The following is a 113,567-nucleotide window of genomic DNA, read 5'->3' as shown; positions in this document are numbered from 1 at the left end:
TTTATGTACAATGTGATTGTGTTAAGTTTTTATACACATGTATAAAAACAAAGTTATTAAAAGTCACTGCGCTGTGTTGTCTATATGCCGATTGTGTTAATATTTCTCATTCAGGTCTCTTAGAAAAGTGACCTCGATCACTGCCTGATTACAGAGGAGAATAGAATATGAAACGGCCTTGATTTTCCTTTAAGCACCACACCGTAGCTCCTTTACATATTTTTTTAAAGAATTTTATAATTTTAGTAGTGAGGAGTTATTTGAAATCACATGCGCAGAGGCGTCACCGGTGATCCTGGTGACGCCTCTGCGTTAAATGGTTAAAAACTAAATGAAAACAAAGTGCGTCAATCCTGACCAAGACGTGCAGGCCTGAGAAACGAAACAAGGATTCATGTGGTTTCTGTATAGCCTATAGAATGACATGTTTTCTCCAGGACCAGAGAGGACACAAACTCAGTACATCTCTTTTATTGTGACGTAATAATTTCTCCGGGTTTTGCGGTTGCGGACGGCAGCGGACATGCACACTGCGGGTGCGGGCGGGAGTGTAACACACATGGACGTAATTTTCACTTTAGACGTGGTGGGGGACACGGGGAGGGGGGTGGGTGGGGGGTATCTTTACAGTATGCTCTAATGGGAAACAGTCTTCAACACAAACGGTTGTTTTTCACTTGGTCCTAGAGCTCAACCAGTGTCAATTTAATATAGCGTAATATTGCTTTTGGATGGTAAAAAGTGCAGGGGTCAAAACAAAACATGATTTTGGAAAAAGTGTGTGTGTGTGTGTGTGTGGGGGGGGGGGGCATGTCCCCCTCCCCCCCCAAAAAATTACGTCCATGGTAACACACATGTTGCGGTTGTGGGCAGTAATGGCCAGAAATTAAGCGGGAGCGGGCAGGAGTGGGATGAAGAAAACAGTCCCGCGCAGGGCTCTAGACCACATCATCCGCAAAAAGCAGAAACGAGAGTCTCCTGCCACCAAACTCGACACACTCCACACCACGGCTGCGCCTAGAAATTTTGTCCATAAAGGTAATGAACAGAACCGGTGACAAAGGGCAGCCCTGGCGGAGTCCAACCCTCACCAAGAACAGGTCCGACTTACTACCGGCTATGCGGACCAAACTCACGCTCCTCTGGTAAAGGGACTGAATGGCCCTTAACAGAAAGCCACCCACCTCATACTCCTGGAGCGTCCCCCACAGGGTGCCCCTGGGGACACGGTCATGAGCCTCCTCCAAATCCACAAAACACATGTGGGTTGGTTGGGCAAACTCCCATGCCCCCTCCATCACCCTTGCAAGGGTATAGAGCCGGTTCACAGTTCCACGGCCAGGACGAAAAACCACTTTGATCCTCCTCAATCTGAGATTCAACTATCGATCGGACCCTCCTCTCCAGTACCTTGGAGTAGATCTTTCCAGGGAGGCTGAGGAGTGTGATCCCCCTATAGTTGGAACACACCCTCAGGTCATCCTTCTTAAAGATGGGGACCACCACCCCGGTCTGCCACTCCACAGGAACTGCCCCCGATGACCACGCAATGTTGCAGAGACGTGTCAACCACAACAGCCCTACAACATCCATAGCCTTGAGATACCCAGGATGAATCTCATCCACCCCCAGGGCTACGCTGCTGTGTAGTTGTTTGACTACCTCAGCAACTTCTGCCCCACAGATCGGACAGTCCATCCCCAGGTCTCCTGGCTCTGGCTCCTCCTCAGAATGTGCATAGGTGGGATTGAGGAGCTCCTCAAATTATTCCTTCCACCGCCTGACTATAGCCCCAGTTGACGTCAGCAGCTCCCCATCCCCACTGTAAACAGTGTGAGCGAGTTGCTGCCTCCCTCTCCTGAGGCACCAGACAGTTTGCCAGAACCTCTTTGGAGCCGATCGATAGTCTTTCTCCATGGCCTCACCAAACTCCTCCCACGCCCGAGATGTTGCCTCGGCAACTGCCACTGCTGCACCCCGCTTGGCTATCTGGTACCTGTCTGCTGCCTCTGGAGACCCACAGACCAGCCACGCCGTGTAGGCCTCCTTCTTCAGCCTGACAGCTCCCCGAACCTCTGGTGTCCACCAGCGGGTACGGGGGTTGCCTCCACGACTGGCACCGGCCACCTTGCGACCACAGCTAGCAACAGCCGCCTCAACAATTGCAGAGTGGAACAAGGCCCACTCGGAGTCAATGTCCCCCACTGCTCTCGGGATGCGGTCAAAGCTCTGCCGGAGGCGAAGTTGAAGACCGTCTTAACAGGTTCTTCTGCCAGGTGTTCCCAGCAGACCCTCACTATGCGTTTGGGTCTGCCAGGTCTATGCGGCATCTTCCCCTGCCATCTGATCCAACTCCCCACCAGGTGGTGATCAGTTGACAGCTCTGCTCCTCTCTTCACTCGGGTGTCCAAAACATACGGCCGCAGGTCAGATGATACAACTACAAAGTCTATCATCGACCTGCGACCTAGGCTGCCCTGGTACCAAGTGTACCGATGGGCATCCTTATGTTCGAACATGGTGTTCGTTATGGCCAAACTGCGGCTTGCACAGAAGTCCAATAACGAAACACCACTCGAGTTCAGATCAGGCGGGCCGTTCCTCCCAATCACACCCCTCCAGGTCATGCTGTCATTACCCACGTGAGCATTGAAGTCCCCCAGCAGGACAATTGAGTCCCCGATGGAGCACTATCTAGCACTCGTCCCAGGGACTCCAAAAAGGGTGGTTACTCTGAACTGATATTTGGCCCATAAGCACAAACAACAGTCAGGACCCGTTCCCCGACCCGAAGGCGCAGGGAAGCTACCCTCTCGTCCCCCGGGGTAAACCCCAACACACAGGCAGAGAGTCTTGGGGCTAACAAAAAGCCAACCCCAGCCCTCCGCCTCTCACCCGGAGCAACTCCAGCAAAGGAGAGTGTCCAACCCCTCTCAAGGACTTGGGTTCCAGAGCCAATGCAATGTGTCGAGGTGAGTCCGACTATATCTAGCCGGTACCGCTCAACCTCTGCCACAAGCTCCTGCTCCTTCCCCGCCAGCGAGGTGACGTTCCTTGTCCCAAAAACCAGTTTCCTTGTCCGGGGATCGGACCGCCAAGGCTCCCGCCTCGGTCTGCCACCCGATCCACACTGCACCGGACCCTTCATGCTCCTCCTGCGGGTGGTGGGTCCACAGTTGGATGAGCCCATGTATCCGGTTCGGGCTGGGCCCGGCCGGGCCCCATGGGCGAAAACCTGGCCACCAGGCGCTCGCTCACGGGCCCCAACCCCAGGCCTGGCTCCAGGGTGGAACCCCGGTAACCCTCCGGGCCGGGTACTTCGACTCTGATCGTAAATCCATGAAAGATCCTGTGAACCGTTCTTTGTCTAGACTCCCTAATAACTAATAATATGGACATGATAAGACGGAGACACCAGGACATTTTAAGACAGGTTTATTGAGTTTAGGGAATAGTCCTTCGTGGTTCTGAGAACAAACATAGAAAAGTAAAGCTGTGATGAATATGAGCGGTCGCTGCAAACAGCTGGAGAATGCCCTGCAGCACAGAGGAGGTCCACTTCAGATCATGGCAAAGGTCAACCACTGCAGGAGGACAGAAAAACAGAATCAGATCCTGGGCTCAGAGTCTGGGACAACCTGTTGGTGAGTTTCTGTCCTCACCTGCTGGAAGTCCAGCTCAATGCTGCCGCTGCTGTTTGTGTCGAGTTTGTAAAAGATCCCTGAGGAGGAAGGGAAGCGCAGTCATGATGATGAAGGTCAAAAACGTCATGGTTTACACAGCTGAGGGAAACCACAGTCTAGCCTAAAGAGTCAACCGGGCCTGGTTCTGTTAGAAAACTCACTGAACATCAGCTCCATCCTCATCAGACAGCTGACGAAGTTGTCAAAGTCGATGGTCATGTCGGGGTCGGAGTAGCGGGCCACCAGCTGCTGGTAGATGGTGTTGTTGAGGCTGAAACCTGCAGGGGAACAACAGCACAAGCTAGCTCAGGTTTCACCATCATTTATCAGCTCCTCTTGTTCAGATGTGGAACAAAAGTAATCTAACGTCTTCCTTTTCTCAGAGGTCGAAATCTGTGAATTTGTTGTACACAAAAACCCGAACCCATGTCTAGAGTTCAGCACAGATCTGATCTTCAGAATAAAATTAGCTGATTCAGCCAGAAATAAAGAGAAATCTGAGCTAGTCTGAAAGACGAACTTTGACCTCTCCATGGCAAGTATCACCCCTATTGACTGACAAGATGCCACACACAGAAAAGAGCCAAATAAACAAAAACACAAAGAAAAATAAATCACAAAATGGTTCTGTTCAATCCGACTGACCCAGTCCGACTGACCCAGTCCGACTGGGTCAGTCGGACTGGGTCCAAACTAACAGAACAAAGAAGGTGACATACCGTCTCCATCAGTCAGCTGCAGCAGCACAAAGACACAAACACTGGTTAGTTCTCACACACGCACGCACACACGCATGCATGCACGCACACACACACTTACTTTTCTATCATAGTAAGGACCCTACATTGAATTCCATTCATTTTTGTGACTCATTCATGCCTAACCTATACCCCAATCCTAACTATAACCAATACTGATCTACTCCTAACCCTAACCTTAACTAAAACTTCATTCACACCAGACCTATAACTGGTATAGCAAGCTTCTGGTAAGCTTCTAAAAAAAAGTAAGGTCTAAAAAAAATGTCCTCACTTTGAAAAATGTCCTCACATTGTAGGGAAAATGGTCTAAATGGTCCTCAGTATGTAGTGTGTACAAGAACACACACACACACACACACACACACACACACACACACCTCAGAGGTGAGTCAGAACACGAACCAACGCCCAGAGACCCAATCAGATGATTCCGATCCAAACAGGAAGTCAGACATCCCAACATTCCTCTTCTCTATTCAGTGATGGTTATTCCAGAACCTAAGATGTGGTTCAGGTGGACCCAGAACTGAGTCCATCTCAGAACCAATGGTGCTCGATGAACACACACACTGATCGAGTCAACTGGAGCAGAACCACGGTACCACCGGTCAGTAAACGAAGTGAATATTTATTAGAACCACTCCTGGACGGTGACTCATCTCAAGGGTGTTCCCATGGAGATCAGCACACCCTTCAGCCAATCACACAGGTGATTCTCATTCTTGGCTGTGTGGAGGTCCAAAACATCTAACATCAACACAACAGAAACCTCCAGAAGGAACCAGGACCCTCCTCTTTCACGTCCGTCAGGTGTTCCTGCTAATCAGTTCCTGCTGACATGTTCTTGTGATGCATTGTGGGTAGCCTACAGCATCAACAGTTGAAATGTTGCACAAGACAAAACGCTGTCAGGAGAAGCAGAGAGCCGGTTCTCCTCCTGAGGATGTGTCTGGAGGGTCCACCAGACTCACAGGTTACCTTGGGTAGGGGTTAGCTGGGATTAACTGGAAATACTGGTGGTTAACTGGGAAAAGCAGAGGTTTTCTGTGATTAGTGAGGTTATTTTGGATTAGGGGATTTTAACTGAGAGTATCAGGGGTTATCTGGGATTAGCAGGAATAAATGTACCTTTCCGAGTCAAAGGACTCCAAGTGCTTTACACTACATTCATCCGTTCACACAAAGATGGCGATGAGCTACACTCGCTAATCACTATCGGGATTAGCTGGGACTAACTGGGATTATCTTGGGTCATATGGCATTAGTGGAGGTTGGCTGCCTGGGACTAACTAGGATTGGTGAGAACAACTGGGATTAGTGTTGGTTGTCTGAGAAAGAGAAGACTAACAGCAGGTATGAAGTAAAACAACAAAGATTCCAGTAAACAACTGCTCCAGGTGTTTTTACGCCACTTACAGACAGAAACCACCTCCATTAGTGCCGCTCTTCGAGTTTGCTTAAGACAGGAAACAGGAAGTGGGATGTGAACAGCAAAAGAGGAAATTCAGACTAGCCGTCTGTGGCGCCACCACCAAACCAACTTCAACACCCAGCTCACTCGATGCCTCATTCAACTGCTGATCAGCTGACAGAAGTGAGTAAGCTTCTGCACATGCTCAGTTCAGTTAGAGAAGACTGATGGTCCAACTCCAACTGACCTGCATCTTTTAAAGCCACTCTCATCTCCGGAGTGCTCATCGTCCCCGAGTTGTCCGAGTCGTTCTTCTTATAGATCGACTGAGTGGGCAAAAAAACAAACAAGCAAACTCAGATTCACTGAAATTTGCATAAATATTGCAAATCACAGGTCAAAGGTCAGCGCTCACCAGGTAATTCTGCACCTTCTTCCAGAGTGTGGCGAACTCTCCAAGGCCAAGTTTTCCATTACCGCTGTCCTGCTGCAGGTTAAAGATCACTCAGCTGTTCCTCGGCTAAACGGGCTGATTACAGCAAACTAATCAGCAGATATGCTTTACATGTTTAGTAAACATGGAGTCAGGTGACCTGCCCTTAAGGTCGGCTGAGCAGAGTCCACAAACACACACACAGAAGAGATGTTGTGGTTAAAGATACGTCCATCAGGTTCACCATGACCCTGCAGGTGTCCAGGCTGAATCCGTCCGTTTTGATGTCAGTTCCTGTTTACAACAAGGGAGGTCAAAACTACAGCGGATCACGTGCAACGTACGCAGGTTCAAGCTTCAGCTTACGTTTGGAAACAATCTTGTTCATGATGGTCTGCAGCTCACTTGCAGAGATCTCCATGTCCTGAAAAAGAGGCAGGGACTCAGCAATATCAGGTAAAGATGTGTCTCGGGTAAAAATGTCTTTCAGGCGGAGCTACAGCAGGTGTCACAGGAAGCATGCTGAACTCTGTTGTGTTACTGAGAAGTTGTGAATACAAACTTACAGGTCCGGCAAGTTTAGTAAACAGATTTTTGAATCCTGAATCCACATCCTGGTCTGAAACCAAGTCCTGGACAGACACAAAGACCAGGAAAACATCATCAATATTCCTGTGGAAAAACTACAAAAGCTGAAAGTGGACAAAAGGCTTCATGTCTAACTCCTCAATAAACAATTTCCAACCATTTTATAAATGAAACGTGCATTTTAAATGGAAGTCATTTTTTTTTACTGCTAAAAGTGAGACAATGGCAATTTTTCAGGTTTTTTACTTAATGATCGTCTGTTTTGAATTTCTCTAAAATGAAGAAAAATAAATAAATAAATAAAAATCAGACAAATTTGAATTTCACAAAATTACCAAAGTTTTACAAATGTTGGAACAGAGATGCAAGAAAAATGATCAGATATGTAATTAGACCAATAAGGCAACATATTGTCTGTCAGCTGTTAGCTTAAACATGCTAAACACCACAACATCTCAATTTACAGCTGGAACTTGCTAACTAACAGCTACCCTGTAGACACAGCTACCCTAGGACACATTGCTGGAGAAAATTTGCTGCTATCAGGGTTAGCTGGGACTAATTGGGATTAGCACCGGTCATTTAGTGGAGATTGGCTAGGACTAACTTGGACTGGCAGAGATAAAATGGGAATAACTCGGGATTAGCGTTGGTTGTCTGAGAAAGACTAACAGCAGGTATGAAGTAGCCTGGCAAGCCAGATTAAATATTATTATTTTAAAACTTTGCAAAGTCTAGGTCACTAGGCTAGGTATGAATTAAACTACACAAAGATTCTGACAACATGTCCTGTAAACATCTGCTCCAGATGTTTTTACATGCTAACAGCTAGAACATGTTACCTTACAGCTGGAAAACACCAAGTAGCTGGAACATGCTAACTAACAGCTGTAACATGCATCAGCCAGAACAGGCTACCTTAGATCTGGAACACGCTACCTTACAGCTGGAGCTAACTAACAACTAGAACATGCTAACCTACAGCTGTAAAATGCTAACTGACGGCCAGAACATGCTAATTAACGCCTGGAACATGTACCTTACACCTAGAACATGCTACCTTACAGCTGGGACATGCTAACTAACAACTAGAACATGCTAACCTACAGCTGTAAAATGCTTACTGACAGCCAGAACATGGGAACAGCTGGAACATGCATCAGCTAGAACATGCTACCTAACAGATAGAACAAGCTAACTAACAGCTAGAACATGTTAACCTATAGCTGTAACATACTGAGAGCCAGAACACACTAACCTATAGCTGGAACAGGCTAACTAACAGCTGGAACACTAACTTATAGCTGGAACAGGCTAACTAACAGCTGGAACACACTAACAGCTGGAACATGCTAACTAACAGCTGGAACACGCTAACTTATAGCTGGAACAGGCTAACTAACAGCTGGAACACACTAACAGCTGGAACACGCTAACTACCAGCTGGAACACACTAAATTATAGCTGGAACAGGCTAACTAACAGCTGGCACATGGCAACTAACAGCTGGAACACGCTAACTTATAGCTGGAACACGCTAACTTATAGCTGGAACAGGCTAACTAACAGCTGGAACACACTAACAGCTGGAACAGGCTAACTAACAGCTGGAACATGCCAACTAACAGCTGGAACACGCTAGCTTATAGCTGGAACAGGCTAACTAACAGCTGGAACACACTAACAGCTGGAACAGGCTAACTAACAGCTGGAACAGGCTAACTAACAGCTGGAACACGCTAACTAACAGCTGGAACACACTAACAGCTGGAACACGCTAACAGCTGGAACACGCTAACTAACAGCTGGAACACACTAACTAACAGCTGGAACACGCTAAATAACAGCTGGAACACACTAACAGCTGGAACACGCTAACTAACAGCTGGAACACACAAAAAGCTGGAACACGCTAACTAACAGCTGGAACATGCTACCTCCCACCAGAGTTCTCTCACCTCAGTAAGGGTGGCGCTGACCGGGTCATCACAGGGCCTGATGAAACACAAAGTTCCATAAATATCAGAAAACTAAAGCTTCAGTAATTTTCCGTCTCTGATGACTTCTTTATATCAAATCCACTCACCTCCTCTGCCTCGCTCACTGAGGCTCTGAAAGAGTTCTTTCAGAGCCGCTTGAGGAGCCACAGAGAGACTAGTGTGAATTTACCAGAGGAATCTTAAACACCTCACCCGAGAACACCGATGGTCCTATTGGACCTTCCCCACAAACCCCAGAACCAGTGTTTGCAGTTCTTACACAGTCTCAGCCTGCTTCTCAGAGAACACTCTGATGCAGAAATCTCCATTTAGGTGTGGGTCGAAGGTTGATGGAACAATCAGGTACTCGCCAGGTGGCAGCTTGAAGCGATTGCTGACCTCTCGCAGGTTGATGAAGGTTTCTGATCTGGCCTTTTGAGCATGGGACAGGAAGAAGTTCTTATCCAGGTGGACGTCTCTCTGTCCGTGAAACTGCAGGCAAACAGTTGGGTCAATTCTTGCCATACTAAAGCTACCGATTCACAAAATTAATTGAATGACATGACAAAGTCTTTGAAAGTAAAATAAAAAAGGACTAGATGGCCCTTTAGCAGACCTATCAACTACCTGTACAGGTGAGCAGGTTTTTCAGCCAATAAGCATGGCTTTTACACCGGGCAAATTAGAGTGAAACTTTCTGTTTCGGAAACCCTCTGAAGGACCTGGAGGTCCACTGAGGCTGGACAGTAATGTCCCATATGGTCTCAGTTCATGGTGACCTTGAATCACAACATTCTCTGTAGGTTAACGATTGTACGTTGCTTTGGATAAATGCGTCTGCCAAATAAACATAAACATCACCTCATGATGGATGAGACCACTTCCTTTATTCAGAACAAGAAACAGCCATTTAACCAGAAGGTTCTATTTGAAATATCCCCTGTAGCTCACATGAAGAACACACCTGGATTTTTGCCTGTCTACATGAAGCATACACCCGAGTTATCACCTGTCAACATTTCAATTTTCCTGTTAAACCAGAAGCCAGAATGTCTATTTTGATCCATTAATTAGGCTCCGCCCACCAGCCGTTCAGAAACGCCTCAAGACGAGAACTCAGTCACCACCATTATTGTTGAGGTCAAGAGAAGGACCTGCTCAGCCAGAGACACCCGGAACCTGAACCTAATGACCCTTAAGGGCGAGGCAGCATGGTGGGTGAAGAGTCTGCTCAAAGGCACAAGGGAAGATTGACTAGGAATGAGCTGGGATTGAACCAGCAACCCTCTAATTATGGTAAATGGCCTGTATTTGTATAGCGTCTTCTTAGGGTTATACAACCCCCCAAAGCCCTTCACAACAGCAGGGGCAGCGTTAGGCCCGGCTACTTGGGCTGAAGCCTCGGATCTAAATCGCGGAAGTAACATGCAGTACCAAAGTCCAGCAGAGAGGGAGCAGCTGGCAGTAGTTTGTATACAGCCTGCCTGAGCCTCCACCACTGAAGAAGAAGCCCTTCAGCAGCCGGCTTCTTCTACACTCTCTGCCTGAAACGCATGAGTGAAGATGGACATAAGGACGTTTTTTAGACCAAAAGTACGGCGACAGAACCCCAGCTTTGATGAGACTGGTGTTGACTCAGGTTTGTGAGTCTTATTTGAAAATATTTGTTGTGCTGCTGGTTTGCCTAAAGTTAGCTTACTATCAGGTAACGTTGTTGGAGAAAGAACGGGAATATTTACTATCATCTCACACTAAACACTAACAGGAACAATACTCTGCCCTGAATATACTTAATATGTAGCTTCAGATTAAAGATTATGTGGTACAAGACATATATGATGTTGACTAGTGCGTCACATGTGTGTGTGTGTGTGTGTGTGTGTGTGTGTGTGTGTGTGTGTGTGTGTGTGTGTTAAGCCCCGGATCTTCTTCAGTCCTAAATCCGCCCCTGCACAACAGTCATTCACCCATTCACATGCTAGCGGGAATGAGCTAGGATGTAGCAGCAGCTGCCCTGGGGCGCGCTGACAGAGGCGAGGCCGGCCATACACTGGTAACACTGGTCTCCGACCACCACCAGCAGGCAAGGCGGGTTAAGTGTCTTGCCCAAGGACACAACAGCAGCATTCGCTGGCTGGAGCCAGGAATGAAGCTGCAACCTTCCGATTACTCGACAACCCGCTCCACCTCCTGAGCTACTGCTGATTACTGGATGATCCTCTATCTGCTGAGCCACTTCTGCCCAGTTTCGACAGCTGACTAGAACGTCGTTGTGTTTTAATGCCTCCACACCTCCTGGGTGGGCGGGACTTTCTTCTGAGGCGTCTGGACTCACCTGCTGTGGAACCTGAAATGAAAAGGAAAGTAGAGGTTAAAGGTCAGATTCAGGCTGGAACCAGGAATGACCTTAAAGTTAACATTCAGACCTCGTAGATGGCAAAGCCGATGGTGTGCATGTCCTCGCCCTGTTTGCGCAGACGCCTGCGGTTCTTCTGGATCAGACCAACCACAAAGCTGCAGCCCACCTCACCATCATCAGGGTCATCATCTTCCTCATCCAGCTTGATCACAAACTGCGGGTTCATCCAGAAGGTGTCTGAAAAAACAACAGCTTCTTGTTGCATCAGGAGGTTTACCTGAAGCACCACCTCTGTTTCAACTGCTGTAAGTCCTTCTCAGGACCATCTTGTCTTCTACAAGGCTGCTGCTGATCAACAGAACTGCTTCTCAGCAGCAGCCCATGTAGAGCCCGCAGCTAGAAGGGGCATCAAGTTTACATACAGTTCTCCATTATTTTTTGTCCACCTTCCAAACATAAATGTTAAAACCCCAATAAGGATGGACAAGACCACGAGGACCACAGCTACTATAGTCTGAGCAGTGTGGTACCAACATGGGTTGTTCCTGCAGCCTCCAGCGGTGGAGCCTCTCCTCCAGGTGCCATCAAACTTGCTGATACTCCAGTGCTTGACGGAGTCATCTTCAATAGTGTCGGGGGTCAGAGTGCACACTTCAACACGAGAGTAGTTGCGCAGAAACTCATTGAAGGACATCCTGTGGAGCCAGGAAAAGAGACAAACTCAGTCTGACCTCATAATACCTCACAATTGTTCTTGTAATGAGCCAGACTCACCAGAACTCTCCGTCCTCTGCGTTGGCATGTGGACAGTCACCTGTAACGTAGCTCCACTCAGATGACCTACAGGAAAAAGAAGAGTTGTGCATCAACACGAAGAACCTTCAAAGGTTTGGACTCGGACACGCGTGCATCGTGATGTCAGACAGCGAACTGGTGTCTACACTGGTTCTGTTAGATCTTAATGCAGCGTTTGATCCAGTTGGAAAATAATAATCTGCTCCAGAGGTTTGAAGACGATGGGATTAAGGGAGCAGCCCTAAACTGGTTTAAATCCCATTTATCTGATAGATTCTAGTTTGTTCATGTTATTAAAGAATCTTCTTCCACTGGAGTCAGTCATGGAGTTCCACGGGGTTTGGTTCAATCAAATCAATCAAATTTTATTTGTAGAGTACCTTCTACATAGCCTAGTGAACTAGACCAAATTCTTGCTTTGCAAAGAATGGTCTAGGCACGCTCCATTGGAACCTCAGCAGCTCCTACCAGGACTCTGGCTGGCCAATCACAGCTCTCTAGAGGGGTTTCAAACACATAAAGAGCTGTGATTGGTCCATAATGGTGGGCCAATCATAGTGCTCTATCTGCTTAGTGAACAAATCACAGAGCTTTATCCACTTTGTGGGCCAATCAGGGCACTCTATATGCCTGGTGGGTGGGATGATGCAACAGAGTGAAACAAGAGTATGTCACATTTATTGTCCAGTAGCATGCGGAGAAAGACAACGGTAGAACCCGCCCCACAACCGAGAGCCGTCAATGGAGCATGGCCAGACTAAATAATATATTTATTTAGTCTGGCTTGCCAGGCTACCTTCTACAACATTATCCGAAGCCCAAGGTGCTGAACAACATCATTAAAAGAAAAACATTCTCAATACATGGGCATAAAAGCAGGATAAAAACATAAAATCGTAAAATAGCAAGCAAACAGCATTACAGATAAGAGATATTGGAATAAGACCAATCGATAAAAAAAAAAAAAAAAGTCGGACAAAATAAAATCAAGCATCCGGTTTAAAAAGAAGAATAGTTAAAACCATAATGTTAGGGCAATTCAAGTGACCCTAGCGCTGAAACGCAATCAAATAAAAATGAGTCTTTAAACGAGACTTAAAGACTTGAAGGGATGGTGCCTGCCTAATGCTCAGTGGCAATTCGTTCCACAGAGTTGGAGCCAAAATAGAAAAAGCACGACAACCCCTCGATCGAGATTTCGACCGGGGGACCACCAGAAGTTCCTGCTCGGCTGAGCGAAGAGACCGAGATGGAGCATACCTGTTCAAAAGCGCAGTAATGTACGAGGGGGCACTGCCCTGGAGGGCCTTATAAACGAGAGTTAAGATTTTAAACTTAGCTCGATATTTTACCGGGAGCCAGTGCAGAGCAGTCAGCACTGGGGTAATGTGCTCTCGGGTTCTTGGACCCGTACTCTTTACTTTATAAAAGCTTCCATTAGGTCAGTTTACTGACCATCACTAGATATGTTTGCATTCTGATGATGATCAGTTCTATTTGTACGTACGAACAGACGATACAATCCGTTAACCAGGCTTTTTATAAAATGATACCATGAAAAACTGATTAAAGTTGAAACCGTTTTGTTCAGAATTTGTGTTGGATGTGTGTCATCCTGCAGCTCAGTGTTGTGCTTGGTTACCCATCGCTCCAGGCTCCAGTCCACTCCACCTGACCCCAGGGGTTCCTCATCCTCACCAGCTTCTCCTGACGGCCGCGGTAATTCACCTGGAGGCAGAAGACAGCAGCATGTTTTACCCCGTCGTGGTTTCACAGAGCCTCAGGTTCAGGAGCTCCCCTTACCTCCACTGCACCAGTCAGTGAGTAGGCATGGCCTTTCACCAGCTTCTGGCGAGTCACAGCCTCCGAGTCTGCAGCACTCGTGATCTGCAGCGGTACAAAAACACGTTTCTCAAGGATCAACTAAACCACACGAACCTGCTTCTCGCAGATTCCTCCACGCGGACGAGGTGATGTGTTATTTCTGAGACACACCTGAAACTAAATACTTAATGAACTCACATCGATGGAGCAGCCCAGCAGTGCTCCAGCCTCCAGTGCCTTCTTGATGACCTGAAACAAGTTTGATGGTGGTTGTCTCAGATCAAAGTTCTCAGCAATGCCTCCAGTGAAATCCTCAAATCCCTCAGTGGTGGAACCGCCGGACAGCGCCTCATAGCAGCCATTAACTCTGCAAACACATGGCACCATGTCACAGCCCAAACCTAGTTAGGAGTAAAGTTGTTGGAAGGTTCTGCACGACGTTCTCACTTAGCGTAGGCTTTCTCCAGCAGGGCGCTCCAGAACTCCCTCCCCTCTGCTGAGTGGACGAACAACAACTCTCCGTCTTTGACCGGCAGACGGTCATCGATTACCACGTCCACCCACTCCCCAAACTGCCAGAACTGCAGACGAACAGACAGAAACCTGAAACACCACACACACGTCCTACAGATAGAACCGTTAAATACTGCATCGATCAGGCACCCAATGCCAAAAAGGCCACATGATTGGTAACACCTAAATGATATCTGTTAGGGGTTCTTGATTAACTGACTGATGTCACATGTAGGAATGATGAGTGCTAGAACACCCGTTACCTGGAAGTGAAAGATTCCTGCGTAGTTCTGACCAAAGCTCTGGTCCTGGGGAACGACTCGGGCCATCACAAACTCGTTCAAGGTCAGAGAAGCGATGGCAGCCAGCAGCCAGCAGTCACCTGGAGAACATGAACCACTGTTACTCTGGGTTTCATCTTCCTCCTACCATCTGTTGGGTAATTTTATCAATCCAAGACAGTGGCGTGTCCAGATCTTTTAAAATGGGGTGGCCCAGGTGAGGCACAACTTTGTGCATGGGTGGCACCAATGGTTATGCTTTTTTTTTGCTTCACCCCCAAGCCTTTGTGGACAATGAAAAGCCTATTTAAAGGTAAATTAGTGTGGTGGCACCTGGGGTGGCCAATCAGATTCCAAGGGTGGCATGTGCTACCCCAGGCCACTCCCTGGACACGCCCCTGATCCAAGATTACCTCAGGGAAAGTTTAAAGCACAGGGGTTATAGTAATCAATCAATCAATCAACACCAATACCAATCATAAACAATCAATTTAGACTTTGCAAAGTGGAGAGGAAATGAATACACACCAAGCTCGGGTCTCAGTTCACTCTCATCAGGCTTCCGGCAGCATTTATTAAGCACACACACACACACACACATTTTGACATTCCTTAGACTCTCAGGCATAAAGCTGTAAAAGGGAGTCTAAACTTTCTCCAGGTGCACCCTAAGGCCTAGTCCACACGTAGCCGGGTTTGTTAAAAACGAATATCCGCCCCTCCAAAAACTTGCATCCACACCACCTCGTTTAAACAAAAACTCTGTCCACACGTACCCGGATAAATACGTTGTTAAGGACATGCCAGACCTGTAGGCGGCAGTACTTCCCCCGTTCTTAACCTCGTCCTTCGTCTGTGGTCTTCCGCAAGGAGCAGTAATTCCGCTTGCAAAAACAAACAAGCAGAAAGCGCTTGGACAATTGATAAAGCGAGCGCAGCTCTGAGGGCATCCATGATGTCGGCTAGTGTAAACACAGGTCGCACACGTGATGTCAGCAGTTTTTTGTCGCGGAAAGTGACGTTGCGGACCTTAAAACTCTGGTTTTGTCCGTCCACACACAGACACCCAAAACGGAGAAAACGCAGATCTTCACTTTGGCCGGAGTTTTTAAAAAACTCCGTTTTCGTGTGAAAAAGATCCGTTTTCGTGTGGATGACAGGCCAAAGCGTAGAAAAATATCTACGATTTGGCAGATCCCCGGCTACATGTGGACAGGGCCCTTGCTAGACTTTTCTCAAGGGAGTTTTACTGAAAGGTCGGTGCCGAGGCAAGGTCATCCTCCTCGTAAAATCCACTCCTCCCTGTAAGACCTACTGGAGCCTGGTATCCATCGACAGAATGAAAAGGATGAAGCTACGTTCAATAAAACACCAGATGTTTAACAGTCAAGACATTAACATTAGTTCAATAATAATAATAATAATAATAATAATATCAGTTTTTATCTAACACCATCTAATGCCCCTACATCAGTGATACCCAACTCCCTTCTGCGAGGGCCGGCATCCAGCATGTTTCACTGTTTTCCCGGCTTCAACACACCTGATTTCAATTAGCAGGTAATGAACAGGTTTCGGCAGAGCGTGATGGGCTGCTGAACAGGTGAATCAAGTGTGCTGGATTAGGGAAACAATTAAAACACGCTGGATACTGGGCCTCGGGGAAAAGAGTTGGGGATCACTATCCTATAGTCCTGGGCTGTGGTTCTCAATCCTGGTCCTGGAGGGCTGGTATTCAGCACATTTTAGTTGTTTCTCTGCTCCAACACACTTTATTCAGTGAATGACCTGTTCAGCACCTGTTCAGCAGCTCATCGGGCTCTGCTGGTTGAAATCCAGTGTGTTGATGCAGGGCTACAACTAGAACACGCTGAATACATGCCCTCCAGGGCCAGGAGTGAGGAGCACTGCTCTGTTGCCCCGACAGTCTAGTGATCCCTATATTCTAATGCCCCTATAGTCTAGTTCAGGGATAGGCAACCCTGGTCCTAGAGAGCTGCATGTGTTCCAGCCACGCATGAACTTGCAGCTTCTAATTGGCTGAACACACCTGATCCAGGTAACAACAGCAGGAACAACAAAGATAGTTGGAAAGCAAGCAGGACCAGGGTTGTCTACCGCTGGTCTAGTTCATGGCTATTTAATTCTGGACCTGAGGGTTGGCTACCTGCATGTTTTCTATCTTACCTTTACCAACACACCTGGTTAGTAAACACACCTGGTTAATAAACACACCTGGTTAATAAACACACCTGGTTAGTAAACACACCTGGTTAATAAACACACCTGGTTAGTAAACACACCTGGTTAATAAACACACCTGGTTAGTAAACACACCTGGTTAATAAACACACCTGGTTAGTAAACACACCTGGTTAATAAACACACCTGGTTAGTAAACACACCTGGTTAATAAACACACCTGGTTAGTAAACACACCTGGTTAGTAAACACACCTGGTTAATAAAGCTTCTTTACAAACAAAATTGGTTCTGGAAACTGTGAAAGTTGCATTCTGTGATTTAAATAAAAAACACGACTCTTGCGTTACGTAAGCACATTTTAGAGATTGGGAAACTAGAGCTGGTAAGATGGTGACATGGTGAATTTGAGCTACTTTTAGCCACATTAACAGACTTGTAGATCCTCACACGCACGTGTCCACCAGTCAGCACGTTTCTAGGAAAAGTGTGATTCAAAAAGCAGGAACTGCATGTTTTAAAGGTCTGAACATTACTTTGCATAAGTACTTTTGTTGCTTAGCTTACGTAGAGTTTTAGTAAACATTCTCTGAAGAAGTGACTCTTAACTCAGGTGTGTTGGAGCAGGACAACAGCTGACACATGCAGGTAGAGGCCCTCCATGGCCAGGCTTTAGTAGATCTGATCTACAGGGCCTTACAGAGGTGGAATCTGGACCACACGAGGAACCGTGTCTGAACTGGTCCTGAAAACCACAACCATGCAGAGATGCTGTGTTGCAGGAGGAGGTCTCACTCTGCAGCCAAAAATCCTCCAACAACTGAAAACAAACTTTAGCACAAAGTTCCACAGAGAGGGAGTCAGATGTCTGATGTGGGTTCTGTCGGCATGACGATGAGTCACAGCACTTGCAAGGGCGTGTGTGTGTGTGTGTGTGTGTGTGTGAGAGAGAGAGAGAGAGAGAGAGAGAGGGTGTTTCCTCTCTCTCTCTCTCTCTCTAGCAGACGCTTTTTCCAAAGCGACTTACAAGTGATAATCGGCATGTTGCCCTTGAGGCTAACAATAACAACAACAACTTGACATCAGTAATGGAGAGGAAGGAACAAGGAGTGGACGGTAGAGGGGGGACGGGTGCAGGGAGGGTGCTAGTTTAGAAGATGCTCTCTGAAGAGCAGGGTCTTCAGGAGTCTCTCTCTCATCCCCTAACAATAGCTGCAGGCCCCTTCCTGCTGTTCCTTCCTGACAGCCAATCAGAGTGCAGCATGGCAGCGCCCTCTAATTACAGCTGATCCTAGTTCAGCTGCTTCGTCTTAAAACTGTGAAAAAAAAAACTATGAACTGAGTCATGAAACACCCACACACGAACAGCGTGAGTCAGGGAGGGCCTGGCCCAACAGCGAAACACGCACGCACGCACACGCGCACACACACACACACACACACACACACACACACACACACACACACACACACGTGTGTGTTTTAGAGAGAGACAGACAGGACAGCAGCAGGGACATCTGATCCTAGATCAGGTCTTTAGACTCTACCTGGGTGGGTGTATGATGAACAAACCAGGTTTATGAGCCTGGAACTGGTTTATGAAGTTATCCAACCGGTCTGTTTGGGTTTTTCTAAACTGGTTCTGATGATGTATGGATTCTAAACCATGCTGGATCACAAACAGCACTGCTGATCGTCCCTCACGTCTCCTTTCTAATGCTGGACCTGGTGTACCGTCTGCTGTTCGTCGACCCAAATGGACTCAGGTCCCTCTGGGCTGTCTGAACCAGTTCCAGGCCCTGGTGCAGTTATACTGGGACTGACTGAAGCTAGATCTCAGTTCGGATCAAAACTAGATGACTGATTTAACTCTGTGACCTCTGACCTCACCTGTGACCTGACTCTGTGCTGCATTCAGAGACAACCAGGAGAAAACACTCACCCAGAGCCCCCTGACAGATGTCTGTCCGTGTGGCTCCACCCACAATAAACTCCGGTTTGGAGACCAATTCCTAAAGAAGGAGAGAAAGGAAGACTGGTTACCATGACAACTGCTGATTCCCATCAGGTTACACCCGTAGAAGCTGAAACTCAAAAACGTCAGGCCCGTGTGGTGTTGTGGGTCTTTTCCACCAGAACAGAGTCAACTCATCTCAGTGGCTTGAAGCCGTTCCCACCAGGTTCCTGGCCGTTTTATTCAGGCATTCTCACATTCTCACACTGCCGGTGATGTTAAGCTACCACGTAGCCACAGCCTCCCCGGAGCGGCGCTCCAAGTCGACACATAAAAGGGAAGTCGGAGACTGCTGGTCACCGACTGACCGGCAGGGAGGGGTCACTAGTCGCTTCAGAGTTTTCCGCTTGCTTCCCGCAGCGCTTTCTGGGATCAGTCTGATAAAAGAAACCAGACACTGAGCGGAACGCTCAACATCACCATCATGTCCGCCGTTGTTGTGTTTTCCACCGGATCAGATGCAGGCGCCTCCGACCCGGTAGAGCCGTTTCTCACCTGTAATTAAGAAACCACTCAAACTGGTTCAGTTAAGCCAGGCGGACTAGTGGAGATGCAGCATGAGTCAACTCTCGACCTTTGACCCGTGCTCTTTGTCAACTCTCGACCTTTGACCCGTGCTCTTTGATTTTTGTTCTGTCAGGATGGCTGAACCACAGCGGCTGGTTCAGTTCAGAAACATGAATGGACTCATCTCCAAGTCCTTCAAACCCCGTTAGAATGGTCCGGTGGGACCAGAACTGGGTTTCGGGGTCATTTGTTGATGGGCCAGCTCTTCCTGGTAGGGTGTGGACCCTGTGTGAGCTCTAGAAGCAAAGGGGAGAAAAAGCCTGACAGGTATGAGGTAGGCCACCAGGTTTTCTGAGGGGGAGGTGGGGGGGCTGACCCCACCTGGATCAGAACCTTCAAGTTAGCGTTAGAGATGCAAGAGAGCGACCCTGGGCCTTCAGCAGAGAGGGGCTGCACACCAGCAGCAGCCACACCCACCCCTCTCCCGGTTCCGGCTCGGTTCTTACCGTGGGTCTCTTCCAGGTCACTCCGCGGGTCTTGTAGGAGCTGCTGCCCAGTTCTTTGAAGCCCAGAGATTCGGGTGCGGCGGGGAACATCGGGTCGGAGAAGAGCTGCCCGTTGTCCAGGCACTGGGCTCGCAGGGCCTCGAAGTTCTGGTTCAGGTACCGAACCGCGTTGGCGTTGGTACCGAACCCGGCAGCCATGGCCCGCTTCTTGGCCAGAGTTGACGCCACGCCGGACATGATCTCGCAGAGGTTCCGATCGGAGAGAAAGTCTGAAGTTTGGGAAAAGTTTTGTGTCGAAGTACCGAGCTGCAGTCAGACCTCCGCCCTGGAGAGGAGGAGGAAGAGGAGGGAGGAGGGGCCTCCGAACTGGTACCTCTCCATGGAAACCAGCTGTGCGTCAAAGGCTGCAGCTGTGAGCGCAGCGCGTGCGTGCGAGCGCACCGAGGTCCAGACCCGGGTAGCGCGCAAGGCTGTGCGCACCGCGGTTCGTCCAATCAGTCCACTTCTCTCTCTCTTCCACGCGTGCGCGCACACACTCACCTGCTTCCTCAGATTAAAACCGCTATCTCTGATAGTTAAAATAAATAATTTATGTTTAAAATCACTTCATCCTCGCTGCTGTCTCCACCAGGGTAGGGGCTTCCTGGACAGCTCTCCTGTCCATCACAGGGACACACACCTTAGAGTCTCCATGTAACCTAACATGCACGTTTTGGTCTGTGGGAGGAACACATGCCCACAACCGGGATTCAAACCTGCAACTTCCTGTTCTCTAATTGCCCCTCTGGATCAGAACCCGTCCTCCTCCCATCTAAATCACTTTTAAGTCTTTTCTCTGACATTCACATGCAGGACAATCAGGCCACAGCAGAGGGGGCGGAGCTAAATGAGTGATGCAGTGCCTGAATTAATCATTCAGATTAAATGTGAAAGGCAGAAGTAGACCTGAGTTCTGCTCTGATGCAGGTAACATCAGTATATGGACCATATGGACCAGCAGTTCTGAGCTCGGGTCAGTCAGGTGATCTGAACAACCTGCAGGATCATCAGGTGGTCTCAGCAGGACTGAGGTCAGAGTTTTTCCCACCTGCAGCCATCACTCAGGGATTGGCAGCAACGTGCAAGACCAGTGTGTCACATGGTCATTTTGCTGGAGGTCCCTCACCACACCTCTACCTTCTCACAAGGCTCTTATTGTGAAAAAACAAACAATAACACAGCTTTTATTGTGAAAGTCCACTCCTATACCAGCTCTGTTACTTTGGCGGTGCTTGCGATCAGTAGAAGTGAAGATTTCAGAAGGTTCTGATCCAAAGTCTGGCTTAGTTTCTCCTGAAACTAGTCTACCGGAAGACGGCAGTGGGGAGCTAGACCTGGTGGACAACGACCAGGTGAGTTCAACCAGAACCAGGTCCGGTTCCAGAGAACCAGACTGGTGTTCTACCAGAACTAGGACACAGACGACTCTGAGACCATAGGTCAGGTTCTGCTGGGATGAGGATGGTAGTGGATGAAGCTGATGAGACCCGTTAGTCTAGAGGGGTTTTCTCCACATGACCTTTGAACTGTGTGTGCACGCAGGTCGTTTATTTACATACAAACTGCTGTAAACAATAACTAATGAATCAACAAGGAACAAATGTGTCACTTTATTTCTTCTAAAACAAAGAAATCAAGTCTGCAGTGGGCGGGGCCACACTGACATCACAATTACATCATCGTATTTTCTGACGGGCAATGTGTTCAGCCCACCTCAGGGCCTCAGTAATGTCATTGCTGATTCCTGTTCCCTTGGCAACTACAGCAGAGCCACCAGCCCGCCCCCCAAAATGGCCACACACTTCCATCGCCCAATCAGAGGCAGCGAGGGCCGTCGAGTCCTGCCAGGAGAAGGAAGAACCAATCAGAACATTTCATTTTTATCCATTTACCAAGAAGTTAACAGATTACGTTTGATTCTTAATCTAATTCCTTCCAAGTGTTCCTTATAGGACAGAGAGGAGTCAAGCTGGACATCCGGAAGTTTGTATGTGTGTGTGTGTGTGTGTGTGTGTGTGTGTGTGTGTGTGTGTGAACGAGTGAGTGAAAGAGACAGACTGGAGCTGCTGGTGGTAGTGTCCCACCAGTTACCATGTTTACATGATTCATGAGAATTAAGAACGTAGAATGGGTCCATTATGGACCAATGGAAACCCTAACCCCTTTAATGACCACACCCCCTCATGATGTCACTAACAGCTGAACAACATTACCTTGGGAACCTGACAGGCACAAAGAATTTTCCCAGAATCCCTCTGGTGAGCGAGAAGCATCACATGACTGAGCGGAGAGGCGGAGCTTAGCAGGTTTACGGTCTTCATGAGAACCTGGAGCAAAGAACCAGATCAGAAGCTGAACCCTGGGCTGACCTCTGATCAGCTGACGATTAAAACGTTTGAGGAACAGAACCAGGAAGTGCTCAGACCCGACCTGAACACCAGAACAGATCCAGACTGACCCGAGATCTCGCGTCTGGGTTCTGGTCTGACCCGATGGGGCAGAAGATCAAAGCCTGGACCTGTCCAAAACCTGGGTCCACACCGAGCTGACACTATAACGCTCACCAGGTGTAGTTCAGCTGCTGCCTGTTTCATGTCTCATCAGCTGTTCTTGATGTTGGACACACAGCAGAGAACTGATGCGCCCCCTGCTGTCCTGTGGAGGTGGATTGTTCCTTCATCCCTGCTGATGTTCAGGGGTCTCATTTATCAAACATGGCGTACAATCCTTACTAAAACCGTACTTAAGCTCAGCAAAACAAATGTACTTACGCCAAGCAGGTGTGTGATCTATCAAACATGGAGTACACACGGCTGCACGCGATCTCCGCTTCATAAATCAGAAACTATCTGGAAAGGTTCTCAGCTGCTTTTAGTCACATCCCGCCCTCACCACGCCCACTTACTGCCATAAATAGTCAATGCAAAGTGCCTTGTGGATCTCATGCATGTACATAAGCCGGCTGTTGCAGCGCTCCGCCAATGACATGGCGACCGTAGATCAAGGCAGATCAAGGAAGCGCTATTTCACAAGCAGAAGTTGAGGTACGTGTGGGTGAGGTGGAGAAATGACAGGAAGTGCTTTTGCAAAACAAATAAGAGAAAATCCACGGAGTGGCACAGCGTTGCTGAAGCCGTCAATGCTGACTTCTTCAGAGAGATCTGTGGCGGATATTAAAAAAATGATCCGATCAGGATTCGATCCCCAGACTCTCAGGTGAAAGTCACGTGTGCTAACCAGTCAGCCAAACAGAGATCTCCCCTGTACAAGTAGCCAGGGCGCATGATCAGTCGGGTCACAGTGACAGGACACACACTGTCACACACGCATGATGTTCTGTCTCAATCTGTCCCCCTGCTGATATTCTGCATTCTGCGCTTCAGGCTCTGTGTGTGTGTGTGTGTGTGTGTGTGTGTGTGTGTGTGTGTGTGTGTGTGTGTGTGTGTGTGTGTGTGTGGGTACAAGTGATAACGCTGCAGGATTTCATAATTGTATCTTCTCAGCAGCAGCACTGCAGGTGCTCTCCATGTCCAGCATGTGTGTCAGCCAGGTCCTTAGTCAACTTAAAGTTGCGCACATTTTTCCGCTAAGTTTTCTTTCATGAATCCCAAAGTTTGCGTGGAAAGTCGCTTACGCAGTTTTCTGACCCGTTTTGTGCGTAAGCTAGCTTGATATGAGGCCCAAGGTCTCTCTGTGTGTAAAACGTCAAGAACAGCCGATGCAACAGGTCACTTAAAACTCGACTCGTCTGGGGATGGCTGGAGGAAAAAGCTGGAGCACGTCAAACCAACAGGAATGTGGATCGTTATGCTGATCTTGGCCCTCTTTCTCCATACTCAAAACCAGTTGTTACCAGTTTGGGGGTGAAACTTGATGAAGGACTTAAATTTGATGCTCACATCAATTCTGTGATCCGGTCCAGTTTCTTTCACCTGAGACGCCTTGCTAAAATCAAGCCTATGCTGTCGAGAGCCCACCTGGAGCGGGTACTGCATGCCTTTGTTATTTCTCGGCTTGACTACTGCAACTCTCTCTATGCAGGGTTGTGTCAGTCATCACTGCGTCGCCTACAGGTTGTGCAGAACAGCGCAGCCAGGTTTCTGACTGGGACCAGGAAACGGGACCACATCAGTCCAGTTCTGGCCTCCCTGCACTGGCATCCGATTTCCTATCGCTCACAATTCAAAATACTCGTCTTTGTTTATCATTTCTTCCAGGGTGGTGCTCCCCCCTATCTGGCCACTCTCCTGAACAGACATTCCCCATCACGCGCTCTGCGCTCCTCTGACCAAGGCCTGCTCGCTGTCCCTCGGTCTAGGTGTCGTACCCGTGGGGACCGGGCTTTCTCAGTCCTAGCACCGTTACTCTGGAACCAGTTGCCACCCTCAGTTAGGCTGTCCCCATCTCTGCCAGTCTTTAGGAATCACCTAAAAACACACCTCCTCCGCTTGGCGTTTCCAGAACATGTTTGATTTTGGCCCTCTATTATGTTGAATCCATTCCAGTTTTCATTGGTTCACTCAATCCAAATGTGTCTCACACATTTGTCCTTTACCAGAATGTTTCATCTATCTTGTAATTTCCATTTTGTATTTTGTAATTTGAATTTCTTTTATTGTTGATTTATTCAGTATAATTACTTACAACTGTACCATGTTCAGCGCTTTGGGCTTCCTGACAGGGTTGCGGAAGGCGCTTTATAAATAAAGCTTTGATTGATTGATTGATTGATTGATTGATTGATTGAATGTAAACCTTGTTTCTGTCTACAGCAGCTTGATTATCAAGGACGAAGAACATGAGAACTTTCATAGTAACGTGCTCCAGGTTTCTAAAGCTGTGGGTGGGTCTGCTCGATTTTTAAAAAAAACCAATCACTCACAGCTTCAACATCAAAACCACAAACGACCGACTCACCGACAGTGAGTCTGTGTCCACCGAGTCCACCAGCAGATCCTTTATGTTGTTCTTCTCCAGCAGACCCTGAGCTTTCTGGCCAGCCTGAGGAAGGCATGAACAATGATAAAGCAGCAGCCCGGCTTCAGTTCTAACGTGTTTGAGAACTGAGGCGAGCTACAGGTATGTCAGGTGAGTTCTTATTGGCTACAGACCTCTCTGGTGTCCCCCAGGGCTCCATCTTAGGGCCGTTAATGTTTTTCTTATATGTACCGCTACAGGGGGCAGTTTTAGAAAGTAAATCATCACCTTCCCCTTCTATGCTGGATGTCTACTTGCTCCAGGGACCAACCAGCCTCTCTTCGGCTGTTTGGATGAGCAGGAACTTCTCACATCCTGACAGAGATTATTATGTTAGGTCATAAACACTCTGACCCATGCAACCCTGCATCTACCTTACATTCTGCACTCCCTCACTCCAGCTCAGGTCAGCAACCCAGCTCCTGCAGGAGGTCTCCAAAATCAGGCTGAAGACCAGAGGTGGGTCACTTGCCCACCTGTTGGGCTGGTGATGTTTCGGAGTTTTATGAATGTCTATTTTTTTTTAATTAAAAATGCTCATAAACTCCCATCTGTGTTTAGTCCCATGAGCCAGGTGGTGACAGAGTCAGGATAGGGTCAGATGTGTGTCAAAAGTGAGTCAGGTGTGCTCTGACCTCTCTGGCCTCCAGTTTCCTGATGAGCGTATTGGTGGTCCTCAGTATTGTTCGCAGGCGGCCCTGCAGTTCTCTGCGTTGCCACTGTGGCATGGAGGCGTTATCCACAGCCTGTCAAACGCAGCACAGGGCTAAAAAACACAGAACATCCTCGATAATCAGCTGCAGCGCATCATGGGTGGTCCTCTTACATCAGACAAGACACTGGCCTCCCTGGAAATGCGCTGGGCGTAGTCAAGGCTGGAGTGGGCGGAGCCTGGCAATCTCGCTGACATAGAGTCCACATCCTGAGACAAAGCCCGCCCCGTCTCCCGTGCCTGAGGAGCCGTCTCACTTTACACTTGTATGACATCGGAGACTCTGATCACGTGGGACTCACCTGTATGGCTTCCTGTCCCGTCACAGCAATGATCCGACTTACTCCTTTCGCCAGCTGTTTCTCGGAGACGATCACCAGATTCTCAATGGCGCCGGTCTGAAGCAGATGTCTGAAAGAACGAACACACCTGTGACATCCACACACCTGATGTGGCTTAAGGACAGGACAGTCAGGTTCCTGTTACCTGCCTAGCAAACCTCACCTGCACCTGACCAGCAGTTTCTACAAACCCAAGTCAGAGTAATCCAGTCTGAAAAACACCTGAGACCAAACCCAGCAAACTTCCTGTGGATCATTTCCTAACGGGGCGGGGCGAAGCTCAAACGCTTGGTCACAGATTACACCTGAGTTAGAAGCTCAAAGGGGCAGATGACTCTGTCAATCAATCAGTCAAACTTTATTTATAAAGCACTTAATCACGCAATACACGCAACTCAAAGTGCTTCACTTTGCACACACACACACACACACACACACACACACACTGGAAAAAACACAATGGGCTGAGATCAGATGAGCCAAATCAGCTAAGATAAGGTTAAGGAAACACCATCAGGGGAGCCATCCGCCCCGACAGCAGCAGATCCACAGCAGCAGCCGAGGCCCCGACACAGGGCGCCCAGGGCAGGGAGGGCGGAGGCCCCCACCTCCACCCAGGCACACCTGGAAAGCACCCAGGCCGCCACAGCCGACAACTGCCCCCGGGGCAGAGGGCTCCCACAGAGGAAACACTGGAAAAAGGCTAAATTAAGGTTAAAATATAAAATCAAAAGAGCTAAAATGAGAATTGTAATATAAAAAATTATATCGACGTTAAAATAATGTTGATCATAAATCATGGTAAAAATTCTGTTTAAAATAAAATAAATAAATAAATAACCTAATTAATGAATTAAGATGAAAAAGATGAGTCTGGGCTCCTGCTGGTATTAATCTGGTTGACCCGGAGCTCAGTGGCTATGAACACATGAACGTCCACCGGCACACGCCTTCCCGTCACCAAAAAAACCAGATGGCAGTCTGACAGCTCCTGATTGATCAGCTGTGTGACATCACTCATCCACCTAGGGCCCCATCCTGGTTGGGTCGGCTGATCAAACTTAAAAAAAAAAGAGATGACCACTAGGTAAAGGTCTGGACAGGTGAACAGGTGGTTCTGTTCTCACGTTCCACAGCAGAGCTCCACAGACGTCTCTCTATCCATCTCGGCATCCAGAAGCTCAGACACCGGAACTTCCAGAGACACCACACGGACTGGGTCGGGATACACCTGCATAGACAGAGGGGTCCTAGAGGTCAGCATACCTGGAGACACAGGTGAGACCAAGGTGAACGGTGTCTCAGCTCACCTCATCCACAGTTCTCAGTCCTGGGATGGTCCTGACTCTCTGCAGGGGAAGCTCTGAGCTGTGGACCATCTGATTAGCAGCAATGATGTCATTAACACACCTCTCTACCTGCTGGAGTTCAGAGGAGCCGAGGGAACCCTGAAGAGAACCAACAGGACTCATCAGAACCTTTGTGGGTCGATCACCAGGGAAGCAGGTCTCACCTTGACGCTGAAGTCAAAGCGCAGGCGGTCTGCGGACACGTGAGAACCTCTTTGATGGACAGACGGACCCAGAACCTTCCTCAGAGCAAAGTTCAGGACGTGGGTGGCTGTATGGTTCACCATGCAGGACAGCCGGTGGACCTGAGACGGACGGACGGATGTGGGACAGCGAAAGGACAACAAAGATACCCGGGCTCTGGTGTTTTTGGTTCTGGACCACGTCCCGGCCCAGCTGGTTTTACCTGGTCCAGGTGCAGCTGGATGTGGTCTCCGGTCTTCAGGCTGTCGGCTGCGGTCACCTGATGGACCACATACCCCCCGGCCCGGACCACCGCCTCCACGGGATACAGAACATCCTGAAAGACAGAACCGGGCATTGGCTGGACTTGAGGGGATTTCCCATGATGCACTTCCACTCTCAGTGTTCAGCTGACCGGTAGCCCGGTGCGGGTGAAGTATCCCAGGTCATGTGACTGCCCCCCCTGCTCAGAATAAAAGCAGGTCTGGTCCAGAACCACTCCACAGCGCTGACCTTCACGGACCTCAGGAACCAGAACCTGGCCATCATACAGGGCCAGAACGGTCGCATGGCATGCTGGGAACACTGCAAGGAGGGAGGAGTTATTATCCCGCTGTGGACCAATCAGAGGCTGTGCAGTAAGGATGTACCGTATCGGCCTCGGTCCAGTTGGTACTGGTACTTGAGGCTGTCGTCGGTGTGGGGAAGTCCGAGACGCAGCAGCGCCGCCAGGCTGAGTACATCCGGCGTCACTTGTGATGGAGCATCTGACTGCAGCTCAGACGCTGCCTGAAACAAGTGTGACATCATGAGTGATGTCACTGGTTACACGTGTAACCTATTTCCACATTAGTTTCACAATAAAAGCCCCTCCTTCCCCTGTGTTAAACGTTTAGTGTGACGCTGAACGCCAGGTAGTTAAATACTCTTGCAAGTGTTTAAACTGGGAGGAACCAGGTGCATCCTGGGAGTTTTAGTGTGGTTATACCTTCTGATGCTGGGCGACCAGTCGGTCCAGCTCCTCGCGGTCAACCTGGACGCCTTTCTCCTCCAACATCAGGTCCACCAGGTCCAGAGGAAAGCCCAAGTCCCGGTGCAGAGACCAGGCTACTGAGGCTGAAACAGAACCAACAGGGTCAACAGTTGGACCTGCACCCCGACCAGAACCAACCAGAACCCGCACAATCGATCACAGACCAGGAAACGGGTCGTCTCTGGTCTCCTGCTTGCTGAGGGTTCGTCGAATGATCCTGCTGCCTTGCTCCAGAGAAGACAGGAAGTGAGCTTCGTTCTCGTTGATCACGTCTGTAATCTGTCAAAGAGGAGCCAGATGATGACGACATCCTGTGACATCATCCAGGTGTTAAACATGAGGGCGAGCAGCCAGGTCAGAATAAAACCACGAGACTTACCCGGTCCACGTCCACGGACAGCTCTGGGTACACGTCCCCCTGCCGGCAGAGAGGGGATCGGTCTCGTCAAAAACCAGCCCTCCCAGTTAAACCATCAACACCAGTGAGGAGGATCCATCACTCCTAAACTAAAAATCCTTTCAAATAACCAGGAAGTCAAACAGGAAATACCTACAAACCCTTCAGTCACTCAAATAACAACAAAACATTGGTGTCATCCCGCTCCAGGTTCTGGTTCTGATGGACTGGCCCACGTGCATTCTGGTGCTGGTTGCACAGCAGACAATGTGCATTGTGGGAAATGCTTCTTACCAGTGTGTGAACGACAGTGGGAACCAGGCTGCCCAGTGCTCCCTGTGGAATCTTCAGGACTTCGACACAGAACCGGACTGCTCGCCTCAGAATCCTCCTCAGAACCAACCTGGCACAGAAACACAGCACAGGTGAGCTACTCCTGTACGGCTAATGACATCACACAGGTGCCAGGAGACAGGACAGGCTTACTCGGGTCCTGACATGCCAGGATGGACTCCATCTGCAATGCAGACCGATAAAGTCCGTATGTGGTCCGCCACCACTCTGTAGGCCATGTCCACCTGTCCTTCATCTGCTGCACCTGTCCTGCCGAGGTAAGGCCCCACCCCAGAGCTCTGTGGGAGGAGCAGTCAAGATGGTTTTCACCCGAACGGAACGCCAGTGCGGACCTGGATGGAACACTTGTGCATACCTGGTGGATGGCGTCCAGCAGCGGAGTGAACAGGTCAGTGTCGTAGTTGGACCGTTTCCCCTGCAGGACGCTCACCAGCCTCTCCAGACCCATTCCAGTATCAACGCAGAACTTGGGCAGTGGACGCAGACTGTGGTCCGCCTCCCTGGAACAGAACCAGACCTCAGCCTGCTGAAGCCCCAAACCCGAGTCCCGGTCTGGACTGAACACTGACCTGTTGTACTGAATAAAGACCAGGTTCCAGATCTCCACCACATCTGGACTGTCTGCGTTGACCAGTGCCGCGGCATCTCGGCCCCCCACGTGGTCATAATGGATCTCGGTGCAGGGTCCACAAGGACCTGTGTCCCCCATCTCCCAGAAGTTGTCCTTCAGTCCGAATGGCAGGATGCGAGCAGGAGGAACCCTGAGGAGCAGAGACCTGGTCAGCTGACCCAATTCTAGCCTGATGTGTCTCCAGGCAGAAGCGGGCCTACCCCAGATCCAGCCAGATGCGTCGCGTCTCCTCATCCGCCGGTAACCTCGACTTAGAATCCCCACCAAAATAAGACACATACAGCCGGTTTGCAGGTATCCCATAATGCTCTGTTAGGAGGCTCCACGCCATGTGACACGCCTCCTCCTGACCACACACAGACATAGCGTGAGACTTTGCTCACATAAACAGCCTCACACATCACAGTGACCCTCCCACCTTGAAGTAGTCTCCAAAGGACCAGTTCCCGAGCATCTCGAAGAAGGTGTGGTGATAGACGTCTCTGCCCACGTCATCCAGATCATTGTGTTTCCCGCCAGCTCGGACGCATTTCTGACTGTTGACCACTCTGCGGTATGTTGCCATCGGGCTGCGCGGATCTGCCGTTCCCAGGAAGACGGGTTTGAACTGAAATCACAACAGACTGATGATCTGTTGTCCCGGGAACCACATCTACACCCAAACTACAGCTGATCATATCAGGGTAACAGCTGATCAGAGTAACAGCTGATCATATCAGGGTAACAGCTGATCAGGGTAACAGCTGATCATATCAGGGTAACAGCTGATCATATCAGGATAACAGCTGATCATATCAGGGTAACAGCTGATCAGGGTAACAGCTGATCATATCAGGGTAACAGCTGATCATATCAGGATAACAGCTGATCAGGGTAACAGCTGATCATATCAGGGTAACAGCTGATCAGGGTAACAGCTGATCATATCAGGGTAACAGCTGATCATATCAGGGTAACAGCTGATCAGAGTAACAGCTGATCAGGGTAACAGCTGATCATATCAGGGTAACAGCTGATCAGGGTAACAGCTGATCAGGGTAACAGCTGATCATATCAGGGTAACAGCTGATCATATCAGGGTAACAGCTGATCATATCAGGGTCACAGCTGATCAGGGTAACAGCTGATCATATCAGGGTCACAGCTGATCAGGGTAACAGCTGATCATATCAGGGTAACAGCTGATCAGGGTAACAGCTGATCATATCAGGGTAACAGCTGATCATATCAGGGTAACAGCTGATCATATCAGGGTAACAGCTGATCATATCAGGGTAACAGCTGATCAGGGTAACAGCTGATCATATCAGGGTAACAGCTGATCAGGGTAACAGCTGATCATATCAGGGTAACAGCTGATCATATCAGGGTAACAGCTGATCATATCAGGGTAACAGCTGATCAGGGTAACAGCTGATCATATCAGGGTAACAGCTGATCATATCAGGGTCACAGCTGATCAGGGTAATAGCTGATCATATCAGGGTAACAGCTGATCATATCAGGGTAATAGCTGATCATATCAGGGTCACAGCTGATCAGGGTAACAGCTGATCATATCAGGGTAACAGCTGATCAGGGTAATAGCTGATCATATCAGGGTAACAGCTGATCATATCAGGGTAACAGCTGATCATATCAGGGTAACAGCTGATCAGGGTAATAGCTGATCATATCAGGATAACAGCTGATCATATCAGGGTAACAGCTGATCATATCAGGGTAACAGCTGATCATATCAGGGTAACAGCTGATCAGGATAACAGCTGATCATATCAGGGTCACAGCTGATCATATCAGGGTAACGGCTGATCAGGGGAACAGCCTGCCTCCTGCTTAACTGTGTTTTTGACCAACTCAACCAGTTTAAATTAAGCTGTGATTTTAGTCATCTTCTGCCAAATACCCACCAGAGTGACTAACTGGTGCCTGCACTGATCTGGTTACGGGGTCATTTATGCTGCAGCTCCAATCGTAAAGATGCTTTTATTCACTGATCCAAAAGCAGAACCCCGGTCTGGTTCTGCGGTGCTGCTAAAGGTGAGGGATACTTTATTTGTTTTATTTTGGAGTGTTAATAAAGTTAAACAGAACAACACGACTCGTTAAATGTCCAACTGGACTCTTATTTTGAAAGACTCTCCGACTGACTGAACCGGACCACAAACCAACCTGGTTCATACCGGCGTTCACGAACAGCAAGCTCGGGTCTCCTCTGGGTCGGACGGGAGAAGACGGAACCAGAATGTGTCCGTGGCTCTCCTGGAAGAAGTCCAGGAAGGTCTTCCGGACCTGCGCGGCAGGAAACAAGGGCGGAAACCCGCTGAGAGAGCGCACCGAGGCGGCAGAGAGCGGTCGGAACCGCCGCAGGACTGACTCCAGCATCTGGATCACAATCTCACAGAGCCAAACCAGACCCGAACCATCTCAAGGTGTTTTGGGGGCGCATGCGCGCAGCTGTCTTCTTCTACGTACATATTATATGTCGTAAATGTTATGCTGCCACCTGGTGATCACATTTGGCTGCTGCAGCTGAGAAAGCCACAGTACATGCGCGCGCACGATTTGAATAGATAAAAATACAAAAAAACATCTGTTATTATTATTAGTATGTAGATTTGTATGTCTGTGTCTTTAATGCTGTTTCTCCTTGGAAACACAATTCTTTATTTTAATTCATTTATTTTCGTTTGCTGAAGTTACATCATGGCCAAATGTGTATTTAACTAGCTGCCTTAACGAGTTACCTTCACCACTGGTCTCTCTCTCTCACTGTATGTGCGTGTGTGTGTGTGTGTGTGTGCGTGTATATATATACCATAGACTGTACATATACACCACACACACACACACACACACACACACACACACACACACACACACACACACACACACACACACACACACACACACACACACACACACATTTATATATATATATGTATATATATATATGTATATATACGATATATATACATACATATATATGTATATATACATACATATACATATATATATGTATATATATATATATATATGTATATGTATGTATATATACCGTATACACACACACACACACACACACACACACACACACACATATATATATATATATATATATATATATATATATATATATATATATATATATGTATATATACGGTATATATACATACATATATATATGTATATATACGTATATATACATATATATGTATATATACCGTATATATACATACATATATATACATATACATATATATATGTATATATACATATATATATATATATATATATATATATATACATATATATATGTATATATACATATATATATATATATATATATATATATATATATATATATATATATATATATATATATATACATGTGTGTGTAGTATATACACACACACACACACACACACACACACACACACACACAAGCAGGACAGCAGACAGGAAGTATATATTTTAGAATCTCCAGGTACAAAAAGTAAACCCGTGTGAGGGTCGCGAACACATCTGGAACAAGACCTCTAACATCTGGATCTGTCAGCGCTGTAGTAAAAAAATAAGTACAGTTTATTTAAATTGCACCTTTCCCATTAACAGGCGCTTCAAAAATAGACCAGAAATTTAAAATTAAATGATAAACTCGGTTCTGGATCTTTCCAGGAGCTGGAGATGAAGCTGAAACTGAAGCAAATGTTCTCCTCAGCTATCCTGGGTCCTCCACTGAATCATAAGTTCGGTTCTGTCTGACAGGTTGTCCAGTCCGCTTCTGTCCCAGACTTGGTGGGTCCCTGAACGCATCTCGCGCGCTCGTTAAACCTGATTAAACTCACCTGCTGGCGCCACGGAGGCTCGCGCGGCTTTCACCGGAGGATACCGGCTGTTCCGTGGAGTTTTGTTCGGCTCGTTTCGGCAGCGGCATGCAGAAAGGTCTGAAAAAGTACTTCGTCAACATGGACGAGTACCTGTCCAGTTTGGGACTCTACCGGAAGATGGTGGCGCGGGACGCGTCCAGTCTGTTCCGGGCCGTGTCTGAACAGGTGAGGCGGGGTAACGCGGGGTTCGTTGCGGTTCCGACAAACGTGTTCCTCTGTCCTTAAGGCAAAATGTCCAGCTCTACACGCACATGTGATGTGAGACCTGCAGGGCCGCTCACCGCTCTCTCTGACTAGTTCCGAGTAGCGGCTCGGTTCCGGTGACCGGTTAGCCACTCTGCAGCAGTGGTACCCACACTCCTGCTTCAGACCCCGTCTCTTCAGAAACTTATAAAGCGGAATAATTCAGGACAAAACGAAACTCGTCCGCTCAGGTTTACTTTTATGACTGCAGTTGAGTTTTTGTAGCTTCAGCAACTGTTTTTCTTTTAAAATTTGCTTTATGGACTGGAAACAAGCCTAAGACCCCCAGTGAAGCTCCTGGCGATCCCCAGTGGGGTCACGACCCCGGCTTTGGGAACCCCTTTTTTGGAGTAAGCAAATCAGTCCAAAACCGAACAGAATGTTTGGATCAACCTGTGGATTTAGTCCTTTTGGGGGCCGAGGTGACACCTTAGACCTGACCCCCATTTATGTGATTTATTTGTGTGTGTGTGTGTGTGAGATGGTGGTTGGGGCAGGGCTGCTCAGTAGACTCATGCTGATAACCCAAACCCGGGCCATCCCATCTGACCCGCTGTTCTGCCTGTGCTGCAGCTGTATTACTCCCAGAACTACCACCAGAAGATCCGACAGGACTGCGCTGACTTCATGAGGACCAACAGGTGCAACTTTGAACCGGTGAGCAGAATCTAGATGGGTTTAGTCCAGTGATGACTAGTTTTGTTTCTGTTTAGTTTACTAGGAAACCCAACATCCGGTCCAGATTTCCTGACCTCATCTTTCCAATTTCCTTCCCAGCTGACAGTTTGGTTGTGGTCCAGGCCCGGTCCAACAGACAATGAGGCCGATTTTTGGCCTGACCCTTTAACATGATGTGGAATGCAGGTCCTTCTCAAAAAATTAGCATATTGTGATAAAGTTCATTATTGTCTGTAACGTACTGATAAACATGCATACAGTGGGGCAAAAAAGTATTTAGTCAGCCACCGATTGGGCAAGTTCTCCCACTTAAAATGACAGAGGTCAGTAATTTACATCATAGGTACACTTCAACTGTGAGAGACAGAATGTGAAAAATCCGCACATGGCAGGATTTTTAAAGAATTTGTAAATCAGGGTGGAAAATAAGTATTTGGTCAATAACAAAAATTCAACTCAATACCTTGTAACATAACCTTTGTTGGCAATAACTGAGGTCAAACAATTACTATAGGTCTTTACCAGGTTTGCACACACAGTAGCTGGTATTTTGGCCCATTCCTCCATGCAGATCTTCTCGAGAGCAGTGATGTTTTGGGGCTGTCGCCGAGCAACACAGACTTTCAACTCCCTCCACAGATTTTCTATGGGGTTGAGGTCTGGAGACTGGCTAGGCCACTCCAGGACTTTCAAATGCTTCTTACGGAGCCACTCCTTTGTTGCCCGGGCGGTGTGTTTGGGATCATTGTCGTGTTGGAAGACCCAGCCACGATTCATCTTCAAAGCTCTCACTGATGGAAGGAGGTTTTGGCTCAGAATCTCACGATACATGGCCCCATTCATTCTGTCCTTAACACGGATCAGTCGTCCTGTCCCCTTAGCAGAAAAACAGCCCCAAAGCATGATGTTCCCACCCCCATGCTTCACAGTAGGTATGGTGTTCTTGGGATGCAACTCAGTATTCTTCTTCCTCCAAACACGACAAGTTGAGTTTATACCAAAAAGTTCTACTTTGGTTTCATCTGACCACATGACATTCTCCCAATCCTCTGCTGTATCATCCATGTGCTCTCTGGCAAACTTCAGACGGGCCTGGACATGCACTGGCTTCAGCAGCGGAACACGTCTGGCACTGCAGGATTTGATTCCCTGCCGTTGTAGTGCGTTACTGATGGTGACCTTTGTTACTGTGGTCCCAGCTCTCTGCAGGTCATTCACCAGGTCCCCCCGTGTGGTTCTGAGATTCTTGCTCACCGTTCTCATGATCATTTTGATCCCACGGGATGAGATCTTGCGTGGAGCCCCAGATCGAGGGAGATTATCAGTGGTCTTGTATGTCTTCCATTTTCTGATAATTGCTCCCACAGTTGATTTTTTCACACCAAGCTACTTGCCTATTGTAGATTCACTCTTCCCAGTCTGGTGCAGGTCTACAACTCTTTTCCTGGTGTCCTTCGAAAGCTCTTTGGTCTTGGCCATAGTGGAGTTTGGAGTCTGACTGTTTGAGGCTGTGGACAGGTGTCTTTTATACAGATAGAGTTCAAACAGGTGCCATTAATACAGGTAACGAGTGGAGGACAGAAAAGCTTCTTAAAGAAGACGCTACAGGTCTGTGAGAGCCAGAGATTTTCCTTGTTTGAAGTGACCAAAAACTTATTTTCCACCCTGATTTACAAATAAATTCTTTAAAAATCCTGCCATGTGAATTCATGGATTTTTTTTTCATTCTGTCTCTCACAGTTGAAGTGTACCAATGATGTAAATTACTGACCTCTGTCATCATTTTAAGTGGGAGAACTTGCACAATCGGTGGCTGACTAAATACTTTTTTGCCCCACTGTAATGGATTCATTCCACACAACTGAAGTAGTTCAAGCCTTTTATTGTTTCTAATATTGATGATTTTGGCGTACAGCTCATGAAAACCCAAAATTCCTATCTAAAAAAATTGGCATATTTCATCCGAACAATAAAAGAAAAGTGTTTTTAATACAAAACAATTCAACCTTCAAATAATGATGTTCAGTTATGCACTCAATACTTGGTCGGGAATTCTTTTGCAGAAATGACTGCTTCAGTGCGGCGTGGCATGGAGGCAATCAGCCTGTGGCACTGCTGAGGTGTTATGGAGGCCCAGGATGCTTCGATAGCGGCCTTAAGCTCATCCAGAGTGTTGGGCCTTGCGTCTCTCAACTTTCTCTTCACAATATCCCACAGAGTCTCTACGGGGTTCAGGTCAGGAGAGTTGGCAGGCCAGTTGAGCACAGTAATACCATGGTCAGTAAACCATTCACCAGTGGTGTTGGCACTGTGAGCAGGTGCCAGGTCGTGCTGAAAAATGAAATCTTCATCTCCATAAAGCTTTTCAGCAGATGGAAGCATGAAGTGCTCTCAAATCTCCTGATGGCTAGCTGCAGTGACCCTGCCCTTGATCAAACACAGTGGACCAACACCAGCAGCTGACATGGCACCCCAGACCATCACTGACTGTGGGTACTTGACACTGGACTTCAGGCATGTTGGCATTTCCCTCTGCCCAGTCTCCCTCCAGACTCTGGCACCTTGATTTCCGGATGACGTGCAAAATTTGCTTTCATCCGAAAAAAGCACTTTGGACCACTGATAACAGTCCAGTGCTGCTTCTCTGTAGTCCAGGTCAGGCGCTTCTGCCACTGTTTCTGGTTCAAATGTGGCTAGACCTGGGGAATGCGGCACCTGTAGCCCATTTCCTGCACACGCCTGTACACGGTGGCTCTGGATGTTTCTACTCCAGACTCAGTCCACTGCCTCCGCAGGTCCCCCAAGGTCTGGAATCGGTCCTTCTCCACTATCAGGGTCCGGTCACCTCTTCTGGTTGTGCAGCGTTTTCTGCCACACTTCTTCCTTCCCACAGACTTCCCACTGAGGTGCCTTGATACAGCACTCTGGGAACAGCCTGTTCATTCAGAAATGTCTTTCTGTGTCTTACCCTCTTGCTTGAGGGTGTCAGTGATGGCTTTCTGGACAGCAGTCAGGTCAGTGGTCTTACCCGTGATTGCGGTTTTGAGTAATGAACCAGGCTGGGAGTTTTTAAAAGCCTCAGGAATCTTTTGCAGGTTTTTAAAAGTTAGTTGATTCAGATGATTAGGTTAATAACTCGTTAATAGCTTTTTGAGACAGGAATTTTGGGTTTTCATGAGCTGTACGCCAAAATCATCAATATTAGAAACAAAAGGCTTGAACTACTTTAGTTGTGTGTATTGAATCTAATGTATATGAAAGTCTAATGTAAATCAGTAAATCAGACAATAATGAACTTTATCTTTATGCTAATTTTTTGAGAAGGACCTGTATTTATCCTTAGATCAAACATGTTTAACTGCAAGCTGTGCTCATTGCTTGGCAACCAGAATAAGCATGAAAGATTGACATTTGTAGCTCTGGTTGTAGGAAATAGTTTGATCTTTCTCATTTAATGAGTAGCTACGGCTATGGATCAGATTTTTCTAGTCGTGTTCTGTGGCGGTGCTTCTTTAGCCGTGTTGAATTCTGGGACGGGTAAATTGATGGTCAGGTCCTCTCAGCTGTTGTCTCTATTCAATTTCAGCCTTTTTAAGGACTTCAGTCAGCATATCGTGACTGCTTCAGGTGTAAGTGTCACTGATCAGTGGCAAAGAGCATTCACAGTAACATTAAAAGTTTTAATTGGTCGAAGTCCATTCAGAGGATGAGAGCAGCTGTGTGATGCAAAATGTGATGTTCAGTGACCATAAGCTTGTTTTTACGGAGCTCTGTAAGACAACAGATTCCTGTGAATTACATCGTTGTGGGGGAATTTCACCAAGTTCTCCGGTGTTGGGAGTTTAGTAACGGCAATTTTAAAGCTTTGCTTTTTTTTCCCCCTTCAATTTTATTTATAAAGCGCCAAATCACTACAAGAGTCGTCTCAAGGCACTTCACATAATAAACATTTCAATACAGGTCAGGTCATTAAGCCAATCAGAAATAATGTTTCCTATATAAGGAACCCAGCAGGTTGCATCAAGTCACTGACTAGTGTCAGTGACTATACAGCAATCCTCATACTAAGCAAGAATATAGCGACAGTGGAGAGGAAAATCCCTTTTAACAGGAAGAAACTTCCAGAGGATCCTGGCTCAGTATAAGCAGCCATCCACCACGACTCACTGGGGATCGAGAAGACAGAGCGCACACACACGCGCACACACACACACACCAAGACGCAGCGGCATAATGGGACCAGCTGTTTCCCGAACCTACTTCCTCACCGGAGGAGCTCCCCTTTTATAGCAGCAGCGCCCTCATACGGGCATTAAGGGGTTGGATTGGGGGGTTAAACCACCAAATAGTTCCCGAGCGCGGCTTTCTGCAGCTCACCGCTCCCCCAGGGGATGGGTCAAATGCGGAGAATAAATTTCACCACACACCTGTGTGTGTGTGTGTGTGTGTGTGACGACTAAATGGGACTTTAATCTTTAATCTTAATACGTACGGAGGGCGTACTGCTCTAGACCAATAAAATTGGATCATGCATTTCGTACTGCTACATTACTATTTATATTATAAATAATGAACAAATGAGTGGCAAACCTTTATTAAGCCTAAAATGTAGGTTTTCTTTTTATGCTGAAGCGGCAGCAGGAGGTCAAAGGTGACCCCTTGTTGGTTTAGCGTTGGAGATCACTCGCAGGTTTTGTGCAATCTGGGTGCAATGCTTTCTGTTTGTCTAAGCCACGCCCACTGCCAGTTGTCATGGCAGTCTGGTTAGTTACTGATTGACATTTGTTCTGGTCTCAGATGTTGGTCTCCTGTTTGTCTTTTAGTTTGTTGAAGGATCGTTTGAGAAGTACCTGGAGCGTCTGGAGGACCCAAAGGTGAACGGCTGTGTGTGTGTCTAGCCACACCTGTACACAGCTGGGCCAAGTTTGCTCATGTGTGTGTGTGTGTGTGTGTGTTTGCAGGAGACGGTGGGTCAGGTAGAGATCAAGGCGCTGTCTCAACTATATAGGTAAACTCAACACACCTGTTGACCTGTTCTGATACCAACTTCATCGAGTCACATAGGTTTGAGTTGGTTCCTGTTTCACATGTAGACGGTGCTTCTTGATCTATCGTTACCCCGGGAAACCAGCCACCATCATCTCGGAGGATGACTTCTTGGACCAGGTGAGGAAAATTTGTTGTCATGGAAACCGGATCGGGGACTAGCTGGACTCTGATTGGCTGCTGTCTCCTGTGTTGCCCAGGTGATGCTGTGCTGCTCCATTAATGGTCACTATGACATTATATACCCAAGAAGTTACCTCACCTCTGCCGCGCTCTGCCAGTGTGAGTGTCACAACAAACTCATCAGTTGAATGTTGGTGTCTCACCTACTCAGGTGTGTAACTCTGTGATCAGCTCTCTTGTTCGAGCTGCTCTACACCCAGGTGTTTGGGTTGGAAGAAGAGGAGCTCAGTCTGGCCATGGAGGCCTTCAAGATGGGAGGTCGTCGCTATAGAAACAGTCTTTCAGTGTGCAGCGACATTGATGTTGGTTACGACACACTCGAGGACCGCGGCTACAGGTAGAAACACCGACGGTGACTCTTGGAGCATTTTATTTGCTCGGCTTCTGCTCAGAGGTTCTACGTGTCTTATTCACCCATTTTTCCATTAAATCTCCTGTGGGGATAAAAGCTCTGGCTTTCCTGTTTTAGGAAGTAGAAGTTAGTCAGAGGAGTGGGTCAGGGGCTGGGGGGGGGCGACAGGATTACAATTATTCATGATATGCAAATGTGTCTCCTCATTGGCTAACAGCAACGCGACTCTTCCGCTGCCTTTATTCCTTCTTTCTTGTTTAAAAATGCAACATTGAGGAGTTATCCCCACAAATAACACAAGACTGAACATTTTCCACCATGTTGTGGAGCTGCTAATGCTAATGGTTAGCTTCTATCTGAGACAAAGGCCTTGTTCGAGTTGAGCAGCACCTCGCCTGGAAAACAGACGCAGCAGGGGGCGTGGCTGAAAGCCGGCGTTTTAAGTCGGACACATTTCCCTACATGTGTAGCTCGCGGGCAGAGGTGTCAAATAACAAGTAGATACTTTGGTTATTTATACTTTACTGGAGTAATTATTTTTTAGCCTTCTTTATACTTGTACTCCCTTACATTTTCACACAATTATGGGTACTTTCTACTCCTTACTTTAAAAAAATAACCTCGTTACTCCCACTTCATTTCGGCTTGTCGTCAGTGATAAACAAAGGTTTGATTGTGGTTGGATGAGACCTACCATTCCGACATGCTATTGGTCAGCGCAACTGCACGTGACACAAATCATGTGACACTCCAGGATGTAAGACCAGTGTTGCCAGATGTACGATAATTATCGTATTTGTACCATAATTTTGGGCTCTGTACGATGTACGATCAATAGTTTCAAAAATCCTCAAATGTACGATAATTTCACGTTGCATCTAGTGACACCGTCTTTTGCTGTGGCTTTCCCAAGTCCATTACATAATTTTAAACTGTTCTGAAGTCAGATTTCACCTCAGTGCTTACAGGTTTATGCTATTGTGTCTATTACAAAAACTGACTCTGGGTCTATGTACAATAAATAGCCCAATCACATCGATAGGGCCTATTCTCGCGAGAAACTGTAAGGTTATAAAATTTGGCAGTGGCCCGCCAGTTTTTGCTGTTTGCCTGCGAGCGTGCCGAGTTAAGTCTAATCTAGGAGGACAGAGCGACGAGACAATGGCTTCTAATCTTAAAAGAAAAACCAGAGAAGGGACGGATGAAGGTAATGCAAAGCAACACCGGACACAAGCTTATCGTCCTGCATGGGAGTTATTATCAAATTTATAATGTACGATAATTTGTACTGAAAAACGATAATTTAGGCCTCTCTGTACGATATTGTGGGATTTTGGATCTGGCAACACTGTGTAAGACCGTTAGCAAATGTATGTAGCAGTAGCGTTGGGCGAAGAGGCAAAAGAACTCGCTAACAAGACGTCTGAACCAAGTACCCGTGAGGATGGCGCTGATAGCCTGGAAGACGAGCCAACCCCTGTACATCCCTGGCCATACCTGGAAGAATTTTTTGAAGTGGTTGGATGCAAAAACAACTCATTTCGAATGCGCTGCAAGCTCTGTGCACCCAAGTACCACGAGCTGATGGCTTCAAAACTCACCGTCTAACTTGAAAAAGCATATTGAGGTAAGCTAAAAGTTTCATATTATCACTCGATTATTGACTAAATAATGTAGTAACCTAGTAACATAATAATGGTAAATTTTCAATGTTTGCCATGCCTGGGTGCATGCTATGGCTTGCTTACTAGCAGTAATCTATGATTTAATGTTGCAAGTTCGTTTTATTGGCTTTGTTTGACATTTTAAATTAGACTAGTCTTATATTATCTGAGCTTATATTGTTGCTATATGCAATACTTCGAAGTTATTTAAAATTGTGCAAATCTGTAGTCTACATCTGGTTGATGAAGCATGTACTACTATAGGCGTGATCCTGTCTGTGTACGAGTGTGTGCTCAGGCCCTGAGTGTCTTTGTTAAGAGGTTATCGGCCAAATTCAGTTGAAATTAAATTAAAGTCATGTGGGGGACCACAAAGAGTCCACACTCACACCCAGGTTCTTTTGACTGTTTGAACGTAAATGTTGTCGACGTCTTGTTGCTGCCGACTCAGAGCAGAGAGCTTAGAGTTGGAGAACCAAAGATAAGAATGAAACCTACCTTTGTGTAAACCAATGACATGCACACTTTCTACACAATGAAATAACTCCAACCATCTTCTGGCCTGACAACATTCCTGCCATGCAAATGTACAGTATATGTGCGAGTGTGCACGAGTAGTTGGTTTGTTTGCAAAACGAAAGCAGCGGGACAAAGCAACGGCCAGGAGTTCTAGTGGGTCACCAGAATAACATTTCCTCAGTAAGCTAGTGTTGGGTCTGCTCAACATAATTGCATAGTCCAGTGAAAATGCTCCTTATGAACCTCAATCTGTGTCTGTGCATTCATTTTCTCCACAGAAGAAACACCCCACTCGTCTAGAGAGGTACACGCAACTTACAAAAGCCGCTCTCAAAAGGAAGTCATCCACTGAAGCTTTTTTGCCCACACCCTCCAAGCAAAGCAAGCTGTGGGAAACTCGAAGAGTGTCCCTCCCAGGAAAGTGTGGATCAAGTAGTCCTCAAATTCATTGTCCAAGGCTTGCACCCACCACACACTGTTCAACAACAGGGCTTCATTGATCTTGTGGAGCATCTTCAGCCGAAAACAAATGTCGTGACACGCAACACTGCTGTAAGCAAAGTCACAAAGGCATCTGCAGGAATGACAACTGAAAGCTGACCTTAGTGAAACTGAGTTCATAGCAACAGCAACAGACTGCTGGACAGCACACCGTCGCAGTTTCATTGGTGTTACTGCACACTGGTTTAACCCCGAGACCATGCAAAGACTCTGTGCTGCCCTGGCATGCAAGCAACTTGAGCCCCATTCCCACCTGTGTCGGGCCGGGTAGCGTAGGTTGTTTACATATCTGGGTGGCCTGGAATTTTCCTGGACCAACCAAGGCTCATTCTCAGCCCTCTTCTCGAGGGGGTCTGCTTCAGGCCGACCAGGGCCAACACACCCACTGCTGACAGAAAATTCACACCTTCCATTAGAGCAAGCCTCTGATTGGTGGGTAGAATCAGCCCACATGGGCTTAAGGCAAAGATGTGTGGAATCAACCGGGCCAGGCTGGGGCTACCCGGCCCGGGCCGACCCGGTACAGATGGGAATGGCCCATTAAAGGGCCGCATACCTTTTCTGCCCTGGCTGGTGCCCTAAATGATACCCACACAGAATTTAACATCAGAGAGAAGATCGTTCGCTCCACAACTGACAACGGCTCAAACTTCCTGAAGGCCTTCAGAGTTAAAGGGCAGACTGACGACAACCATCCTGAATCTGTAGGGGACGGTAATGAAGAAGATGATGATAGTGGCCAAAAAGATGATGATGAAGAGGAGGAAAGCATTGAGTGTTGAATTTGTTGATGCTGGAGCCCTTTGAGAACCAGGTGCTTTTGCAACTGAACAAACCCTATTGGTAACTGTATGTTCTGTGTGTGTGGACTGTAGGCCCTGCGGCATGACCCAAGCTTATTAATGTCATTAATGTAATTTTTATTCCCTTACATCTACTTTTTTACTTTAGTTTTGAAAGCAGTACTTTTTATACTTTTACCTGAATGAAAAGCTTGAGTAGATACTTAAACTTCTAAAAGTCTTTTGAAAACCTTGTATCCATACTTTTACTTGAGTAATGAATGTGAGTACTTTTGACACAACTGCTCGCGGGTGACGATGGATGAAGATGATCACGTTAGAGTTCATACTTGTTTATTTATTTTAATTCTGGTGCCTGTTAGCAGCTGATCCTCACGTGCTTGTGGATATCATATATTGTATATGGAGACCTGACTGGAATAATAAGTAAAGGTTAGCAGCTGTAGCTTCAGTGTGCTCATAGGAAACGTGACAAAAGAACACAAAACACATTTCTCTTTATGGCCTATATAGTTGTCATCATCAACGTTACATGATTTACAGAATACATGTGACCAACTAACATTTCATGTTCTACCACCGGATGTTTGGATCAAAATATGAACCAATCAGATCTTAGATCAGGTGAGAGCCAGGCGTTTCCCGTCATGCCCTAGGTTTTGTAGCCGGTGGAGAGCAACTGCAGCGCCTTGCTCTAAAATCTGCGGCCGCCTTGATCTCACGAGGTTATCGTTGCCTACGTAGGCATGACGTCAGAGCACGTCGTACACAAATATAACCGGCATGCACCGCGCGCCGCTCACCGCTGATCTAATCTGCGCTGAACTGGCTCATCTCGAACAAGGCCACACTCTGCTCTCTCCTTCCTGTGTGCAGTCCTAAGTCAAGGTGGGCAGGGCCACAAATGCTAATTCTCCGTGTTTTAGAGGCAGGAAAAAGTGTTGAAGAAATGTTTCTTTAAAGCTTCAGTGTTCTTGTGGTCACCTGGTCAGGTGTGTTTGTTTAACCTGCAGAGAGGAGACTGAGACAGGTGTAACAGCTGAGGAAAAACCCCCAGCTGGATCAGATGACACAAAGGTAAGAGCCTATCCCGAGGCTCCGCTGGTACCTCTACATGAAACCAATCTCAAACAGGAAGTAGAAATTTGCATCATGTGACAGAGAAAGAGATCTGTGAGCTGTTTACTTTTTGTGGATTGTGATGATCCCTCTCCTGTGGTATTCTGGTCTTCCTGATTAGACCGTTGAAACTTTCGAACAACAACCTTCTCTGTTGTCTTTTAACATTATTGTTGTTTAGCCTCCCTCAGAAGCCCCGCCCCCCTCCAGACTGTCTTTGCCTTACAAAGTGCTGAAGTCTTTGGATGGGGATGTTTACAGAAACCTGGAGTTCGATGTGTGGCAGGACACCTGTAAAGGTAAGGCAGGAAGTCAGAATCTCATGTGGACATGTCTGATGATGAAGAGGTCGTAGGGTTTTCCTCTTGTCTGCCCTAGAGCTGGGCAGTATATCCATATTTTAAAAATCAACATCATTTCAGACAAGAAACACCATTTATGTTGATATAACTAGTCAGGCTGTTGGCATTAGTGACTAGTGCTAGCTGCTAATGCTAACAGCTAGCTTGGTCTGTCTCTAAGCGGCCATTACATGTATTCTAACGCATCTGCTTGATCAGGACACCTCTGGGTCAACGTTTTGCTCTAAACTTTGCATTTGACTTTGGTTGGCAGTCACTCAATTAAAAACAGTTCTTTTTGTCCTGTTTGTGAGAGGCGGGCTAAACACCGCCCTAGTCAGGAAACGTCTATGGAGAGCAGTGAGGCCCAAATAGCGGGAGTGTAATCCTGAGCAGTGGATGCAAATGCATCATAAATTAAGCTTTACCTTCTTTCTGTGAAGAAATTCCTGGTAAGTTTGTGGGTGATGGAACATGAGCCACCTCTAGATTTACGTGCTTCCAAGGTGGTACAGCTTCTTAAAGGAACATGGATGTTGCCAACCTTCACACAATTTTCATGTTTTTATCATAAACAAAATGAGAATCCGCACACTTAAATCTGCGATGTAGGAGTTTTATCAGTCAAGCTTTCGGTCAGAAGCTCTCGCTTCCCCTCTGGGTCAGGCAGGCATCCTCCCTTGGTGTTTTTAAATCTCACCAACAATCTTGCACGTTGTTATTCTCAGGCTTTAAATCTTTAATTGCTCTTTTGAAAACTTATTCTCTTTAATATTTTAGTAGAATGTCTTTTCTATTAGTGTCCTTGTGCCAATTTAAATGCTATATCTCATCAGTGGTTATTTTAGCTAAACCTGTCTGTTTTCTTACTTTTTGTCTGTTTTTACAAATTTTAAGCACTTTGGTTAGCTGTGTTGAAAGGCCTCTATATATAACAGGGGTGTCAAACTCACACGGGGCCGAAATGAAACTCTGGGACGGAGTCGAGGACCAAACTTAATATTTTTGAAAAAGTGACGGCAAATTTGCACATTTTCTTTATCAACATATATGCAATTTTGATCCTTTAAATTTGGAAACAAACTTATTTCTGCATTAACTGAATGTGGAATAACCAAATTACACACGAGCAAGTCAGTTTTAGATAAAAGGCATCAGTAGTTTTGATTACTTGTGGTATAATCAGCATTTTATAAATCTATTCAGGATTTATGTTTTCTTGTTTATTCATTGTTCTTATTTTTTTCCTCCTGTAATAAGTGTCATCGCTGCTGTGACGTCTAGCTTTCCCCACTGAGGAACAATAAAGGGATTTTCTATTCTATTCATCTATCTGCAGCCTTTCCTGTTCCTTTTTTACTGTAGGCTAAATCTTTTCTCACGGGCCAACAACAAAATAAAAATGTAATTTTATCTTAAATGAAAATGCAACATCTCACCTGTTAACTTTCATGTTTTGGAGCAGAAAACGAGCATAAAACCAACATATTTAAAGCTCAGTTTGCTCCACTGGTTTACTGTGATGCTCACCTGTTCCAGCCAGATACCTGCATCATGGGGTTGATCTGAGCTGAGGAGGAGACTCCTGTTGTTTTGTTCATCTTCATCATAATAATGACAACATTAGATGACAACAGGTGCTCACATAGGTTTGTGCTGATGAACATGTCTGAGCAGCTTGACCACGTTGTTGTGTGTCGGGGAGGAAACACGACCACAGAGCCGTGCTGGTTTGAGCGTGTCGCTGCTCGCTGGAGTTACATCAGCTCTGTCTGGACGTTAGTTGGAACACTTTTTCTTTCAGTCGTGAACACATTACTGAGCGGCTAGAATCTCCGTTTCTGGGCTTCAGCGTCAGAAAACAGCTGAGTGAACTCGGCGCTGAGTGAGAGGAGTGTAGTTTGTCCGAGACAGCGGAGCTGCAGACACCCAACTACCTCTGACTGCCTCGGCGCTGAAAAAACACAAAGGAGGGTGCGCGTCTGCTCCGCGCTGGCGCCGCGCTGGCGCCGCAAAGCATCATGGGAGTTGAAGTCTTTGCGGTAAAATCGGCCAGCGAGCCAGTTTTAATATATTTTTGATATTTATCTCGCGGGCCACATAAAAATGCTCCGCGGGCCGCATCTGGCCCGCGGGCCTTGACTCTGACATCTGTGATATATAACCTGTTATGGTAACACTATTCAATTCAAGTTTATTTATACAGCGCCAAATAAATCAGTAAAAAGTTTCCTATAAGGAACCCAGCAAACTGTATCAAGTCACTGACTAGTGTCGGTGACTTTAAAGCAATCCTCATACTAAGCAAGCATTTAGCGACAGTGGAGAGGAAAACGCCCTTTTAACAGGAAGAAACTTCGAGAGGATCCTGTGATGGGGTTTATCCAACAGCACTATTCTGCCTGACTCGGAGGGGTGTGGTTTGGTCTGACAGCCTTTTCCAACACCACAGTTCAGTACCAGTTTAATTTGTTGGTCACTGATTGGCTAGGGGAGTCACTGGTTCTACAGCAGGGCTATTCAGTTCTGGGACTTGAGGGCCGGTGTCCAGCATGTTTTAGTTTTAACCCTGCTTCAGCGCACCCAATTTCAGTCAGCAGGTGATTAACAGGCTTCTGCAGAGCCCGATGAGCTGCTGCACAGGTGATTCAACCACTGAATAAAGTGTGTTGGAGCAGAGAAGTCAATAAAACGTGCTGGAGACCGGCCCTCAAAACCAGAACTTGAATAGCTCTGTTCTAGAGCATTCTGCCTGCAGCTGTTTCAAGGTTGAGTTTGGCAAAACTCCAAAGACTAAGCAGAATGTTCAAGATCACTGCCATTGTTGTGCTGGGTTGTAGTTCTGCCTGGCATCCAGATCACGCCGCGAGGAAACGGCACGAGTTCCGCCCCCTCAGCAAATGTTACGAGAAAATAACCACTTGCATTGAGGTGAGCCGTGTTGATCCACGCTGCACCAAGCTGTCTTTTGCTGAGTAGTGCTGCAGGAAAATGGCTTTAGCGAGAGGCTTGGTTTATGCATGACGCGTCCGCGAGGTTCGCACGGCTCAGCGCGGCAAAATTGCGTCATTTTTAACAACCACGCGCCTCCGCACGGCCCAAACTTTCCACAACGCGCACCTAGGAAATTTTCTAACCACGCGGACGGTCGGACGTGGAAAAACATGGCGGCCCGGCAAGAACTAGTATGGCAGAGGTTGGTATATACAGACATTTGTTTGATTCAGCTCTCAGAGATCACCGTGATCAACATGTTGTTAATAATTCTTGGAGAGAAATAGCTCGCACTGTCGGAAAAGACGAGGACGCTGTTAAAAATGCTGGAATGCCATGTTGTAAACAGTAATTTCTACTTCTACTATGGTGTAGTGTTGGATACATGCTGTAGAGCTCCATGCTGCCCCCTACAGTTTGGGAGAATATTGGCTCACCGCAGAGACGAGCCGCATGAACCATAAACGCTGCGAGTTGTGAAGCGCGTTCCATCCGCGAGCCGAGCGGAACGTAAACGCGTCAAGCATAAACCAAGCTTTACGTGTGAGTTCAGGCCAGTGGAGGCAGAAACATTAAGGTTTGTAGTTCTGGTGAGTGCAAGAGCCTCCTAAGCTCAGGGAATGATGGCCTGGGTTCTACTATCTGTTTAGTAATCCGATTACTGCTCTGTGACAGAGATGCAGAAGATGGACTACATGGTGTTTGCAGGTCGGCAGTACTTTCTGGGAGATAAGTGTCAGGTGACCTCTCATTTCATTTAAAGTGATCAAGACCACTTTAAAAGTTGAGTCTTTAATACAAAGGTCAGGACTGGACCAGAACCAAACCCTTTGGCTTGTCGGATTTCAGGTCCGTTTGGAACCAAAGGGGAAGTACTACAACGCTTTCATCCAGGAAGTTGGAACTCACTCTGCAGCCGTCACGGTGTTCATCGAGGAGCTGGGAGAGAAGTAAAAGAACGATCAAGATCCATGGTTCAGAACCAGATCTGGACCAGAACTATGAATGGACCAGAACGCTGAGGGTCTGACATATTTATCATATTGATGTGAATGTGTTTGGTTTTCAGGCACCTAGTCCCTCTGACCGATCTCAAACCAGTTAATCCAGTCCCGGCTTGGAACATTTCGGGGCCTGCCAGGAAGGGAGATCTAGGTAGGGTTCTGGTCCTGGTTCTGATCGTTTTAAACCTTCTGACCCAATCATTTTTCTTACAGACTCAGACTCACGAAGCCAACGCCATCATCGCCATCGGTACTTTAGGAAGTCTCGGGGTAGCAGCAGTGTAAAGGGGGCGGAGTTACTGATGCTATCTCCTCCTTATGGAGGCCACACCCCCTCTGCTCTCCCTCCTCGCTTCCAACCTGCAGGTCATCCCCGCCCACCAATTCCACCATCACCTGGAGCTTTGACCTATGACCCCTATGCCCCTCACCACCATCACCACAACCCTCCTGCAGTCAGAACCCCGCGCTATGGAGCTTCGAGGTGGGACCCCACTGTGCCCTGCCCCCTTTCCCCATTCCTCTTATCTTTAAAATCTGTTTCTGCTTTTCTTATGTTCTGGTCAGAAGTTCCACGCGATTTTTGAACCGTCACCTGATTGGTCCACAACTGACTTATTACCATGCTGGCCGGCGATATTACCATGACTACGAGAACTATGCCTTCAGGTCCCGGTAAGCATTAACCTCTTCTTCTCTGATCATATTTTGGGTCATTCAGGACTCTGTGAACCTGGATATGTATGTTTGAAGATGTCGCCACACCATACCACACCTAGTATGGTGTGGTAAGATGTTTGACAACAGCTAAGAGTACCTGCATGAGCTCAAACAGAAACCAGGAAAAAGTCCACAAATTCTTTAGTGGGCATAGGTGGAAAGTAACAAATTACTTTTACTAACATTACTGTAATTGAGTAGTTGGTACAAATAAAAAATGGCTTTAATGCAAATCCACTTTGTTAAACTTTGTTTTTAGTATTTTACTTTGTTACATGTTCAATCATGCCTTAGTAAAAATATGTATTTAAGGCCTAATAAATAAAAAATATTGCTCTTTGCTAGCCTGACCTGCCAGACTCGTCCTTGGTTAACTCGGCACAGAGAGAGTCAGGTAACTCGCAGGAAGAGAGGCACTAGAAGGGCGGGACTAGCCAGCTCAAAAATAACCAATCAGAAACAGACTGAAATGCCGACTGTACTGCGTGACACTTAAGTTATAAAAGAAGTCTGGAAACGGCACAAACATCTTATTTATTTATTTTTTAGAAGAAAGGCTTTTAGCGCTTCTACTTGTTGTGGTTTTAAAGACATTCAAGTCATTTAGAACGGAGGAAAGCGCCACAGCGAACTCCGCTTCAGTCGCCATGTTAAACAAACATGGCGTTATGGTGTGTGACGTACGCTGCAAGGCGCCGATTGGCTCTGTTAGATTCTCGGGGGGGGCGGGGTTATTTGAATAAGAGTTCCCAGACCCTTTCTCTGTGCAGAATGAACAGAGGAGGAGCCTAGCGGGCCAGGCTAGCTCTTTGCAGCATCGGAAAAGAAATGCCGGCATGGGCGCCGCGCCTCACCTCAGGTTGGATGAGTGTTCTCTTTCTAATGGGGGGGGAGGTTAAACACCCACACTCATCTGCAGTTTGCTCAGAAGCTTTAGCATCAGTGCAGTCCCTTTGATGTTTGAAACCTGCACTTTAGCATGCTGGCGTTACGTCAGTATTCCAGTCGCCTCTGTTGTTCATTTGTGTTTGCCAAACTGCTTCGTTCTGCCCAAGTGGCAAAAAAAAAAACGTGCACTCATTAAGATCTCCTGGCGTGCTCTGCTCATAACAGGAGAACTACAGCCTTTATCGGTTAAAACATTTTGTTTGTAGCGTGATGAACTACATATTTATTAAAAATGATAGATAATTCCATACAAATATGAAATATTGATTTGATTGATCTTTGGATGTTTAATCAGAAGACTATATTTACTTGTTCAGGGACCATAAACACACTTGGTGTTAATTCAGACAGAGTCAAGTATGTGGTTTATAAAATGTATTTATTTATTTTTCCCTAAACTAATGATTATTGTAATGATAGATTTTAATTACGAGGACCATAAGACATTAAAAATTCATATCTAGTATGAATCCCATCTTACGGACACTGGGTTATTTAAATCAGAAGATTGGGTCTTTTTATTACAGGGATTTAAATAAACACTTGGCATTAACTGAGAGACAAGAGAAAGAGACTTTAAAACGTTTAAGAAAATTTATTACTAAATAATTTAACAAGACTAACTCTCTAATGATGGATGATCTGTTTGAATGAAGTGTGAGGTGAAAGGTGTGCGTGAATGATGTCAAATTCACAACCCTCGCATCCGGAGAACAAAGTCTCAGTGGGAGATGATGTTTTGCTCCTAACCGATCAGAGTTTGAGACTCGTAGTCATAAACACATGAGATGCCATTTGAGTCGCATCCACATACCCTCAGTGAGACCTCCGTACAGATCCGGATGCCAGGTCCACGACCCTCCTCTGGTACTGGAGCCGATAGGACAGCGTCGACAGTACGACAAACCAGTCTTTGGATAGTCTCCAGGTAAAAAGCGACGGGTGGTTCACAGCGTCAAAAGGAGACCCTCCTTGGGTCTGCGAGTTCAGCTTTTATTCTGAAGGAACTGTTGCTTGATTGGTAAAAACGGAATTTTCCCAGCTTGAATGGTTCTCAGCTTAAAAAGAGAAGTACAGATGGCCTGTCCTTACTTCTCCTAACATGCGGTGAACTCCAAGGGATCTTGAGAGATCTTGAATACTGAACTAAGATGGCGTTGGAACTGTTTTATTAATCTGGATGTTTTTGATTCTGGACGAATCAAAGCTGACAGATTTAATAAACACCACAGACTATGCCACGCTTCAGACTAGGAAGGTTCTGATTGGATCAGTACAGCAATGTGTCATGTGATTGTTTCCCTTACGTGGGTCTAGTGGACTAGAATAAGTCATTTACTTATTAAAACATATTAATCATAATATTGTGATTTCACAGATCGGTCACATTGTATTATTGACTAACAGTTGTTTAGATTAGCTTTATTGAAAATAGAGTTCTTTGATTTTGTTAATAGAAAGGAAACTTCATCTTCTGTCTTCATTGCTGGAACGTAAACCGTTTAGAAGCGAATGCATGACCTTGAGGCTGTTTCATGCACTCTGGCGCTGTGTCAGAGGGACCTGTGGTTAGAGGATAAATAAGAGGATAAATAGCTCCTTCATCACGTTACATTATACATGACAAGATATGAATGGAATGATGAGTGGATTAGTCTGATGTGTGGAATGCTGGATTGGAAAAACCTAAGTATCTGAGAATTTGTAGTCTGGGTTGTAAAAGAATTGGGCTGTTTGTTAATTACCGATTTATTTTTAAAACCGTTCGACGGTATCTGTCGAGTCTACGCACCTTTTTGTGTGGAGATTTTCATGCGATCCAGGGGGTCAAGAGGTCGTGCTGGTCACTGCCGGTGGAGTGGACCTCTATCAGGAACCCGTAGATTAGCTCCGATACGACCCGTCTAGTCTGATTTCTCCAGGTGACGACAGGAAGCTGCAATGCTTGCTTGCATCCAAGTCTGTCTGTTTGGCTCTTAAAGGAGTTGTTTGTCTGATATCAGCCACAGCGTTGCAGAGAGGCTTTTGACTGGATGTCAAGAGATGGTTTCGAAATTTTCTTCCGCGATTTGGCCGGATCGGGAGTCGGCGAGGAACTGAATTAATCCGGAAGTAATTCTTGTTTTATTGAACCCATTGCTTATAAGTTTTGGCAAAACAGAATTTGACATGTTTGAGGGCTTTATCAAAACATTCCTTCAGATACACAGGTGGTTAACTCTTTGTGAATGAGAATGTTTTAAAACACTTATGTGAAGTGAATATTAACATCAAAAAGTAGGAATTTTGGGTTTTCATGAGCTGTACGCCAAAATCATCAATATTAGAAACAATAAAAGGCTTGAACTACTTCAGTTGTGTGTAACGAATCTAATCTATATGAAAGTTAATGTTTATCAGTACATTACAGACAATAATTAACTTGATCACAATATGCTAAGTTTTTGAGAAGGACCTGTACATGTGGGTGATATTAAAGCACAGATTATTCAAACAGTTGATTTAAACATCTTCTTTCAACACATAGGATTATTCCAACTTATGATGAATTATATGAATGGAAACCGTGTTCCCTCGCCCGGACGTGGGTCACCAGGGCCCCCTCTGGAGCCAGGCCTGGAGGTGGGGCACGTTGGCGTGCGCCTGGTGGCCGGGCTTTCACCCAAGGAGCCCGGCCGAGCACAGCCCGAAGAGGAAACGTGGGTCCCCCTTCCCATGGGCTCACCACTCGTGGGAGGGGCCAAAGGGGTCGGGTGCAGTGTGTGACGGGTGGTAGTCGAGGGCGGGGACCTTGGCGGTCTGATCCTCGGCTACAGAAGCTGGCTCTTGGCACATGGAATGTCACCTCTCTGGTGGGAAAGGAGCCTGAGTTGGTGTGTGAGGTTGAGAGATTCTGACTAGATATAGTCGGACTCACCTCAACGCGTGGCTCTGGCTCTGGAACCAGTTTCCTTGAGAGGGGTTGGACTTTCTACCAATATGGAGTTGATCCCACTGAGAGGCGCAGAGGTGGGCATACTAGTTGCCCTCCATCTTGGTGCCTGTACGTTGGGGTTTACCCTGGTGAATGAGAGGGTAGCCTCCCTCCGCCTATGTGCGGGGGGACGGGTTCTGACTGTGGTCTGCGCTTCTGCACCAAACTACAGTTCAGACTACCCACCCTTTTGGAGACCTTGGAGGGGGTGCTGGAAAGCGCTCCTTCCGGTGACTCCCTCTTTCTGCTGGGGGACTTTAACGCTCATGTGGGCAACAACAGTGAGACCTGGAGAGGTGTGGTTGGGGGGAACGGCCCTCCTGATCTGAGTTTGAGTGTTTTGTTATTGGACTTCTGTGCCAGTCATGGATTGTCCATGAACACCATGTTCAGACATAAAGGTGTCCATATGTGCTCTTGGCACCAGGTACCTTAGGCCGCAGCTCGATGATCGACTTTGTCGTTGTCTCATCTGACCTGCGGCCGCATGTCTTGGACACTCGGGTGAAGAGAGGGGTGGAGCTGTCAACTGACCACCACCTGATGGTGAGTTGGCTCAGATGGTGGGGGAGGATGCCGGTAAGCCTAGGCAGACCCAAACGTATTGCGAGGGTCTGCTGGGAACGTCTGGCAGAGTCTCCTGTCAGGAGCTTCAATCCCCACCTCCAACAGAACTTCCAAAATGTTCCGGGGGAGGCGGGGGACATTGAGTCTGAATGGACCCTGTTCCGTGCCTCCATTGTTGAGGCGACGGACCGGAGCTGTGGTCGCAGGATCGTCTGTGCCTGTCTTGGTGGCAACCCCCAAACCCACTGGTGGACACCGGCGGTTAGGATGCTGTCAAGCTGAAGAAAGAATCCTATCAGGTCTTTTTGACCTGTAGGACTCTAGAGGCAGCTGACGGGTACCGGCAGTCCAAGCGGAACGCGACTCGGGTGGTCGTCAAGGCAAAAACCCGGACACGGGAGGAATTCGGTAAGACCATGGAGCAAGACTTCCGTACGGCTTCGAGGAGATTCTGGTCCACCATCCAGTGCCTCAGGGGGGGAAAGCAGTGCGCTACCAACACTATCTATAGTGGGGAGGGTGTGCTGCTGACCTCTGCTCAGGACGTTGTGGATCGGTGGGCAGAATACTTCGAAGACCGCCTCAATCCCACCGACACGTCTTCCAGTGAGGAAGCAGAGTCTTGAGAGGCCAACCCAAAGTCCTCAGACTCTGGTGCTGAGGTCACTGAGGTGGTTAAAAAGCTCCTCTGTGGCAAGGCTCCAGGGGTGGATGAGATCCGCCCGGAGTTCCTTAAGGCTCTGGATGTTGTGGGGCTGCGTTGGCTGACGCGGCTCTGCAATATCATGTGGACATCGGGGACAGTCCCACTGGACTGGCAGACCGGGGTGGTGGTCCCCTTATTTAAAAAGGGGGACCGCAGGGTGTGTTCTATCTACAGGGGGATCACACTCCTGAGCCTTCCTGGTAAGGTCTGTTCAGGAGTTTTGGAGAGGAGGGTCCGTCGGATTGTTGAACCTCAGATTCAGGAGGAGCAATGTGGTTTTGGTCCTGGCCGTGGAACACTGGACCAGCTCTGTACCCTTAGGGGGATCCTGGAGGGTGCGTGGGTATTTGCCCGACCAGTCCACATGTGTTTTGTCGATTTGGAGAAGGCGTTTGACCACGTCCCTCGGGGGGCCCTGTGGATCAGGTCTCTGCTTTTTGCAGATGATGTGGTCCTGTTGGCTTCATCAGAACATGATCTTCAGCTTTCGCTGGAGCGGTTCGCAGCCGAGTGTGAAGCAGCTGGGATGAGAATCAGCTCCTCTAAATCTGAGACCATGGTCTTGATTTGGAAAAGGGTAGAATGCCTTCTCCGGGTCAGGGGTGAGGTCCTGCCCCAAGTGGAGGAGTTTAAGTATCTCGGGGTCTTGTTCACGAGTGAGGGAAAACTGGAGCGTGAGATCGGTAGACGGATTGGTGCTGCATCTGCAGTGATGCGGGCGTTGTACCGGTCTGTCGTGGTGAAGAGAGAGCTGAGTCAGAAGGCGAAGCTCTCGATTTACCGGTCGATCTACGCTCCTACCCTCACCTATGGTCATGAGCTTTGGGTAGTGACCGAAAGAACGAGATCGCGGATACAAGTGGCCGAAATGAGTTTTCTCCGAAGATTGGCTGGGCTCCCCCTTAGGGTGAGAAGCTGGGTCATTCGGGAGGGGCTCGGAGTAGACCCGCTGCTCCTCCACATCGAGAGGAGCCAGTTGAGGTGGCTCGGGCATCTGGTCAGGATGCCTCCTGGATGCCTCCCTGGTGAGGTTTTCCGGGCATGTCCAACCGGGAGGAGACCTAAAGGTAGACCCAGGACACGCTGGAGGGACTATGTCTCTCACCTGGCCAGGGAACGCCTTGGGATTCCCCCGGAGGAGCTGGTCCAAGTGGCTGGGGAGAGGGAAGTCTGGGACTCTCGCCTTAGGCTACTGCCCCCGCGACCCGACTCGGGATAAGCGGATGAAAATGGATGGATGGATGGATGGATGGATGAGTTGTAAGGTCATGGAGGAGCTTCGAGGAGTTTTCCTCAGTGAATATGCAGGAGTCTGCATGAGGCTTTGAGTGAGAATGTTTTGGTTTCTTGTAGCATGAACTGGGGCAGAGTCTTGTTTTGGGTTTGGGGCCAAACAGATGTTCTTGTGTCTGCAAATGAGGTTACTTAATTTGAGGGCGAAAATTTGACTACTTGGTACATTACATGTTTATGCAAATCATCACTTAATACTTGAATAGCCAATTCAATTGTAAAAGTTTTGTGCACCATCCTTACTTGTTAATCAGCTCTGAACTCATCAGTTTGTTTTTAATATTTCTGGGGAGAAGAAACATAAACTTAAGTGTGATTTTAAGATGGCAGCTTTTTTACAAAATTGGACCAAAATCATTAAAATTATTTGTGGGGACATGTTCCCGTTTAAAACGACACACGTGATCAACTCAAGTATTTGTGCCAAATTCATGCAATGATGTAGCCCGACTCTTTATTCTACTCAAGAACAAGAGATTAAATGACTACGAGAGAAATCTACACAAACAAGCCACAAAGATTGAGTAATGTTTAATTGTAAGTTCGGTGTTAAATCAGTAACTCAATTGATTTCAGAGCTAATGCAGTGATGATAAAGACGTGTGTTTGGGAGGGGCGATGGGATTTACTGCAAGAGCTTTAGAGAATGTGGTGTGACCAAATATGGCTAATTGGGTGCGTTTCTGTATGAAAAGGACCGATTGGGCATGAGCCCCTGGGTATGCACACAAGGGGGTTTTTCAACCGTCTGTTGCGGAGGGACGTGTGTACAACTGACCACTGCGTGTTTAATAAATCCGGGTGTAATCCGTTCGTACAGACACGCTACATTTCATTTGTAGGGTGGAATAAAGGATGTTTTAGTTTTAAAGGTCTCTGAGCTAGATCTGCACCAGCGAAGTGGAAGCAGAACTCACCATTTCTGTATTCGTTTAATTTTTCCTGTGTATTCAGTCGCAGTCGGCGCCAGCTGGGGACCAATAAGGAGTGTCAGTTTGGGTTGTCTGCAGAGACAGGGGAGGAGCCAAGTGGTCTGGAGGCAGCCATCGCTTACTACCAGCTGGATGACACCAATGATGCAGTTTTCACCCCGCTGACGGTCAGATAAGTCTTCCTTGTATTGAATCAGGTCGCAACTAAAGTTCTCAAAGACTCTATTCAGTTTCAGCTGTACAACCACTCGATGCAGCTGCTCGTCAGTAAATGCTTGGGTGTGCTGGCCCCAGCGGCTCTCTGGAGCACTGCCCTAAGTGTTGATTTGTCATCTCTGCAGAGTTCAGCTGTGGCTCCTCCTGCCACCATTGGAGCTCCACCCACTTCTGCCTCCTACAGAGTTCAAAGGGCTCCAGGGCCCCTCCCTTCTATGCCTCCACCTGGTACCAGCCCCATCTGCTCTTCTGAGGAAGACCAGGAAGACACAAGTACTGTGGAAGACCAGGGTGAGTCACTTCCTGCTGAACTTTCAAAGTAAAGCTCATGGGTAGAGCAGTAATGTGTTATGTGATCCTGTTCATCAGCCGAGTACACAGAGGATTACATGTACAGCAGTCAAGGTGAGTAATGGAGGATTGATGTCTCTATCCTCAAAATTTTGTGAACTGGAAGTGATGTCATCCTAAACACTTTCAGATCAAAGTTTCCAGCCCTCAGGTGTCTATGCTTCTGCTGAGCCCCCCTCCACTCAGGTAATTCCCTACCTTACTTGTGGCTCCGCCTCTTTCGTGACATCGCTTATTGAACATACAGGCTGTAAAGTGGCCTGGAGGCATGGCTCCTCCTCCTTCACTGCTGTCCACATCACAGCACAGTCCACCTGTCCTGCTCCATTCTACACCCACTAACAAACCTCCTCATGGAGCAGAAGCTCGTTGCTTACCTGGAGACAGATGTCCAACTTTTCTGGTCAAGTGATGGAGGTACGGACAGGACCCGTTTGGACTCGGTGTCTCAGAGTTCCTGAGACCTCAGCCGAACAATCTGCTGTGGTTCCTCCATCTCAGCCTAGCTCCTCTCAGCCAGTTTCTAGACCCCCCCCCCCCCACACACACACACACACACACACACTCCTGCACATTAAACACTAGGTGGCGACATCTCCTTTTCTTGAAAGAACAAACTTCAAAGCAGCGTTAGTCTGAGTTATTAGAACATGTGAGCCAGATGTGACGGTCTCTGATGTTACACAGAACATGTGACTATCAGCGTCATTAAGCTGTGATGGTGTTTTTTTGTGAAAGGACGAGCAGGAAAGGGACACAGCTGACTCTCCGAACAGACCGCAGTTGAGCTACAGCTACACGCAGCAGGTAAACGCACCTGGACACACCTGCACAGGGCCACACCCCCTGCTTCATCAGGAAGTGACACAGTAAACACCACCATCTGACCCCAGAAGCTGTGAAGTGTTGGCTTGGACAGGGATAATCAGCTGATGGTAGATCAGGAGAGTCCAGGTCCAGCTGGCGGACTGCAGGATTCTGGTCCAGGGGCGTAGAAGACAGAGTTTGGAGTAGCTTCATCTCTGAGGTGTGTTGTTTCAGGTTGTGAAGCCACTACCTGTCATCTGCTCTTCACCATCCTCCTCCTCCTCCTCGCCTTCCTCTCCATCATCTCGAGTACCTGCAGCACCTCACCTGCCGTCAGCTGCACACCTGCAGACACGCTCAGGTAAGTGGGTGACCAGCAGACAGGTGAACTGCACTGTCAAGATCTGACTCATTTTTTCTGCGCTCAGTTGCCATGATGATCCCAGCTGCTGCTCCCTGGTTGCCGAATGAGGTGGGTGAGCCATTCTGTGCTGTGGTGGCTTCGCCCCCTTACTCCTATGACCCAAACGGCAGTGATTTACCCAGAGGTGAGAGGTCACGGTGTTTATTTGTCTTGAGGTTAAATGACAAATGGTCTCTGGTGTACTAGTGTGTGTGTGTGTGTGTGTGTTTGCAGACTGCAGGGTCGTCCAGTATTACTTCAACCTTGGCGTCCAGGTGGGACTTGCCGTGTTAAATTCTCCATTCTGTTGCTGGTGGTGAGACCGGTGTCTGACCTCTGATCTGTTCATCTTCAGTGGTATCATCAGAACTGCTGGCAGCAGCAGGTGTACCCCCCTTCCTCACCTGACCCTGCATACCCCTATCAGCACTACCCCTCCTACATGAGCCAGGAGCCCCCGCTCCACGGTGAGACCCAGATTTTTTTTGTATAGTTGGACTTTATTGAGGGGCCAGAACTTTTCACACCCCGCCCCTCCATCTGCCCATAGCTGGACCGCCATTCCCTGAGCCAGGCCGAGGTACTCACCAGTCCCCCTCCTACCCAGAATCCTCCAGGACAGCAGATGGACAGGTGGAAGGACACAGCGGTGGTAAGTATTATTGATTGATGATGGTGTTGTATTTGATCAGCACCACATGGCTTGGTTCCAAAGAGTTCCCACTAGTCTCAGACACCAGGTCGCTGCCCTTTAGTCTAGAACCCATTTAGATGTAGATCCGAGCGGACCAAGCCAAACATGCAACATCAGAGACCGACACTGGTGGCTGCTGACTACTGCATCAATGGAAGTAGTCACTGGTTGGCTAGGGGGCAGAACCTTCTGGACCGAACTGTGTTTCTGCCCCATAGCCAACCAGTGACTTTACCTCTATTCATCATAATTATGTCTTTATGGTTGAGTTACAAAACATTTAACCCCCCTCAGGTGTCATGACGGTAAACTCGACCCATTAAACCTAAACTGGTTTAAAACCAGGCTGTAAACATGTCTATTTCTGCTGTGAAGTTCAGACTTTGTTAAAAAGGAATTACTTCTTCACAACTGTGGAGATTAAACTGTTTGCTAGCTACACTGCGTGTTCGTGTTGACGGTCCCGGGGAAGAGGGATCCGGATTTGAGACGACCTGGATGATCCTGTCCAGCTGTCTGCAGTAGCTTAGCTCAGTTAGGCCGTGTTGAAGGGCAGAAGCAGCTCTCCTGATGCGTGAAGCCAAAAAACGCTTTATGGGGTTTTTCATGAGAAAAGTCACAATATAACCGGTCAAAAGCTCCAGAAAGTGGATTTAGGATGATTTAGGACCTTTAAACTGAGATGAAGCTGTTTTCTCTTCCCACTCAGGACCCACCCCATCAGTGGAAGGACCTTCCTCCTCAATTAGCCCTGCTCTTCCTGGCTCCGCCCCCTCCACATTGCTCTATCCAGATCAGACTTCTATCCCCCCTCCCACTCTGCTGCACCTGCCATATGAAGCATCACCTGCAGCTTCTTACGTTTCCACAGCTCCTCCCCCCCTTCCACACCATGCCCACATCCCGCATCACTCCTCTTACCACCCCTGCCTTCCTCCATCCTCCCACTGGGGGACTGTATCAGCATCAGGACACGCCCCGCGGGTCTACTGCCCCTCCCCTAATCCTGGCCATGTGGTTGGTTACATCACTACCCCTCCTCACCACACAACCACACACTACATCCCCCCCGCCATGTAAAGGCTGCGCGTTAGCTCATGGCTAATTGCACCATTTGATTTCATTTAGCAATGCTAGCTTTTCTACCGATCACTTCATGTTCCTGAAGAGCAAAAAATTGTTAAAACAGAAACGTGTTTCTAAGCTAACATGTTAGCTGTTGGCACGTGTTAGCCTACGTTTTGTTTATAGCGACCTGTGATTTTCTGTTTAAGACGGTTGAAAGGTTCGTTTCCGGTTGAACATTTTAGTTGAAAGAATTTAGGCTGAGTTCAAACCAGCCAATCGGTGTGGAGGGTGGGGCCACATGCTGGGCAGGGCCATACGCTGGGCGGGGCCAGTCCCTTAGTGCTGATAAGGGACCTCTTTGTGTTCAGGTTCATGTTTTTGGTTTGAATAAAGTTCATTTCGGCAGCAGATCCAGGTTCTATTTTCTCTGGTTTCCATCGGATTCTGGGATGGAGAACTGGTTCTAAACCAGTGTTGGTGCCAAATGTAGCATCCCCGGCTGAAAAGATGGTCTCTCAAACTGATGGTTCACAATCCTTTTATTAAATAGCCGTGCATGTGAACACACCGTAAGAGCTACAACATACAGAATAAAACAGTGCGTTACCTTTAACCCTTTTGACTTATTTATTAATCACAAATTAATTCTCTTTACCTTTCATAACAAATAACACTGAAACTTGTCAATTATTGCATATAACAGTGAAATCGTTGCATCGCTGCCTAGACATGACAAGATACGTTAGCACCCTCTAAAACTCGGCCTTTATGCTTAGCAGCGGTCAGCAGCGATACGCTCCGTATAACAACAAAGTGCAAATCTACAGGACAAACCTTGTTCCCTCATCAACCAGGTGCTAAGAAACTGCTTTCAACTCAGTATTGCACCTTAATAGCCGTTCTTTTTCCCATTCTCGTCCATTAACCACAGAGCACACCTTTTTATTTTTATTTTTATCATCATTAAATGCTTATTACAATTTCTCGTGAGACAACAACACATAATGGAAACATGCAAGGCATCCTTTAGCCTGGCAAGCCAGACTAAATAAATGTATTATTTAGTCTGGCCACGCTCCATTGACGGCTCTCGGTTGTGGGGCGGGTTCTACCGTTGTCTTTCAAATGATCTCCACATTCCACTGGACAATGAATGTGACGTACTCTTGTTTCACTCTGTTGCATCATCCCACCCACCAGGCATATAGAGTGCCCTGATTGGCCCACAAAGCGGATAAAGCTCTGTGATTTGTTCACTTAGCAGATAGAGCACCGTGATTGGCCCACCATTATGGACCAATCACAGCTCTTTATGTGTTTGAAACCCCTCTAGAGAGCTGTGATTGGCCAGCCAGAGTCCTGGTAGGAGCTGCGGAGGTTCCAATGGAGCATGCCTAGACCAAACTTTGCAAAGCAAGAATTTGGTCTAGTTCACTAGGCTAGGCATCCTTAATAACAATAAAAGAAAAACAAATAAACTTAAAAAAGAGGCACTTATATCACAAAGTAAAAACAGCGTTACAAGATGAAACACTTTTCTGCAGCATGACAAATGGCTTTTGCAGTTGCATTTGAATTTTTTATACGAGTCAAAGTGGATAAGAACATACGGAATTCATTTGTGAAACAGTTCATTTTTGGCAGTTTTTTTCCATTTGCTTTTGTGGATGTGGTATTTACCCATAATAATAATAATAATAATAATGTTAATTAACGATGAATTATTCCCATTTAATTTAGAATTGTAAATAAGAATATCTTCATTTGTAAAACGATCAAGTTTCTTATTTTATTTCTTAAGCACACCTTCTCTGTGCATTAGATCTCGCACTTCGGCTAAATAGTTAACGCCACTTGCTTTACGGCACCTTGTCGCTCTGTGACTTTCAAAGTAAGAGCATCCGCTCTAACAATATAACAGTCGCTCATAACTTTACGAACTACTTTACAGAATATTAATGTGGTCATTTACACCAAACAACTAAAGATGATCAAACCAGTTTGGACCAGATTCAGGTTACCTGAGCTTTTGCTAAGAGATAAATATTCAGCTGTTCTGATTGGTTCCCTTTTAGAACCACTGGGCTTCAGAAGTTGTTCTAAACATCATTTGGGTTGTGTTCTGTTGGGGTCTCTGAGGAAGATGCTGGAACTGGTGGGCTGAGCCTCAGTCTGGAGGAGGGTTGTTGGTTCAACTCCCAACTAATGTTCTCCTTGTGCATGTGTTGGTGTCCTACAGCAGATCTACTTCTATAGATCTAAACGTAGACCCGTTCAAAACGGACGGAACTCCTGGTGTTGGAAACTCATCAGGCGAGGCTGATTTGGTTCTTCCTTCACCTCTAGATCTAGAACTGTAACTTCAGCAGTAAACTCACGCGTTAGTGATGCAGCTTCATGCTAACGGTGTTCATTTACACAGAACGAACAAACGAGCCAAGAATCATTCAACGTTTTACCATCATCTGTGTGTCCTTGTAAACACTTCAGAAATAAACATTTAAATATGACAACTTTTATTATTTTAGCCAAACTATATAAAAATCTGGCAAAAGCTAACGTACAGTAGCATTTTAGCAAAAGCGAGGCTTATCAGTTCCTCCATAGAAACAATAGTTGGGACTCAAGTCTTATTTAAAAGTGGACGTAGAGCCAGGTTGGACCCCTCATCCCTAGCCTTGGTTTTAAATTTAATTTCTACATCAGACTGCAGGATGGCACTCTTAGGGTAACAATGGCAGTCTAAACTAACATTGCATTGAAACTATATATAAAATTGTACACATGAAAGCATACCTGTTGTTGTGAGACTACCTGGCTTCTCTTCTCTGGAGGTTTGCACATCCACAAAATGAAATAAACACAAATAGTTGGAGGTAGTTTCCAGGTTAGGGTTCGCTTTTTCAGCCACATTCCTCTGGGTTCCTTATCTCTCGGGAGGTGGTGAAAGCTGCGCCGACGGCCACACTCTTACTCCATATAAACATATTTAATTATCTCTGGTTGACTGGACCACTGCGAACAGCGCGACCTTTTCCCGAGCCATGCAAGTACATTGTTTGGGGGTAAATAGTAAACTGGCAACAAACTTCACCATGTAAACCAAGAGGTATGCGGTAGTTCCAGTATGTCACCGGATGTTGAATACATCATTGTTTATCTGTTTTAAAAAATCATGAAAAATAAGGTGGATATGAAGACTAAAACATTGAGTTTGTCATTCAAGGAGTACCTGATGATCCTCAGACTCCAAGACCATCAGAAGCATCTGAAACGCCTCATTTACTCTTGAGTATGTAAAGGATGCACCTCGCTGAACCATGTCTCACTTCCTGTATGGCTCATGTAATTTTACTAAATTAAAATCTGCATGGGGTGTATGGAAATATGAACTCCATCAAGAGGCTTTCTGGAGCTCCAGATGTGTGGTGTCAGCACAGCTAGTGTGAATGTTCTGAATGGAATCTGGACCGCATCCGTTGAACTCGTGTAAATGAGGTGTAAAAGCTACACACTCCTCACAACCAGAACAGAACCAGAATCTAGTATTCTGCTGCAAAAAGAATCAGAACTTACAGACCGATTCACTGTCCAGAGTCCAGCTCAGATTAGTCTAGAGGTTCTGGTTTTACATGAGTTCATCTGATCAAGAGCTTAGTAGGTTTACAGCATCTGTTACCATGGAGATGTTGACCTCAGCATCCTGTCTTGTGGTAAAAACTCAGCTGGAATCTCTACAGTCCAAAGATCACGACCTCCCCGAGTCCTCAGAGGCTGTGTTAGCCAGCGTGGATTGGTCAGATGAGTCAAGTGTTTGTCCTGTAGACCAATCAGAAGGGCTGCCTGCTCTAGTCTATGCAACTCCTCCCCTTGCAGAGAAGCTGTGCAAAGCCAGGTCTCACCTACATCCACCAGTCCTAAAAGAGAGAGGTGCGTTCAAGAGCAGTCTCTGAATTCAACCTTTAAAGCCACTGGTTTTGTATCTCACCTGCCACCACACCTCGTCCAAACCGTTCTCCAGAGTCCTGCAATGCCTGGATCTGAGTACTGCTCATCCCTAGTGGACCACTCAGCACCGACTTCCAGTCCTCCCCCTCCCAGTCCTGCCAGGCGATGTGGATGGCCAGAGTTTGGTTCTGTAAGGGGGTCAGCAGGGGTCTCCACCGACTCTCCAACGTCTTCACCCCATTCAGAACCAGACCGGCGTACGGCTGCCGGAAGGAAAGACACCACAGCTGCAGGGACATGTCTGCAGAAGGGTTACTCCTGGTTTTTGATCTAAAACATAATTTTTGAGAGCAAGTCGAAGCTAGTCTCAGGTCCAGGAAAGTGGACCTGTTCAGACCTGGACTAGATGATCTACACTAGTGGACTTAGTGTGTGTGTGTGTGGGGGGGGGGGGGGGAGCAGCATTGTAGGTGATAGTTTTTAAAGCCTTTTTATTTAGTGATCCACTCATCAATTTTAAGTGTGTGGTTGTAAAAATATTTAAATAAGGTTTTTGGTTATTTGCATTTGTGGAGCTAGTTTAGAATAATTAACAAATTAATAATTACGTATGCAGCGCAGATGAAAAACACTAAATACATTTTCCCACGTTATAGCTAAGTCATTGAGCTGTCCAATAAATCTAAAGTCATTCCGATAAGTAGCCTGAGAACGGATCCAAAGATGTGCTGATCAGACACACAAAAACGGTTCAACGTCTCTCTTGATCTTTATTATTTAACGATTCGCTTCTTTGATCTTATTTGATACAAAATACTTGCTAGGACAAACATTGAGACTTAACTTGTGTTAGAGCTCCTCCTTTACTCTCCTTCACACAACGAAGTTGATAAAAGTCTTAAAACCAAAACAGAGTTAACCTTAAAACTGTCGGGCTGATCACCTGGGCTGGGTGATCCTAGCTCGTGCCCGTAACAACATGCGTTAAGCTAGCTGCGATGAATAAATGTAAATACAACAACATAAATAAACGTACCTCGTACCTAAAGACTGCTTACAACCAAGAGGGAATTAATTCACTTGCAAACTAACTCTTCAAAATGAATATAAGCAATAGCGAATGGCTTTACTGAACTTCTAACAAACCAACGGGGGAAACGGTGTGCAGCAGCGAAATACGTCCCTGTGGAATAAATATACTACAAATTAGTTCCCCTCTAATGTTAATGCAAAAATAGCAAATAATGTGTAAATAAAACATTTAAACTGACATAAATGTTCCTGAGCGTCAGCCTGAGGAAGTTTGCAGCCGCAAACGAAACGTAGCGGGAAAACAGGAAAACAAAACTGCTCTGTTTTAAAAAAGAACTACAGCATGGAGTTACACAGCAAGAACACACCTAAGATGACATAAATATTGCAGCTAAAAACGGGTCCTTGTAGAGAACCGTTAATTTTGTCTTTCTGTAACTAGATGAATGCTCAATTAAACTGTACGAGTCCCATAGGTTAAAAATTATGAGAGTTAAAAAAAAAGCTAGCTCGGTTCTGGGCGGCCACCTGGATTCAGTTGAGGAGATGTGTGAAAGGACTGGAGGATGTTGGTGAAGATGACCTCCATCTTGGAAAACCCCTCCCACCCACTACTCCTACTGTAGAGGCCATGGACAGCTCCCTCAGAGGCAGACTGATATCTGATGACACAGAATGCTACCGTTGGTCATTCATCTCCTCTGCAGTAAGAATGTTGAACTCCTCAGTTTAACTGGTACTGACATTATCTTGTTACACAATAACATCAATGCAACGTTCAGTATGTGTTCAATACCTGTGCAATGCTGTCCAGATGATCTTAGTATGTCTGTGTCCCTTATGCCGCATTATTCTGGAAACCCAAGTTTCCTTTTTATTTGTTGTTTTTAGTGTTTGAAGATTACAATAATAATTCACTGCCTTATGTGTTTACCTGTTATCTGTTTTCTTTCTTTTCTGTAAGTATATATGCTGCCGTACCCACTGTGGGATTAATTATTCTATTCCATGAAGTAGATGAAATAGGCAAGTTCGAATTATGAGATAGTATATTGTTGAGGCAGCTGTTGGCTGTGATCGCAAGGTGGCCAGGGCCAGTCGTGGCAGTTACCCCCGTACCCGCTGGTGGACACCAGAGGTTAGGGGAGCTGTCAAGCTGAAGAAGGAGGCCTACAGGGCGTGGCTGGTCTGTGGGTCTCCAAAGGCAGCAGACCAATACCGGAGGGCCAAGCAGGGTGCAGCAGTGGCAGTTGCCGAGGCAAAATCTCGGGCATGGGAGGAGTTTGGCGAGACCATGGAGAAAGACTATCGATCGGCTCCCAAAAGGTTCTGGCAAACCATCCGGCGCCTTAGGAGAGGAAGGCAGCCACTTGGTCACACCACGGTTTACAGAGGGGATGGGGAGCTGTTGATGTCAACTGGGACTATAGTCGGGTGGTGGAAGGAATACTTTGAGGAGCTCCTCAATCCCGCTGACATGCATTCCAAGGACGAACCAGAGCTCGGAGACCTGGGGATGAACGTCCAATCTGTGGGGCAGAAGTCGCTGAGGTAGTCAAACAACTACGCAGCGGTGGAGCCCCTGGGGTGGATGAGATCTGACCTGGGTATCTCAAGGCTTTGGATGTTGTTGGCCTTTCTTGGCTGACACATCTCTGCAACATTGCGTGGTCATCGGGGGCAGTTCCTGTGGAGTGGCAGATGGGGTTGGTGGTCCAAATTTTTAAAAAGGGGGACCAGAGGGTGTGTTCCACCATAGGGGGATCACACTCCTCACCCTCCCTGGAAAGGTCTACTCCAAGGTACTCGAGAGGAGGGTCCGGTCGATAGTTGAACCTCAGATAGAGAAGGAGCAATGTGGTTTTCGTCCTGGCCGTGGAACTGTGGACCAACTCTTTACCATTGCTAGGGTGATGGAGGGGTAATGGGAGTTTGCCCAACCAATCCACATGAGTTTTGTGGATTTGGAGAAGGCTTATGACCTTGTCCCTAGAGGCAACCTGTGGGGGACGCTCCAGGAGTATGGGGTGGATGGTCTTTTGCTAAGGGCCATTCAGTACCTGTACCAGAGGAGTATGAGTTTGATCTGCATATCCAGCAGTAAGTTGGGCCTGTTCCCAGTGTAATGTCCACAAATGGTCAGTTTTCACCTACAGATGACCTACAGGTCATCGGCCATCTACAGACCTAATTCAATCCTATGAGGTGGATTTTATATTCTAGCTGCCAACAAGCCACAAGATCGTGAACTGCTTGTTGACATCCTGGAATCGTAGCATTGACATCCTGTTCTTTCCAAGGTCCCTCACAGAGCACCCTTTTATCTAAACTCCTCGCTTCAAAGAAGAAAGATTTTTAAAATTAAATATGAACTTCTGAAATTTACAAGCTAGGTAATCATTAAATAAACATTTGTTTATTGCTACTTATAAAAATGATAAAATAATGAAATGTTTCATTAATCCGTGCTCAATGATTGTTTTAGCATGTTTACTTGACAAAGTCATAACGTTTGCACTCACAAGTACAAAGTAAGGTAAAGTTAAGTCCATGACACATAATTAACCTTTTCCCCAGATCAGAGCCTCCAGATCAAAGAAGGCGTGTGTCTCTGAGATTCTTGGTAACATCCAAACTTGCCAACCTCTGGTTGGCTACACAATCATAACATAACATTAAAACCAGGTCACTCTGGTGATTCTTCAGTTCTACAGAAGCTTCAGGCCGGCCACCTGAAGCAAAAACCTCTTTAACCACCAAAGCTTTTGACATGTCGTCAAAAACCTTTTTTGCACCTGCAAAGCTGATACAAGATAGTTCCTGTAGAACAAGCTGATTTGTTCAACTCAAGAGTTAATCCTGAGTAGCAAACTAGTTCCAACTGTCGTTACCTGGAGATGACTCTGGACTGACATGGTCATATTGGAAGTTAGTCTACAGATTCGGTACCGGGGTCTCCGACACCCCCCACCCCACCCCCACTCCGACATCTCGGATCCAAAAGGGTGTCTCCGCTTGGGTACGTAGAACACAGTGAGATAGCATCTGGATGTGGTTTTGATAATAATCAACCTCATAGCTTAACGCTAACCAAATTCTTTTACATCTAGAACTCAGCTCTCCGAGGTACGGAAGTTCTGACCAACATCGCATTCACACATAGGTTCCAGACATCACCTTTAGTTCCATCCACTCACAGTAAATAATAGTTAACCAAGTGGTTAAGTTTTAATGGTTTGTAAAATAAATTCTTACTTTTATAAACCTGACTGTTTCCTGAATCAAAACAAAATGTGTGCTATCCCCCATTGAATAAAGACTCCTAGAATCTTCTGATTAAACACAATAAAGACCAGGCAGGGTGATATTCTATATTTAGATAGAGTATCACAGCTTATTGGTCATAAGTAGAGTTAATATATATACTGAGCTAACCACCAGGGCTGCCCTTTGTCGTTGGTCCTGTTCATAATGTTTATGGATAGAATTTCTAGGTGCAGCCGTGGTGTTGAGGGGATGTGGAGTTTGGTGGCAGGAGAATCGCATCTGTGCTTTATGTCAATCAATCAATCAACTTTATTTATATAGCGCTTAATCCTGCAATACACGCAACTCAAAGTGCTTAACAAATTAAAAAGGCCCCGCATTCCCTCCCATCCCCAGAATTTTAAAAACAGTCTGACAATAAAAACCCTTCACAACACTCCTCCACTGACACACACACACACACACACACAAAATCAGAATCTCTTAAAAATACAGTTAGATTTGTTTTTTCATCTTTTCTTTGTTTATTTCACCAACATTTAAATCACAGAAACACATCAAAAGCCAATCACAGACAGCAAAGGAGAGGAAGGACACGCGCCCTTTCTACGTGTTACGTCATCAGTCACAGTGAGGATGTTGGAACATTTCCAGTAATTAAATGGTAACACGATGAATTACAGAATGCATGTGCACAAAAACACAGAAGCTCATAATAGGAAAAAAATGAGCCGGTCAGCAATCTTAACAATTGTCCTACAATCATTACCATGGCAACTACCTTCATTGGATGCTTGAACCAGCAGATATACAAGAAAATGTAAAGGGAAATAAATTAAAGCCACAAAGTCAAATTTACCAAGAAAATCTATTCACATTTATTACTTTTCACAATATTACGTCTCACTAAATAAATAATAAAATGTTTAAGCTTGAAAACAATAAAATAAATCAATGAAAACACTGAAGTGAAAATATGGATTTCCAGACAGAAGAAGGATAAAAAAATAAACAAGTAGTCTGAACACCCAGAACTTAAGTCATAAACGTGTATATGTGCATCCCCTACTGGGTGCTGGGGCATAACAGCGTTTCCGCCATATTGGGTGGGTTCCTCACTCTCCAAACCCAAATGGAGTCCACTCAGAGTGAGCAATATGCCAGCTACAACGCAGTGCACTATTGACAAAATATCACATGGGATGAGTATTGACTTTTCTAGCCTACCTGTTGGGATTTTATATTTGTTTTGTTTAATTATATTTAAATTTTAATGAATTTGAACCTTCTTAGTGGGCTAGTGGTATGAGTGTCTGCCCTGGGACGGGGACAGGGGTTAAAATCAGGTCGGGTCAGACCAAAGACTTTAAAAATGTGACCCAATGCATCCCTGCTTGACACTCAGCTCTAAGGGGTGGGATTGGTGGGTTAAACCGCCAAATAGTTCCTGAGGACAGCCAATGCTGCAGCTCACTGCCCCCCATGGGGATGGGTCATATGCAGAGATGTAATTTCACCAGTGTGTGATGATGACTATGACTTTAATTATTATACCATACAATATGTCTGACTTTGTGAAATAGAATAGTAAAATGTGTTTTTTTGTTCGGTAAGCATCTTTCTCAGTAGAAATAAATGCACTGGGGGCGAATGGGGGCCCATCCAAGCTGCTACACCAGCTCCAAGAAGCACCAGTCCATGGGGTGTCTACATATGAAGTCTGTGACCTAAGCCTCCTCGGCTCCTCCCCTTCCCTTCTAGTTGGCTCAAGGGTCCCCAGAACAAAGAAGAAATGATTGTAAGAGATGAGGCTACGCTGATTTCTAAACCGCTTTGCTGCTAAATCACACACACATACTGTACTTCCATTTAAATGAAAAGTCACCATGTGCATTTCAACCGTGTTTGTCACGTACTTTGAGATTGAATCAGGTGTTGCATATGTGACGTCACCGCAGAATCCCTTCTCCCCCAGCGTAGCTGCTACCAGATTTATACTTGTTTTCTCTAAGTTTAATGCTCCTTCTGTCATCCTGGAAGAAGGATTTGAAGCTCGGTCAACTAATTTTCTCCTTTTCTCTGTGTCTGGTTGGATGGCATCAACTTGGTGAGACAAAGTTTTTGTAGTCCGATAAGTTTTTTCATACAAAACCTAAAATAACTGTTGCCCTCATTTGAAGATGAGCACTTTCTTGGCATCAGTACGTGTCTTTAAAATTCAGGGACATCACATGTGAAATCCATGGCACATAACAAACGGGATTAGAAAATAGCTTTCATAGCCCCATTGACTTGCATTCCTTTTTTCTTATTTCCGGGGACCCATGGCCCGGAAGTAGATGGGCGTGGCTAGGTTCCATATGAGCTGAACTGATTCACAAGTTCACTGGCTGAGTCCCTCCTGCTAGTGCCCCCTATAGGCCGGAGGACTGCAGGCTCTCACCATCCAACGGTAAAATCCAGGCTGGAAGCCGGATCAGGATTATTTAAGACTCTTGGCATCAGGGTTGAGTGATCAGATGGAATTCTAAGAATGAGTTGCTGGATCAATTGGGTGGTCTTCCGGCTTGTTTGGTCCTCTCTGCCCTCTCAGTCAGACCAGTCCTGGTCCTCGGGGTCCGATTCTTCCTCTGATTCGCTGTACTCCACAGCAATGCGTCGAGACAGAATTGTGGCCACATCATTTCCTGTTGGCTCTCGCTTCTTGGCCTCCTCCTGCTCACGCTGCTCCTGAACTTTTCTCAGCTGAATCCCTGCAGAGACAAAAAGAACAGTGAGACCAGAGACCCACTAGCAACAGGCTCACTGGTTGGTCACACCTCCATGGCACCTGAACTCACCTCTGCGAATGGCAGCCAGCAAGTCGCTGCGAGCCTCGTTCATTGGGACGTTCAGGCCTGAAGCCTTCCTGTTGTCCATCGCTGGGGGCAGTGGAGGTGCTGCAGTGGTAGAGGGAGGGGCCTGGCCTTTGGGACAGGATGGGGAGGGGGTGTAAGTAGTGGGGAGAGGCGGGGGATGGGAGGGGCTATAAGAGCAGGAGAGGGCGTGGTCACCTACAAAGTAATGAAAAGAAACAGAATCGGTTAGTTTCTCTCCAGTCTCAGCTGATGGTTTGTGTTTCACTTGTTACCTTGGTTACCAGGAGCCGCTGCAGAGTGCAAGGAGGCTGACGTGGCAGCATTGTGGGTGGTGCTAAAAGGGAATGCCGTGTGTCCTGTCGAAGGCATGAGGGGAGGAGGCGGAGGTGCTGGGGGAATCTGATGGTTGCTGTGGAGACAGGATCAGGTAATCAGGTATGTCGCTGCCACACAGACGCTGTGTGTGTGTGTGTGTGTGTGTGTGTGTGTGTGTGTGTGTGTGTGTGTGTGTACATACCTGAGATCCTTAGCTTCATTACTCTGAGCACCGTTCTGTTTGGCTGACCCTGTGAGTGATGGGGCTTGGGTGTACGCCTGGTTCCGACCCAGAGAGTGTTGGCGAGTTGTTGCTGTGGTCACTCCAGACGATGCCGAGGTGGGTCGAAGAGCACGGTCCAGCGACTGAGTCAGCCCACTGCTGCTAGTTTCCATGGCGACATTGTCTTTCCTGTCTTTTCCGTGAGTGGAATGAGGACTGGAGGGGTCATCTGACATCCCTGACCTGGGGTAGGATAAACCTGTGAGATCTGATCAGACTGAGGAACAGGAGATGAGTGGGTGTGGTTACCTGTCCGACGACATGGAACCATCAGAGGTGTGGTAAGGCGATGGTGTCACTCTAGCATCTGGGCGGAGCTCCTTGTCGTATGCCATCAGGTTCCACTCCTGGCGCCTGTTTCTGGCTTTTCGAATCTTCAGATGAAAAAAAGGACAGAACGAAGCGCCGTAACGTGTTCGGACACATCAATGAAATTCCATATTACCTGAAGATGATCTCTGACCTTCGGAGCAGATATTCATCACCACTCATAAATAAATGTATTACATGCAAATTAGCACTTTTGATGTGCTAATACTAGTTTATCCGTTTAATTATAGATCCACCAGGATAAATACAATAAAGTGTATCTTTCACCAAATACAATATTTACTAAGACATCACAATATAACTATAGACACACTACTTGTGTGTGTGTGTGTGTGTGTGTGTGTGTGTGGGGGGGGGGGGGGGTGCGTGTGTGTGTGCGTGTGTGCGTGTGCGTGTGTGTGCGTGCGTATGTGTGTGTGTGTGTGTGTGTGTGTGTGTGTGTGTGTGTGTGTGTGGGGGGGGGGTGTGTGTGTGCGTGTGCGTGTGTGTGCGTGTGTGTGTGTGTGTGTGTGTGTGGGGGGGGGGGGGGGGGGGGGGTGTGCGTGTGTGTGTGCGTGTGCGTGTGTGTGCGTGCGTATGTGTGTGTGTGTGTGTGTGTGTGTGTGGGGGGGGGGGGGTGTGCGTGTGCGTGTGTGTGCGTGCGTATGTGTGTGTGTGTGTGTGTGTGTGTGCGCTCTGTCTTCTCCATCCCCAGTGAGTCGTGGAGGATGGCTGCTTATACTGAGCCAGGATTCTCTGGAGGTTTCTTCCTGTTAAAGGGAGTTTTCCTCTCCACTGTCGCTGCATGCTTGCTTAGTATGAGGATTGCTGTATAGTCACTGACACTAGTCAGTGGCTCGATGAAATTTGCTGGGTTCCTTATATAGAAAACATTATTTCTGATTGGCTTAAAGAACTGACCTGAATTGGAATGTTTATTATGTGAAGTGCCTTGAGACGACTCTTGTCGTGATTTGGCGCTTTATAAATAAACTTGAATTGAATTGAATTGAATTGAATCAACCTGCATCAGTCAGACACACAAAGATGTCATTGTGCACTCTAGTGTGGCTGCTAAACCAGTAATGGTTTCCATGTAGAAACTTTCACTTTCAAATCCATCCCACCCACACGATTAGGGGTGTGGCCTGGATTGATAGCTGTGGTCCTAAAGCTACACTGATGGTTCTCTCGCTCTAAAATCAGGGGTGTCAAACTCAAACTCACAAGGGGCCGAAATGAGACTCTGGGACGGAGTCGAGGGCCGAACTTAATATTTTTTGAAAAAGTGACGGCAAATTTGCACATTTTCTTTATCAACATAAATGCAATTTAGAACCTTTTAATTAGGAAACAAACATATTTCTGCATTAACTCTGAATGTGGAATAACCAAATTACACACGAGCAAGTCAGTTTTAAATAAAAGGCATCAGTGGTATTCATTACTTGTGGTATAATCAGCATTTTATAAATCTATTCAGGATTTATGTTTTCTTGTTTATTCATTGTTCTTATTTTTTTCCTCCTGTAATAAGTGTCATCGCTGCTGTGACGTCTAGCTTTCCCCACTGAGGAACAATAAAGGGATTTTCTATTCTATTCATCTATCTGCAGCCTTTCCTGTTCCTTTTTTACTGTAGGCTAAATCTTTTCTCACGGGCCAACAACAAAATAAAAATGTAATTTTATCTTAAATGAAAATGCAACATCTCACCTGTTAACTTTCATGTTTTGGAGCAGAAAACGAGCATAAAACCAACATATTTAAAGCTCAGTTTGCTCCACTGGTTTACTGTGATGCTCACCTGTTCCAGCCAGATACCTGCATCATGGGGTTGATCTGAGCTGAGGAGGAGACTCCTGCTGTTTTGTTCATCTTCATCATAATAATGACAACATTAGATGACAACAGGTGCTCACATAGGTTTGTGCTGCTGAACATGTCTGAGCAGCTTGACCACGTTGTTGTGTGTCGGGGAGGAAACACGACAGCAGCCAGCTGGTTTGAGCGTGTCGCTGCTCGCTGGAGTTATATCAGCTCTGTCTGGACGTTAGTTGGAAAACTTTCTCTTTCACTCGTGAACACATTACTGAGCGGTTAAAATCTCCGTTTTTGGGCTTCAACGTCGGCAAATAGCTGAGTAAACTCGGCGCTGAGAGAGAGGAGTGTTTAGTTTGTCCAAGACAGCAGACGCTGGAAAAAACACAAAGGAGGGGGTGTTTCGGCTCCGCGCTGATGCCGCAAAGCATCATGGGAGTTGTAGTCTTTGCTGTAAAATCGGCCAGCGGGTCACTTTAATATATTTGTGATATTTATCTCGCGGGCCACATAAAAATGCTCCGCGGGCCTTGTGTCTGACACGTGTGGTCAAAATTCTCTTCCAATAACGCGGCTCATTCAAAACCCAACGATTTTATCATCCGGTTTTCTTTTTCGCTGAACCACCGCACTCCCGCACTTACCTGGGTCCTTCACTCATTATGCACTTGTGTATTTAGCAATAGCACACCACTGATGTGAGAGGTTCTCAATAATATCAGGGACGGAGAAACAGCCGGCTGCTACCACTTCAGCTTTAGGACAAACTACCAGAGTCCCAAAAAGAAAAACACCATTTGAAGTCACGGAAAACGAAAGATGTATAAACGTAGAAAACAGCGACTGGTGTTTAGAGCTCTCTCATTTACTGTGGCAATGTTTATTCTCATATCAGGGGGGCGTGGCCTAGGGATGATAGCCAATGGGAGGGGTGAGAGTTCCTTAACTGTGTTTGTGTTTAAAAGGTAGCTTGTTTTACAGATTTGCATTTGCAGATTTAACTGTCAGCATTTGGTTAAAGGGCGATAACCCCAAATTATCACAATGTGGACCAAGCTTGATCAACTTTAGTGTAAAAGCTCAGAATCTATTGAGACCTGGTCTAGATCAGCATCAGCATCAGGGACAGGATCAGAGATAGGGACTGACATGGTTTTTAGGAAGGGGATCCAGAAAAACTTCACATCCTGGACCATAAGAATCTCCCAGGAAGACTCACCTTCTTCACCTCCCGGCCCGACGAGTCCTCCGCATGCTTCTGCTCCTGGTAACCAAGAATCAGCATTTAGAGGGACAGGGGTGGACAGATGGACAAACAGATGAACGGATGAACCTTGTGTCTTCGCTTCTCCTTGCGTTTGTTCTCCGTGGCTTGTAGCATCTTTTCCTTCCACAGGATGAAGAAGTATGACGGGTCGGTGTAGAACTTCAGACCGTCCTTCTTGTCGTCTCTGCACACAAACAGACCTCTACCTCAGACCCCCTCCAGCTGGAACCATAGACCCTGTTTGAAATCTGACTTTTTGGAACTGGGTTTTGTTCTTAATCTGTTTTGTATAAACTGGATTTGGACCTGCTTTTAAGGCCTGGAGCTTCATAAATAAACAAGATCTGAACTCCAACACGCAGGTTTTAAACAGACCTGTAGGGGGTCAGGATGTTAAGGGGGGGTGGCTTGTCGCAGCCCTGGTATGTCATCAGAACGGGGTTGAGGATGGAGCTTCGTGACACCACCTGCTGATCCTGGATCGTGCTGCTCCTGAAGGCCTTCCGCATGTTGATGTCCTGCAGAGACACTACACAACAACAGGATCTGTGGGTCCACATGTAGGTCTTTAAATATGCTGATGAGTTTTATCGACAAAAAAAACAAAAACGTTTCGATGATTGTTGGTTACTAGAATTTGTAAAGCTTTCTGTTCTCAGGTCCTACCCCTCTTCTGTGGAACCAGGACCGTAGGCTTTCCTGACCATTTATTTTCTTTTAACACAACTAGAGCTTCAGTTCTCAGACCAGGTCAGACCTCCATCAGGAATATTTCCTTTAGTTGTGGTCTTGGGTAAACGTTTGTAACCTAAAACTGCTGGCTCAGTTGTCTTCTACAAAAAGGTTGAGGTGAAGCTGAACAGCAGGTCTCCACCAACGCTGGAGACTGAATCAGTTGGACTGTACCCTGCGCCTGGCTCTCAGACGGGATGTTGTTAACCTGGTTGGTTGGGCCACTATCATTGCCAGTGTCCATTAATGGAGGACCTCGAGGGAAGGTTGTAGTGTACTATCTACCAGGTGGATTCCGGTTGTACCCAGACTCTGATCCACCAGCGACTAGTTCGGCTCGAGACAGTGATTAAAGCATCAGGGGTGGTGATGGTGATGTTCACATATAATACATCAAACGTATATAGCGCTTGTTTAGGACACTCAAAGACGCTTGCATGCACTCTCACATTCACACGCTGCCAGTGATGTTAAGCTACTTTGTAGCCACAGCCGCCCTGGGGCGGTCTGACAGAGGCGAGGCTGCCATTTGGCACCGTCGGCGCTTCTGACCACCACCAACACAGGCAAGTTGGGTGAAGTGTCTTGCCCAAGGACACAACAGCAGAAGACCCCTGGCAGGAGGTGGAATCGAACCCATGACCTGATCCTGGACCCAGGACATGATCATGGGGCAACCCGCTCTACCACCTGAGCTACTGCTGCCCTTGAAATCACAAATAACAGTCAAAAATGTAACATACAGGCCAGTGTTAGCTCCCACCTGTTGCATCCTCTCATGACCAATTGGCTTGGGTTTACACGGTCTGTAGTTATCTGTAGGGCGGGTCCAGTGTTCACTGGTGACAAAAGGTCACTCGATGCTGCTCAGAATGAGGAACGTGTGTGATGGAAGCATGTCAGAGAAGGTTCTAACAGAGTATTTTTCATAGACCTGAATTGTTTTACAAAGCCTGCATGTCTGTGTGTGGTGTAGTTAGTTATGTCTCCAAGTAGAGGGTCATACAGAGAGTAGAGTCACACCTGCAGGACATGTTCGAATCTATTAGCATATTTAAATGAAGGCGTGTTAGGGAAAGGAGCTTGCTATTCCCTAAATTTCGTCAATCCTACCTCCATGAGGAGGAATGGATCTAGATCAGTTTGTGAGTTTCTTGTCTTTTAGAAAGAAATCTATGCAGGTCTTTGGTGATGAGGACCCGGGTGTGTTTGGTCGCCTACCTTCTTCCACGTTGGAGTCCAGCTGAGTGACCTTCACAGCCAGCAGGTCAACCCTCTCCTGCAGGTTGCTCATCTTCAGGTAGAAGCTGTTGGCCTCTATGAACAACTCTCCAAAGATATCCTCAGCATGACGACCTGCAGCAGGAACCACGAGATAGAGGCCTTTGGCATCAGTCGGATTCTGATCAGCACTTTGCCAGGTGCCTGTTGTACTGGGCTGACGTGTTGAGGCTGGAGATGTAAAAACCTGGAGCAACGAATGACTCCGCCACCTAGCCCACCTGTGACCCCTTACAATCACATCAAAGCAGGTACTAACAATGGGTGTGACCTTGTACTTATCAGTATTGGAAAAGCCTTGGAACTAAGCTGAACTGGGCTGAATGGCGCTCAGGAAGTACTGATGGAAAAGAGTCCTTAGAGCCAGTGTCTCTAGATCAAGTGTAAACAGGAAGTTTGGAAGACAGACTTAAGTTGAATCAACGAGACGGTAGCGATCCAACAGGAGGAGAAATCGTCTCTTTACTTGTATAGGCAAGAAAAACTGAACCTGAGAAACCTGTTCTGATTGGACTCCTCCAGAACTTCTAGCATTGGGAACATTCATTTCTGAATCTATGGATCTGAACCTTTATGTACTGAGTTTCCAGAACCAGAACTCACTGAGTCCTCCCAGCTGTTTGATGACTGCAGCCAGTGTACTGTTGGTGACACACTCCAGCTCACTAGCAACCCCATCAGGCAGGGAGCCTCTGGACAGAAATCGAGGCTCGATGATTCGCTTCACCAGCGGCATGTTGGACCTGCACACAGACGCAAAAATCAACTGAAACCTTCCTCACAACCTCAGAACCATTAGAGTATCAGAACATCCGTTCCTCAGAATTTCAGATTAATGGGACCAGAACCAAATACCTTCAAGACATTAGAACCATGAGCCCAGAACCTTGAAACCACATGCTGCTGGACTTTTGAACACCAGGTAACTTTGCAGCTCAGCAATAGTTACTGTAAATCCTCTAATATTAGCCTGTATTTAATTAACTGCCGGGTATCATATTTTGGCCGGTGTCTGAGTCGGCGGAGGTGAATAATGGCCGGTGTTTTTATTGTGGCCGGGTGGAATAATAATAATAATAATAATAATAATAATAATAATAATAATAATAATAATAGCCTTTATTTTCATTGTACAGGATACAACGAAATTGGAGAATGTGGTAACAAGCAAGTATGCGAGGGTAACTTTAACCGTGCGGAGACGTCACCTTATCGTGGTGGAGGAATTTGAGTGCCCTAATGATCCTAGGAGCCATGTTGTCTGGGGCACTTTGTGCCCCTGGTAGGCTCTCCCATGACAAATTGGTCTTAGGTGAAGGGTAAGACAAAGAACGGTTCACAGGATCTTTCATGAAGGTACAGTCAAAGAGTCGGAGTACCCGGCCCGGAGGGTTACCAGGGTCCCACCCTGGAGCCAGGCCTGGGGTTGGGGCCCGCGAGCGAGCGCCTGGTGGCCGGGCTTTTGCCCATGGGGCCCGGCCGGGCCCAGCCCGAACCGGATACATGGGCTCATCCAACTGTGGACCCACCACCCGCAGGAGGAATATGAAGGGTCTGGTGCAATGTGGATCAGGTGGCAGACCAAGGCGGGAGCCTTGGCGGTCCGATCCCCGGACAAGAAAACTAGTTTTTGGGACATGGAACATCACCTCGCTGGCGGGGAAGGAGCAGGAGCTTGTGGCAGAGGTTGAGCGGTACCGGCTAGATATAGTCGGACTCACCTCGACACATATCATTGGCTCTGGAACCCAAGTCCTTGAGAGGGGTTGGACACTCTCCTTTGCTGGAGTTGCTCCGGGTGAGAGGCGGAGGGCTGGGGTTGGCTTTTTGTTAGCCCCAAGACTCTCTGCCTGTGTGTTGAGGTTTAACTCGGGGGACAAGAGGGTAGCTTCCCTGCGCCTTCGGGTCGGGGAACGGGTCCTGACTGTTGTTTGTGCTTATGGGCCAAATATCAGTTGAGAGTACCCACCCTTTTTGGAGTCCCTGGGACGAGTGCTAGATAGTGCTCCATCAGGGGACTCCATTGTCCTGCTGGGGGACTTCAATGCTCCCGTGGGTAATGGCAGCATGACCTGGAGGGGTGTGATTGGGAGGAATGGCCCGCCTGATCTGAACTCAAGTGGTGTTTCGTTATTGGACTTCTGTGCAAGCCGCAGTTTGGCCATAACGAACACCATGTTCGAACATAAGGATGCCCATCGGTACACTTGGTGTCGCAGGTCAATGATAGACTTTGTAGTCGTATCATCTGACCTGCGGCCGTATGTTTTGGACACCCGTGTGAAGAGAGGAGCGGAGCAGTCAACTGATCACCACCTGGTGGGGAGTTGGATCAGATGGCAGGGGAAGATGACGCTTAGACCTGGCAGACTCAAACGCATAGTGAGGGTCTGCTGGGAACGCCTGGCAGAAGAACCTGTTAAGACGGTCTTCAACTCCCACCTCCGGCAGAGCTTTGACCGTGTCCCGAGAGCGGTGGGGGACATTGACTCCGAGTGGGCCTTGTTCCACTCTGTGATTGTTGCTAGCTGTGGTCGCAAGGTGGCCGGTGCCAGTCATGGTGGCAACCTCTGTACCCGCTGGTGGACACCAGAGGTTCGGGGAGCCGTCAGGCTGAAGAAGGAGGCCTACAGGGCACGGCTGGTCCGTGGGTCTCCGGAGGCAGCAGACAGGTACCGGATAGCCAAGCGGGGTGCAGCAGTGGCAGTTGCCGAGGCAAAATCTCGGGCGTTGGAGGAGTTTGGTGAGGCCATGGAGAAAGACTATCGATAAGCTCCAAAGAGATTCTGGGAAACTGTCCGGCGCCTCAGGAGAGGAAGGCAGCAACTCGCTCACACTGCTTACAGTGGGGATGGGGAGCTGCGGACATCAACTGGGGCTATAGTCGGACGGTGGAAGGAATAATTTGAGGAGCTCCTCAATCCCACCTATGCGCATTCCGAGGAGGAACCAGAGCCGGGAGACCTGGGGATGGACTGTCCAATCTCGGGGGCAGAAGTTGCTGAGGTAGTCAAACAACTACACAGCGGCGGAGCCCCGGGGGCAGATGAGGTTCGTCCTGGGTATCTCAAGGCTATGGATGTTGTAGGACTGTCATAGTTGACACATCTCTGCAATATTGCGTGGTCATCGGGGGCAGTTCCTGTGGAGTGGCAGACCGGGGTGTTGGTCCCCATCTTTAAGAAGGGTGACCTGAGGGTGTGTTCCAACTATAGGGGGATCACACTCCTCAGCCTCCCTGGAAAGGTCTACTCCAAGGTACTGGAGAGGAGGGTCCGATCGATAGTTGAATCTCAGATTGAGGAGGAGCAATGTGATTTTCTTCCTGGCCGTGGAACTGTGGACCAGCTCTATACCCTTGCAAGGGTGATGGAGGGGGCATTGGAGTTTGCCCAACCAATCCAAATGTGTTTTGTAGATTTGGAGAAGGCTTATGACCGTGTCCCCAGGGGCACCCTGTGGGGGACGCTCCAGGAGTATGGGGTGGGTGGCCTTTTGTTAAGGGCCATTCAATCCCTTTACCAGAGGAGCGTGAGTTTGGTCCGCATAGCCTGTAGTAAGTCTGACCTGTTCCCGGTGAGGGTTGGACTCCGCCAGGGCTGCCCTTTGTCACTGGTTCTGTTCATCACTTTTATGGACAGAATTTCTAGGCGCAGCCGTGGTGTGGAGCGTGTCGAGTTTGGTGGCAGGAGAATCTCGTCTCTGCTTTTTGCAGATGATGTGGTCCTCCTAGCTTCATCCAGCTCTGACCTTCAGCTCTTGCTGGGTAGGTTCAGGGCCGAGTGTGAAGCGGCTGGGATGAGGATCAGCACCTCCAAATCTGAGATCATGGTTCTCAACCGGAAAAGGGTGGCTTGCCAACTCCGGGTCGGGGGAGAGGTCCTACCTCAAGTGGAGGAGTTTAAGTATCTCGGGGTCTTGTTCACGAATGAGGGTAGGAGGGATCGGGAGATCGATAGGTGGATTGGTTCGGCGTCTGCAGTGATGCGGACGCTGAGCCGATCTGTCGTGGTGAAGAGGGAGCTGAGCCAGAAAACCAGGCTCTCGATTTACCGGTCGATCTACGTCCCAATCCTCACCTATGGTCATGAGCTTTGGGTAATGACCTAAAGAACGAGATCGCGGATACAAGCGGCCGAAATGAGTTTCCTCCGTAGGGTGGCCGGGCTCAGCCTTAGAGATAGGGTGAGGAGCTCGGACATTCGGGAGGGACTCGGAGTAGAGCCGCTGCTCCTCCGGATCGAAAGGAGCCAGTTGAGGTGGTTTGGGCATCTGGTCAGGATGCCTCCTTGACACCTCCTCGGGGAGGTGTTTCGAGCATGTCTTGCCGGCAGGAGGCCCCCAGGTCGACCCAGGACACGTTGGAGAGGTTACATCTCCAACCTGGTCCGGGAACGCCTTGGGGTCCTGCCGGAGGAGCTGGTGGAGAAGGCTGGGGAGAGTACGGTCTGGAGCTCCCTAGTTGGGATGCTGCCACCACGACCCAGACCCGGATAAGTGGAGGAAGACGACGACGACGAGACGAAGAGGAGGCGAATATTTGATATCAAGTTCAAAGAGAACGTGCTGATTATGCTGCAGAACTGTGTGAACTAGTCACTAGTCGACTTCACTGCTCTATAGTGACTTTTTATGCCTGTCATCGACTAGTCTCTGTCACGTGATTATGACCGGCAAGATGCAGTCCACGGAAAAGACAGCAGCCTGCTGTCAGCAGGTGACAAGCTCCTGCGCGTCGGGAGGCGACGCGCTGTGCCAGAGCGTCCGTACTGGCACCCGCCATAAAACGGACATTTAACCAAATTGTGACGTTTACCCTCTTGCAATTTAACATTCCCCTCACCCCCACTCTAACCTTAACCAGCTAGCGCATGTAAAGCTCTGATCGTTGACGCACTCCAGACATCTGCGTCCTGAGCACTGCCACAGTAACATTATCAAATCAGGTGTCGCCACCTCAAAAACTACTTTAACACGCGATTGCTCATGTCGGCTCATTTCCTTTTATGTTTTCTGTCTTTTATTCTTTTATTTGTGCCTGATGCTTTTCGCTGCTGCGGATCAGGGCACATCACCTGTTTTGTCCTCTGTGACGCACCTAATTGATGTGGCCGGCGAGCACTCCGCTGTTTTTGCGGTCGGTAGATCTTTTAGAACTGCAGTTCAAAGGTAACTCATAAGGTGAATATATAAGAACCCAGGTAGCAGTTTCTCTTTAGGATTGAGAGGAGATGCAGGAAGATAATAAACAGGCAGGACAGAAAAATAGTCAAATAAAAACAAGTTAGTTTTTGTACCTGGTGGTTGCAACAAACAGACACCATTGAAGGTAATCAGAAGTGAGCAACAGAAAATGAAATAATTATTTTAATGTTTAGAGCAGCAGGAACTCCAAGAGGCTGCAGGCGCATCAGTGAGTTTGCGGCCGCTGCGCAGGGGGAGGGGGGAGGGGGCTGAAGCAGGGGGAGGGGGCTGAAGCAGGGGGGGGGGGGGGCTGAAGCAGAAACTACCATTGTTAAAAGAAATGTGTTTAACTTTGAAAATGTGGGCGCAATTTTAATTGTCAAAAACTCCAGCGAACCATTAGTTCATTTTGCTCAAATAGACATTTAGGCCTGCCTCTAATTCTGGTCCTCCTTCCAATAAAGGCCTGGAGCTTGATGAGCTTGAGTCAAATACAGGCCTGGGCCTGTATTAGAGGATTTACAGTACTTTACGTTTCTCATCATTTCCTAACTTTTTCTCATCCTAAATATTATTTGCCTCAGTTCATTTTCATGCATACAGTTCTCTGTTTGGTCCACCAGAGTAGCAGCATGCTGTGTGTTCCCATGGCAATGTGCTAGACCATTACCATGGAAAACCCTCTCACACACTCTGTGATTACTGTTGCTAGGAAACAGAAATACGTCACATGATGCAAGTGGCAGAGCAGTAATCTGGATCCAGAACTCAGTGAATCCTGGTGCTGGTGTTCTGACGGCTGTGTGCGTGTGCGTGTGTGTGTGTGTGTGTGTGTGTGTGTGTGTGTGTGAGAGAGAGAGAGAGAGAGAGAGATTTGAGTAGTGTTGAGTATTGAAAACCACCCCCAAATTTGATCTAAATAAATAAATATGATAAAAATGCTGGTTCAGATATTTATTTCTGAAGTTCTATGAAGAACGTGGACCCATGCAGGTCCAGGTTTGAGGGTTCTGGGATCTTGTTTGGTTCTGTCAGACGTTCCAAGAACCGCCTATGATCCACATCTAAAACTGGATCTGATTAGTCCAGTCTTCAGACGCTGCATGATGCATGACCAGCTGCTGATCATGTGACCATCAGGCTGCAGACTGACACCTGCAAACCCACCACCACCCACACACACCCCCACCCCACCCCCGACACACACACACACACTTCCTTCAAAAGTTAGAATTCATGTGGACTCACACACCACGTCATCTAGTATGTGTGTTTACCTGCTAACATTAATCAATCCACTGATCAGCTGACCAGTCTGCAGCCTTACAACCGATTACGTCATTCCAGGGCCGGTGATTGATGGGGCACAAATCAGTTTGAATAATGAATTCGGATAAATCACGGCACCAGTCACCTGACGGTGATAGATGAATCGGTTTTACTCACCGCGAGCTGAGGCGGGTTCCGCTCCGGAGTTCGGTTGGTTCCGTTAATGCGCCACCGTCACGAACCGGAGGGCTGCGCGCGCCGGTTTCAGCGGCTTCCTCCGCTCAGTCTTGGAGCGGATGCTGATGCATGGAGCGGAGCTCCCGTCGGCTGACTTCGGCTCCCCTCGGATAGACGGATAGCCCCCCCCCCCCAACTCTCCTTTTTTTATTCTTTAGGCCCGAGCAGCGAAGCGCTGCGAAGGCCTATTGTATCTGCTCCGTTTCTTTTTAGGCCCGAGCAGCGAAAGCGCTGCGAAGGCCTCTTGTTTTTGCTCTGTTTATTATTAGGCCCGAGCAGTGAAGCTGCGAAGGCCTATTGTATCTGCTCCGTTTATTATTATTATTTATTATTATTATTATTATTTTTTTTCTTCCGCGTCTTTGGGTGGCCTTTAGGGGGTCTTAGCATATCCAAAAAGTCACCAAATTCTGGCCCAATATAGAAAGTGCGTGAAATTTACGTATTTCACTGGCGATGTGAAAGTTCATAAAAAAGTGGCTGAACAGCGCCCTCTAGAAAGTGAAAAATACCCCTCTCCATAAAGCTTAGTTTATCGTACAGTTATGAAATTTGGTTTACTTGTAGTACTCAACAGTCCGCACAGAAAAGTCTCTTGCAACCATGGTCAATATCAAACAGGAAGTCGGCCATTTTGGGTTGAAATGGAGATTTTTAGCCGTTTTGGCCATTTCTAGGGTCTATATTTGGTTGAACAGTTTGGTCATTTTTAGCACGATCGTCTCAAAAATAGTGTGCAATCGAACAGAAGCGATGGACGATTAAAATGAGACAATAAAATTGACTTTTCGTAAATACTGAAGGGGCGGGGCCAGGCCTCAAAGTTCGAGCACTCGTCAAAAAAATTCAAATTGCTATAATTTCATAAATGAAAGAATTACAGTTAAAGTAACTTTCTATGGACAATCGGCATCGCCCCCCGAAGACAAATGAATGGTCGATTGATGATGTCACATAAGCCCCGCCCCCTCAGGACTTAAAAGGTCAAGTTTTACTGGGAAATTTTCAAAAATTCGCCCTTTCAAATAATCATCCCAAATTTGTAGCAGTTAACTGAAGACAAGTTGGGGTTGCTTGGCGTCACTTTATGGGAGTTTTCTGCAGAAGGCGGGGCTGTGGCGGCGCGGCGAAGTCAGGCGTACAGACGTGGCCTTACGTTTGCCTTCCATTTCGTCATTTCTAGAGATATCGCCACGACACTTCTTGGGAGTGATCCTAGTCCGGCCCCAAAAAGAATCTGATGTGAACATCTGGTGGGCGTGGCCTATTTTCTGAAATAGCGCCCCCTAGGACCATTTAAACTGTCAGCCCCAAGCCATGCTTTGACTGAGGAGTACCAGATTTGGTACACTAATATGGTGTCTCAGGACCTACAAAAAAGTCTCTTGGAGCCAAGTGCAAAATCGCACAGGAAGTCGGCCATTTTGGTCCAAGTACTCGATTTAGTGGTTTTCGCACACGTTGTTTGGAGAGTGATGCTCCATCACCCTTTTCACCAATCACCTTCAAACATCTGCTATACACTCTTAAGACATAGAAGAAAAAATTCAACCGTCGGATTTTAAATAAGTATAAAGGTGTGGGCGTGGCTAAGCCTCAAACTTTGACTTGTCGCCACGCCACTCTTTTTTTCACAGCTTTCTATTGGACTCCTTTTACTCAATCACCAGCAATCACTGACAAATAGCAGCAGACAAGTTGAGGTCACTTGGTCTATAGTACTGGCAGGTTTCGAATAAAGGCGGGGCTTTGGGAGCATGGCGAAATTTGCCATCATGCCATGGAAATACGTTTGTCTCTCATTTCTTCAATCATTGTGACATCGCCACACAATTTCTGATGAGTGATCCTACTCTGACCCATAATAGAAATGGACAGCTGAAGTTTGTGGGCGTGGACTATTTTCTGAAATAACGCCCCCTAGGACCATTAAAACTGTCAGCCCCAAGCCATGCTTTCACTGAGGAACACGAAATTTGGCACACTAATGTGGTGTCTCAGGACCTACAAAAAAGTCTCTTGGAGCTAAGTGCAAAGTCGCACAGGAAGTCGGCCATTTTGGTCCAATACTCGATTTAGTGGTTTTCGCACACGTTGTTTGGAGAGTGTTGCACCATCGCCGTTTTCACCAATCGCCTTCAAACTTCTGCTACTTACTCTTAAGACAAAAGGGGAAAAATTCAACCATCGGATTTCAAATAAGTATAAAGGTGTGGGCGTGGCTAAGCCTCAAACCTTGACCTTTCGCCATTACATTCCTTGACTTAACAACTCCCATGTGCATGATCAGATCTATATCAAACTGTGTCTGTGTGATCATTGACCAAATCTCAAGACAATGACAATGTGGACAGCTGACATCACCTAAGCCCCGCCCCCTGACTACAGGAAGTCGATTTTTTCATGGTGAAATGCCCATATTTGTCCCCTCTAATTTAGTGAACATGACACTAAGGTAATGCACTGTCTTCATGATGTTGTAATGACCATTCAGATCTGATAGCTTTTCAGAAAGGGAGGGGATTTGATGCCATGGCGAATTCTGGCGTGACGCTGTGACCTTACGTTTGACTGTAACTTCCACAAACAGCCTCCGATTTGCCCGAGACTGAACATCACATCACCAGTGTGGTAAAGATAGAGTATCTCCTAGTGGTGAGACGTGTAATGGTGGGCTCAGAGGGGATGCTGAGTCAGGGTGAGGTGTGGACGAGGAGGCCGTTCACGGTTTCTGGTGTCGGGGTGGTTGACTTTCTGTTCCGCCAGACGTGCCCTGGAGCCCCCGGCTGCCGGCCAGGACGGAGAAGCGCGGAGCTGGGTTTGGAGAGCATCTGGGATGGAGCGGAGGGGGCACGGACGGAGGACGAGCAGCTTCGCTGCGAGGGCCGAACGACGCTGCTTGCAGCTTTAATTTTTCTTTATTATTATTTTTTGTTATTCTCGTGCCCCTTTGAACGGCTTTTTGGGGACCTTAGCATACCCCAAAACTCACAATATTTTGCAAACTTGTCAGGCCTGGTGAAAAATTTGATATTTTAAAGGTCCCAAAAAAATCTCACAGAAAATGACTGAACAGCGCCCCCTAGAAAGTGAAAAAAAACCCTCTCCATAAAGCTTAGTTTATCGTACAGTTATGAAATTTGGTACACTTGTAGTACTCAATAGTACGCACAGAAAAGTCTCTTGCAAGCATGGTCAATATCAAACAGGAAGTCGGCCATTTTGGGTTGAAATGGCGATTTTTAGCGGTTTTTGCCGTTTTTAGGGTCCGTTTCTGATTGGATTGCTCGATCACTTTTCGCACGATCGTCTCAAAAATTGTGTAAAATTGCTAAGAAGGGATGGGCGAACAAAATGAGATGAGAATTCTGAGTTTTCGTATATGTTGAAGGGGCGGGGCCAGGCCTCGAAGTTTGACTACTCGCCAAAAATATTTAAATTGCTATAACTTCATAACTGAATGGAATAGAGTTACCAAACTTTCTGTGGTCATTCGTCATCCACCCACAAAGTAAATTGAATGGTCGGATGATGACATCACACAAGCCCCGCCCCCTCAGGACCAAAAAGATCAAGTTTTACTGTGAAAGGTCCCAAATTGCCCCATTTCACTTAATCACCACAAATTTGTAGCTGGTAACTCAAGACAAGTGGGGGTTTCTTGGCGTCACTTTATGGGAGTTTTCGGCAGAGGGCGGGGCTGTGGCGGCGCGGCGAATTCAGGCGTACCGCCGTGGCCTTACGTTTGCCTCCCATTTCGTCATTTCCAAAGATATCGTCACGAAACTTCTTGTGAGTGATCCTAGTCCGGCCCCCCAAAAGATCTGATGTGAACAACTGGTGGGCGTGGCCTATTTTCTGAAATAGCGCCCCCTAGGACCATTAAAACTGTCAGCCCCAAGCCATGCTTTGACTGAGGATTACGAAATTTGGTACACTAATGTGGTGTCTCAGGACCTACAAAAAAGTCTCTTGGAGCCAAGTGCAAAGTCGCACAGGAAGTCGGCCATTTTGGTCCAAGTGCGCGATTTAGTGGTTTTCACACACGTTGTTTGGAGAGTGATACTCCGTCGCCCTTTTCACCAATCACTTTCAAACTTCTGCTATATAGTCTTAAGACATAGAGGAAAAAATTCAACCGTCGGATTTTAAATAAGTATAAAGGTGTGGGCGTGGCTAAGCCTCAAACTTTGACCTTTCGCCACGCCACTCTTATTTTCACAGCTCCTTATTGGACTCCTTTTACCCAATCACCAGGAATCTCTGGTAAATAGCAGCAGGCAAGTTGAGGTCACTTGGTCTCCAGTACTGGAAGGTTTTGAAAAAAGGCGGGGCTTTGGGAGCATGGCGAAATTCGCCATCACGCCATGGAAATACGTTTGCCTCTCATTTCTTCATTTATCGTGATATCACCTCGACCATTGTTGTGAGTGATCCTAGTCTGACCCCCAATAGAAAAGGTCAGCTTAAGTTTGTGGGCGTGGCCTATTTTCTGTATTAGCGCCCCCTAGGACCATTAAAACTGTCAGCCCCAAGCCATGCTTTGACTGAGGATTACGAAATTTGGTACACTAATGTGGTGTCTCAGGACCTACAAAAAAGTCTCTTGGAGCCAAGTGCAAAGTCGCACAGGAAGTCGGCCATTTTGGTCCAAGTGCGCGATTTAGTGGTTTTCACACACGTTGTTTGGAGAGTGATGCTCCGTCGCCCTTTTCACCAATCGCCTTCGAGCTTCTGCTATATACTCTTAAGACATAGAGGAAAAAATTCAACCGTCGGATTTTAAATAAGTAAAAAGGTGTGGGCGTGGCTAAGCCTCAAACTTTGACCTTTCGCCACGCCACTCTTTTTTTCACAGCTCCCTATTGGACTCCTTTTACCCAATCACCTGGAATTTCTGGTAAATAGCAGCTGACAAGTTGAGGTCACTTGGTCTACAGTACTGGCAGGTTTTGAAAAAAGGCGGGGCTTTGGGAGCATGGCGAAATTCGCCATCACGCCATGGCAATACGTTTGCCTCTCATTTCTTCAATTATCGTGACATCGCCACAAAATGTCTGGTGAGTGATCCTAGTCTGACCCCCAATAGAAATGGGCATCTGAGATTTGTGGGCGTGGCCTATATTCTGAAATAGCGCCCCCTAGGACCATTAAAACTGTCAGCCCCAAGACAAGGTTTGACTGAGGATTACGAAAATTGGTACACTCATGTAGGGTCTCTGGCCCTACAAAAAAGTCTCTTGGAGCCAAGCGCAATTTCGCACAGGAGGTCGGCCATTTTGGTCCAAGTACTCGATTTAGTGGTTTTCGCACGCGTTGTTTGGACATTGATGGGCTGTTGCCCTTTACACCGATCACCTTCAAACTTATGCTATGTACTTTTAAGTCAAAGGGGAAAAAATTCAACCGTCGGATTTTAAATAAGTATAAAGGTGTGGGCGTGGCTAAGCCTCAAACTTTGACCTTTCGCCATGACATTACTTGACTTAATAACTCCCATGTGCATGATCAGATCTAATTCAAACTTTGTCTGTGTGATCACTGACCACATCTCAAGACAACGACAATGTGGACAGCTGACATCACCTAAGCCCCGCCCCCTGACAACAGGAAGTCTATTGTTTTATGGTGAAATGCCCATATTTGTCCCCTCTAATTTAATGAAAATGACACTCAGGTCATACAGTGTCTTCATGATGTTTTAAAGACCATTCAGATCTGATAGCTTTCCAGAAAGGGAGGGGCTTTGATGCCATGGTGAATGCTGGCGTGACGCCATGACCTTACATTTGACTGTAACTTCCACAAACGGCCTCCGATTTGCCCGAAACTGAATATGGCAATGAGCAATCATGCCCTTTAGCCAATGAGGCACAAACGGTTGGTGAATGTTATATAATGTCACAAAAGCTGACCTCAATGGGACTTTTCTGTAGTTGGTCACAGCGCCACCTAGATAACGTTATCCTTCGATAACTTTAAAAAACATGGTCAGAATAGCATTAAAGTTGGTCACTGTCATCACACCACCAGTGTGGTAAAGATAGAGGATTCCCTAGTGGTGAGACATAAAATATAATGGTGGGCTCAAAGGGGATGCTGAGTCAGGGTGAGTTGCGGACAAGGTGGCCGTTAGCAGTTTCTGGTGTTGGGGTGGTCGACGTTTGTGTTCTGCGGACATGCCCTGGTGCCCCGGGCTGCCGGCCAGGCCGGAGCGGCGCGGAGCTGCGAGGGCCGAACGACGCTGCTTGCAGCTTTAATTAGGCCCGAGCAGTGAAGCTGCGAAGGCCTATTGTATCTGCTCCGTTTATTATTTTTTTAGGCCCGAGCAGTGAAGCTGCGAAGGCCTATTGTATCTGCTCCGTTTCTTCTTATTAGGCCCGAGCAGTGAAGCTGCGAAGGCCTATTGTATCTGCTCCGTTTATTATTATTAGGCCCGAGCAGCGAAAGCGCTGCGAAGGCCTCTTGTTTTTGCTCTGATTATTATTAGGCCCGAGCAGCGAAAGCGCTGCGAAGGCCTCTTGTTTTTGCTCTGATTATTATTATTTTTTGTTATTCCGTGCCCCCTTTGAACAGCTTTTTGGGGACCTTAACATACCCCAAAACTCACAATATTTTGCACACTTGTCAGGCCTGGTGAAAATTTTGATATTTTAAAGGTCCCAAAAAAATCGCAAAGAAAATGGCTGAACAGCGCCCCCTACAAAGTGAAAAAAACCCCTCTCCATAAAGCTTAGTTTATCGTACAGTTATGAAATTTGGTACACTTGTAGTACTCAACAGTCCGCACAGAAAAGTCTCTTGCAACCATGGTCAATATCAAACAGGAAGTCGGCCATTTTGGGTTGAAATGGCGATTTTTTGCCGTTTTTGCCGTTTTTAGGGTCCGTTTCTGATTGGATTGCTCGATCATTTTTCGCACGATCGTCTCAAAAATTGTGTAAAATTGCTCAGAAGGGATGGGCGAACAAAATGAGATAAGGATTCTGAGTTTTCGTATATGTTGAAGGGGCGGAGCCAGGCCTCGAAGTTTGACTACTCGCCAAAAATATTTAAATTGCTATAACTTCATAACTGAATGGAATAGAGTTACCAAACTTTCTGTGGTCATTCGTCATCCACCCACAAAGTAAATTGAAAGGTCGGATGATGACATCACACAAGCCCCGCCCCCTCAGGACCAAAAAGATCAAGTTTTACTGTGAAAGGTCCCAAATTGCCCCATTTCACTTAATCACCACAAATTTGTAGCTGGTAACTCAAGACAAGTGGGGGTTGCTTGGCGTCACTTTATGGGAGTTTTCGGCAGAGGGCGGGGCTGTGGTGGCGCGGCGAATTCAGGCGTACCGCCTTGGCCTTACGTTTGCCTCCCATTTCGTCATTTCCAAAGATATCGTCACGAAACTTCTTGTGAGTGATCCTAGTCCGGCCCCCCAAAAGATCTGATGTGAACATCTGGTGGGCGTGGCCTATTTTCTGAAATAGCGCCCCCTAGGACCATTAAAACTATTAGCCCCAAGCCATGCTTTGACTGAGGATTACGAAATTTGGTACACTAATGTGGTGTCTCAGGACCTACAAAAAAGTCTCTTGGAGTCAAGTTCAAAGTCGCACAGGAAGTCGGCCATTTTGGATCAAGTACGCGATTTAGTGGTTTTCGCACACGTTGTTTGGAGAGTGATGCTCCGTCGCCCTTTTCACCAATCTCCTTCAAACTTCTGCTATATACCCTTAAGACATAGGGGAAAAAATTCAACCGTCGGATTTTTCAAAAGTTGAAAGGTGTGGGCGTGGCTAAGCCTCAAACTTTGACCTGTCGCCACGCTACTCTTTTTTTCACAGCTCCCTACTGGACTCCTTTTACCCAATCACCAGGATTCTGTGGCAAACAGCAGTAGACAAGTTGAGGTTACTTGGTCTCCAGTACTGGCAGGTTTTGAAAAAAGGCGGGGCTTTGGGACCATGGCGAAAATCGCCATCACGCCATGGAAATACGTTTGTCTCTCATTTCTTCAGTTATCGTGATATTGCTACGAAACTTCTGGTGAGTGATCCTAGTCTGAGCTCCAAGAGAAATAGACAGCTGAATTTTGTGGGCGTGGCCTATGTTTTGAAATAGCGCCCCCTAGGACCATTTAAACTATTAGCCCCAAGCCATGCTTTGACTGAGGATTACGAAATTTGGTACACTAATGTGGTGTCTCAGGACCTACAAAAAAGTCTCTTGGAGTCAAGTTCAAAGTCGCACAGGAAGTCGGCCATTTTGGATCAAGTACGCGATTTAGTGGTTTTCGCACACGTTGTTTGGAGAGTGATGCTCCGTCGCCCTTTTCACCAATCTCCTTCAAACTTCTGCTATATACCCTTAAGACATAGGGGAAAAATTTAACCGTCGGATTTTTCAAAAGTTGAAAGGTGTGGGCGTGGCTAAGCCTCAAACTTTGACCTGTCGCCACGCTACTCTTTTTTTCACAGCTCCCTACTGGACTCCTTTTACCCAATCACCAGGATTCTGTGGCAAACAGCAGTAGACAAGTTGAGGTTACTTGGTCTCCAGTACTGGCAGGTTTTGAAAAAAGGCGGGGCTTTGGGACCATGGCGAAAATCGCCATCACGCCATGGAAATACGTTTGTCTCATTTCTTCAGTTATCGTGATATTGCTACGAAACTTCTGGTGAGTGATCCTAGTCTGAGCTCCAAGAGAAATAGACAGCTGAAGTTTGTGGGCGTGGCCTATATTCTTAAATAGCGCCCCCTAGAGCCATTAAAACTTTCAGCCCCAAGCCATGCTTTGACTGAGGATTACGAAATTTGGTACACTAATGTGGGGTCTCAGGACCTACAAAAAAGTCTCTTGGAGCCAAGCGTAAAGTCGCACAGGAAGTCGGCCATTTTGGTGCAAGTACGTGATTTAGTGGTTTTCGCACACATTGTTTGGAGAGTGATGCTCCGTCGCCCTTTTCACCAATCACCTTCAAACTTCTGCAATACACTCTTAAGACATAGGGGAAAAAATTCAACCGTCGGATTTTTCAAAAGTTGAAAGGTGTGGGCGTGGCTAAGCCTCAAACGTTGACCTTTCGCCATTACTTTACTTGACTTAATAACTCCCATGTGCATGATCAGATCTTTTTCGAACTTTGTCTGTGTGATCATTGACCATATCTGTAAACAATGACAATGTGGACAGCTGACATCACCTAAGCCCCGCCCCCTGACTACAGGAATTTATTTTTTATGCTGAAATGCCCATATTTGTCCCCTCTAATTTAGTCAACATGACCCTAAGGTCATGCACTGTCTTCATGATGCTGTAATGACCATTCAGATCTGATAGCTTTCCAGAAAGGGAGGGGCTTTGATGCCATGGCGAATTCTGGCGTAACGCCGTAATCTTAATATTCAATTTAATGGTGAGCTCAGAGGGGATGCTGAGTCAGGGTGAGGTGCAGACTAGGAGGCCATTCGCGGTTTCTGGTGTCGGGGTGGTTGACGTTTCTGTTCTGTCAGACGTGCACTGGTGCGACGGCAGACCGGAGCGGCGCGGAGCTGCGAGGGCCGAACGACGCTGCTTGCAGCTTTAATTATTTTTTGTTATTCCGTGCCCCCTTTGAACAGCTTTTTGGGGACCTTAACATACCCCAAAACTCACAATATTTTGCACACTTGTCAGGCCTGGTGAAAAATTTGATATTTTAAAGGTCCCAAAAAAATCGCAAAGAAAATGGCTGAACAGCGCCCCCTACAAAGTGAAAAAAACCCCTCTCCATAAAGCTTAGTTTATCGTACAGTTATGAAATTTGGTACACTTGTAGTACTCAACAGTCCGCACAGAAAAGTCTCTTGCAACCATGGTCAATATCAAACAGGAAGTCGGCCATTTTGGGTTGAAATGGCGATTTTTTGCCGTTTTTGCCGTTTTTAGGGTCCGTTTCTGATTGGATTGCTCGATCATTTTTCGCACGATCGTCTCAAAAATTGTGTAAAATTGCTCAGAAGGGATGGGCGAACAAAATGAGATAAGGATTCTGAGTTTTCGTATATGTTGAAGGGGCGGAGCCAGGCCTCGAAGTTTGACTACTCGCCAAAAATATTTAAATTGCTATAACTTCATAACTGAATGGAATAGAGTTACCAAACTTTCTGTGGTCATTCGTCATCCACCCACAAAGTAAATTGAAAGGTCGGATGATGACATCACACAAGCCCCGCCCCCTCAGGACCAAAAAGATCAAGTTTTACTGTGAAAGGTCCCAAATTGCCCCATTTCACTTAATCACCACAAATTTGTAGCTGGTAACTCAAGACAAGTGGGGGTTGCTTGGCGTCACTTTATGGGAGTTTTCGGCAGAGGGCGGGGCTGTGGTGGCGCGGCGAATTCAGGCGTACCGCCTTGGCCTTACGTTTGCCTCCCATTTCGTCATTTCCAAAGATATCGTCACGAAACTTCTTGTGAGTGATCCTAGTCCGGCCCCCCAAAAGATCTGATGTGAACATCTGGTGGGCGTGGCCTATTTTCTGAAATAGCGCCCCCTAGGACCATTAAAACTATTAGCCCCAAGCCATGCTTTGACTGAGGATTACGAAATTTGGTACACTAATGTGGTGTCTCAGGACCTACAAAAAAGTCTCTTGGAGTCAAGTTCAAAGTCGCACAGGAAGTCGGCCATTTTGGATCAAGTACGCGATTTAGTGGTTTTCGCACACGTTGTTTGGAGAGTGATGCTCCGTCGCCCTTTTCACCAATCTCCTTCAAACTTCTGCTATATACCCTTAAGACATAGGGGAAAAAATTCAACCGTCGGATTTTTCAAAAGTTGAAAGGTGTGGGCGTGGCTAAGCCTCAAACTTTGACCTGTCGCCACGCTACTCTTTTTTTCACAGCTCCCTACTGGACTCCTTTTACCCAATCACCAGGATTCTGTGGCAAACAGCAGTAGACAAGTTGAGGTTACTTGGTCTCCAGTACTGGCAGGTTTTGAAAAAAGGCGGGGCTTTGGGACCATGGCGAAAATCGCCATCACGCCATGGAAATACGTTTGTCTCTCATTTCTTCAGTTATCGTGATATTGCTACGAAACTTCTGGTGAGTGATCCTAGTCTGAGCTCCAAGAGAAATAGACAGCTGAATTTTGTGGGCGTGGCCTATGTTTTGAAATAGCGCCCCCTAGGACCATTTAAACTATTAGCCCCAAGCCATGCTTTGACTGAGGATTACGAAATTTGGTACACTAATGTGGTGTCTCAGGACCTACAAAAAAGTCTCTTGGAGTCAAGTTCAAAGTCGCACAGGAAGTCGGCCATTTTGGATCAAGTACGCGATTTAGTGGTTTTCGCACACGTTGTTTGGAGAGTGATGCTCCGTCGCCCTTTTCACCAATCTCCTTCAAACTTCTGCTATATACCCTTAAGACATAGGGGAAAAAATTTAACCGTCGGATTTTTCAAAAGTTGAAAGGTGTGGGCGTGGCTAAGCCTCAAACTTTGACCTGTCGCCACGCTACTCTTTTTTTCACAGCTCCCTACTGGACTCCTTTTACCCAATCACCAGGATTCTGTGGCAAACAGCAGTAGACAAGTTGAGGTTACTTGGTCTCCAGTACTGGCAGGTTTTGAAAAAAGGCGGGGCTTTGGGACCATGGCGAAAATCGCCATCACGCCATGGAAATACGTTTGTCTCATTTCTTCAGTTATCGTGATATTGCTACGAAACTTCTGGTGAGTGATCCTAGTCTGAGCTCCAAGAGAAATAGACAGCTGAAGTTTGTGGGCGTGGCCTATATTCTTAAATAGCGCCCCCTAGAGCCATTAAAACTTTCAGCCCCAAGCCATGCTTTGACTGAGGATTACGAAATTTGGTACACTAATGTGGGGTCTCAGGACCTACAAAAAAGTCTCTTGGAGCCAAGCGTAAAGTCGCACAGGAAGTCGGCCATTTTGGTGCAAGTACGTGATTTAGTGGTTTTCGCACACATTGTTTGGAGAGTGATGCTCCGTCGCCCTTTTCACCAATCACCTTCAAACTTCTGCAATACACTCTTAAGACATAGGGGAAAAAATTCAACCGTCGGATTTTTCAAAAGTTGAAAGGTGTGGGCGTGGCTAAGCCTCAAACGTTGACCTTTCGCCATTACTTTACTTGACTTAATAACTCCCATGTGCATGATCAGATCTTTTTCGAACTTTGTCTGTGTGATCATTGACCATATCTGTAAACAATGACAATGTGGACAGCTGACATCACCTAAGCCCCGCCCCCTGACTACAGGAATTTATTTTTTATGCTGAAATGCCCATATTTGTCCCCTCTAATTTAGTCAACATGACCCTAAGGTCATGCACTGTCTTCATGATGCTGTAATGACCATTCAGATCTGATAGCTTTCCAGAAAGGGAGGGGCTTTGATGCCATGGCGAATTCTGGCGTAACGCCGTAATCTTAATATTCAATTTAATGGTGAGCTCAGAGGGGATGCTGAGTCAGGGTGAGGTGCAGACTAGGAGGCCATTCGCGGTTTCTGGTGTCGGGGTGGTTGACGTTTCTGTTCTGTCAGACGTGCACTGGTGCGACGGCAGACCGGAGCGGCGCGGAGCTGCGAGGGCCGAACGACGCTGCTTGCAGCTTTAATTATTTATTATTATTATTATTTTTTTTTTTCTTCCGCGTCTTTGGGTGGCCTTTAGGGGGTCTTAGCATATCCAAAAAGTCACCAAATTCTGGCCCAATATAGAAAGTGCGTGAAATTTACGTATTTCACTGGCGATGTGAAAGTTCATAAAAAAGTGGCTGAACAGCGCCCTCTAGAAAGTGAAAAATACCCCTCTCCATAAAGCTTAGTTTATCGTACAGTTATGAAATTTGGTTTACTTGTAGTACTCAACAGTCCGCACAGAAAAGTCTCTTGCAACCATGGTCAATATCAAACAGGAAGTCGGCCATTTTGGGTTGAAATGGAGATTTTTAGCCGTTTTGGCCATTTCTAGGGTCTATATTTGGTTGAACAGTTTGGTCATTTTTAGCACGATCGTCTCAAAAATAGTGTGCAATCGAACAGAAGCGATGGACGATTAAAATGAGACAATAAAATTGACTTTTCGTAAATACTGAAGGGGCGGGGCCAGGCCTCAAAGTTCGAGCACTCGTCAAAAAAATTCAAATTGCTATAATTTCATAAATGAAAGAATTACAGTTAAAGTAACTTTCTATGGACAATCGGCATCGCCCCCCGAAGACAAATGAATGGTCGATTGATGATGTCACATAAGCCCCGCCCCCTCAGGACTTAAAAGGTCAAGTTTTACTGGGAAATTTTCAAAAATTCGCCCTTTCAAATAATCATCCCAAATTTGTAGCAGTTAACTGAAGACAAGTTGGGGTTGCTTGGCGTCACTTTATGGGAGTTTTCTGCAGAAGGCGGGGCTGTGGCGGCGCGGCGAAGTCAGGCGTACAGACGTGGCCTTACGTTTGCCTTCCATTTCGTCATTTCTAGAGATATCGCCACGACACTTCTTGGGAGTGATCCTAGTCCGGCCCCAAAAAGAATCTGATGTGAACATCTGGTGGGCGTGGCCTATTTTCTGAAATAGCGCCCCCTAGGACCATTTAAACTGTCAGCCCCAAGCCATGCTTTGACTGAGGAGTACCAGATTTGGTACACTAATATGGTGTCTCAGGACCTACAAAAAAGTCTCTTGGAGCCAAGTGCAAAATCGCACAGGAAGTCGGCCATTTTGGTCCAAGTACTCGATTTAGTGGTTTTCGCACACGTTGTTTGGAGAGTGATGCTCCATCACCCTTTTCACCAATCACCTTCAAACATCTGCTATACACTCTTAAGACATAGAAGAAAAAATTCAACCGTCGGATTTTAAATAAGTATAAAGGTGTGGGCGTGGCTAAGCCTCAAACTTTGACTTGTCGCCACGCCACTCTTTTTTTCACAGCTTTCTATTGGACTCCTTTTACTCAATCACCAGCAATCACTGACAAATAGCAGCAGACAAGTTGAGGTCACTTGGTCTATAGTACTGGCAGGTTTCGAATAAAGGCGGGGCTTTGGGAGCATGGCGAAATTTGCCATCATGCCATGGAAATACGTTTGTCTCTCATTTCTTCAATCATTGTGACATCGCCACACAATTTCTGATGAGTGATCCTACTCTGACCCATAATAGAAATGGACAGCTGAAGTTTGTGGGCGTGGACTATTTTCTGAAATAACGCCCCCTAGGACCATTAAAACTGTCAGCCCCAAGCCATGCTTTCACTGAGGAACACGAAATTTGGCACACTAATGTGGTGTCTCAGGACCTACAAAAAAGTCTCTTGGAGCTAAGTGCAAAGTCGCACAGGAAGTCGGCCATTTTGGTCCAATACTCGATTTAGTGGTTTTCGCACACGTTGTTTGGAGAGTGTTGCACCATCGCCGTTTTCACCAATCGCCTTCAAACTTCTGCTACTTACTCTTAAGACAAAAGGGGAAAAATTCAACCATCGGATTTCAAATAAGTATAAAGGTGTGGGCGTGGCTAAGCCTCAAACCTTGACCTTTCGCCATTACATTCCTTGACTTAACAACTCCCATGTGCATGATCAGATCTATATCAAACTGTGTCTGTGTGATCATTGACCAAATCTCAAGACAATGACAATGTGGACAGCTGACATCACCTAAGCCCCGCCCCCTGACTACAGGAAGTCGATTTTTTCATGGTGAAATGCCCATATTTGTCCCCTCTAATTTAGTGAACATGACACTAAGGTAATGCACTGTCTTCATGATGTTGTAATGACCATTCAGATCTGATAGCTTTTCAGAAAGGGAGGGGATTTGATGCCATGGCGAATTCTGGCGTGACGCTGTGACCTTACGTTTGACTGTAACTTCCACAAACAGCCTCCGATTTGCCCGAGACTGAACATCACATCACCAGTGTGGTAAAGATAGAGTATCTCCTAGTGGTGAGACGTGTAATGGTGGGCTCAGAGGGGATGCTGAGTCAGGGTGAGGTGTGGACGAGGAGGCCGTTCACGGTTTCTGGTGTCGGGGTGGTTGACTTTCTGTTCCGCCAGACGTGCCCTGGAGCCCCCGGCTGCCGGCCAGGACGGAGAAGCGCGGAGCTGGGTTTGGAGAGCATCTGGGATGGAGCGGAGGGGGCACGGACGGAGGACGAGCAGCTTCGCTGCGAGGGCCGAACGACGCTGCTTGCAGCTTTAATTATTATTCTTTTTTCTTCCGCGTCTTTGAATGGCCTTTAGGGGGTCTTAGCATATCCAAAAAGTCACCAAATTCTGGCCCAATATAGAAAGTGCGTGAAATTTACGTATTTCACTGGCGATGTGAAAGTTCGTCAAAAAGTGACTGAACAGCGCCCCCTAGAAAGTGAAAAATACCCCTCTCCATAAAGCTTAGTTTATCGTACAGTTATGAAATTTGGTATACTTGTAGTACTCAACAGTCCGCACAGAAAAGTCTCTTGCAACCATGGTCAATATCAAACAGGAAGTCGGCCATTTTGGAGTAAAGTGGCCATTTTGACCCCGTTTTGGCCATTTCTAGGGTCTATATTTGGTTGAACAGTTTGGTCATTTTTCGCACCATCGTCTCAAAAATTGTGCGAGATCGAACAGAATCGATGGACGATTCAAATGAGACAATAAAATTGACTTTTCGTAAATACTGAAGGGGCGGGGCCAGGCCTCAAAGTTCGAACACTCGCCAAAAAAATTCAAATTGCTATAATTTCATAAATGAAAGAATTACGGTTAAAGAAATGTTCTGTGGACAATTGTCATCGCCCTCCGAAGACAAATGAATGGTCGATTGATGATGTCACATAAGCCCCGCCCCCTCAGGACTTAAAAGGTCAAGTTTTACTGGGAAATTTTCCAAAATTCGCCCTTTCCAATAATCACCCCAAATTTGTAGCGGGTAACTGAAGACAAGTTGGGGTTGCTTGGCTTGACTTTATGGGAGTTTTCTGCAGAAGGCGGGGCTGTGGCGGCGCGGCGAATTCAGGCGTACCACTTAGGCCTTACGTTTGCCTCCCATTTCGTCATTTCTAGAGATATCGCCACGAAGCTTCTTGTGAGTGATCCTAGTCTGGCCCCCCAAAAGATCTGATGTGAAATTCCGGTGGGCGTGGTCTATTTTCTGAAATAGCGCCCCCTAGGACCATTAAAACTGACAGCCCCAAGCCATGCTTTGACTGAGGATTACGAAATTTGGTACACTAATGTGGTGTCTCAGGACCTACAAAAAAGTCTCTTGGAGCCAAGTGCATTGTCGCACAGGAAGTCGGCCATTTTGGTCCAAGTGCGCAATTTAGTGGTTTTCGCACACGTTGTTTGGAGAGTGATGCTCCGTCGCCCTTTTCACCAATTGCCTTCACACTTCGGCTACATACTCTTAACACATAGATGAAAAAATTCAACCGTCGGATTTTAAATAAGTATAAAGGTGTGGGCGTGGCTAAGCCTCAAACTTTGACCTGTCGCCACGCCACTCTTTTTTTTCACAGCTCCCTATTGGACTCCTTTTAACCAATCACCACCAAACAGTGGCGAATAGCAGCAGACAAGTTGAGGTCACTTGGTCTATAGTACTGGCAGGTTTCGAATAAAGGCGGGGCTTTGGAAGAATGGCGAAATTCGCCATCACGACATGGAAATACGTTTGTCTCTCATTTCTTCAGTCATTGTGACATCGCCATACAAGTTCTGATGAGTGATCCTACTCTGACCCCTAATAGAATTGGACAGCTGAAGTTTGTGGGCGTGGCCTATTTTCTGAAACAGCGCCCCCTAGGACCATTAAAACAGTCAGCCCCAAGCCATGCTTTGACTGAGGATCACAAAATTTGGCACACTAATGTAGTGTACCAGGACCTACAAAAAAGTCTCTTGCAGCCAAGCACAATGTCGCACAGGAGGTCGGCCATTTTGGTCCAAGTACTCAATTTAGTGGTTTTCGCACACGTTATTAGGAGAATGATATCTCCTCGCCCTTTCCACCGATCACCTTCAAACCTCTGCTATATACTCTTAAGACATAGAGGAAAAAATTCAACCGTCGGATTTTAAATAAGTATAAAGGTGTGGGCGTGGCTAAGCCTCAAACTTTGACCAGTCGCCATTACCTTATTTGACTTAACAACTCCCATGTGCATGATCAGATCAATTTCATACTTTGTCTGTGTGATCACTGACCACATCTGAAGACAGTGACAATGTGGAGAATTGACATCACCTAAGCCCCGCCCCCTGACTACAGGAAGTCAACTGTTTTATGGTGAAATGCCCATATTTGTTCCCTCTAATTTAGTCAAGATGACACTAAGGTCATGCACTGTCTTCATGATGTTGTAATGACCATTCAGATCTGATAGCTTTTCAGAAAGGCAGGGGCTTTGATGCCATGGCGATTTCTGACGTGACACTGTGACCTTACGTTTGACTGTAACTTCCACAAACAGCCTCCGACTTGCCCGAGACTGAACATCGCATCACCAGTGTGGTAAAGATAGAGTATCTCCTAGTGGTGAGACGTGTAATGGTGGGCTCAGAGGGGATGCTGAGTCAGGGTAAGGTGTGGACGAGGAGGCCGTTCACGGTTTCTGGTGTCGGGGTGGTTGACTTTCTGTTCCGCCAGACGTTCCCTGGTGCCCCCGGCTGCCGGCCAGGACGGAGAAGCGCGGAGCTGGGTTTGGAGAGCGTCGGGGATGGAGCGGAGGGGGTGCGGAAGGAGGGCGAGCAGCTTCGCTGCGAGGGCCGAACGACGCTGCTTGCAGCTTTAATTAGGCCCGAGCAGTGAAGCTGCGAAGGCCTATTGTATCTGCTCCGTTTATTATTACGCTTTCTTTCTTTCTTTTTTCTTCCGCGTCTTTGACTGGCCTTTAGGGGGTCTTAGCATATCCAAAAAGTCACCAAATTCTGGCCCAATATTGAAAGTGCGTGAAATTTACGTATTTCACTGGCAATGTGAAAGTTCATAAAAGAATGGCTGAACAGCGCCCCCTAGAAAGTGAAAAATACCCCTCTCCATAAAGCTTAGTTTATCGTACAGTTATGAAATTTGGTACACTTGTAGAACTCAACAATACGCACAGAAAAGCCTCTTGCATCCATGGTCAATATCAAACAGGAAGTCGGCCATTTTGGACTAAAGTGGCCATTTTGACCCTGTTTCGGCCATTTCTTGGGTCTATATTTGGTTGAACAGTTTGGTCATTTTTCGCACGATCGTCTCAAAAATAGTGTGCGATCGAACAGAAGCGACGGACGATTAAAATGAGACAATAAAATTGACTTTTCGTAAATACTGAAGGGGCGGGACCAGGCCTCAAAGTTCGAGCACTCGCCAAAAAAATTCAAATTGCTATAATTTCATAAATGAAAGAATTACAGTTAAAGTAACTTTCTATGGACAATCATCATCGCCCCCCGAAGACAAATGAATGGTCAATTGATGATGTCACATAAGCCCCGCCCCTTCAGGACTTAAAAGGTCAAGTTTTACTGGGAAATTTTCCAAAATTTGCCCTTTCAAATAATCTTCCCAAATTTGTATCAGGTAACTGAAGACAAGTTGGGGTTGCTTGGCGTCACTTTATGGGAGTTTTCTGCAGAAGGCGGGGCTGTGGCGGCGCGGCGAACTCAGGCGTACCACTTAGGCCTTACGTTTGCCTCCCATTTCGTCATTTCTAGAGATATCGCCACGAAACTTCTTGTGAGTGATGCTAGTCCGGCCCCCCAAAAAATCTGATGTGACATTCCGGTGGGCGTGGTCTATTTGTTGAAATAGCGCCCCCTAGGACCATTAAAACTGACAGCCCCAAGCCATGCTTTGACTGAGGATTACGAAATGTGGTACACTAATGTGGTGTCTCAGGACCTACAAAAAAGTCTCTTGGAGCCAAGTGCAAAGTCGCACAGGAAGTCGGCCATTTTGGTCCAAGTGCGTGATTTAGTGGTTTTCGCACACGTTGTTTGGAGAGTGATGCTCCGTCGCCCTTTTCACCAATCGCCTTCACACTTCTGCTATATACTCTTAAGACATAGATGAAAAAATTCAACCGTCGGATTTTAAATAAGTATAAAGGTGTGGGCGTGGCTAAGCCTCAAACTCTGACTTGTCGCCACGCCACTCTTTTTTTCACAGTTCCCTATTGGACTCCTTTTATCCAATCACCACCAAACAGTGGCAAATAGCAGCAGACAAGTTGAGGTCACTAGGTCTATAGTACTGGCAGGTTTCGAATAAAGGCGGGGCTTTGGGAGCATGGCGAAATTCGCCATCACGCCATGGAAATACGTTTGTCTCTCATTTCTTCAATCATTGTGACATTGCCACACAATTTCTGATGAGTGATCCTACTCTGACCCCTAATATAATTGGACAGCTGAAGTTTGTGGGCGTGGCCTATTTTCCAAAACAGTGCCCCCTAGGACCATTAAAACAGTCAGCCCCAAGCCATGCTTTGACTGAGGATCACAAAATTTGGCACACTAATGTAGTGTCTCAGGACCTACAAAAAAGTCTCTTGGAGCCAAGCGCAATGTCGCACAGGAGGTCGGCCATTTTGGTGCAATTACTCAATTAAGTGGTTTTCGCACACGTTATAAGGAGAATGATATCTCCTCGCCCTTTCCACCGATCACCTTCAAACTCCTGCTATATACTCTTAAGACATAGAGGAAAAAATTCAACCGTCGGATTTTAAATAAGTATAAAGGTATGGGCGTGGCTAAGCCTCAAACTTTGACCAGTCGCCATTACTTTATTTGACTTAATAACTCCCATGTGCATGATCAGATCAATTTCATACTTTGTCTGTGTGATCACTGACCACATCTGAAGACAGTGACAATGTGGACAGCTGACATCACCTAAGCCCCGCCCCCTGACTAAAGGAAGTCTATTGTTTTATGGTGAACTGCCCATATTTGTCCCCTCTAATTTAGTCAAGATGACACTAAGGTCATGCACTGTCTTCATGATGTTGTAATGACCATTCAGATCTGATAGCTTTTCAGAAAGTGAGGGGCTTTGATGCCATGGCGATTTCTGGCGTGACGCTGTGACCTTACGTTTGACTGTAACTTCCACAAACAGCCTCCGATTTGCCCGAGACTGAACATCACATCACCAGTGTGGTAAAGATAGAGTATCTCCTAGGGGTGAGACATGTAATGGTGGGCTCAGAAGGGATGCTGAGTCAGGGTGAGGTGTGGACGAGGAGGCCTTTCACGGTTTCCGGTGTTGGGGTGGCTGACTTTCTGTTCCGACAGGCATGCCCTGATGCCCTCGGCTGCCGGCCAGGATGGAGAAGCGCGGAGCCGGGTTTGGAGAGCGTCGGGGATGGAGCGGAGGGGGTGCTGAAGGAGGGCGAGCAGCTTCGCTGCGAGGGCCGAACGACGCTGCTTGCAGCTTTAATTTCTTTTTTTTTTTCTTTCTTTTTTTTTCTTCCGCGTCTTTGGATGGCCTTTAGGGGGTCTTAGCATATCCAAAAACTCACCAAATTCTGGCCCAATATAGAAAGTGCGTGAAATTTACGTATTTCACTGGCAACGTGAAAGTTGGTAAAAAATTGTTTCAACAGCGCCCCCTGGAAAATTAAAAATACCCCTCCGCTTTGACCTTTTTTCATAGTAGAGTGATGAAATTTGGTACACTTGTAGAACTCAACAATACGCACAGAAAAGCCTCTTGCACCCATGGTCAATATCAAACAGGAAGTCGGCCATTTTGGACTAAAGTGGCCATTTTGACACCGTTTTGGCCATTTCTAGGGTCTATATTTGGTTGAACAGTTTGGTCATTTTTCGCACGATCGTCTCAAAAATAGTGTGCGATCGAACAGAAGCGATGGACGATTAAAATGAGACAATAAAATTGACTTTTCGTAAATACTGAAGGGGCGGGACCAGGCCTCAAAGTTCGAGCACTCGCCAAAAAAATTCAAATTGCTATAGATTCATAAATGAAAGAATTACAGTTAAAGAAATCTTCTATGGACAATTGTCGTCGCCCTCCGAAGACAAATGAATGGTCGATTGATGATGTCACATAAGCCCCGCCCCCTCAGGACTTAAAAGGTCAAGTTTTACTAGGAAATTTCCCAAAATTCGCCCTTTCAAATAATCACCCCAAATTTGTAGCAGGTCACTGAAGACAAGTTGGGGTTGCTTGGCGTCACTTTATGGGAGTTTTCTGCAGAAGGCGGGGCTGTGGCGGCGCGGCGAAGTCAGGCGTACCGACGTGGCCTTACGTTTGCCTCCCATTTCGTCATTTCTAGAGATATCGCCACGAAACGTCTTGGGAGTGATCCTAGTCCGGCCCCCCAAAAAATGTGAAGTGAACATCCGGTGGGCGTGGCCTATTTTCTGAAATAGCGCCCTCTAGGACCATTAAAACTGCCAGCCCCAAGCCATGCTTTGACTGACGAGTACAAAATTTGGTACACTAATGTGGTGTCTCAGGACCTACAAAAAAGTCTCTTGGAGCCAAGTGCAATGTCGCACAGGAAGTCGGCCATTTTGGTCCAAGTGCGCGATTTAGTGGTTTTCGCACACGTTGTTTGGAGAGTGATGCTCCGTTGCCCTTTTCACCAATTGCCTTCACACTTCTGCTATATACTCTTAAGACATAGATGAAAAAATTCAGCCGTCGGATTTTAAATAAGTATAAAGGTGTGGGTGTGGCTAAGCCTCAAACTTTGACCTGTCGCCACGCCACTCTTTTTTTCACAGCTCCCTATTGGACTCCTTTTAACCAATCACCACCAAACAGTGGCAAATAGCAGCAGACAAGTTGAGGTCACTTAGTCTATAGTACTGGCAGGTTTCGAATAAAGGCGGGGCTTTGAGAGCATGGCAAAATTCGCCATCACGCCATGGAAATACGTTTGTCTCTCATTTCTTCAATCATTGTGACATCGCCACACAAGTTCTGATGAGTGATCCTACTCTGACCCCTAATAGAATTGGATAGCTGAAGTTTGTGGGCGTGGCCTATTTTCTGAAACAGCGCCCCCTAGGACCATTAAAACAGTCAGCCCCAAGCCATGCTTTGACTGAGGTTCACAAAATTTGGCACACTAATGTAGTGTATCAGGACCTACAAAAAAGTCTCTTGGAGCCAAGCGCAATGTCGCACAGGAGGTCGGCCATTTTGGTCCAAGTACTCAATTTAGTGGTTTTCGCACACGTTATTAGGAGAATGATATCTCCTCGCCCTTTCCACCGATCACCTTCAAACTTCTGCTATATACTCTTAAGACATAGAGGAAAAAATTCAACCGTCGGATTTTAAATAAGTATAAAGGTGTGGGCGTGGCTAAGCCTCAAACTTTGACCAGTCGCCATTACCTTATTTGACTTAACAACTCCCATGTGCATGATCAGATCAATTTCATACTTTGTCCGTGTGATCACTGACCACATCTGAAGACAGTGACAATGTGGACAGCTGACATCACCTAAGCCCCGCCCCCTGACTACAGGAAGTCTATTGTTTTATGGTGAACTGCCCATATTTGTCCCCTCTAATTTAGTCAAGATGACACTAAGGTCATGCACTGTCTTCATGATTCTGTAATGACCATTCAGACCTGATGGCTTTTCAGAAAGGGAGGGGCTTTGATGCCACGGCGAATTCTGTTCTGGTGGACGTTTCTGTTCCGCGGACGTGCCCTGGTGTCCCAGGCTGCCGGCCAGGAAGGGGCGCGGAGCAGGGTTTGGAAAGCGTCGGGGATGGAGCGAAGGGGGTACGGACGGAGGACGAGCAGCTTCACTGCGAGGGCCGAACGACGCTGCTTGCAGCTTTAATTAGGCCCGAGCAGTGAAGCTGCGAAGGCCTATTGTATCTGCTCCGTTTATTATTACGCTTTCTTTCTTTCTTTTTTCTTCCGCGTCTTTGACTGGCCTTTAGGGGGTCTTAGCATATCCAAAAAGTCACCAAATTCTGGCCCAATATTGAAAGTGCGTGAAATTTACGTATTTCACTGGCAATGTGAAAGTTCATAAAAGAATGGCTGAACAGCGCCCCCTAGAAAGTGAAAAATACCCCTCTCCATAAAGCTTAGTTTATCGTACAGTTATGAAATTTGGTACACTTGTAGAACTCAACAATACGCACAGAAAAGCCTCTTGCATCCATGGTCAATATCAAACAGGAAGTCGGCCATTTTGGACTAAAGTGGCCATTTTGACCCTGTTTCGGCCATTTCTTGGGTCTATATTTGGTTGAACAGTTTGGTCATTTTTCGCACGATCGTCTCAAAAATAGTGTGCGATCGAACAGAAGCGACGGACGATTAAAATGAGACAATAAAATTGACTTTTCGTAAATACTGAAGGGGCGGGACCAGGCCTCAAAGTTCGAGCACTCGCCAAAAAAATTCAAATTGCTATAATTTCATAAATGAAAGAATTACAGTTAAAGTAACTTTCTATGGACAATCATCATCGCCCCCCGAAGACAAATGAATGGTCAATTGATGATGTCACATAAGCCCCGCCCCTTCAGGACTTAAAAGGTCAAGTTTTACTAAGAAATTTTCCAAAATTTGCCCTTTCAAATAATCATCCCAAATTTGTATCAGGTAACTGAAGACAAGTTGGGGTTGCTTGGCGTCACTTTATGGGAGTTTTCTGCAGAAGGCTGGGCTGTGGCGGCGCGGCGAACTCAGGCGTACCACTTAGGCCTTACGTTTGCCTCCCATTTCGTCATTTCTAGAGATATCGCCACGAAACTTCTTGTGAGTGATCCTAGTCCGGCCCCCCAAAAAATCTGATGTGACATTCCGGTGGGCGTGGTCTATTTGCTGAAATAGCGCCCCCTAGGACCATTAAAACTGACAGCCCCAAGCCATGCTTTGACTGAGGATTTCGAAATCTGGTACACTAATGTGGTGTCTCAGGACCTACAAAAAAGTCTCTTAGAGCCAAGTGCAAAGTCGCACAGGAAGTCGGCCATTTTGGTCCAAGTGCGTGATTTAGTGGTTTTCGCACACGTTGTTTGGAGAGTGATGCTCCGTCGCCCTTTTCACCAATCGCATTCACACTTCTGCTATATACTCTTAAGACATAGATGAAAAAATTCAACCGTCGGATTTTAAATAAGTATAAAGGTGTGGGCGTGGCTAAGCCTCAAACTCTGACTTGTCGCCACGCCACTCTTTTTTTCACAGCTCCCTATTGGACTCCTTTTATCCAATCACCACCAAACAGTGGCAAATAGCAGCAGACAAGTTGAGGTCACTAGGTCTATAGTACTGGCAGGTTTCGAATAAAGGCGGGGCTTTGGGAGCATGGCGAAATTCGCCATCACGCCATGGAAATACGTTTGTCTCTCATTTCTTCAATCATTGTGACATTGCCACACAATTTCTGATGAGTGATCCTACTCTGACCCCTAATATAATTGGACAGCTGAAGTTTGTGGGCGTGGCCTATTTTCCAAAACAGTGCCCCCTAGGACCATTAAAACAGTCAGCCCCAAGCCATGCTTTGACTGAGGATCACAAAATTTGGCACACTAATGTAGTGTCTCAGGACCTACAAAAAAGTCTCTTGGAGCCAAGCGCAATGTCGCACAGGAGGTCGGCCATTTTGGTGCAATTACTCAATTTAGTGGTTTTCGCACACGTTATAAGGAGAATGATATCTCCTCGCCCTTTCCACCGATCACCTTCAAACTCCTGTTATATACTCTTAAGACATAGAGGAAAAAATTCAACCGTCGGATTTTAAATAAGTATAAAGGTATGGGCGTGGCTAAGCCTCAAACTTTGACCAGTCGCCATTACTTTATTTGACTTAATAACTCCCATGTGCATGATCAGATCAATTTCATACTTTGTCTGTGTGATCACTGACCACATCTGAAGACAGTGACAATGTGGACAGCTGACATCACCTAAGCCCCGCCCCCTGACTAAAGGAAGTCTATTGTTTTATGGTGAACTGCCCATATTTGTCCCCTCTAATTTAGTCAAGATGACACTAAGGTCATGCACTGTCTTCATGATGTTGTAATGACCATTCAGATCTGATAGCTTTTCAGAAAGTGAGGGGCTTTGATGCCATGGCGATTTCTGGCGTGACGCTGTGACCTTACGTTTGACTGTAACTTCCACAAACAGCCTCCGATTTGCCAGAGACTGAACATCACATCACCAGTGTGGTAAAGATAGAGTATCTCCTAGGGGTGAGACATGTAATGGTGGGCTCAGAAGGGATGCTGAGTCAGGGTGAGGTGTGGACGAGGAGGCCTTTCACGGTTTCCGGTGTTGGGGTGGCTGACTTTCTGTTCCGACAGGCATGCCCTGATGCCCTCGGCTGCCGGCCAGGATGGAGAAGCGCGGAGCCGGGTTTGGAGAGCGTCGGGGATGGAGCGGAGGGGGTGCTGAAGGAGGGCGAGCAGCTTCGCTGCGAGGGCCGAACGACGCTGCTTGCAGCTTTAATTAGGCCCGAGCAGTGAAGCTGCGAAGGCCTATTGTATCTGCTCCGTTTCTTCTTATTATTATTCTTTTTTCTTCCGCGTCTTTGAATGGCCTTTAGGGGGTCTTAGCATATCCAAAAAGTCACCAAATTCTGGCCCAATATAGAAAGTGCGTGAAATTTACGTATTTCACTGGCGATGTGAAAGTTCGTCAAAAAGTGACTGAACAGCGCCCCCTAGAAAGTGAAAAATACCCCTCTCCATAAAGCTTAGTTTATCGTACAGTTATGAAATTTGGTATACTTGTAGTACTCAACAGTCCGCACAGAAAAGTCTCTTGCAACCATGGTCAATATCAAACAGGAAGTCGGCCATTTTGGAGTAAAGTGGCCATTTTGACCCCGTTTTGGCCATTTCTAGGGTCTATATTTGGTTGAACAGTTTGGTCATTTTTCGCACCATCATCTCAAAAATTGTGCGAGATCGAACAGAATCGATGGACGATTCAAATGAGACAATAAAATTGACTTTTCGTAAATACTGAAGGGGCGGGGCCAGGCCTCAAAGTTCGAACACTCGCCAAAAAAATTCAAATTGCTATAATTTCATAAATGAAAGAATTACGGTTAAAGAAATGTTCTGTGGACAATTGTCATCGCCCTCCGAAGACAAATGAATGGTCGATTGATGATGTCACATAAGCCCCGCCCCCTCAGGACTTAAAAGGTCAAGTTTTACTGGGAAATTTTCCAAAAATTCGCCCTTTCCAATAATCACCCCAAATTTGTAGCGGGTAACTGAAGACAAGTTGGGGTTGCTTGGCTTCACTTTATGGGAGTTTTCTGCAGAAGGCGGGGCTGTGGCGGCGCGGCGAATTCAGGCGTACCACTTAGGCCTTACGTTTGCCTCCCATTTCGTCATTTCTAGAGATATCGCCACGAAGCTTCTTGTGAGTGATCCTAGTCTGGCCCCCCAAAAGATCTGATGTGAAATTCCGGTGGGCGTGGTCTATTTTCTGAAATAGCGCCCCCTAGGACCATTAAAACTGACAGCCCCAAGCCATGCTTTGACTGAGGATTACGAAATTTGGTACACTAATGTGGTGTCTCAGGACCTACAAAAAAGTCTCTTGGAGCCAAGTGCATTGTCGCACAGGAAGTCGGCCATTTTGGTCCAAGTGCGCAATTTAGTGGTTTTCGCACACGTTGTTTGGAGAGTGATGCTCCGTCGCCCTTTTCACCAATTGCCTTCACACTTCGGCTACATACTCTTAACACATAGATGAAAAAATTCAACCGTCGGATTTTAAATAAGTATAAAGGTGTGGGCGTGGCTAAGCCTCAAACTTTGACCTGTCGCCACGCCACTCTTTTTTTTCACAGCTCCCTATTGGACTCCTTTTAACCAATCACCACCAAACAGTGGCGAATAGCAGCAGACAAGTTGAGGTCACTTGGTCTATAGTACTGGCAGGTTTCGAATAAAGGCGGGGCTTTGGAAGAATGGCGAAATTCGCCATCACGACATGGAAATACGTTTGTCTCTCATTTCTTCAGTCATTGTGACATCGCCATACAAGTTCTGATGAGTGATCCTACTCTGACCCCTAATAGAATTGGACAGCTGAAGTTTGTGGGCGTGGCCTATTTTCTGAAACAGCGCCCCCTAGGACCATTAAAACAGTCAGCCCCAAGCCATGCTTTGACTGAGGATCACAAAATTTGGCACACTAATGTAGTGTACCAGGACCTACAAAAAAGTCTCTTGGAGCCAAGCACAATGTCGCACAGGAGGTCGGCCATTTTGGTCCAAGTACTCAATTTAGTGGTTTTCGCACACGTTATTAGGAGAATGATATCTCCTCGCCCTTTCCACCGATCACCTTCAAACCTCTGCTATATACTCTTAAGACATAGAGGAAAAAATTCAACCGTCGGATTTTAAATAAGTATAAAGGTGTGGGCGTGGCTAAGCCTCAAACTTTGACCAGTCGCCATTACCTTATTTGACTTAACAACTCCCATGTGCATGATCAGATCAATTTCATACTTTGTCTGTGTGATCACTGACCACATCTGAAGACAGTGACAATGTGGACAGCTGACATCACCTAAGCCCCGCCCCCTGACTACAGGAAGTCAACTGTTTTATGGTGAAATGCCCATATTTGTTCCCTCTAATTTAGTCAAGATGACACTAAGGTCATGCACTGTCTTCATGATGTTGTAATGACCATTCAGATCTGATAGCTTTTCAGAAAGGCAGGGGCTTTGATGCCATGGCGATTTCTGACGTGACACTGTGACCTTACGTTTGACTGTAACTTCCACAAACAGCCTCCGACTTGCCCGAGACTGAACATCGCATCACCAGTGTGGTAAAGATAGAGTATCTCCTAGTGGTGAGACGTGTAATGGTGGGCTCAGAGGGGATGCTGAGTCAGGGTAAGGTGTGGACGAGGAGGCCGTTCACGGTTTCTGGTGTCGGGGTGGTTGACTTTCTGTTCCGCCAGACGTTCCCTGGTGCCCCCGGCTGCCGGCCAGGACGGAGAAGCGCGGAGCTGGGTTTGGAGAGCGTCGGGGATGGAGCGGAGGGGGTGCGGAAGGAGGGCGAGCAGCTTCGCTGCGAGGGCCGAACGACGCTGCTTGCAGCTTTAATTCTTTTTTCTTTTTTTTTCTTCCGCGTCTTTGGGTGGCCTTTAGGGGGTCTTAGCATATCCAAAAACTCACCAAATTCTGGCCCAATATAGAAAGTGCGTGAAATTTACGTATTTCACTGGCAACGTGAAATTTGGTAAAAAAATGTTTCAACAGCGCCCCCTGGAAAATTAAAAATACCCCTCCGCTTTGACCTTTTTTCATAGTAGAGTTATGAAATTTGGTACACTTGTAGAACTCAACAATACGCACAGAAAAGCCTCTTGCACCCATGGTCAATATCAAACAGGAAGTCGGCCATTTTGGACTAAAGTGGCCATTTCGACCCCGTTTTGGCCATTTCTAGGGTCTACATTTGGTTGAACAATTTGATCATTTTACGCACGATCGTCTCAAAAATAGTGTGTGATCGAACAGAAGCGATGGACGAATCAAATGAGCAAATAAAATTGACTTTTCGTAAATACTGAAGGGGCGGGGCCAGGCCTCAAAGTTCGAGCACTCGCCAAAAAAATTCAAATTGCTATAATTTCATAAATGAAAGAATTACAGTTAAAGTAATTTTCTATGGACAATCGTCATCCGCCCCCGAAGACAAATGAATGGTTGATTGATGATGTCACATAAGCCCCGCCCCCTCAGGCCTTAAAAGGTCAAGTTTTACTGGGAAATTGTCCAAAATTCGCCCTTTCAACTAATCACCCCATATTTGTAGCAGGTAACTGAAGACAAGTTCGGGTTGCTTGGCGTCACTTTATGGGAGTTTTCTCCAGA

General features: G+C 46.8%; 5 protein-coding genes across 11 annotated transcripts; 1 reads left to right on the top strand and 4 right to left on the bottom strand.

Annotated features, from left to right (window-relative positions):
• Positions 1-3,418: 3,418 nt before the first annotated feature.
• On the bottom strand, positions 3,419-20,631 carry LOC107393875 (calpain-2 catalytic subunit). The gene is made up of 21 exons (XM_015972488.3): positions 19,856-20,631; positions 18,771-18,840; positions 14,610-14,728; positions 14,281-14,414; positions 14,032-14,200; positions 13,813-13,896; positions 13,652-13,737; positions 11,989-12,054; positions 11,749-11,909; positions 11,282-11,451; positions 11,191-11,202; positions 9,136-9,347; positions 8,835-8,871; positions 6,855-6,920; positions 6,655-6,712; positions 6,518-6,582; positions 6,271-6,339; positions 6,103-6,181; positions 3,845-3,961; positions 3,663-3,721; positions 3,419-3,584 (listed from the first exon to the last, which is right to left on the bottom strand). The coding sequence occupies exons 1-21, from the start codon at positions 20,090-20,092 to the stop codon at positions 3,561-3,563; spliced, it is 2,094 nt and encodes a 697-aa protein (XP_015827974.3). The 5' UTR covers positions 20,093-20,631; the 3' UTR covers positions 3,419-3,560.
• Positions 20,632-21,488: 857 nt separating this feature from the next.
• aars2 (alanyl-tRNA synthetase 2, mitochondrial (putative)) lies at positions 21,489-33,851 on the bottom strand. Of its 4 annotated transcripts, none has more exons than XM_054743869.2 (22): positions 33,720-33,851; positions 30,290-30,478; positions 30,072-30,217; positions 29,810-30,001; positions 29,596-29,740; positions 29,373-29,518; positions 29,181-29,289; positions 28,869-28,907; positions 28,654-28,768; positions 28,445-28,572; positions 28,107-28,245; positions 27,872-28,041; positions 27,680-27,793; positions 27,438-27,578; positions 27,235-27,372; positions 27,052-27,155; positions 25,886-25,994; positions 25,698-25,823; positions 25,507-25,617; positions 24,812-24,895; positions 22,108-22,221; positions 21,489-21,735 (listed from the first exon to the last, which is right to left on the bottom strand). In XM_054743869.2, exons 2-22 carry the CDS (start codon positions 30,434-30,436, stop codon positions 21,571-21,573), a joined length of 2,682 nt encoding a protein of 893 aa, XP_054599844.2. In that variant the 5' UTR covers positions 30,437-30,478; positions 33,720-33,851; the 3' UTR covers positions 21,489-21,570. The 4 variants fall into 4 exon arrangements, with proteins under 4 accessions (XP_054599844.2, XP_015827957.3, XP_015827965.3 ...); XM_015972471.3 differs by lacking the exon at positions 33,720-33,851 and adding an exon at positions 32,044-32,323; XM_015972479.3 differs by lacking the exon at positions 33,720-33,851 and adding an exon at positions 32,055-32,184.
• alg13 (ALG13 UDP-N-acetylglucosaminyltransferase subunit) lies at positions 33,796-61,297 on the top strand. Of its 2 annotated transcripts, none has more exons than XM_015972457.3 (25): positions 33,796-33,926; positions 34,578-34,661; positions 39,506-39,556; positions 39,644-39,690; positions 39,776-39,848; positions 39,929-40,010; positions 40,083-40,248; positions 44,764-44,827; positions 45,051-45,168; positions 48,880-48,944; positions 49,054-49,154; positions 49,274-49,359; positions 49,422-49,692; positions 49,779-49,883; positions 57,371-57,515; positions 57,690-57,855; positions 57,934-57,969; positions 58,046-58,101; positions 58,654-58,722; positions 58,957-59,083; positions 59,151-59,270; positions 59,360-59,400; positions 59,481-59,592; positions 59,676-59,777; positions 60,529-61,297. In XM_015972457.3, the coding sequence occupies exons 1-25, from the start codon at positions 33,807-33,809 to the stop codon at positions 60,897-60,899; spliced, it is 2,778 nt and encodes a 925-aa protein (XP_015827943.3). In that variant the 5' UTR covers positions 33,796-33,806; the 3' UTR covers positions 60,900-61,297. The 2 variants fall into 2 exon arrangements, with proteins under 2 accessions (XP_015827943.3, XP_015827937.3); XM_015972451.3 differs by having other exon boundaries at positions 49,776-49,883.
• A 111-nt stretch (positions 61,298-61,408) lies between these two features.
• Positions 61,409-66,035, bottom strand: zgc:110222 (protein EOLA1). 3 transcript variants are annotated; one of them, XM_015972445.3, is made up of 3 exons: positions 65,879-66,035; positions 64,876-65,136; positions 61,409-64,804 (listed from the first exon to the last, which is right to left on the bottom strand). In XM_015972445.3, the coding sequence occupies exons 2-3, from the start codon at positions 65,132-65,134 to the stop codon at positions 64,563-64,565; spliced, it is 501 nt and encodes a 166-aa protein (XP_015827931.1). In that variant the 5' UTR covers positions 65,135-65,136; positions 65,879-66,035; the 3' UTR covers positions 61,409-64,562. The 3 variants fall into 3 exon arrangements, with proteins under 3 accessions (XP_015827931.1, XP_070408203.1, XP_015827921.1); XM_070552102.1 differs by having other exon boundaries at positions 64,876-65,165; positions 65,872-66,033; XM_015972435.3 differs by having other exon boundaries at positions 65,872-66,032.
• Positions 66,036-69,635: 3,600 nt separating this feature from the next.
• On the bottom strand, positions 69,636-84,787 carry LOC107393810 (actin-binding protein WASF3). The gene is made up of 11 exons (XM_054743870.2): positions 84,631-84,787; positions 78,604-78,743; positions 77,941-78,075; positions 76,363-76,516; positions 76,054-76,171; positions 75,940-75,984; positions 72,840-72,964; positions 72,510-72,773; positions 72,265-72,401; positions 71,975-72,187; positions 69,636-71,887 (listed from the first exon to the last, which is right to left on the bottom strand). The coding sequence occupies exons 2-11, from the start codon at positions 78,734-78,736 to the stop codon at positions 71,724-71,726; spliced, it is 1,488 nt and encodes a 495-aa protein (XP_054599845.2). The 5' UTR covers positions 78,737-78,743; positions 84,631-84,787; the 3' UTR covers positions 69,636-71,723.
• Positions 84,788-113,567: the final 28,780 nt, after the last annotated feature.

The sequence above is a fragment of the Nothobranchius furzeri genome, chromosome 6 (assembly GCF_043380555.1).
Source record: "Nothobranchius furzeri strain GRZ-AD chromosome 6, NfurGRZ-RIMD1, whole genome shotgun sequence".
Lineage (NCBI taxonomy): Eukaryota > Metazoa > Chordata > Actinopteri > Cyprinodontiformes > Nothobranchiidae > Nothobranchius > Nothobranchius furzeri.
This window is presented reverse-complemented; position numbering and strand designations above follow the sequence as displayed.

What these genes read in the sequence shown, in the direction of transcription:
- LOC107393875 (XM_015972488.3), bottom strand. Translation starts at nt 20,092, where the DNA reads ATGTCCGGCGTGGCGTCAACTCTGGCCAAGAAGCGGGCCATGGCTGCC. An exon ending in CATCTGTCAGGGGGCTCTGG is followed by an intron (nt 14,729 to 18,770) that starts GTGAGTGTTTTC and finishes CATGTTCTCCAG; the next exon opens with GTGACTGCTGGCTGCTGGCT. An exon ending in GAACAAGATTGTTTCCAAAC is followed by an intron (nt 6,583 to 6,654) that starts GTAAGCTGAAGC and finishes TGTTGTAAACAG; the next exon opens with GAACTGACATCAAAACGGAC.
- aars2 (XM_015972471.3), bottom strand. Translation starts at nt 32,256, where the DNA reads ATGCTGGAGTCAGTCCTGCGGCGGTTCCGACCGCTCTCTGCCGCCTCG. An exon ending in TGGTCGCCCAGCATCAGAAG is followed by an intron (nt 28,246 to 28,444) that starts GTATAACCACAC and finishes CACTTGTTTCAG; the next exon opens with GCAGCGTCTGAGCTGCAGTC. An exon ending in ACTGGACCGAGGCCGATACG is followed by an intron (nt 28,042 to 28,106) that starts GTACATCCTTAC and finishes CCCTCCTTGCAG; the next exon opens with TGTTCCCAGCATGCCATGCG.
- alg13 (XM_015972451.3), top strand. Translation starts at nt 33,807, where the DNA reads ATGCAGAAAGGTCTGAAAAAGTACTTCGTCAACATGGACGAGTACCTG. An exon ending in ATCGAGGAGCTGGGAGAGAA is followed by an intron (nt 49,155 to 49,273) that starts GTAAAAGAACGA and finishes TTTGGTTTTCAG; the next exon opens with GCACCTAGTCCCTCTGACCG. An exon ending in CCGCGCTATGGAGCTTCGAG is followed by an intron (nt 49,693 to 49,775) that starts GTGGGACCCCAC and finishes TGTTCTGGTCAG; the next exon opens with AAGTTCCACGCGATTTTTGA.
- zgc:110222 (XM_015972445.3), bottom strand. Translation starts at nt 65,134, where the DNA reads ATGTCCCTGCAGCTGTGGTGTCTTTCCTTCCGGCAGCCGTACGCCGGT. An exon ending in TGGACGAGGTGTGGTGGCAG is followed by an intron (nt 64,805 to 64,875) that starts GTGAGATACAAA and finishes TCTCTCTTTTAG; the next exon opens with GACTGGTGGATGTAGGTGAG.
- LOC107393810 (XM_054743870.2), bottom strand. Translation starts at nt 78,736, where the DNA reads ATGCCGCTGGTGAAGCGAATCATCGAGCCTCGATTTCTGTCCAGAGGC. An exon ending in AACATCCTGACCCCCTACAG is followed by an intron (nt 76,172 to 76,362) that starts GTCTGTTTAAAA and finishes GTTTGTGTGCAG; the next exon opens with AGACGACAAGAAGGACGGTC. An exon ending in GGTTCCATGTCGTCGGACAG is followed by an intron (nt 72,774 to 72,839) that starts GTAACCACACCC and finishes ATCCTACCCCAG; the next exon opens with GTCAGGGATGTCAGATGACC.